This window comes from Homo sapiens, chromosome 4, assembly GCF_000001405.40.
Source record: "Homo sapiens chromosome 4, GRCh38.p14 Primary Assembly".
Classification (NCBI taxonomy): Eukaryota; Metazoa; Chordata; class Mammalia; order Primates; family Hominidae; genus Homo; species Homo sapiens.
The window spans coordinates 177307458-177427555 of NC_000004.12; the positions used below are offsets into that span (position 1 = coordinate 177307458).

General features: G+C 38.5%; 1 protein-coding gene and 1 long non-coding RNA gene across 5 annotated transcripts, besides 5 other annotated features; one reads left to right on the plus strand and one right to left on the minus strand.

The window, feature by feature from the left end:
• Positions 2298-2417: a silencer, noted in NCBI's record as "silent region_15818". NCBI's record gives its function as "represses an Ori minimal core promoter by ATAC-STARR-seq in GM12878 lymphoblastoid cells {active_cell/tissue: GM12878}" and the evidence as "EXISTENCE:reporter gene assay evidence [ECO:0000049][PMID:35858748]".
• On the plus strand, positions 2417-63811 carry NEIL3 (nei like DNA glycosylase 3). 2 transcript variants are annotated; one of them, XM_047415894.1, is made up of 12 exons: positions 2417-2652; positions 15002-15123; positions 28231-28365; positions 28651-28864; positions 32326-32400; positions 34019-34185; positions 43923-44092; positions 45851-46271; positions 53046-53220; positions 54832-56219; positions 62512-62665; positions 62873-63811. In XM_047415894.1, exons 1-10 carry the CDS (start codon positions 2497-2499, stop codon positions 55012-55014), a joined length of 1818 nt encoding a protein of 605 aa, XP_047271850.1. In that variant the 5' UTR covers positions 2417-2496; the 3' UTR covers positions 55015-56219; positions 62512-62665; positions 62873-63811. The 2 variants fall into 2 exon arrangements, with proteins under 2 accessions (XP_047271850.1, NP_060718.3); NM_018248.3 differs by lacking the exons at positions 62512-62665; positions 62873-63811 and having other exon boundaries at positions 54832-55479.
• Positions 2498-2587: an enhancer, noted in NCBI's record as "active region_22169". NCBI's record gives its function as "activates an Ori minimal core promoter by ATAC-STARR-seq in GM12878 lymphoblastoid cells {active_cell/tissue: GM12878}" and the evidence as "EXISTENCE:reporter gene assay evidence [ECO:0000049][PMID:35858748]".
• Positions 35254-73897, minus strand: LOC105377558 (uncharacterized). Of its 3 annotated transcripts, none has more exons than XR_001741926.2 (4): positions 73858-73893; positions 53793-53915; positions 49538-49713; positions 35254-36261 (listed from the first exon to the last, which is right to left on the minus strand). It is a non-coding gene; the product is annotated as an uncharacterized LOC105377558 (long non-coding RNA). The 3 variants fall into 3 exon arrangements; XR_007058383.1 differs by lacking the exon at positions 73858-73893 and adding an exon at positions 69822-69901; XR_007058384.1 differs by lacking the exon at positions 53793-53915 and having other exon boundaries at positions 73858-73897.
• Positions 59938-60232: a silencer, noted in NCBI's record as "tiled region #1660; K562 Repressive non-DNase unmatched - State 13:Ctcf". NCBI's record gives its function as "represses a minimal TATA promoter and a strong SV40 promoter by Sharpr-MPRA in K562 cells {active_cell/tissue: K562}" and the evidence as "EXISTENCE:reporter gene assay evidence [ECO:0000049][PMID:27701403]".
• Positions 73518-73812: an enhancer, noted in NCBI's record as "tiled region #1546; HepG2 Activating non-DNase unmatched - State 12:CtcfO". NCBI's record gives its function as "activates a minimal TATA promoter and a strong SV40 promoter by Sharpr-MPRA in HepG2 cells {active_cell/tissue: HepG2}" and the evidence as "EXISTENCE:reporter gene assay evidence [ECO:0000049][PMID:27701403]".
• Positions 85913-85972: a silencer, noted in NCBI's record as "silent region_15819". NCBI's record gives its function as "represses an Ori minimal core promoter by ATAC-STARR-seq in GM12878 lymphoblastoid cells {active_cell/tissue: GM12878}" and the evidence as "EXISTENCE:reporter gene assay evidence [ECO:0000049][PMID:35858748]".

Sequence of the window (120098 nt, forward strand, 5' to 3'; positions counted from 1 at the left end):
AATGTAGATACACAGCGTATGCGAGTTTGCTTTTGATTGGACGTAAGAAGCAAGATCAAAGAGATATACCAAAGGACTCAGAGGCTAGTCACATATAAACAAAATCTGGGCCAGGTGCAGTGGCTCATGCCTGTAATCCCAGCACTTTGGGAGGCAAGGCGGGTGGATCCCTTGAAGTCAGGAGTTCAAAACCAGTCTGGCCAACATGGTGAAACCCCGTCTTTACTAAAAATACAAAAATTAGCCAGGCGTGGTGGTAGGTGCCTGTAATCCCAGCTACATCGGAGGCTGAGGCAAGAGAATTGCTTGAACCCAGGAGGTGGAGGTTGCAGTGAGCCAAGGTCAGGCCACTGCACTCCAGCCAACAAAACAAAACAAAATCTGACTCCGCCTTTCAGTCACGCCAGTGAAATCTCTTAATGCCTTCAGTGTCAGTCCCCAACTCTTACTAATTAAAGATCGTATTTGACCCAAATGTGCACAGTACACAACACCTTAAAGAGAAATGAGGTGAATCAGATAAATGAACAGGTTGATATTTTTTAAATTTGTCCACAAGCTCTTTGATATCCCTCCTTTCAAATCACAGCTTAATTCCCCTCCCCTTGTGAATGCACTGTATTTAATGACTGGCTTCTAATGAATGGAATAAGAAGTAAGTTACCATAGTAAACTAAGTAATAAAGGGTGACTAAGTAATAAAGGGCATTGCAGCTTTCTCCTTGACTTCTCTCTTGGATCACACTCTCAGCTGCCATGTCATTAGAAGAGCCGAGCTGCACTATAGAGACACAAGAGGTGAGAAACTGAGGCCTCCTGCCAACAGCCATGCAAGTGACTCATCTCGGAAGTGGATCTTTTAGCTACAAAAAGCCTTTGGGGCACTTTAGCCTTGGCTAATATTTTAACTGTAACCTCTTGAGAAATGCTGAGCCAGGATGACTCTGGCTAGCTAGACTATTGCCAAATTCCTGACCCACAGAAACTTTGAAATAACAAATGGGATAATTGATGAGGTAACAATAAATAACTAGTACAACGCTGAAAGAGGAGAAGGTATATAGGACTTTTCTCCATCAAAGGACAGAGATTATTGAATTGAACAAGGGAGTAAAGTACAAATAGTCCTGAAATTGATCCAGCCAACTTTTGATCACTAATCTCTCCCTGCAAAGGAAAGATTTAATACTTTTCAAAATTTCAATCAAGTCTTCAGTATATTCAAATTCAACTCTCTAGTATACAGATGCTCCTCAACTTACGATGGGGTTATGTCCTGATAAACCCGTTGTAAACTGAAAATACAGTAAGTCGAAAATGCCTTTAATATATCTAACCTACCAAACATCATAGCTTCACGAGGCCCTCCTTAAATGTGTTCAGAACACTTACATTAGCCTACAGTTGGGAAAAATCACCTAACACAAAGCATATTTTATAATAAAGTGTTGAATAATTTATTGACTACTGTACTGAAAATGAAAAACAGAATGGCTATATGAGTACTCAAAGTACAGTTTCTACTGTGTGTCACTTTTGCACCATCATACAGTCAAAACACTGTTACGCTGGGGCATCCTAAGTCAGCAACCACCTGTGTATATGCTCTTGTGGTTTAACGGCAGCACAGTGCTATGCTTATGAAATCACTTAGAAATTGACATTCTGTTTTAATGTGTAGTATTTCAGTTTTCAAAAAAGAATACACTTTATAATTTACAAAACTATATGGAGTCATAAACTTCATAGATTTATATGTATGCATGCATCTTTGGTTAGGGTTGTGGGTAAATTTGAAAAGCTACGCATTACCCTCAAATTTATATAAACCTCTACGTTTAACAAAGCAATTTCATATAGCTTTCATCTTGGGGCGTCCCCTTACAAAATGGATGCATGCACTTAGGTAGGGCTCACTTAACTATCTAATAATGGAGTTTTTAAATATAGACACTAGAATATATTCTGCTGTTTGTTCCAAAAACCCTCTTCTTCGTTTCTCTTATCCCACCCACGTCCGAATATAGCATGCCAAAAACAGAGCCAAAAACAAGATTGTCTGTGACATATCTGTCCTGTCACAGACAAGGACAGATTAAGAGGACCAGATCAGAAAATGTGTGTATACTAAGTAGCTCAAAGACAAGGGCAAAACTTTAACGCAAAGAAAATACATTCAGAGCTTTCCAAGTCCCAATTTCTTCTGCTTTTACAGTTCAGCCTAGTTAGTTGTCCTCCACGCCCCCCGCCCCACGCGCGTTTGCGTTTTCTTAATAAACCCACAGCAAGACCTAGGGCGGGGGTGAACCACAGCGCATGCGCCGTAGGGAGCGACCTCAACAGCTAGGGTGCTGTTTGGGCGGGGCCTGGGCGGGGCCAGACGCGCGCGAGATTTGAATTTCCTCTGCGTGCGGTCAGTGCCCGCGCAGCGTTGAGTTGCACAGCGGTATTCTCACCAGGCCCTGCAATCGGTGGGCCACAGTGCCGGCCACAGAGATGGTGGAAGGACCAGGCTGTACTCTGAATGGAGAGAAGATTCGCGCGCGGGTGCTCCCGGGCCAGGCGGTGACCGGCGTGCGGGGAAGCGCTCTGCGGAGTCTGCAGGGCCGCGCCTTGCGGCTCGCAGCCTCCACGGTTGTGGTCTCCCCGCAGGTGAGCTACTCCTGTAACAGGCCATGCAGTCAGCAGGGGGGAAATGGAATAAAGACCCCATCAGGGTTCCAGGATTTAAAGTGTCATCTCTTTGCTCTGGCCCAGGTTTCCTGGGGTCCCACCTTTCACAGAGTTTATCGTCACTTTACTGTAGGGAGAAGTCGGTCCTAGCGCGCCTGCGCAGGAGAGGAGGGCTAGCGTTCTGGGCTCACGCTGCCGGAGCAAGATGCCCTAGGGGAATCCAGTGAAGGTGTTTTATCCGAGTCACCTTACTTAACTTCTTTATGATACACACATGGTTTCCCATGTCTACAGCTGCATTTTTTACTATTGATATTATCAAATCTCTGCTACCTCTGATATGTTTTCTTCGTCCCATTTTAAGCTTTTAGCATAAAATTCTACTTTCTTGCTTGGCTAATCTGCAATTGGTAAGTATATCACAACTAGTATATAATTCTAAAACTACACGTAGAAAATTTAGCACTAACTTCTCACTCAACTTCATATTGCCATCTAATTAAGGGGCAATGAAACCCAGTTCTGGTTCCCTTAAGTGAATTTATTTCTTTTTAAAGTAAACTAGCACAGCTTCTTGCCACTCAGGCATTCATTGCAGACGATGTGGTATTCATTTGGCCAGAACTTGTACTAAAAATATTCTGATTAAGGCATCATGTTTTAAAAGCCCTCTAGATGTATGGATGATTGTATTTCATGCCTACATGCAATATTGCACTGTATTTCAATTTCTTCTGCAAAGCTTCTTATAGCCTTTGGTCCTGGAAGAAAAAGTTGCCTGCTATGAAATTAGCATATGCTTACAACTTGAAAGAAATGAGGTTCTAAGTCTAAGAAAATATATTTTCAAACTTGGGAAAAAATAAGTTTTACATCTCCTTCCAATTGCCCTTTTGTTTATTTTGACTTGATATGCCAGTAAGTACTCTGTACCTATTTTTTTTTATTATTGTTATAGTGTTTCTAAAATCGTTTCAGGGTACCACAGAGATGGATTTTAGATGGTTTCTTAAGAATATTAATATTTATGAAAATTACTCATTCAATAAAATTTTGAATACTCAAGACACCTGGGGAGCAAAAACAAATACTTCCTCTTTTGGAGCCTATACTTCAGTTGGGAAGACACAAAGACATTCATTAAATAATCACCTAAAGAAATATAAATTAATAAGTTCTGTGAAGGAGAGATACACGATTCTTTAAGGACTTGTAGGAAGACCTGGGAAGGCTTCCCCAGGGAAGTAGCAAAGCTGAGGTGTGGGCCGGGTGCAGTGGCTCATGCCTGTAATCCCAGCACTTTGGGATGCTGAGGTGGGCAGATCGCCTGAGGTTGGGAGTTCAACACCAGCCTGACCAATATGGAGAAATTCCATCCCTACAAAAATAAAAAATTAGTCAGGCATGCTGGTGCATGCCTGTAATCCCAGCTACTCAGGAGGCTGAGGCAGGAGAATCGCTTGAATCCAGGAGGTGGAGGTTGCAGTGAGCTGAGGTCGCGTTATTGCACCCCAGCCTGGGCAACAAGAGCGAAACTCTGTCTCAAAAAAAAAAAAAAAAAAAAAGCTGAGGTGTGCAGGGTGAGTAGAAGCCATGCAGCTCAGGGATTGGAACAGGAAAAAGACTGAAAGAAAGCCAGAGTAGACACTGCCCTCTCATTTAGGAGTCGACTGCAGAAATCCAGGTGACAAATTTGGGGTCAAGTGCTGGTGGTGGAGATGAAGACAAGAGAATCACTATGATGGGAGGGCTAAGCAATGGATATGACATGAATATACTTAGGGATATCATCATTTACATCATTCAACCACAACGTATTTTGTGTTAGGTTTTATGCTAGCTCCTGCGGATACGAAGATGAGTAGGATATGCTTTCTGCTGTGAGAGTCCAACCTAATGTTTTAAATAAATATCACCTCATTGGTATTTAGGAAAAATAGCTTAAACATTTCCTTTTAAGTTTTGTTGTGATTATCTCTGATGGTATGGCATGAGATGCTTTTACATTTCATTCAGTCATGAAAAAGGATAACCCTATGATAAAGGATTAACCTGATTCTACAGATGAGGCATATGAGGCTCAGAGTGACTTTAAGTAAATTTGCCCAAGATCACATGTCTAGTAAGGGGCTAAACCAGGGTTTGATTTTTCTTTAAAACTCCAAAGCCTACCCTCTTAACCATGCCATAGCTCCTCTCAGCCATAAAAGATTCAGTAGGATCTTTATTGCTTTTTTAGCATACAACGGTAAGAACACCATAATGCTCAGTATATAGTAGTGGTTATTTATTAAATAGAAAAGTGCAATCTTGGATTTTTGGCTGTGTCTACCACCATTTTTAGTTTTGTTCGGTTGAGTCAATTCTCTTATATCTATTCTGATAATTCTCTTCTAACAGCTTCTATGGCCATGTTTGGATTGCACAAAAGAGTGCAGCCTGATAATATAATACAAATGCGTCAGTAATGGTTAGGCAATTATTAACATCACTTGGCAGCAATATTCAATAAGTTATACCCCACACATAAAAAGCCTGGCATTTAAAGGTATTATTTTTGATACCTTGATAGAAAGAGGCATTAAAAATTGGAATAGGTCTTTGTGGTTAGTATCAGGAATCTGGTTCTATGGACACTGGATTTTAAAATCAATATGGAAGGAATACATTCTTTGAGGCTGTTGGTAAATTTCTAAATAATTTACTATGGCTTCATTTTCTGGGACTTTGATCTGAAAAAAAAAACATAATTATAACCTTTTGTAAACATGAAGAGTCTTTTGCATTTTAGAGGGATCCATAGTAAATTTCATTAAAACATGGTAGGTTGTCACAAACCTCTGGCAAGATCATTACTGTAGCAGATGATCCCATGTCTCCTAGGCATTTATGCCAAAGAGTTAAAGCTATTTAAATGTTTCTGCTACTGGCTTGAAATGATTAGTTTTCACAAGGCAGCATTTAAAAATAATTTAATAACTGCATACTGCATTCTTTACAGTGCAGTAAACATGGAAAAAGTTACTAATGAGAGCTAAAGAAATATTTAATGGGCATTCAAAATAAAATATTTAAACCTCAGATAATCATACCAAAAAACAAACCAAAAAACACTACTTCAGTAGTTATTGCCATAATGGACTGTTACTGTGTCATATAGCATTCCTCTTTGTTACAGTATAAAGTTTATAGAGAACACACTTGAATGCATGTCTGCCTGTGACAACTGATCCTCATTTTGAGAAAACCTAGCCATAGAAGATCCCAGCATCTGCTAGTCATGGATGTACTATATTATTTTTCTGAGTCGTGATCCACTGTCTTGTCAGCATAAAATTGTGCAACAGTATAAGCAAATTGCATAAAACTCTGCTGGAGATTGTGGAAACTTATGGTAAGAAACAATATTGGAATATAAATGAACATATCTGGTTAATGAGCTTTGAAGAGTCAATCCTTTGATTTTAATTGTTGGGTGGATACAATATTTTAGTGAAATCATATTTAATCTGCATGTGTTTTCAATCTCACAAAACAGGATATGAAACAGTTTATAAGCATTCATTTTATTTGAAACATGGTCTGATTATTTCCATCACTCCTTAAAATTTGATACATGTATTTAATATGCCAGCTATTTATCGTTATATATGCTTCACAGTGTCAGGAACTGAGGAGACATTTAATAAAAGTTGAATGGATGGAGAAGAACAAGGTTTTGAATAGTGCAAAGTGATTAAAGATTTAGAAATAAATTCCATTTGGACTCTTTCATTATGAGAATGTGTATATTTTGTTGTGCATGTTATATGGAAATTCCTACTACCAGAATATAAACCAGGTAGTAAATTTTCCTTCTTCAAAGTGGGGGAAAAAAATCGTGGCTCATTTTATTGCCATTATTTAAAGAAATGAGCTAATCTACAGAGATTCATTTTCCAGCAAAATGAGGCTCATTTCTTTAAGCATCTGAAGGGGATTTCTAAATAATTTAGAGAACATGCATTATATACTTCCTTACCTTCTTAAATGGATACTAATAATGATTTATCCTTAATGACTCAAGATCATCATTATTGGTATCCAGAATCCTATGGAATCATGAAACAAGGGATAACAAAGAACAGAAACATTCTTACAAAGGAGGAAAAAGGGGAGGTGATTTTCCATGGCCATTGTAGCTTTTTATCCAAGATGAACATATTCGGCATGCTGCAGAGAAGAGAGCATCTGATCATCTTGATTTTGAATTCCCATTTTTTTGTTACTTCCTCGTCTGGAGATGCTTATTGTTGCATCTTAGCTTATTTGGTCAGGATTAAATTAAGCAGCATGTAAAATTCTTAGCTTAGTACCTAGCAAAATAAACATCCTGGGAATTGTTCCTTTTTCTTCTGGATCAGAGCTTTCTCACCAGACCCATTTATCTGAGGAACACCCTATTTTTATGAAGGGTTTGTAATCATTTGGTGCCTTCAGATAAGGTACAAAGTCTTTAGTCTGAGTAAGTGCTTGAAGGTCCTGCACTTAGAAAATTGTAGAATATGTTTTTGATGAATGGGCCTGAGGACCTCTATTTTGTTGTTTAGAAATCACTTTAAAATTATATTCTTTGATGACTTCGATTGGTATTTAAGAGATCTCTGATTAAAAAGTGTTGTTGTAGGCCGGGCGCGGTGGCTCACACCTGTAATTCCAGCACTTTGGGAGGCTGAGGCGGGCAGATCACGAGGTCAGGAGATTGAGACCATTCTGGCTAACACAGTGAAACCCCGTATCTACTAAAAATACAAAAAATTAGCTTGGTGGACGCCTGTAGTCCCAGCTACTCGGGAGGCTGAGGCAGGAGAATGGCGTGAACCCAGGAGGTGGAGCTTGCAGTGAGCCGAGATCGCGCCACTGCACTCGAGCCTGGGCAACAGAGCGAGACTCCGTCTCAAAAAAAAAAAAAAAAAAAAATGTGTTGTTGTACTGGGGGGAAAAGTGTGTGAGGAAAAGAGGAGAGAGTATGAAAGTAAATATGGTATTTTCTTCTCTATAGGGAAAATACTTAACTGCACTAGGGTTGAAACATTTATCTATGGAAAAGTCTTATTCTGCTCTAAAAAGTTTGTCTTTCTTGTCCATCCATGGATAGGCAGGATAAATGGTAATCAGCACAATAAATCATGTGCTGTCTCTGAAAATACATGTTGTTTTGAAGATTTCATATTATTAAGCCACTTGAAAATGGGAAGGTGAACCCTTCTCAATCATACCTAAACTTGTGTCAAAGGAGATTTTCGTCTTTATTTCAGAAAAAACTAAAAAGGATGAAATGTTCAAATAATACAGTAATGGATTATAAGGGTCAACATGGGAAAGTCAAGTGTATATTGGACAATTACGTATAGTCATAGCAAAGATAACAGGCTTATGGAAATTAGTTTTTGAATTTGGGCAGCAAAAGCTTGTAGAGAGCAGTGATAACCCTAGATTCTATGGTAGGACAAGTGAATATCTTATAAATCTTAGGTTTATTGCAAAAACCTTGCCCAGTTTGTACACAATAGCTCTTAAAACAAGTAGAACAAACCATTACCAGTATACCAGAATTTTACCTTAAGATGGATTTTTAAAAGAACAGTGAAAGATATATCCAGGTGCTTGCAATGGCCAATTGTAAGTTGAAAATTTTATTTTATCCCAAGTATATTATCCAGAGCTGATTATTTTAGAAATGATAGAGTACCAGGAATCCGCTGACTTGGGTAAACCATCTGCATGATAGACAACTGAATAAAAAAATCTTGATGTGTCATTTCAAAACCAAAATTAAGCACAGTAGTACCACCTGTCCACAGAAGGTGCATTTAAAGACACCCAGCGAATGCCAGAAACCATGCATAGTATCGAACCCTATATATGCTATCTTTTTTCCTATACATACAACCTATGTTAGTTTAATTTATAAATTAGGTACAGTAGGAGATTAATAGCAATAACTAATAATAGAACAGTTATGACATACTGTAATAAAAGTTAATGTGGTATCTCTCTCTCTCAAAATATCTTATGGTACTGTACCGTGAGTAACTGAAACTACAGAAAGTGAAACCTTGGATAGGGGAGAACTACTGTATTGGATTAGATCTTTTTAGAGCAACAATTTAAATGCTAAGTAAACTTGTCAAATAAAAACCAGGCATTCTAGGACTGGTTGCTAAACACAGAGGAACTCCTCCCTAAACCTTCCCATATGGTTCATTTAATTTTATGGGAAATTCTGGTAAGTAGAGTATTTTACTTCCATTATAGCTTCTAGTAGTCATGAGGATTTGGTCCTCCTATGTTTAAATCTCACTCCATTGCAGGTAATTAGAAAATAAGATATTGGGATGTTAATGAATTTTAAAAGGAGATTAAGTAGATGGTAGAGTAGAAGATTTTGCCAAGATATCTTGGGAAGAGTCAAGCAGGATGGGGATGGTGGGAGGGGAAGAAGTGAATGTATATTTTAAAGCCACACTTGGTTTTCAGAGCTAAAGGAGGAGGCATCTATTTAATCCCACAAATGTGCACTGAACCTCAGGCATTGTGTAAAGCCATCAAGGATATTAGCTAAACTTGTTACTGTCCCCAGAGAGCTTATAGACAGGGGAGAAATGCAAGTCACAGACAAGTAATAATTCAGTATAGTAAGTACTATGACAGTGGTTTAGAAAATACTATGCGAAATTTGGCAGGTAGAAAGCCTCAAGATTATCCTACTGTCCAGGTGGGGAAACCCTAGGCCCAGAGAGAATTACAGACTATATATGTGAGCAAGGAAGAGGTTTTACTAACATTGCATTTTAATACCCAAATACCATCGGGTATTAAAAAAGGAATTCTTAAACATATTCAAGCCAAGGTCATATAGCATCTGTACCTAGAAGAGTTTCTGCTGCACTGAAGTCATTTGATATTTTTAGGTTAATGTTTTTCTATAAGTTAATATCTACCTTGAATTCCTTCACTTGCTCTTCTGTCAACATGTATGTTACAATATTAACATTCATCAGGCGATAAACATCTTTTTTCAACATTGGTAATTTCAGAGTTTTCATTTTTTAAAGATCATATTGTATGTTGTTTTTAATTGCAGAGAATAGGGTGAAACACCAGTAGAGCAAATAAGACGTGTATTACACCTTTAAGACTTTAGTTGGAGGTTCTCTTTGAAGCTCTGTCAGCTAGGACAACATATTTCAATTTCCATTGACAGCCATGTGAAGATATATAATGGTCTCATGCATTTTAAGTATATTGGGGGCTTTGTATTTTTGACTCCTTTTCCTTTCACAACAGAGTTTATTTACAAGGGAACGTATTACCTTTTTTCTTGTTAATAAGTGGCGCAGTAAACATAAGGTTTGAAGAACTAGCCACCAAAACTTTGTTTTGCTAAATGGCCACATCATTTTCCACGGTTAGAACTTTCTTTTCTTTTTTTTTTTTTTTTTTTTTTTTGAGATGGAGTCTTGCTCTGTCACCCAGGCTGCAGTGCTGTTGAGAGATCAGCTCACTGCAGCCTCCACCTCCTGGGTTCAAGCGATTCTCCTGCCTCAGCCTCCCAAATAGCTGGGATTACAGGCATGCACCACTAGACCTGGTTAATTTTTGTGTTTTTAGTAGAGTTTTCATCATGTTGGTCAGTCTGGTCTCAAACTCCTGACCTCAGGTGATCCGCCTGCCTCGGCCTCCCAAAGTGCTGGAATTACAGGCACCGTGCCTGGCCACCATGGTTAGAACTTGCTAAAATCTCTGATAGATGACAGTAGGTTTGCAGATATAGATGTCTGCTCCAGGATAACCTTTGATGCCTTGAGGCATAAATCCTGGAAATAATAAAAACTTCTTTCAAAAAAACCTATCCCTCAGCATTGGTTATGAGGGACGTTTCAGCCGTTCTTTTCATAAACTGTACATGGAACTATATTCCCCACAGTGTAGGTTCTATAGAATCTTGAGGCAGGATCTTATAGGCTCATTTACCACATAGGAATTCCCTGGGGGAAAATCTCTGGTAGAAATCAGGATGGCTAGTTTTGAGTCTCTTCCTAATGAATATTATTAGGAGTCCTAAGCATTTTAATATTGGGGTAAAAAGAAGTTGAGGTTTCCATTAAGAACCCTTACTTTTGTCAGTTTTTTCCTGTTTGTTTTTTCAATTGATCTCACCTGAAATGTATGTCATATGGTGGTTTGAGGTTAAATGATACAAAAAATTTTACACATTATTTCTGTAAGTATTTTGGTTTGCCAGTTACAACAAAACTCAATGGGGCAGTGCTGCTGAATTAGATTTGGGCGTTTTGATAATGGGGCAGTTGTCTTCATGGAGTAGAAAACTTCCCCAGGAAATTGGCAAAGTTTTCAGAACTGATAGAGTAAAATCAGAAAATCTATCTACTACTCTTCCTCTTGTTCTCTGGGCCATGGCATACAAGGGCCTTTGCTCTGTCATTCCTTTTGCCTGGATCATGGCTCACTTATTTAAAACTTGCCCAAATTTCAATTCCTTGATGAAATTATGACTGCTCCTTTAAAATTGCAACCCGTTGCACCCTCCCCCAATCTTGCTCTCTCCTTTTCATCTCCATTTCTTTTCCGAATGTTCTAACATACTGTGTTATTGTGTTTATTGCCTACTCTTTTTCTACTCTTTTTCCTTACTAGAACATAAACTCCACGAGGGCAGCTGGTTTTAGTTGTTTTATTTATGGATGCATCCCAAGCATCTAGAACAAGGCCTGACACATAGTGGAAGGTCAGTAAACTTTTCTAAAATGAGTTTATCCAGGTAAACAGCCATTTTTAATGGGGAGGAGGATCATCTTTCCAGATGTCACGTGCCACTTTTGTTGTAGACAAAGCCAGGTGAATAACATGAACTGTTACAGGTGTTGGCTTTTGGAGTTTTTAACTAAATGGTGTAAGTTCTTGTCAAAGCTGTTAACTTGGTGATGTGAGCAGACTTCACATGAGACATTTGGGACTCGTGTACTGTCTTATTAGGTGTTGTGACAGCACTGTCTATTTCAAGGTTACTTCTCTGTCTCTTTGCTAGTAGCCATTATAAAACCTGGTAAAGTCAGAACTAAGCAGAAGAAAGAAGGTCCAGGTAGGGAGAAGACAAGTAGTGAGTGCAGGCCAGTCAGATGGTTTCCCATCTTGGAAGAAGGGAAGAGAGCCAGTCAGGTGCACTGAGAAGCAGTGATATGGTAGCTGACATAGGATTTCATAATTGGCCAATCGGACATTAGATAGATGTTGAGTTTCAGCTTTAACTTTTTTTAATTTCTTATTTTTAATTACAGTAGGCTTTTGGGGGAACAAGTGGTGTTTGGTTACAAGGATAAGTTCTTTAGTGGTGATTTCTGAGATTTTGGTGCCCCCATCACCTGGGCAATGCACACTATACCCAATGTGTAGTCTTTTATCCCTCACGCCCCTCTGTCCCTCCCCGCAAGTCCCCAAAGTGTAATGTGTCATTCTTATGCCTTTACATCAGATGTAACTTATAAAACCTAAAGGGGTAAAGGAGATTAAAGCACAGGAGTGGCAGTAGTAGCAAATTCTTTCCTACCGAAGAAGCAGGGAACGCTACTATATATGAGAGAGAGAGAAGGGTGTGTGTGTGTGTAAAATGGGATAATATTCATCACCTGGCCTCTGCTGGGAGCTCTAAGAAAAGCTAGAAAATTTCACAGGGTATGGCTAAAACAAGTTGCTAGTAAAGAATGTTGGAAAAAGATAAGAGATTGTTGACATTGGAGTGGTGGGGAAACAAGGCTCTCACCATTGACTTATAAATGTGGGTTTAAAATGTTAGTAAGAACTTAAATCTGAGATCCTGAAAATGTACAACCTAATCTATATTGAGACAAAGATCTATATCTGCTTTGTATATCATCATCTTAAAAGTGTCCTGGCAAGTTTATAGGAACTTTTTACATACTAATTGGTTGTCATGGAAACCTACCTTAAAACCCACTATTGTAATCTATACTTGGCCTGAAGTGTATTTAAGTGACTTAAAGTCTCCTGTTAAGGAGAAAAGCATCAAGATTCTTGGTGTTTGTCAATTCAGGGCTCTAAAAGATTGACTTATATAAAAAGAAGGCAAATGTGTTTTTTCCTCACTGAGTACTCAAGCCTGCCTTCCCAGTGCTTGATAATTATTGATAGGTACTAGAGTTCATCCCAGAAAGGGCAACCAAAGACTGAGCTTTGAGGACATGGTGGCATATACCTACAGTCTCCAACAGGTTCTTTTTTTGTGATTTGTGCAGAACAGGAAGTGACTGCTGTCTTTTTTTTTTTTTTTTTTTTTTTTTTTTTGAAACGGAGTCTCGCTGTGTCTCCCAGGCTGGTGTGCAGTGGCGTGATCTCGGCTCACTGCAAGCTCCACCTCCAGGGTTCACGCCATTCTCCTGACTCAGCCTCCCGAGTAGCTGGGGCTACAGGCGCCCGCCACCATGCCCGGCTAATTTTTTTTGTATTTTTAGTAGAGACAGGGTTTCACGGTGGTCTCGATCTCCTGACCTCGTGATCCGCCCGCCTCGACCTCCCAAAGTGCTGAGATTACAGGCGTGAGCCACCGCGCCGGGCCTGCTGTCATTTTTAATTACTCCTGTGCATTTAATTTATCTGTCATTCTAAGCCAGTGATTGATTCTCCAGTTCTTAAACAAAGGAGGGATATATAAAGCCAGTCGCCTGAACTTCAGGCAGTTGGAAAATTCTGGCATTGACTGTAGCTATTTCAACCTTGAATGGGTTTAGTGGAAGAATAGTGTCTGTCTCTTTTTTTTTTTTTTCTTTATCTCCCTGTTATCTCTCTTTGAGCTAAGTACTGTGATTGTATCTTAACAAAGACCAATTTAGTGAAATAAAGAATAGAGTGGACATGTCATCTTAAGCATTTAGAATGACAAATGTCTGTAAAATCAAAAGTTTGAGAATCACTGAACAATATCATTTCACTCTAAATTGAGGAAAAATTGTGACTTGTTTCTAGACTCTGTATCTAAAGCTGTTTTATAATTATATCTTGACATTTCCCCACTCCCACTGCCCACCAAGGTTTCGTTCAGAATCTTCTGAGGATCCTTAGGCCCATTTGAGAAAAACACAAAAGAAGTTAGAGGTAAATGAGGATATTACCTTAGACTGAGTTAATGCGTAGATGTAATTCTGTGTACCCTATTTTATCTTATATAATAATTACGCATGTCTTAAGTTTTACATTTTTATTACATTTTGAGTTTAAATTAAATAATGTTTATAAAACATATATAAATAATAAAAAATAATGACATAAGAAACACCAGTATACATAATGCTCAGTTTAAGAAAAAGGGCATTACTAAAATCTAAACCAAACGCCCTTTCTTTTCTTCTCCCACAGAAGAACCTACATTTTATATTTTTGTTTTCTGTTTAATTCATGTTTATAATTTCCTCGAATATCTTATAGGATTCTGCCTATATGTTGTCATTCTAACAATATATTGTTTGGTTTTGCAAGGCTGATGGGGGAAAGGGAATATGAGTTTATTTTTTCTTTATTCTTAACATTGTGCTTGGAATAGGACAGGTCTCAAATTAGATTCCCCTACTCAGGGGGCCGCAGGTTTTTATCTCTGATCTCCTGCACCCTCACAAGATGTGAAAATTGAAGCTCTCATTCCTTAGTTTCATGTGAAAATTGAAGCTCTCATTCCTTAGTTTCAATCAATGCCCTTAGGATAGATGCTGGCTTCACAGCTCTCCCTACTACCTCTCAGGGTTCTCTCCCGCTTTTAGTTTTTGACCTTTTATTATTTCATACTAGCTTAAAAGTTCATCGGTGAAGTTAAAAATATTTTGTTTTCATATTTTATCATCTGTCATTTGTAGCTGTTTTTATCTGACCACTCTTTCAGGGAACTTGGCTATATACTTCTGGAAATGGAAGAACCTATATTCCAGTTTTTAGTTTTAGAACATTCGTGTTGTATTCCTATGCTTTCTTTTCATATGCACAGAGCTATATGGTCCTGGAAGAAACTTTATTTTGCTTGTCTACCAATTACTTTTTTTCACTTAATTTTTTTGGCCTCTCTCTCTTTAAATGACTGCATAGTGATTTGACAAAATGTATGTAAACAGCCGATTACATTACATGACTTGTTGGAGATTATTCTTCTCATTGGAATGCACCTGGGCGTGAAGTAATATAAACACATTTAAGAATTAAATAATGCTTTTGCTTAGAGTTTGTGTGTGTGTGTGCTTATGTGTGTACATGTATTTTCCACTAGGCTGCTGCACTGAATAATGATTCCAGCCAGAATGTCTTGAGCCTGTTTAATGGATATGTTTACAGTGGCGTGGAAACTTTGGGGAAGGAGCTCTTTATGTACTTTGGACCAAAAGCTTTACGGTAAGATAAGCCTGTACGATACATCTTATCTCTCTATATTTAAAGATGCGTAGAAGGCTAGATGGAGTTTGCCGGGTGTCACATTTAATCATATAGGAAGTACTGTGTTTTTAAGAGAGCTCCAATATGAGAGGTTGTGATTCTATCATGGAAATCAATAAACAGCAGAAGAATAAATTCTGATGTCATCATCACTTGGAAGACAGTCATTTTACAGGGCTTCCCAAGATGTATTAGAGCAACACATCTGTTTTGCTAGTCCCCAAGCTTCCTATACCACAAGTCTCTCCTTGTTTTTACCGAATGCTTATTGTATTCAGTGACATCGGTTACTTTATATTTGTGACAGGCCCTAGTTTGGTTTAAATGTATCACTTGATCTTTAAATATTTTTCTGGCTTCCTGCTTTCTCTGAAGCCTTGAATGGAATTTGGAAATTTACTTAGAGAGTGTAAAAACTTTCCAGAGAAATAACAGGTTCTCCATTGTTTCACAGTTCCCATGGAAATTCATGGCTAATATACTGGCAGAGAAGGACTAGCAACCTATTTCCTTTGTTGACTTAATGATAAAAAAGTCAAAATATATGTAATTGTGATGCATGATCACATGTTTAATTTTTGCAGGAAAATGAAAGCGGCCTTTGAGTTAATATGTCTACCCAATCTCATTCTGTCTTTTCTGAGTTTAGCCTAAGCTTTTGCCAACTGTAAAAATTGATACTGCTTCCTCAAATCGTTTTTAGTGCTGTTTAAAGATACTGACCACAGTTATCACCTTTTTCTTAAAAGAAAAGACCTGTTCCTGGACCCCATGCTAACCAAAGGTGAATAATTGTCACAAAGAGATGATACTATATGATTGTTCTTTATTGCATCTCATCTACCACATATTTAGAGTAATCCAGGGTTTATGTAATTGCTTTTCCTTTGAGGTGTTCTCTTTTCATTGTCAGCAGCTGCTGTCCTTGGACAACATTGTCACTTCATGGTTTTGCTTAGTCTGGAATTGATAACATCAGCATATGCCTAGTTGTTCATGCAGTAATGATATATTGCAGGTTACACTGCTGCTGTAGTAGACTGATGTGATGGAAAACTCATAGCTCTGGATAGAGTAGTACACAATGGGATCTATGCACGATAGTTGAAAACATTGATATGTTATTGATTCTCTGGTGTTAGGTACAGATTTATTTCTGTAAGATGAGAGGGGGTTTTTATCAAGTGCTCTCCACCAGACTGATAAGGGGGAAGTCATTTCTCAGCACACGGCTGTCAGTAAGTGTTCCATGAAGTTCTAAACAAGGACAATCACTTCTTCAAACTCATTGAACTAGTGCCCTCCCTGGAGAGTACCTATGTCAGTATATGGGTGGGAAAAATGCAGTGGCTTGCTTCCTTTCAGTTTCCTGCAGCCATAACAACTATTGGATGTAACAATTCAAGGTCAATGGCAGATCTGCTGTTGGAATCTGAACCTAAAATCATTTGCCCCTCTTTTCACAATGTAACAGAAGTTCAAAAAATGTACTTCCAACCTGTGCTTCTTAGAGGAATGGATAACTCTCTCAAAGAAATGTGATCTTTTTGTGAGGCTGCAGGTCTGTGCACCTGCAATAGAAATGTAGTCTTCATTTTTGACTTCTGCCTCCCACCCACCTGGCTCATCTGCATTTGATAGAGCATATAGCAGGAAACACTTTCAAAGGTTGCTCACAGTTTTCCCTTGATACCCAACTTTTCACAAGCAAAATTGCCCGCAGAGTTTAGTCATAAAGTGTGTGCATCTCATAGGTTGGGCCATGAATCTCCTGGGATTCATTGGTTGAATCTCCTGGGATTCATTTGTTAATGAAAGTAGAATACGAGCATAGCCTCTAAAAGAATCTGCCCTGTAAAAATCCACACATCAGAAAGATACAAATTAGAGAGTGATTACTTCTCTACCTACTAAGTGATATATTCAAGTGCTCCTGATAGTGCCAAGGAATACTAAAAATTATTTGATACACATTTATTTTAGGAGCACTATTGTGTTATGTGTGATTAATACCTGTACAACTTCTGAACACTTTCCACTAACTCTTCAACTAAAACAACACAAACGTCACTTGAAGTTTTTGCTACAAATGTAACAAGTACTCAGTAGAGAAAACTGAAAAATAATGAAAATAAGTGTAAAGTAATACATTCTCAATCCCACTACCAGGTGTAATCTTTATTAACTTTGGATGCATACAATGCCACATTGCCAGTATAGTGTGTGCGAATGTTTATATGCATGTTCACCCAGCTGCACTCACACTGAAGCTATCATTTTAATCAAAATGGACATAGCTGTTGCATTTTGGACTAAAATTTAAAAAACAGATAGATAGATAGATAGATAGATAGATAGATAGATAAGTAAATATATTTTTCCAAGACCATTTTCTGTTTCCAGTTTGTGATTTACATGACTCTGGCTTTTGAAGTTATATGTGCTCAGAGACCAGAAACTATATCTGAGATATTTTGGAGGCTTTGCCATTTTAGAAATGCCTTATACATGATTGATTTTATAATTTATTGGGGTTTAAGTATGAACCTCAAACCAGTTATGCAAGAGATAATATAATGATTCTTTTTAGTTTGCTGAAATGTCTTTATTGAATCCATCATATATTACTTATAAAAGAGTTTTACAGCTTCAACATAGTTTCTGTACTATCATATAACATGTTAGGAGAAATAGAAGTGTACTTTTACTCTGTATAATACTTTAAGATTCATTCATACTGTTTGAAGTATCAGTGGTACTTTCTTTTCTTTTACTAAGTAGTCTCCCATTGTATGAACATACCATATTTTGTTAATTCATTCATCAGATGATGGACATTTGGATTGTTTCAAGTTTTTAATATTGTGAATAAAATTGCTATGAATATTCACATACATATGACATATATATGTGGACATACATTTTCATTTCTCTTGGATAAATTACCAAATGACTTAGAAATTCTAAGTCATTTGGTAAGCATATGTTTGACTTTAAGAGGAATTGCCAAACTGTTCTTAAAAGTGGTGGTACCATTTTACATTCTCACCAGCAGAGTATGAGAATTTCAGTTACTCAGCATCTTTGCCAGCACCTGGTATTGTCAGTTGTGTTAATTTCAGCTATTCTAATAGGTGTACAGTGTATCTCACTATGATTTTAATTTTCTTCTCCCTACTAACTAATGATATCTGATGCAATATGCATATTTCCTGTTTGTGTATTTTATAGGGTGATGTGTCTATTAATGTTTTCCTTTTTTATTGGATATATTTTTGTATTATTGAGTTATAGTATTCTGTATATATTCTAGATGTCAGTCATTTATCAGATAACATGTTTTGCAAGTATTTTCTCCCAATCTATGGCTTTTCTCTTCATTTTCTTAACCATATCTCTTCAAGATTAAAAACTTTTAAGTTTGATGAAACCTAATTTATCAAATTTTTTTTTCATGGTTCATTCATACGTTTTGTGACCAGTCTAAGAAACATCTGCCTAATGCAAATTAATCAACATTTCCTTGTTTGTTTTCTTCTGGAAGTTTTATTGAGTTAGCTCTTCTGTTTAGGATTATGATCTATTTTGAGTTCTTTTTTGTATATGGTACAAGGCAGGAGCTGGACTTTGTCTTTTTGCGTGTGTATTTTCCAGCACCATTGTTGACGAGATTATCCTTTCTCCATTGAATTTCTTTGCAACTTTGTTGAAAATTAGTTGACCATATATGTATGGGTCTATTTCTGAACTCTGCATTCAGAAGAATATCAGATAAAGTGATATTCTTTTATCATTTTTTGTGTCTGTCCTTTCACCAATAATACACTGTCTTAATTAAAGTAGCTTTAAAGTCAGTTTAAATTAAGTAGTGTCAGTCGTCTGACTTTATTCTTTTTTTTTTTCAAAATTGTTTTTGTTGTTTTAGTTATCTTTCTACATTTTAGACTTAGCTTGTTGATTTCTACAGAGTTCTTTCTGGCATTTTGATTGGCCTTGTGTTGGATCTATAGATCAATTAGGTGATAATTCACATGCTAACATTATTGTCTTCCACTCCATGAACACAGTATATATTAATATGTATTTAGATCTTCCTTCATTTCTTTATCAGTATTTTGTAATTTTCAGCTTCAGACATATTTTATATTTGTAACTAAGTGGGTTTTTTTGGAGCTATTGTAAAGGGTACTTTTTTAAAATTTGAATTTCTAATTGTTCATTTGCAGTGTATGGAAATACAATTTTTGTGTGTATATTGACCTTGTATCCTGCAACCTTGCTGATATGATCTGGCTCTGTGTTCCCACCCAGATTTCATCTTGAATTGTAATTCCCATGTGTCGAGGTGTGGGGGGGCATGTAATCCCCTTGTGTCAAGGGAAAGAGGCGACTGGATCATGGGGGCTGTTTCCCCCATGCTGTTCTTGTGATAGTGAGTGAGTTCTCACTAGATCTCTTGGTTTTATAAGGGGCTCTTCCCCCTTCTCTTTCTCTTCTCTCTCCTGCTGCCATCTGAAGAAGGTCCTTGCTTCCTTTTCACCTTCCACCATGATTGTAAGTTTCCTGAGACCTCCCAAACCATGTGGAACTGCGAGTCAATTAAGCCTCTTTCCTTTATAAATTATCCAGTCTCAGGGAAGTTCTTTACAGCAGTGTAAAAACAGACTAATACACTTGCTAAACTCGTTATAGTTCTAGTCGCTTTTTCTTGTATACTTTTAGTATTTTCTATGTAGATAATCATATCATCTGTGAATTAAAGCAGTTTTATTTTTTCCTTTCTGATCTATATGACTTTTTTAAAAAAAATTTACTTCAAGTTCTAGGATACATGTGCAGAACATGCAGGTTTGTTACATAGGTGTACATGTGCCATGGTGGTTTGCTGCACCTATCAACCTGTCATCTAGGTTTTAAGCCTCGCATGCATTAAGTGTTTGTCCTAATGCTCTCCCTCTCCTTGTCCCCCACACCCTATATGCCTTTTATTTCTTTTTCTTGTTTTATTGCACTGGCCAGGACCCCCAGCATGATGTTGAGTAGTAGTGGTGAGAGCAAATAAGTTTGCCTTGTTGTCTGTGATATTAGCTTTATTTTCTTTTATTAAATCAAAAAATTTCCCTTTTATTTCTAATTTGTTGAATTTTTCAAGTATTTTTTCTGCATCTATTGAGATCATCATATTGCCTTTCTTACTTCATTTGTTTATGTGTGGAATTCTATATTGATTGATTTTTAAATTTTGAATGAGCCTTGCATTCCTGGAATATACTCCACTTTGTCATGATGGATTGTCCTTTCTATATGTTTCTGGATTCGATTAGTTAATATTTTATTGAGGACTTTTGCTTGTGTCTTCATAAGAGATATTGCACTATGGTGTTATTTTTCTGTTACTGCCTTTGTCTAATTTTGGTATTAGGGTAATGATGGCCTCCAACTGAGTTTCATCTGATATTCCAGAAACATTTGTGTAGATTTGTTATTGGTATAACATCAACTGGTCTGATGTATTTGGAGTTCCAGAAAGGAAAGAGAAAAAAACAAAACAGAAGACATTTTTAAAAGAAGTAATGGCCAAGAATTGTGCAGGATTAACAAAGCTATGGAACAAGGTGACATAATCTAACATTCTTGTAACTGTCATCCTAGAAGAAAGAAAGAACAGAACAGAAGACATCTTTGGATTTAAATGGCCAAGAATTTTCTTAACAAACCACAGATCCAAGAAGCTAAAAGAGCCTCAAACCAAACCAAATGTCCCTCACACGTACCTAGCCAATGTGCTAAAAACCAAAGATGAAGAGAAAGTGCTGGAAGCAGAGAAAAAGAAACATTGCATATTAATACAAAGGAACAAAGCTAAGAAATACATTTACAGAAATTATGTAAGACAGAAGACAACAGAGCAACGTTTGCTGAAAGAAAAACCTCTCAACTCAGAATTCTAAACCCATCTAATATATCTATTAAAAATGAAGGTATAATAAAGACTTTTTCGAAAAAAAGAAGCTAAGAGAATGTAGTAGCAGGAGACCTGCAGTGCAAGAAAAGTTAAAGTCTGTCCAGCATAAGGGATATAATAACAGACAGAAATCTGAACTACAGAAAGAAAAAACTGGGAATGGGAAACTTGGAAGTAAATATAAAAGATGTTTTTCTGTTATGTTCTATATCTAAAGCAAGCATAATAACAATTTATTGTGGACTTTATAACATATGTCAGAGTAAAATGCATTGCAACAATAGTACAAATGAGATAGGAAAATGATGGTACACTAATGTTGTTGCAATATACGTTTTGCATATCATTTGAAGATATGCATATCATTTGAAGATATCACTGAGATAACTTGTATCTCAGTAATATACGTTTTGCATATCATTTGAAGATTTGCATATCGTTTGAATATATCACTGAGATAACTTGTATCACAGTGTAAGATGTGTATTATAAAACCTAGAGCAACTACTTAAAAAAATTCAAAAAGTGGTAAAAGTAATAAGCTGCTATGGAGATAAAATAGAAGTTTTAAAAATGCTCAATCCAAAAGAATGCATTAAAAGATGAACAAAGAACAGATGGAACAAATAGAAAACAATAGTAATACAGTATATTTAAATCAAAGCATAAAAATAATCACATTAAATATAAATAATCTAACCATCCCAATTATTTGGCAGAAATTAATTGAATAAAAACACAAGACCCAACTATAATGTGCCTATAAGAAAACCACTTAAAATATAATGATGCAGGTTAAAATAAAAGGATGGAAACAGAAATACTATGGAAACACTTATCAAAAGAAAGCTGGAGTAGCTAGAATAAAATCAAAGTAGATTTCAGATCAAGGAATATTACTGAGGGTAAAGAAGGACATTAAAAAAAGATTAAGGGGTTAATTCATCAAGAAAATGTAGTAATCCTAATAGAAATTCAAAAGATGTAAAGCAAGAACTGCTAGAATGGAAAGGGCAAAGAGAAACTAATATTGTTGAATAATTCAACACTCTCTTGTCAGTAACTGATAGAACAAGTGGGCAAAAATCAGCAAGGATAAAAGACCTGAGCAACACTATCAACCACCTTGACCTAATTGACAAGTAGAGAACATTCCACCCAACAACACATGCTTTTCAAGTGCATGTGGAACACTTAGCAAGATTGACCAGATTATGGACAGCAAAATGAGTCTTAACAAATTTAAAAGTATTGATATCATGGAAGAATCCTCTCTGACTACAACAGAATTAAACTAGAAATTATTGAGATACCTAGAAAAATCTTTTTTTTTTTTCTTTTTCAAATGGAGTCTTGCTCTGTCACCCAGACTGGAGTACAGTGGAGGGATCTCTGCTCATTGCAGCCTCTACCTCCCGGGTTCAAGTGATTCTCCTGCCTCAGCTTCTTGAGTAGCTGGGATTACAGACGCCTGCTACCATGCCTGGCTAATTTTTATATTTTTAGTGGAGACGGCGTTTCACCACGTTGCCCAGGCTGGTCTCAAACTCCTGACCTCAGGTCATCTACCCGCCTTGGCCTCCCAAAGTGCTGGGATTACAGGCGTGAGCCACTGCGCCCAGCTGAAAAATTTAAAGTATTTGGAAATCAATGTGCTTCTAAACTCACCTGTCAAATAAATCACAAAGGAACTTAGAACATATTTTGAACTGAATGAAAATGAAAACGCCAGATCAAAATTTGTAGGAGACAGCTAAAGCAATGCTTGAGGAAATGTTCTGGCATTAAATGTTTTTTATAAATGAATAAAATTCTCTAAGATTTAAGCTTCCATATAAAAAACTAGAAGAATAAGAGCTAATTAAACCCAAAACAGACAGAAGGACGGAAATAATGAAGATAAGAACAGAAATCAATGGAATTTAAAAATGAAAGCAATAGAGAAAAAAAATCAATGAAGCAAATAATTGGTCCTTTGAAAAGCATAATAAAAATGAATGACACCAAAAATTGGTTCTTTGAAAAATGTAATAAAAATGATAAACTTTTAGCTCAATGCAGTCCAATATAAACATGGGAGACATATATATAATTTAAAATCTTCCAATAGCTGCATTAACCAAAGCAAAAAGAAATCAATTTTAATAATGTATTTTATTAACCTATACAAAATATTTCAACATATAAACAATATAAGCAATTATTGATAAGCTATGTAACTTTTTTTATACTAAGTCTTCAAAATCTACTGTGTATTTTATAATTAGAGTACACATTAATTTGAACTAATAACATTTCCAGTGCTCACTTGCCACATGTGGGTAGTGGCTGCCATATTGGACAATACAGCTCACATATAAACACTATGAGGAATGACAAAGGGAACATTACTGCAGATCCTCAAGTTGTTATTTGAATAGAAATAGGACACTATATATTACCTAACAAATTTATGTCGATGAATTCAACAACTAAAATAAATGGACAGATTCCTTGAAAGACACAAATTATCAAAACATACTCTAGAACTAAAGTAAAAATATGAGTTATTTTCTATGTTTTAAATAAGTTGAGTTGATAGTTTAAAACTTCTCAAGAAAGAAAACCCCAGGCATATTTAAGGAACATGCTCTGTTTTATCTTTTTCATCCTTTTTTCTCTTTCTTAGGTTTGGATAATTTCTATTAATCTATATTCAGGTTCACTTATTCTTTCCTCTGCTCTGTGCGGTCTGCTGGTCTGCTCATTGAAGAAATGTCTTCTCCCTGCTATCATGTATTTTGGTTTCTCTGCTGAAATATCACACCTGTTCATGTGCCTTTATACTAGATCCTTACATATGTTAAATCATTAACATATTAATAACTAATATATAATATAAAATTTGATTAAGAATCAATATTTTAAGTTTAAAATTAATTTAACATTACTTTTAAATCACCTGTCTCATAGATATGACATCTGGTGCATCTTTGGGTCTGGCTCTGTTGACTGCTTTATCTCTTGATATATTTATCTCTTGATACTTTTTTAATCTTTGTGTGTATATATGTGTCTTATCATTTTTTTGAATCCTAGACATTGTCTATAGAAGACAAAAAGCTAAATCCCAGACACCATGTATAGACATATAAGAGCTAAATAATATTTAAGCTCAGAAACAGTCATGCCTCTTCTGTCAGTCATTAGTGTCAGGGATTGAGTGAGTCTAGTAAAGTAGTTGACCTTCGTTTGAGTTTTGCTTTGTTTGGGTTGGCTTCAGTGCACCAACAACTTCAAAACTCCAGCTGCTACTGCTACTTTATGCCTTGTGTGTGGTCTGGTTTGGCAGTGGATGGTTTCTCTGTGTTGCTGCTCGACTCTCAGCTTTCAGCACATCTTGCATATTCATGTCACAGAGAAAGTCTCTCCATGTTCTTACCTCTCCACCATGTAGACTGCTGTCGCTTGTGACTCAGTGGGAGGCTTATGATGGGGATAGTGGGGATATTTACTTCTGGATTAGCCTGGAACTTGGGCAGGCCTTTGTGTATGTAGAACCCAAGGTCGCAGTTTTCTTAGGGTTGCTGTCCCTTGCCCTCCTATGGCAGCCAAACTCTGCCTTGCACCTGTGGGTGTACTTGGGTCAGAGAGCTTCCTACCTCTTTTCTGGTGGAAGCAGATTTCTCTTTGTATCATCACAGTATTTTGTGCCAAAGCCGATTTTCTGTTTCAACTCTAGGGACAGATGGCTTTTGCTTCTACCTCACCTTCAACAGGCCAGGGTACCTTTGCTTGGGCTGGGTGGCCGAAGGGTTTCCGCTGCTGTCCTGTGGCAGACTGCTTATGGTTGTTATTCAGTATAAGACATATTGTTTGGGCAGAGGAAGTTTCCTGTTCCTCCCTCAAGGACAGATATGACCTTTGTTTCTACCTCTCCCTTGGCCCCAGCAGCTTAAAGACTTTTTAAGACTTGGACTTCATCTCAAAGAAGTGTTCAAGAAGCAGACAGAGTTTCATGAAGACAGGTGTCATGCCACCAAGAGCAGCTCTTTCAGGTCTCTTGCTGTCACTCACATCTTTCACATGGGCCCACGAGTGTGTATTCTCCTTGTGTCTGGGGCTCCGGGGATTCTAAACTGTTACACCAGCCCACATTCAGTATGTAAAAGTTTGTTGAAAATTTTGCAGTTTTCTGCTTTCCCATTTTTATAGTAGCCTTCTCTTCCTCTTGTGCTCTGCCACAGGTGAAACAATTTGTGTATTCTGACTTTACTTTCCATGGCGGGGCTTGTCACATTTTGGAATTTAGCTTACCTGGTTGCGTTGCAATCTCATGTCTCTGATGGGCTTAAGAAAATGTATGATTTTGTAGATAACGTGATTTTTTTTCTCCTTGTTGGAGCGGTAGCTATGTTCACTTTCAGCCTTCTGCATCCTAAGTAGTAGCAGAACTCCTATTTTTTATTTTTAGCATTGTTAAAACCATATCTTTTTACATTCTTTTTTTTTTAATTCCCAGCATAGGTTTTACAACTATTATATTCTACATTTTCCACTCTTTATTACCCTTAGGACACTTCTGACCACTTGAAAATTTTTATAGGCAGTTGCCTTATTTGCAAAATGTAGTTGTCATTAATGTGAAACTGTGACAGTACTGCTTTGTTTATGCTATTTGTGCTTGCTTAAGGATGTTCAGATTATTCTGACAGTGATAGCTTGGAGAATACGGCTGATTCTTAAAACAGGATCAGGGCTTATTTACTAGTTTCTTTAGGAAGATATTTCTAATGAGAGGAATTTTCTTACTGTTAATTGAATTTTTAGTTTGGGCACATTTTCATATTAGAACTTGGTTGCAAGTGACAGAGGCCCAACTCAAGCAGGTTCAATAATTATTTATTATCTTTTGTTGACTTTGGCACCAAAAACTTCTTTAAAATTTAAAAAAGTGTATGAAGTATCTTACAAAACCTGAAGAGAATACAGGCAGGCTTCAAGGAGAACTAAAGCAAGCAAAGACTAAAAGCTGTTAGGATTCCTCTTCATTTCTTCACTCTGCTCCTCACTGAAATCTTCTATAGTCTTCCTCTTTGCAGGGAGACCTTCCTTTGCTTTGCTGGTGCTCACATCGGGAATCATTCCCATAGACAGCTCTCATATGAGATCTCTTAATGCTAGCAGGATCTCCTTGGGTCCTACGTCTTTAAATTCATCAGAAAAATTGACGAACCCAGCTTGGATACTGATGGATCTAGCTTGGGACAGGTGTCCATTTCTGAATCAACTGTATCAAAGGCACAGGATCTGAGAAAACGACAGAGACCTGTTCAGGTTAAGCCTGAACAGGTTAATGCCCACCCTTGGACCAGGCAACTGTGGTTGGCAGGTAGACTTCTATTATGCAGAGTGAATTGTCTTGGGTAACCTTTTGGGTTGGTAGAAGGAGCTTGAGATAGAAATAAGGATCTGATAAAAGTTTCCTAAACTAATTAATTATGAGGAATCCTGAAAAGCAAATGAAACCCTAAAAATGTCTTTTCTTTATGTAATATGGGCCTATGTCCTGGTTTAAAAAAAAAAAAAATCAGTATCAATTGTTGTCGCAGTATAGATGTTTACTGTGCCTCAAATATTTTCATGATACTGATACATTTTTTATAGTTTAAGATCAAAGGTACTTAGTAATAAACCCACGAGATGTGTTGGTTTATTGGGGCTCAATTATAATATCTATTTAATAAAACAAAATAAATAAAAATTTAAAAAAACATTTTATGCACTTTTTTCCTAAAAATGAATTGATTTATAAGTCAGAGCCATACTTATTTGATCTAAGGTTCTTGCTGGGGCTACTCCTGCATTTGAATTGGGTCTTAACCTTTGAGATTTTTTATGTGGATGTGGTTTCATTATAGAAAGTGATTTAGAATCCACTTTATGAGCCATGCAGCTGAAAAGATTTTAGATATGATGGCTTCTGGGCATGACAGTTGTACACCTTTCACTGGGGTTGAACTTCCATAAGTTAAATTATGGAGTACTTACAGGCACACATTTTTCCTGTCAAGAACTATGGGGCATGTAAAATGCATTTATGATTGATAGTAGGGCACACAGAGTTTAAAACCCACATTTTTAAAGTTAGACTGGTTAACCTTGTACAATACTATAACATGGTGCTCCGCAATTAGAAGCACAGAGCAGTAGCATTCGCTGCCAAAAGAGCCATATTTATGAACTCAACAAAGCTATGAGGAGAAGGATTTGAAAGGCGGATCACAGTATTTCATCTTGAGAATCATTTTTGATCTTCATCATCAGAGGTCTTACAGAACTACTTTTTTTAAAAACTGGACATGCTAATCAATCCTATAAAATCTGAAAGGTTACGAATTTTTCATCGCTGCCTTGTGGCTTTCAAGTTAACCGTAAATATTTATAAATCTCCTCTTCCCAATACATATAGAGGTAAAAGAAAACGAAAAGAATTGAGGACAATAGCATTTTGACTTGTTCTCTCTTTTTTTTTGATACGTAAGATTTTGCAAAAATAAAAAAAATTGTTTCATTGCCTAGTGCAAAACAAGGGGGGAAAAGAGCATCTTAAACCATAGATATTATTTTGCAATAGGTAATTATTTCCAATCCATTGTGGTTAGAAATAAGGAATTTGAATATTAGTGGCTTTGTAGAATTTATGAAAACACAAACTATAGGCAACTTAAACTTAGCCTTATCTCATCCCAAGCCTTTGAATCTGAGAAAATGCCAAGAGATGCTAGACTGTTCCATGAATAAAAGATACTTCATCTGACAAGAAAAGAGGAGCAGGGGTGTATTTTTTTGGGCTTATTGTTGGTACCATATTATTTCTTTGAGAAGTTATTTTACTTTTGAGTTGAAAAACTGATTGTCATGTCTTCTATCTTTATAAGGATACAAAGTCATGAGAGAAAAATATATAATAATCTTACCACTGGTTTCTGCCCTTTAAAAGTGTCTATCCTGACTAACATTTGTTTGCTTATAATCCAAAAAAAAAATGATAGTACAGGAAAAAAGCTTGATAAATGATATACTTTCTGCCACTCAAAAATGGTTTGATTTTGTTTCAGGATTCATTTCGGAATGAAAGGCTTCATCATGATTAATCCACTTGAGTATAAATATAAAAATGGAGCTTCTCCTGTTTTGGAAGTGCAGCTCACCAAAGATTTGATTTGTTTCTTTGACTCATCAGTAGAACTCAGGTAAAAAAAATTAAATAAAAGTACTTACGCTGCAATACTGCAGAGCTTGGTTTGGGATGTCACACGTGTAACTAAAGAAACAAATAAATAAAGAGTTTGTAATTGATGAAACCTCATTTTAAAGAAGCCTTCAGATAATATAATTTGTAAGGTCTTTGTTGTTTGCATATGTAACTCTTATACCCTGATTAACATAAAGTGCTTATAGCAAAGCTCATTTTAAAAGACACTTTGTGAAATTATAACCAGACTTATGATTAATGTGTTTTATATTCCTTTCTATAGAAACTCAATGGAAAGCCAACAGAGAATAAGAATGATGAAAGAATTAGATGTATGTTCACCTGAATTTAGTTTCTTGAGAGCAGAAAGTGAAGTTAAAAAACAGAAAGGCCGGATGCTAGGTGATGTGCTAATGGATCAGAACGTATTGCCTGGAGTAGGGAACATCATCAAAAATGAAGCTCTCTTTGACAGTGGTCTCCACCCAGCTGTTAAAGTAAGTTTTAAGTATTTTTTTAATTATCTGTTGATTTTTCGGTACTGTGAAGGAACCAACGTGGAAGCCTTAACTCTGCATTTCAGTAACACAGTCTCATCAGACTTCAGGTGTCCCGCTTCCCATTTCTACCCAGGTCAATTTCTCAGTGCAGCCGGCTCCTACCACCGCACTTGCACTTACAGTTGCCTTGTGCACACCCTCCCACTCCACATTTCACTCTATCAGTCTTCCTTAACTTGCCCTGCTTTTTGTTCTCTCCATACCAGGTATCCCTTTCAAACATAACATATTTACTTATTATACTGATTGTTTAAAAGCTGTCTCCTTCTGCTAGAACACAGTCTCAAAAGGAAACAAGGCTTTTGTTCACTGAAGTATCCCAACATCTAGAACGTGACCTGTGGTGTATGGTAGGCATTAGATATTAATATTTGTGGAATATGTGAATGAACTAACTCACAACTTATTTTCTCTCTCTGGCATATTAAGTACATGTTCTGCACACGCTTGTGTATTCCTGATTACAGCTGTTGGTGACATTAGAAGCTGCTGTTGTGGAAGGATAGCAATGGAAGGCAGGCAGCAGGGACCAAGGAATAAGTGATCAGTGAGGAAATGAAAGCAAAATGTAGAGCCCTTGTTCACATAGGCCGGAGTGAAGGGAAAATATTGGCTTGCTAGAGGGGATTCCAGGGCAAGACATGAGTTGGTTATTTTATTTTTTTTCTTGTTCTACAACTGCAGAGACTTGAACTTATTTATATGTTGCAAAAAAAAAAAAGTGGTTAAAGGGCAGAGGTTAAAATTGTAGAAAAGGGAATGGTGATGAATATAGCAATGTTCTAAGAGGGTAAGAGAGGTGAGAACCCTAACCCAGGTAGAATACATACATTTTAGTTTCTAGGGAAGACCTCTACATTAGGGCTTTTATCAAGACCTGTTGCCACTAACTAAATTAATTTTTAGCTCTTTTAGCTGAATTATTTTTTACATAATTGACTCTATTAACTAAATTATCTTTTACATAAACCCAGGTTATTTTTTTACTTTGTGTAGATACTTACTAGATAGTTTTAGTAATACCCAAATCAGTAGGAATGAAGCTTTAAAAGAAGCCAGTTAATGATAGGTCTAGATTAGATTCTGCTTTTTGATACTTGGAACACGTGAGTTCAGTATGGAAATAATGAAACAGAACTTTAACAAGAGTGAGCTTTTTAAAAATCACTTAGACCTCTACGAAAGTTGTTTTTGAAAAAAAGAGAACCCAGGGTATTGTTGTTATCTGTGATGCACTGAGAATTTACTTTTTATCTCTGCATCCAGCCATCCATCCATCTAGGAAATGATCATTTACCCATAATGCCTGGGGGTTTAAAAATTAATGACATTGGCCAGGCACGGTGGTTCATGCCTGTAATCCCAGCACTTTGGGAGGCTGACGCGGGCAGATCACGAGGTCAAGAGGTGAGACCATCCTGGCCAACGTGGTGAAACCATCCTGGCCAACATGGTGAAACCCTGTCTCTACTAAAAACACAAAAATGAGGTGGGCGTAGTGGCACATGCCTGTAGTCCCAGCTACTGGAGAGGCTGAGGCAGGACAATCGCTTAAGCCCGGGAGGCGGAGGTTGCAGTGAGCAGAGATCACGCCACTGCACTGCAGTCTGGCAACAGAGCGAGACTCTGTCTCTCTCTCTCACACACACACACACACACACACACATTTCTGAAATTTAGCTCTTAGCTTCTTAAAAGCACGTGCACAATTACTGAAAAAGTACAGTTTAACTTTTCAAGATGTGACTTAATATAGTATGTAAGATTTGGAAAGTAATAAATATTTTGGATGTATGTAAGTTTTAAAGTTTAAGTGAACAATTGAATATGTATAATACTTTCAGGATGACTATGTTGATTAGATTTTCACTTCTATAGTCACTGATAAGTGATTTTCTTTGTACATGTATGTGTCTGTTTATATGCAGCTTCCCTCAGTATACACAGGGGATCAGTTGCAGTACTCCTGCCTATACCAAGTCCATACATACTGAAGTCCTGCAGTTGGCCCTAGGGACACTGCTACACAAAAAGTCAGCCCTACACACATGCAGGCTTCACATCTCACAAATACTATATTTTTCATTCATGTTTGATTGAAAAAAATCTACATGTACGTGGACCTGCTCAGTTCAAACCTGTGTCGTTGAAGGGTCAGCTGTACATATAGATATTCACACACAGGCAACAAGCATGAGGCATCAGAGGGTTTCTTTTGGGATTACCATTGACGGCACATGTGCCAAATAATAATTCTGCAAGGGTAACACTGAGATTTATGTTAGGCTGTGTCAGAAAAAAATTCTTCAGTAAGGTCTGTGTCTGAGCTCTTCCATGTGTTAATAAGTACTTTGATATTAATGCATGTATAGAAATGCATATCTTTTCTAAAGCTCGATAGTGACCTTGGTGGTCATCTACTCCTGTGCCTATTTTCCCTTCCCTTCTTTCTGTTTTATATTGTTCTTGGTAATTTTTTTTTTTGAGTCCAGCAAGACTTCTCAAGGTGTCTGATAGACAATGCTGAGACTTTGAAGATGTCTAATACAGAATAAATATTCAATAAATGCTTGAATTTACAATTAAAATGTATAAATAGGAATCATATTTTGTCAGTAATATTATCAGTTCAAAATATAACTACTGTTAATGGTACTAAATAGATCCGTAAGAAATAGAGCTCTAGAAGATATTCATATACGATTGACTCTTGAACAACACAGGAATTGGGGTGCTAACCCCTCCCATTGAAAATCTATATACAATTTTTGACTCTTCAAAAACGTAACTACTAATAGCCTACTGTTGATCAGAAGCCTTACTGATAACATAGTTCACACATATTCTGTATGTTTTATGTGTTACATATGTATTATTACAATAAAGTAAGCTTGAGAAAAGAAATTGTTATTAAGAATATGGTAAGAGCCAGGTGTGATGGTCTGCGCCTGTAATCCCAGCTACCTGGGAGGCTGAGGCGGAAGGATGGCTGAGCCCAGGAGTTTGAAGCTGCAGTGAGCTATGATGATGCTGCTGCACTCCAGCCTGGGCAATAGAGTGAGACCCTGTCTCTAAAAAAACAGAAGAATATCATAAGGATTATATTTACTACTCATTAAGTGGAAGTCGGTCATCATAAAGTTATTGCTCCTCATCATCATTACATTGAATAGATTGAGGAGGAAGAGGAGGGGTTGGTCTTGCTGTCTCAGGGATGGCAGAGGCAGAAAAAAATCTGCGTATAAGTGGACCCTCCCAGTTCAAACCCATGTTGTTCAAAGGTCAGCTGTATTCAAAATCTATTTACAGTTCTCTTTCACAGAATTGGCAAGGCGTATTATTTCTTACAGTAATGAGCAAGTCATGAAACTAGGCTCTGCTGTTTTTTCCACTTCAAGGTTTGTCAATTAACAGATGAACAGATCCATCACCTCATGAAAATGATACGTGATTTCAGCATTCTCTTTTACAGGGTAAGAGCAAAATTTTTCAACTGTGTAAAATGTAAAATGTCAGTGGTTTCCTTTTGGAGTGCACCAAAAAATGTGAAAGCTGTATATAGCCATCTAGTGGAAAGAGCATGGAGGTACATTAAGGGAGAGTGACATTATGTGGGTGTAATTAACATCTTGAAATTCTAGGTCATAGGTCAGTTCAAACTCGTCTAACTATAACCATATTCAATTATCTTTATACCAAGTTAGGAGCAGCCATGTTGGCATTTCACAGACTCTTTTTCTATTTTTGGATACATAAAATATAGAAAGTCTAGAGAGGCTGACCTACAGTAACACTTTCAGATAACCTTAGTTCCATCAGGCTTTGCCACTGACTATAGACCTTGGTTCAATCAAGCTTTGCCACTTACTACTATCTGTGTGGTTTAGATTCTTTGGATAACTTTATTTAAGTTTAGTTTCTTCATCTGTAAAATGGGATAATAATGTTTCTCTGTCTACCACAGTTTTGAGAAGGAAGGACTTGCTGACTTGTAAATGTGGAAAGTTATATACTATATGCATATATAGAATTCAATAAACACATCTTTTAAACAAAGTAATGCAAATATGTATTTTCTTTCTTCACAGTCCATTTTCTGTATCCAAAATTTTCATTTTTACTATGTTCAGAAAGTCAGGTATTGTAGTATTCTTTATTAATTGGCCTAAAATGTGAATGAACCTCTTGCTCTGCAGATCGGTCTTGAGTAACTATGGCTATTTTTAAATTGCATTTGCTTACTTCTTCCTCCAGAAAAAGATGACCATAGAAAACTGCCCATTTCCACCCAGATTAAATTGGGTCTTTCAATACTTTCCTTAAATTAATATAAATTGTGTAATTTTCAGCTCATACGTGGTGAGCCATATTTCTGGGCTTTTAAATTTTCACAGTGCTGATGGAAACTCAAGATATTTTCTTTGTAGGAGCCTTAAATATTTGTGAGTGGAATAAAACTGACCAAATATATCAAAATATCTTTTGAAGTAGAATTTATACCAAAATGGAATATATTCTCTGCTAGGATGGTATTTGAATGTTTATTTTCTTTCTTTCTTTTTTTATTAATGAATCTCTAAGGTTAAAAAGGAAAAAAAAATCCTTTTTCAGGTCAACAAAGAAAATGCTCTTATTAAATTTTGTCCCCTAGAATTAAGTTTTTTGGTTGTTGAAACTGAGTGAGCAGTTTCAGTCTTCTAAAAATAATCAGATTTCAAGCTAATCTAGCCTTTTTCTTTTAACTATATAATTATGGTTAATTTAAAAAGCCTTAAAAGTGTAAAAGACATTTTTAAATATAGAACTTTTACATGTCATTTAGATAAGAGGATAAAGCTATGCAAAGAGCAATTTTGAATACTAATGTCATTAAATAATGACTTATTTCACACAAATTTTATTTGACAAATATTACCAAATCTTGTCAATACCTTTTTCTCTGATGAAAGAAAAGATTATATTGACATATGTACAAACATATGTAAATTTTTAGCAGATGATTTTCAGAGGTGACTTTCGAGAATGTGTCTTTGGCTCCTTGGCAGCACTGTTTTGTGGATAACAGAATTTTTTGGTTTTTTTTTTTTTTAGTGCCGTAAAGCAGGACTTGCTCTCTCTAAACACTATAAGGTTTACAAGCGTCCTAATTGTGGTCAGTGCCACTGCAGAATAACTGTGTGCCGCTTTGGGGACAATAACAGAATGACATATTTCTGTCCTCACTGTCAAAAAGAAAATCCTCAACATGTTGACATATGGTAAGATATTGAATTTAAAGGGATACCATTTGCCCTAACCATCTAACTAAAAGGCTAATAATCTGAGAATATAACTGAATAACTGTCAGGCTATTCAGAAGAGAACGTGACTCAAAAGTATTTTAGTCCTTGAAAGGAAATAGTAAATAATGTCACCAAAGAACCTGAGGGAGCCAAAGATGATTTATGGACCAGTTCTGAATTTAGGTGGAAAATCTCTGGCTCAGGGAATAATATCTAGCCTTTACCTTTAACCTAGTTTGTAAAGTGAGTACCAGGAGATGTCAATAATTGGAAAAAAATGCAACTACCTTCAAAAGTCTCTGCTTCACTTAGAAATAATATTATAAAACAAAAGCAAGATCTTTTTACAGATTGTATGTCTAGTTGGTGAAATAATAGACCACTTACTAAACCCACGTGTAGTAGTTCTGCCAGTTGCTGAGTATGTCTCTTCCAATGATACATTCCAGAACTGGAGAAATAACCGCAGGATAGGTTTGAGGACTTACTGTGAGAAGTATTTGGGCTAAAACTCCATTGATCACCTGACCAGACTGGTGGTGGATCACAGTGATATTTTTGTCTCCTGGAATTAGTGTCAGTTCAGAGCCAGTGTCCAATAATCCTTGAAAAGTCTGATTATTTTCTTTTCCCCAATGTACAGTTACCTTGGTAACAGGCCATAGGACCTTTTGGGGGAAATCTAAGAGAAAGATTATGCAGTAGAAAGCAGCTGCATAGCAGTATATGTGATTATAAGATTATGTAGTATAAAGCAGCTGCATAGCAGTATATGTGATTATAAGATTATGTAGTATAAAGCAGCTGCATAGCAGTATATGTGATTATAAGCCAGTAGTACCAGTATGACATGAAGCACAAAAAATGCTGCATGGGTTCAGGGATATTAGAGGTTTCTATGTGCAGGAAGGTTGGGAAGATCTCAAAGAAAGCGTCATTTGAGTGGAGCTCCTTGTTCCACTCTTTCCCCCCTTCTCCCTACTGTACTTGACTAGACTTAAAAAAAGTATCATTTGAAATTTACCTTAAAAAATAGAATTTTGATTAAACGATAAAGCAAACAGTATTTAATTGGAAAAAAGGAGCATGGCCACAAACCTTGACTCATTAATAAACATGGCATGGTGGAGGGATGATGAGAATACTGGCCAACCCCAACAGAGGCTCCACGTTGTGGAATAATAAAAGCTAGTTTTACAGGGAGAGTGGGATCAAATGGTGGGGGTCATTAGTAGTTTGGAGAATGGTTAAGGTCTTTCCTAAATTAGCACATTAAGGACTTTTAGTTGATTGTAGCATAGTTAACATGGAAAACGAAGAGACTGAAAATGCATGTAAAGAAGCTGGTGCAGAGTAATGGGCAAGCGATGGTTACCAGCCTGGGGTCAAGACACTGGACGTGGTACCCTAGTAAAACTTTTTAAAAGTCAACAAGGACTGTGGCAGATTTGATAGGTAGGATGATGCAAAAGGTTTCAGGACCAAATAATAAAAATTTTCACATTGTGGGTCTGGGAAAATTGGGATGCAGCAGTGAAGATGCAGTATGTGTTAGATATGTGAAAGAACCCTGGAATATCCAGGAAGACATGTCTTAGGGGCTGCGATCCAGGATGAGAGAGGCTGTCGGCACAGTGCTGTTGATTGAAGCATTCCAACTTCTCAGTTCAGTAAGAATGAGAAAGGAAATGAGCCAAGGTCTGAGCTTCAGCAAATACCTATAACTACAAAGTGGGCAGGAAAGAAAAAGCAAAGGAAACAAAACCATAGGATTGGACATAGGAAGAGACTCAGGGCACCACTCGGCTGTGGGAAACCCGGGAGGTGGGAAGTGCGGTCATGTCTGTAGAGCTGGGGGCAGGGGAGGGAGCTGGTGTGCAGAGGAAGTCCCAGCTTAAGTCTTCATAAATATGTCCAGAACTGCGTGCTTTTTCTTTGTGTCCCTGCGTTTCATTTTCTGCATCACTCTTCTTGTTCTCCAATACTTTTCTCTACAGCACTCTATATCTTCTTCCACTCAGCCGCTTCACCCCGTGTTACTATCATAGACATCTGAAATACATTTAGATAATTTTATATATATATATATAATACACACTTAATGGTTTTTAAATTTTTTATGAACATTCATAATTTTTTTTTATGAACAAGAACTTTCATAGTTTTTTATGAACAGGAACTTTTTTATAATATAGGTATACATTTATTTGACCAAGTAACTAGATACTGCGTTGAACACAGTAGCTGGCAGATAGAAGATCTTCAATATATATTTGTCTACTAAATAAATGATTAATGTTCTGTATTGGTTTTCTATGAATTGATATCTTTGAGATTAAAAAATTATAAATATGTTATTTATCACATAAATAGTTGTCAATGTCAAAGGTTTTTTTGAAACTAGATTTCAAAGACCCCACAGTTCCCCAAAAGAGACCTATGAGTTAGGGAAGGCTGTGCTGAAAATGTTCTGGGCCTTGTAATCCCTCTTCCCTCCCGACCTGATTCTGTTTTCTACACTGGCAGTCAGCTTAAGACTTTGTTTGGAAAATCAACTATACACTGTGAAATAAATGTTTACATATTTTAAAAAGCTTGAAAACCAAGATGATTTGCCCTGTTCTTAGATTTTTCTGTGAATAAGTACATCCCATTTATTTTCTGGATGAGTATTTGATCCTTTTTTATGTTGATTAAATTTTCTCATTTTAATGTAAAGTCATTTCAAGTTAAGCTGAAGAAGTCTGAAAAGGCCACTACCAATTATCTAAATCCTCCTGTTTCTTCTGTCTCTGAAAGCTTACTGAACTCATGAAGTCCTCCCCCAATTTTCCAGTTTCTACTGATCATATCACACTTTTAATACTGATGCTATTTATTGTTGGTTCTTTTTTCTTTTTATTTGAGTTGGAGTCTCGGAGTCTCACTCTGATCACCCAGGCTGGAGTACAGTGGTGTGATCTCGGCTCACTGCAACTTTCGCCTCCCGGGTTCAAGTGATTCTCCTACTTCAGCCTCCCGAGTAGCTGGGATTACAGGTACCCACCACCACGCCCAGCTAATTTTTGTATTTTTAGTAGAGACGGGGTTTCACCATGTGGGCCAGGCTGGTCTCAAACTCCTGAGCTCAAGTGATCTGCCTGCCTTGGCCTCCCAAAGTGCTGGGATTACAGGTGTGAGCCACCGTGTCCGGCTTATTGTTGGTTCTTAATTATTTGCTAGCTAATATAATTTATGTATGTGAGTATTATTTCCTTTAAAGAAAACAGAGGAGGTAGTCTTTACCTTTCATTAGGGACTTTAAATTTTTTTCGTTGTTATTTACTTTATTTATTAGGGTCTGCTATACACCAGGTACTTGGAATACAAAGACAAAATAGAACACAGCCTCTCAAAGTGCTCAAGGGCTAATGTGGGAAGTAAATGGTAAATAGATAAAGCACCGTGATGGAAGTGTTGTAAAGGGACATGTTTATCCTACTGGCAATGGAAGTATGGAAGAAGAAACACTTAAGTCTACCTGGGAAGGACAAGGAAGTCTTTCTGAAAGAGGCAGTCTTTGAGCTTAGTATAGAAAGAAATAGGAATTCATCAAAGACAAGAGGTAGGAAAAGGATTTTCTGAAAGACGAAACAACACATGGGAAAGTATACAGGGAGAACATTTGGAATGCTGCACACAGGATATTTTGTTCCTTCAGGAGCACATATTCAGGTCTCTAAAAACCATCTAGTTTGGAAATGTGGCTGTAGTTGGTTGCCAGTCAATGAGAATTTAGTGCTGTCTGCAAACCAACTCTTTTTTTTTTTTATTATTATTATACTTTAAGTTTTAGGGTACATGTGCACAATGTGCAGGTTTGTTACATATGTATACATGAGATGTTACATATGTGTACGTAGAGATGGCGTTTCCCATGTTGGCCAGGATGGTCTCGATCTCTTGGCCTCGTGATCCACCCGCCTCGGCCTCCCAAAGTGCTGGGATTACAGGCATGAGCCACCACGCCTGGCTTTTTTTTTTTTTTTTTTTTTTTTTCTTGAGACAGAGTCTCAATCTATCACCCAGGCCGGAGTGCAGTGGCACGATCTCAGCTCACTACAACTTCCACTTCCTAGGTTCAAATGATTCTCCTACCTCGGCCTCCCAGGTAGCTGGAATCACAGGTGCATGCTACCACACCTGGCTAATTTTTTGTATTTTCAGTAGAGATGGGGTTTCACTATGTTGGCCAGGCTGGTCTGGAACTCCTTACCTCAGGTGATCCATCCACCTCGACCTCCCAAAGTGACAGGATTACAGGCATGAACCACCACACCAGCCAAGTTTTTTCTTAAATAGATCTCCTCCCACTGGAATATAGTTATCTACAAATATTCAATAAATATAGGCTTAATGAACAAATTTTGCCCCTACATATCTATTACAACTGCTCTCTTGAAAATCACCTATTTCCCAGAGGTCTTAAATAGGCTTCTTCAAGCCTCACCCTCTCTAATTCAGTTGAATTATTTTTAAATTTTTAAAATTTTAATCTTTTTAAAGACAGGAGTGCAGTGGAGTGATTATAGCTCACTGTGATCTCGAACTCCTGGGCTCAGGTGACCCTCCTGCCTCAGCCTCCCAAGTAGCTGGGACAACAGGCATGCACCATCATGCTTGCCTAATTTTTTATTTTTATTTTTAGAGATGGAATCTTGTTATGTTGCCCAGGCTGGTTTTGAACTCCTGGCCTCCAGCAATCCTCCTGCCTCAGCTGTCCAGAGTGTTGGAACTACAGGCATAAGCCACCGTGCCAGCCGACTCAGTTGAATTTAATTCTCTCCATCACTTCCCATCTTTGTTCCTATAGCTCTGTTTCTTCTGCCTCTCTTTCATGGGCTCCTTTTCTTTTGATCATCAAAGTTAAGGCAACAGCAAGGCTCTCTATTGGACCTTTCTGCCTCTCCTCCCTCCGTGCATTCCCAGTGATGGCGAATACTACCAGATTCAGCTATCATCTCAGACCATTTCTGGTAAAGATCTTTAGGTTATGTGTCAAACTATAGTTCTTGGGCCAGGTATGGTGGCTCACATCTGTAATCCCAGTACTTTAAAAGGCTGAGAGGGAGGTTCACGAGGTCAAGAGATTGAGACCAGCCTGGCCAATGTGGGAAACCCCATCTCTACGAAAAATACAAAAATTAGCTGGGTGTGGTGGCGTGCACCTGTAGTAGTCCCAGCTACTTGGGAGACTGAGGCAGGATAATTGCTTCAACGCGGGAGGTGGAGGTTGCAGTGAGCCGAGATCGCGCCAATGCACTTCACCCTAGGTAACAGAGCGAGACTCCGTCTCAAAAAAAAAAAAAAAGAAAAAGAAAAAACCTATCTATACATACATGTATAAGACATGAGGCGATGATAAGTGGTGATTAGTGTTCTCAAGAACATGAGCCACAGTAGCGGATAGTGACGGAGACGGCTCATTTTTGATAGGGTAGCAGATAAGTCCGTGGGGAGGACTTTGTTGAAAAGATTTGATGACTTGTAGCAATCTGAGGGTGGGGGAAATATTTCAAAGAAGGTAGCCCAGAAAAGCATAAAGCCTCTGAGTTGTTGAAGGAAGAGAAAGAAGGCATGTATGACTGAACCAAGCAGAGGGAATGAGAGACAGAGGCAGCCCCTCTGCTTGGGAGGGACCAAGGAGCATGCAGAGTCGGCTTGGCCAAGGCAAGTTTCTGAGTAGACTGGGGAGCCTTTGGAGGGTTTTGAACGGGCGTGAAATAACTGACTTAATGTTTGAAAAGATTAATCACTCTGGCGACTGTTGCCAATACTTTTGAGCTGGGAAGCCACTGGGAGAGTTTGAGCAGGAGGGCAGCATGAAGTGACTTGGGTTTTCTGAGGATGATTTGGGCTGCTGTGTGGAATAGAGACGGTCATGGAACCAGAGTGAAGCGGCAGCATCGGGGGCTCTCAACAGTAGTGCAGGTGGTAAATGCTGGTGACGGGGAAGAGAGAGAAGGTGGTGGGAAAAAAAGGTTGAATTTAGGATAATTTTGGAAGTTGAGTTAGGGTTAAGGCCAGAAATTTATATAATTTGGGGGCCCTTATTTATGAAAAACAATAAAAAATTATGACTACAACGTTAGGTCCTAATGTGAATATGTAGAATAAGAAATCACAACAAATTATATTTTTTAAACACCACAAACATCAGAAAAATGAGATATTATTAGTTCACTGCCTGACACAGCTGTGTAATTGTGTTCCTTTATGTTTTTGGCTGCAAACTCCTTGATTGCCTTTTCATATGACCACCAACAATATCATTACATCTTTTATTACGGCTAGATGAGAAAACTTTTAGCTTCACAATTGGCTGTTGATAGTGACACATCTCCAACTTCCTCTATCTTTTCTTTAAGCAGTACTTCTCTGTAAGGAAACCCTAAGAGCAGTGCCTCTCAAACTTTAGTGTGTACCAGCATTTTCTGAAGGGCTTGTGAAAACACAGATTGCCGGGCCCCACCCCTAGAGCTGGGGATTCAGTGGGTCTGAGGAGGGGCCTGAGAATCTGCATGTCTAACACGTTCCCACATGACGCCCATGCTGCTGGCCTGAGGACTTGACTTTGAGAACCCCAGCCCTTTGATCTTCCTCAGGTGCCTCAGGTTCCCCCCCTCTACCAGGTTGTTTCTGAGTTAGGGTGGGTAGTATAGGGGTAGAGTGGCCTGGCAGCCTGGATCATGGTGGCCTGTGAGCTCGGAACGATGCAGTATCTTTTGTTCAGGTCCTTCTCCTCAAGCCTCAGGGCAGAGTCCGCCTGCTCCTTGAGGTCACCAGGGCAATAGTTTCCCTGGGCACTGAACAGATGTGAGGTGATGCTGGCAGCACCCAGGCGCCAGGATTACCGCTGCCTGCAATCCTCTGAGTCCCCAGCATGTGGTCGAGTTATGGCTCCCATTCTCCATGCTGCCCACCCCAGTGTGCAGAGGACACGTCAAGCCATGGAAAGTTAAACTTCTTTTGCTTCATGTAAATTTGCATCTGCAGCAGATCCCACGGGATTTGCTGATGGACTGGAAGTGGGATGTGAGAAAAGGAAGTGTTAAGGATGACTTCTAGGTCTGGGCCTGATGAATTGAGCGATACTGATGCCATTTCCTGACATGAGATAGAATAGTAGAATTGCAGATTGGTGGCTCATGAATTTTTTTTTTTTTTTTTTTTTTTTTTTGACACGGAGTCTCGCTCTGTCACCCAGGCTGGAGTGCAGTGGCGTGATCTGGGCTCACTTCAAGCTCCGCCTCCCGGGTTCACGCCATTCTCCTGCCTCAGCCTCCCGAGTAGCTGGGACTACAGGCACCCGTCACCACACCTGGCTAATTTTTTTTTTTTTTTTTTTTTGTATTTTTAGTAGAGACGGGGTTTCACCGTGTTAGCCAGGATGGTCTCGATCTCCTGACCTTGTGATCCACACGTCTCGGCCTCCCAAAGTGCTGGGATTACAGGCGTGAGCCACCGCGCCCGGCCTCGTGGGTCATGAATTTTGTCTGTATTCATTTCCGCTGGCTGCCATCATAAATTATCATGACCTTGGTAGCTTAAAGCAACAGAAATGCATTCACTCAAACGCTGGATGCTAAAAGCTCAACATCAGTTTCATTGAACCAAAATTAAGGTGTGGGTAGGACTGTGCTCCCTCTGGAGGAACTGGGGGGAATCATATTCCTTTCCTCTTCTCGCTTCCGGTGCTGCCAGCGTTCTTTCATGTGTGGCTACATCACTGCAACCTCTGCCTTTGTGGTCTCCTTGCCTTCTCTTTGGTGTGTATCAAATCTCCCCCTCCCTCTCTCTTATAAAGACACTTGTGATTGGGTTAAGGGACCATCAGCTAATCCAAAATAATCTCTCTACGCCAAGATCCTTAATTACATCTGCAAACCCTCCTTCTTTATAAAGTAACATTTATAGATTCCTGGAATTGTGCCCTATGTCTTTGGGAGGCCATTATTCATCCTACTACAAAACATTAAGTTTGGGATTCTTCTTACACATCCAAGTGGAGATTGGGAAGAATTTATTAATGAGTGATTAAGAAATAGAGCAGTAAAGAAAGGAAAGAATGTTTCCAAAGCCTCCATATGTAACAATAAAATTCTCCTTATGATCAGGGAAACTTTTAGGACAGAAGAAAATGAAAATAGGGAAAAGTTGGAGCACATGGAAAATCTAAAAGTCATTTAAATTGTGTTTGTTTAATTATAGATAAATGCATCATGCTGCCTTTCAAAGTAAGTTAGTAGAGGACAGAGATTAGGTCAAATAAACAAATTCTGTAGAAGATCTGATATTCCATAGGGATAATAAATACTGAGTGGCATTAAAAGTCAAGGGAAGTAAAGATAAAAGAATCCTAATGAGATGTATCTTACTTTCAGATTTTCTTATTCTATTTATTATTTTACCAGACACTCCTGAATTTTAAAACTAGTGTAATTATATGTAAGGAACAAAATGTCACAGGAGACAAGGTTACCTTTGAAAGTCAAAGAACTCATGTTCTGAAATGTAAGATACATAGCCTTTACCTGCAAGAGCTTTGTTCAGTATTAATGTTTGGGATCATGAAGGGAATCCGTGATACTGCCATGGTTGCTTAACTGTGTGACATGCTCTATATCCAGACCTATAGCTAGCTGTGCATTAGAGAGTAGGACTATGTCACAGCCGTATAAAGGCATTTTGTGTAAAAATACATGGTCAATGAAGGACTTCAGATGGAGAATCATGATTTATATTTGTGGCCAAAAATCAGGGTTTTATTGTTTGCTTGCTAATCTATTAATTGGCTATCCACCATGAAACAGTCTTACATGAAGGGAAACAACACAAAGAGATATCTTTTTTCATCATTATGAATTAATGAATTTACATAGTGCTCAGCAGATACTGTAGAGAAATTCTAGAGTTTCCTGAGTTTTCTGTGCACATGAAGTAAATATAAAACTTTCACATCTTTCAATCCTCTAATTTCTGCATAGGTGTATTTTCCCATAATTTAATTGAATAAAGGTATTTTCATTTTGTTTGGGAAAAAAGTACCAATTACTTAAAACATTATTTGAGAAATACTTCCTAATGTGATATCAAATATTTTTAGTTGGTTTAAAAAAAAGCTACTCGATTATTTGACTCTAAATAACTTTTATTTGATGTTTCTCACTTTAACAACAATTAGTTGTTAAAGGGGGGTCCAGGTGAAAACATTTTACTCTGGCCAGGTGCAGTGGCTCATGCCTTAATCCCAGCGCTTTGGGAGGCTGAGGCAGGAAGATTACTTGAGGCCAGGAGTTCAAGACAGCCTAGGCAACACAGCATTCCATCTCTACTAAAAATTTAAAAATTAGCCAAGCAGACCAATGTGCACCTGTAGTCCTAGCTACTCAGGAGATTCAGGTGGGAGGATTGTTTGAGTCCAGGAGTTCGAGGCTGCAGTGAACTATAATGGTGCCACTACGCTGCAACCTGGATGACAGAGCAAGACCCCATCTCTACAAAAAAAAAAAAAAAAAAAAAAAAAAAAAAAAGACTCTAAGATACAGTACTAACTTCCAAGCAATAATAAAGAGATAGCATTGGGGTATTAATGGTTCTATAATCATTTCTAAAATATCCAGACAAGAACAAGGCAATAATAACAATGATTAATTTTAAAAATTATCTTATAGCAAGCTACCGACTAGAAATACTATAATCAGTTGGACATCTAGCAGGGTGGATCATGTTATGGACTCCGTGGCTCGGAAGTCGGAAGAGCACTGGACCTGTGTGGTGTGTACTTTAATCAATAAGCCCTCTTCTAAGGCATGTGATGCTTGCTTGACCTCAAGGCCTATTGGTAAGACTGAATTTTGATTTTGAGTTTGTTACATTTCTAAGAGGGTTAATTATACAAAGTCAGGAATATATCTTGCTCCATCTTGATATTCCATAACTAAATAAAATTTCTTTCTCAAAGGTTTAAAGGAATTGCCAGTTTTCACATGTAAACCATGCTAATATTCTGTTGAGTATTTTTTTTGAACAGGGAGGGAAAGCATGTTTGTGCTATAACAGTATGTGCCTTTGTATCTCAAAAAAATGGAGATGATCACATCTGTTCTCTACTGTTTCTAATGAATTATTCAATAAAGCTTTGTTTTATGCAGATTTCAGCAACTTTCGAGTTTGTTATTCAGTCCAAGTGTTGCATAAATTGAAAGGGAGGATTTCTGTAAGAATCTCTTTGCAGGTGGAATAGAAAAATGCTGAATTTTTTCTCTTCTTTATCCCTTCTACCCCGTGCTATTAAAATCTGTATCCAGACAATTGTACTGATTTCATTGAAACCCTTCAAAATAACTCTTTATAGCTCACGATTTCATGCATTTAGGGCATGTAAAACCTCAGAGGAAACCTGTGATTAAGAGCCATCTCATTGCAGCGGCTTCTATTGTGTTCTCAAAGTGTTATTTCTTTCTTCAATTAGAGATGAGAAAGTTCATTCCTGACTTACGCACCCCTGCATTGTGTCAACTGTCATATTGTGTTTTGTTTCCTGGGCCAGAAAGGCAGACATCACCCCTTGCACAGCTTTGCTGTGCTGCATCTCCTGTTTCCATCCCTCCCTCTTCAGTGTCCTTCAGCAGAGGCGGAGCCCATGGAAAAACACAATCTTAGGTTGCCACATTGATTTCAACATTCTGAAATGCATTTATATGTCTCATTAACTATTTTCTTGTTAATGTTTCTGAGTCAGAAAGACATCTTAATGATAATATAGAATGTATTATAGTACAGATTCCAAAATCCTAGGATACTCTGTTGTGAAACATTGTATTTAATAGATGTTAAGTCTGGCCAGTCGCGGTGGCTCACACTTGTAATCCCAGCACTGTGGGAGGCTGAGGCAGGTGGATCATGAGGTCAGGAGATCGAGACCATCCTGGCTAACATGGTGAAACCCCATCTCTACTAAAAATACAAAAAATTAGCCAGGCGTGCTGGCGGGTGCCCGTAATCCCAGCTACTCGGGAGTTTGAGGCAGGAGAATGGCGTGAACCCGGGAGGCGGAGGTTGCAGTGAGCCGAGATCGCGCCACTGCACTCCAGCCTGGGCAACAGAACAAGACTCCGTTTCAAAAAAAAAAAAAGAAGATGTTAAGTCTTTGTAATTCATCTTTACTTATTTTAAATAAGCCTTTCACTTTGTCTTGTCATTCCTAGTAGTCTAGAAACAGGTCTCTAACTGCTGACCTAAAGCTTTATGGGATATCATCTCTCAACTACCACTTTTTAATGCTTTGCCTAATATTAGCAAAACTGATAACTGAGTGACCTTTAAATGCTTAAACATCATAAAAAGCAAATATAAATCTTTGTTAAACCCATGTCTGGGTTTCTGTAAGTCGAAATTTTGCATTTTACATAATATTTCATTTCCTAGCCAGAAGATGATTAATTCTGACTTGTCTGAGCTAACTTTGTGTTATTAGTTCTATATATTAGTTCACTGTAATAAAGTGAAGTAAATTTTTTAATCAAATAAAAAGATGTTTCACATAATCAGTATGTTATATTTATGGGACTATTGCAGAATTACTTCTCTCTCCTTCCAGATTCAGTGCTCAAGAGTGAAGAAAATTCTACTGTCTTTAGCCACTTAATGAAGTACCCGTGTAATACTTTTGGAAAACCTCATACAGAAGTCAAGATCAACAGAAAAACTGCATTTGGAACTACAACTCTTGTCTTGACTGATTTTAGCAATAAATCCAGTACTTTGGAAAGAAAAACAAAGCAAAACCAGATACTAGATGAGGAGTTTCAAAACTCTCCTCCTGCTAGTGTTTGTTTGAATGATATACAGCACCCCTCCAAGAAGACAACAAACGATATAACTCAACCATCCAGCAAAGTAAACATATCACCTACAATCAGTTCAGAATCTAAATTATTTAGTCCAGCACATAAAAAACCGAAAACAGCCCAATACTCATCACCAGAGCTTAAAAGCTGCAACCCTGGATATTCTAACAGGTATGATGCTTTTAACCTTGGTCTTTAAGATAATTGCTTTTTTTTTTTTTTTTTTAAGACGAGGTCTCACTCTGTCACCTAGGCTACAGTGCAGTGGTGTGATCTCAGCTCACTGCAACCTCTGCCTCCCGCGTTCAAGCGATTCTCCTGCCTCAGCCTCCCAAGTAGCTGAGATTACAGGCACATGCCATCAGGCCCGACTAATTTTTGTATTTTCAGTAGAGACGGGGTTTCACCATGTTGGCCAGGCTGGTCTCAATCTCCTGATCTCAAGTTATCTGCCCACCTCCGCCTCTCAAGGTGCTGGGATTTACAGGCTTGAGCCACCATGCCCGGCTGGTTGCATTAAGTTTTAAGAAGACAGAAATTGTCCCTTGGTAAGGAAGTTGAATTACTTTTGGTAACATGAATCAAACCCTAAAAGACTATTATAGTAGTCTGTCTCCCTTCCCTTCTCTAGATTATAATGTTAGAGAAGGGAAGGAAATGAAAAACGTAATTTCCTACATGTATGAAAAGTTGGGTTTTTTTTTTTTCTGACAATAACCATACACATGATCAATACAGAATATTTGGAAAATATTGTAAAGTATAAAGAAAAATATTTGTCACCCATAATCATACTGCTTATCAATAACCAGTTAGCATTTTTTAATATTTCCTTCCAATGAAAGATAGTCTTCCAAAAGGGGAACTATTTTTTATAAAAGTTTAGTAAGTATACTGTGTTCTAAAAGGAGGGGTCTGAGGTGCCTGTAGTGACCTTTCTGTTAAAGAACGTGGATGGATCTCAAACAGTCATGCGAGATGGTGTTTATTTTTATTTTTATTTTTTTCTTTGAGGTGGCGTTTTGCTCTTGTCGCCCAGCTGGAGTGCAATGGCACAATCTTGCCTCACTGCAACAACATTCGGCTAATTTTTTTTGTATTTTTAGTAGAGATGGGGTTTCGCCATGTTGGCCAGGCTGGTCTCGAACTCCTGACCTCAGGTGATCTGCCCACCTCAGCCTTCCAAAGTGCTGGGATTACAGGCGTGAGCCACTACGCCTGGCGTTGTTCTTTAACTAAAAGTCCTAAAAAGCATACTTGCTACTTTGTATCTGAAATTCAAAAGTTGTAATTCTAACTAAGAAATACTACCAGAGCAGATATATTTTATAGGACTTCCAGCTACATGTCCAGGAGAACACCCTCATTTTTGTCACCTGTGATACAGAAATTTTAATACATAACGTCATCCTCTCTTTTCCTTAATGATTATCGGCAGCTCCTGAAACAATTTTCTGTTGACCCTCCTTCCCCCTTTATCTGGCCCTCCCAGTCCCTTTATCTGGAATTCCTAACTATGGCAACCCGATGTTATATCTCCAACACAGGACACATTTCTCCACCATTTTCTTTTCTCAGCTGCTTTCTTTTTTCCTTCAGAAAGCAGCTGACTTACATCCAGCATTTTTAAATAAGTGGAGAATTTATAACATATAAATGGAGGGTCGTCCTCCCATGTATGTCTTTTCTTGCCAATGGGAGACAGGCAGAGAAGGAGTTACAGTCATCCCTCGGTATCCTCAAGGGATTTGTTCCAGGACCCCCAGGATACCAAAATCTGCAGATGCTCAAGTCCCTGATATGAAATGGCATAGTCCTTGCATATAACCTATGCACACCTTTTCATATATTTAACTCATCTCTGCATTACTTCTTATAATACTGAATTCAATATAAAGGCTGTGTAAATAATTGTTATACTGTATATTTTGTGTAATTTTTTTATTGTTTCATTATTTTTTGTTTCCAAATATTTTCGATCCAAGGTTGGTTGAATTCATGGATTGGGAACCTACGGCTATGGAGGGATGTACTTTGGTTGGGACCTAGAGTAATCTCAGGTGGAATTCTGAGATTCACTGGCTTTTCCTCTTATTAGCTGTGCCTTTACTGATGGGTAGATGCCTTCTCTCAGCGGTGGGGTGAGGGACCATTTGGTGTAAACTCCTAGAGCAACCTGTAGGAATCCTTAAGCTTATTTCATAACAAATTCTGAGACAGTCTCTGCTCAATAGATGTGTTTACTCCAAGTTTCCTATTCCAGCTCTAAATTTACCATCAGTTAATCCTGATGATTTATCCTTGACTGGTTTTTTTAATGTCTTGTTCATAATCATTTATGATAACTGGTTTAACTTTTGTTCATATACTCACATTTGAAGTAAGCTAAGGGGGCTAAACTTTTAACTGACTGGATAAATCCACCACGTTTTCACTTTAACCCTAATTAGTGCCTCATGATAGAAGTTCATTAAGGAGTTAATTAAGAATGTTTGAGTTGGGAGGCTGTCCTGGAACAGAAAATCATTTCCAAACAGTCTTTTCTGTTCCGTGGCTTAAGTGGAAAGTAGAAGTGATCATCTTAAAATATTGTGGCATTTGTTGTACCTAGATGAAATATCTTGGCATATTTTTATTTCCTTAATGCTTTGTAGAAAATCTCAGACATTTTAACTAATGAATTAGGGATTTAAAAAAACATTAATGTAACCTTAAATTTAAATGATTTCTTCATAAGCCATTAGTAATAGGATCATATGATTAATCACAGTGCACAGCATTACTTAGGAATGCTGCAGCCTGTGTATGTATTGAATATAAGAACACCAGGACTGAGACTCCACAATCAATCAAGATCAACTAGCAGAATAAATGTCAAGTGATGAAATAAATTCACCCAGCAGCCCTTCTGCACCCAGCTACTTTACAAGGAATAAATTGCAAATTACTGTCATTTATTTCATTTTTCTCCTTGTCTGGCAGCTATAGTGTTCATCTTGTGGACAAGATGCCTAGCAGAAGCTCACAACATAATACTATTAAAGCAGGTGGTCCATTCATAATTTATAGCCAGTTTATTTTTTCTTTAATATTATATGATAATTACTTTGACTTTTGTTCTCTTAATTACTGTTCTCATTACCACACAATCCATGCAGTGTTGATGAGGCATATTTTCTGATTGGTCTTGAGATAGATGTGTATTCCATCCAGCTATTGGCTTATAAATTAGATGATTGAACCCATTTTTAAACAGTTAAGAATAATTACTAGAAACAGTTTAAGTTGTCGATCCAATTACTGTAAACACAGAGCAAAACACAGTGATGCAGTTTCAAAGAATGCATGTGTTTTAGGCTGAAATTTTTCCTGCGTTGATGCAAAGGCTCACATAGGAGGGTGAAATGACAATAACAAAATCATTAATATTTTCTCACATTTGCTGCCGTCAGGGATGTTGAAGATCTGTCTTTAATCACCAGTGCAAGTACTGACACCATGTCCTTGTCTCTTGGTTGCTTCTTGGAGTTTTCAGTCTCAGGATTTCAGAACCACCTGGGGCCGTCCAGAATGAGTCATTTCACTTTTGTTTGTTTTAATCCTCGAAATAATCCTGTATGACAAAATCTACATTCAGTGAGACCGATTAATCCAAAAAATTCAGACAGTATTTTTATTATAATGAATCGCCCTATCTATAAAATGAGTTAAACCAAGCTTGTCCAACCATAGGCTTGTGGGCTGGACGGCTTTGAATGCAGCCCAACACAAATTTGTGAACTTTCTTAAAACGTGAGTTTTTTGTGTGATTTTTTTTTTAAGTTCATCAGCTGTCACCAGGGTTACTGTATTTTATGTGTGGCCCAAGACAATTCTTCTTCTTCCACTGTGGCCCAGGGAAGCCAAGATTGGACACCCCTAAGTTAAACTGTGATAAATTGACCATGAAAAAATAATATTCACTTTAAAATTACAGATCTGTGCTTAGTAATGTCTTCCTTCTTGATGATAGTTTTTGTCTGGTCTCTGTTCAGTTTTATTTATTAATAAGTATTGAGAATCTATTATGCCTCGGGCATTGTTCTTGATTCTAATGACATGTACATGAGCAGACTATAGCCAGCAGGGCCAAATCCATCCCACCACCTGTTTGTGTAAAGCTTTATTTACATTTGTTTAGATATTATCTATGGCTGCTTTTTGTGATAACAAACTTAGACCGTAAGACCAGCAAGCCTAAAATACGTTATCTGAAAAGGTTTGCCAGCCCCGATCTGTTGTATTAATAGATCACTTATAACCCAGAATTAATATTCAAAATCATGGTCATGATCACGAAAATGAACAATTCTGTATGCTACATTTAAGTAAGAAATCTGCTATATTTTAGAAAGTTTTTATAAAACAAAGAGGAACTAAGATGTCCTCAGTTAATCAGAACATTTAATTATCCTGGATAATGTTGTCTATCATAAAATTAAGATTAGCTGTGCATATTTAGAGCCAGTGTGATACAGGTGGCATTAGTATCTTGGTTACGTTACTTCAGTGCTTCATAACTTAATGTGCATATGAATCACCTGGGAATCCTGCTAACATGCAGATTCTGATTCTGCAGGCAATCAGGAGTAGGGGTGGATATGTCTGTGTTTTCTAACAAGCTCCGGGTGATGCTGCTGCTTCTGGTCAGTGGACCACACTCTGAGTACCAAGAATAAGATCACACGTGGCTATGTTTTTGTTGTTGTTTTTTGTTTTTTGTTTTTTTTGAGAAGGAGTCTTGTTCTGTTGCCAGGCTGGAGTGCAATGGCGCGATCTCAGCTCACTGCAACATCTGCCTCCCGGGTTCAAGGGATTCTTCTGACTCAGCCTCCCGAGTACCTGGGATTAGAGGCACCCGCCACCACGCCCAGCTAATTTTCTATTTTTAGTCGAGACGGGGTTTCACCATGTTGGCCAGGCTGGTCTTGAACTCTCGACCTCAGGTGATCCGCCCGGCTCAGCCTCCCAAAGTGCTGGGATTACAGGCGTGAGCCACCATGCCCAGCCTGTGGCTATGTTTTTAATTTAATTTTTAAGGGAAGAAATGGAGTGGAAGGCAGAAGTGAAGGCAGAGAGATGACATTTGGGCCTCTCCTTTCTACTTTAATCCTACCTTCTACCTTGGCCCTTCTCCCCAGAAAAATTTTAATACAGAATCTAAACCTCTCCCTGGATATGTGGAACCCTGGAGCTCTCTAGGTTGAAACAAGTAGGTTAGAAAATGTTCAACCGTTATCCAAAACAGCCGCCTCTAAAATAATATATAAAACTGTTTTTGTGTCCACACAATTTTTAATAAGAATGCATCATTTCATTAATTTTGTTAATATTCTTAATCTTTTCTCCTTTAATTTTAAGAGAGCATTGTTTATGAACCACTTGCTTTAATTGTGAAATCTCTTGACTTCTCTACAACTGTCCAGATATCTGGCTTCCCTTGAAGTTAAAGTTTTGGAGGAGATTGGTGAAATGGAGTTTTGGAGGGGGTTGGTGAACTGAAAGGTTGTGGAAAAGAAAAGTCCTCTGCCTCTCAGCTTTCCTATTTCTGATCTGGTATTACCCATGACTTGAAAATACAGCCACCACCCCTCTACCCTGGAAAAGTTACCATCAAAATAGTTGCTGGTGAAGTATTTAATGGTGACGATTGATTTAGCAATGCCTGCAGCTGCTCTTATTTTACAAATGGCTATTGAAGAAACCTTCAAAAACTGCCCTCAGAATGTTTGAGTTCATCCCAGCAAACATTTTCAAAGCAGTATATTTAAGCATCCTTTATATAAATGAATTTCAGTCCATTTAATCACAAATAAGAGATTGCATTCTCTGAACATTTCAATTAGATATGATGCATTGAGGCATCATAGAAACAAGTGTGTAAAAAATGCAGTTTAGGAAGCAAGGAAAAAGGGAAATCACCTTTGATTTTTAAGTTTTTTTTTAACAATTATTTAAGAATGATATTTTTGTTCTTTAGATATTTACCGAAAAGATGAGAATGGATTAACTGTTTTATCATTAAAGAGTTAAAAAAAAATAGGAATATTAAGAGGGGGACTTCTGGTTTTAATGAATGTGAACACTTTCTCTTCAACCAGTTTATTAAAAAACTAATTCTCTTAAAGGCATTATTAAAATATGCACAACACAGAAAATTTAAATAAGCTTCTTTTCAAGAAGAAAATTCTGTTTATACAGCTACAGTACAAGGCCAGCTTCTAGCCTGTGTACACTGGGTATGAGGGCAACCTCCAAATACTCTTGATCCTAATTATGGGGGAGAATAAAGCTTCCCTGCTAGCTTTACAAAATTCACATTTTTGCTCTCTGCCAGGCAGCCTGTTTCTTGCAGGAATATGATTGCGACTATTATAGTAGCCTTGATCAAAGAAAAGCATAGAAAATTGTCTTTAAAGTGGACAGCAGAGAGAGTGATTTCTATGGCCTTGTCAGAGCCATTGATGAGAGTTTGCTACCGATGAGAAAATAATTAGAGAAGATTGTGACTAGCTACTTTGGGGCCAGTGGGAATGGAGAACCTGGACTTGAGAATATTTTAGAGGAAAAAGAAGTGGCTACAGTGTGATATTGGGTAAGAAAAGAACTGAATATCACAAATGAAAAATAAAATTTGATTTACTGGATACACAGTCCAGCTGCTTTTGTTCTTTAGAAAGTTAAATTACGTGTTTTAGGTACATAGGTAACTTTGGAAATAAATTAGAATTACCTGGGAAAACAAAGAATAAAGACAGCCTTTTGCATAATGACCTAATGTTAACGAGGTCCACTTTTTGATAGAATTTCTTGGTACAAGTGAAATTCTGACATGTGGGGGTAAAGTGGTGTGAATGGTCCCTTAGCACTCCTATGCTGTACTTATTTTGTAACCTGTCATTACAGTGAACTTCAAATTAATATGACAGATGGCCCTCGTACCTTAAATCCTGACAGCCCTCGCTGCAGTAAACACAACCGCCTCTGCATTCTCCGAGTTGTGGGGAAGGATGGGGAAAACAAGGGCAGGCAGTTTTATGCCTGTCCTCTACCTAGAGAAGCACAATGTGGATTTTTTGAAGTATGTGTAAGATTTATCTAGCTTACTAAAATGTAATTAAATGCTTTGGTTATTAATGTATAACAAATAGCAATACTTTCCTAGTTTTACCTTTTACCTTTAAATTTGAAATAGCCATATTGGCATTCAGTCTAAAGCTTGAATGTTGACTAACTTAAAATTCAGATGTTCAGCCACAAGAAATTTAATAAAATAATAGCTATTACATTGTTAGAGTATATCATATTTATAATCATAAGTCTAGAAGTGTTGCACTTAGCTTGTAAAGTTAGAAAGACACTGAGTGACTAGTAGGTACTAGTAGTACATATGTGGCTAATAATCCAAGGTAAGAATTTGTTCTTCCTAACTTCAGCGCTACATCAAAACCTTTGGTTTATGCATTGGATAAAGGTTTATAAGAAAAGCAATTTACATGCCTGGGATTTACAATAACCTTATCAAATCCTACTTAACCACACTTGACCCAAAAAAGTGATGGCACCATAGCAATTTAGCTATAGGCGATTCCTCCTGCCTTTCCAGTCTGTGGATGTATCCCTAAAGATGAACCTAAGATAGGAGATAAGAACCTCAGGTCCGTTTAGTCAGTCTCACTTCCGGTATTCCTCGGTGTGAGCATCTCATCAGGCTGAGTGTGATTCTAATGTTCAGAGATACATATTTTTTCTAGTTACTCTTCATCTGGAATAGAACTGAAAAAAGAAAATATTGATATGTTTCAGTGCTGGCGCAAAGATTTTCTGGTGGACTTTTTGAAAGATCAAATATCTGTCTTCAATGTGATACCTTCTTAAGGAATTTCCCGGGGAAAACTGGATAGTGATTTTAGACCTCAATCTCTAAACACAGTGTAACTCTACCCTACAAAATTCACAGATTTCCTCCTCAAGAAGCTTTTATAGATGTAATGGGAAAATATTATTAGCAATATTCATGGTATTGCTAAAAATATAATAGCCTTTTTCATATCTCTCTTGAGGTCAAAATTAGTAAGAATAATATAATAGAATCTGTCTAATTCAGTCTGCGTAAGTATTTGATTCTTTCTTTTCCTAAGGAAGTTTAATATTAAAATCATGACAAATCTTTGATCTTACAGGGTTTTTTTTGTTGTTGTTTGATTTTTTTAGAGACAGGGTCTCCCTATGTTGCCCAGGCTGGTTTCAAACTCTTGTGCTCAAGCTATCCTCCCACCTCAGCCTCCCAAAGTGCCGGGATTAAAGGCATGAGCCACCGCACCTCACCTGATCTTACAGGTTTAACTGAAACAGACCTATAGCAGGGATATTGGTGATTACAGCAAGATTTTGATAGTTTTCAATTATTCTTAACAAAGTGAAGAAACTTCTGTAAATATACCTTTAGATAAAGGGAAGCTCAGAATTATGGCCATTTTCTGCGTGATTCAAACAAATTTGTAAGAGAGATGCTTCTTTTAGGATATAAGCTTTTTTAAAGGCGACGACTAATTACTGGTCTATTTTACAATGTCAAATTAATGATAACAGCAGTGAAGACTATATGGCACTAATCACATGTGCCTAGGGTTAGCCTGTACATCATGATAACTTTTGTATAAACTTGTAAATTTACCTTTTTTTCCTGCAGTGGGCAGATTTGTCCTTCCCATTCTGCAACCATGGCAAGCGTTCCACCATGAAAACAGTATTGAAGATTGGACCTAACAATGGAAAGAATTTTTTTGTGTGTCCTCTTGGGAAGGAAAAACAATGCAATTTTTTCCAGTGGGCAGAAAATGGGCCAGGAATAAAAATTATTCCTGGATGCTAATATCTGTAGATTCTCTGGCATTTAGTCTCTTCAAACTGTGTATAATGTTTGGTCCTCCTCTGTTTCATAGAAAAGTCATAGAATATCTATGATACATTGAAAAGTTACTGCAATATTTGAGAACTGTTCTTTTTTTTTCTTGTGTGTGCCATCTTTCCATTGTTGGCTACGTCTTTTCTTTTGCCTTGATGAACGTTCTATGTATTTCATCGGATATACAGCATATTCCATTTAGGATGTGTATTTAATGCATTTAGTAATGACGATAAAGTGTTTTTAGTATGCTTTTAGTCTCTTGTAACTGGGGAGAAGCAGTGTTTTTTTTTTAGGAAAGGATTATGCGACACAATAAAATAAGATATTCTGTCTGTAGTGAATACATTTCTCATGTACTAACACTATTTATAATATATGATTAAAGATATTTCTTGTTTTATTAAATAATAAGAAATAAGATCTCCTTTATGAACAAGTCTATTTTTAAAATTCTGTTCAACCAACATTAAGTTCCTGTTAGAGGCTGGGGCTATGCCAAACCTTGTATGACTTCAAATTTGTGTTCTCATGTAAAGTGATGTGGATGCAGACTATAAAAGTAACATTTAAGAAAAGAAGAACTTGCGTGTAGGCGTTTAAAAGAGAGGTTGATTTATATTTTTCTAACGCCCTCTCCCCGCTGCTTGTATTTAAATTTTAGCACAGATCACTATGATTGTTCCTCCTCGATAAAAAGTCACTCTTAAGGTGTTTCTGTATGCTTGTAAAAAAAAGTCCTTTCAGAGCTGGTTGAATCTGTTTTTTTTAAAGGACAGCACAAAGGTGGCTTGAACCACTTTCCCGTTCTACCACTAATTTTTCCATGCAGAGCTATAGAAGTTAACAGCATATGAAATTACTGGCAAGAACAAAACATGTTTTATAGTTTTATAAGTATTTTGTTTTGACTCTACACTGAAAAGACAGGACCAACCTAGGATGAGTGATCTTCACCCAAATTGCTCAACAGGGCAGTGACTCTACAGAACAGACCAGGAACTGGACTGGACAGTTGACAATCTTAGCTGCACTGATGTGAAGTACATAGAGAGTACATTAGGAAGGAAACTGCAAGCTAATTGTGCAATAAAGAGGAAAAAAGGTCCACTGCAAAAAGGACTTCCAGGAAGTCTGGTCTCCAAAAATGTGCATGTTAATTACACGGAAATGTAAGTAAATGAAACTATAGGTTATATGATAAACTTACATCCTTATCCTAATAAGAAATGTACAGGATCTATATGAGGAAACTTTTTTTTTTGAGACAGGGTCTCACTCTGTCCCCCAGGCTGCAGTGCAGTAGCATGATCTTGGCTCACTGCAGCCTCAACCTGTCGGACTCAAGCGATCCCCTAGCCTCAGCCTCCCAAGTAGCTGGGAATACAGGTGTGTGCCAGCACGCCGGGCTAATTTTTGTATTTTTTGTAGAGACAGGGTTTGCCATACCGCCCAGGCTGGTTTCTTCTGGGCTCAAGAGATCCTCCCACTTTGGCCTTCCAAAGTGTTGGGATTACAGGCATGAGCCACCATGCCCGGCCTGAAGAAACTTTCATCTGAGAGTCCCAGAGAACCAGATGTATTCTGGTTCAAACAAGAACAAAAACAAGTTCCTGTTTGGAAGGAAAGATTGTTTAAAAGACAGCGTTCTTTCAGACTTAATTCTATTATGATAAAATTTCTCATAAAAAATCTCAGTGGGGGTTTCTGCCTCCTTGTGTCCTGGTGAGCTCCAGCTGAACCCAACCTCCCCACAGATAACTCTAGATTCCGGACAAAATCAAAAGCACCGCTGGAGAGTGAACTAAAGCAGGCAGATTCTTGAGGGCTGTGAAATTTAGAAGAAAGAATAGGCTGGAGGTGATTTCCCATTTTTTACAGCTTTTGTCCTGAGGGCAGAACAAAAACAGAATCAAGTAGGCCAACCAAAACTTCAGTAGAAAACCTGAAGTATTTCTCATCTACAGAATCAGCAGGCAATTTTGGCAGCCACAGCCACTGGGAAGTAAGGGGGAAATCTCAGAAAGGACATGGAGAGGGGAGCCCCACATTCTGTGAAACTCTGCTGATGTCATTGACCACTGAACCATATATGCATGGGACAAACTGAACACGGAGCAACCTAAGATAAAAGAGCTGAGCTGGCCGGGCACGGTGGCTCACACCTGTAATCCCAGCACTGTGGGAGGCCGAGGCAGGCAGATCACGAAGTCAAGAGTTGGAGACCATCCTGGCCAACATGGTGAAACCCTGTCTCTACTAAAAATACAAAAATTAGCTGGGCGTGGTGGCTCACACCTGTAGTCCCAGCTACTGTGGAGGCTGAGGCAGTAGAATCGCTTGAACCTGGAAGGTGGAGGTTGCAGTGAGCTGAGATCTCGCCATTGCACTCCAGCCTGGTGACAGAGTGAGACTCTGTCTCAAAAAAAAAAAAAAATGCTGAGCCAAGATATTATCTGCCATGCAAGAAAGAGATTTTGCAATTTGAATCTAACCAAATTAATCTGCTGCTGAGATAAATACATCAACACTCTTTAGAAGACTACAGCAGGTCCTTGAATAAGACTTCATTCAACATCATTTTGTTATAACTATGAGAAAAAAATCACTTTCAGCCAAGGCCACTATCTGTGTGGAGTTGGCATGCTCTCCACATGTCTGCGTGAGTTTTCCTCTGGACACTGGGTTCCTACCACATCCAAGGATGTGTGCTTTAGGTAAACTGGCACATGTTCATGGTCCCAGTGTGAGCATGTGAGTGTGAGTTGCCCTGTCATGTGAGGGCATCCTGGCCAGGGAGAGTTCCCACCTGGTGCCCTGAGCTGCCAGGATGGGTTCCAACCACCTGCAACCCAGAACTGGAATAAGTGGGTTGGAAAATGAATGAATGTGAATTATAGGACAATAAAAATTTGCCAAGTATACAATACAATAATCATACAAATGCACAACAACACAATATGAAACATTTGCAAACATTTATTCTGTGAGTTAACTCATCACCACTACAACCACCATCAGTCCCTCCAAAATTTGGGTGACTAAGAAAAAGAAAAAAAATTTACTCTGACTGCAGTGTGGAGGGTGAATGAATTCATTCACCAAAATTTGAGTAACTATTTTGTTTTTATTAATCTTTCTTAAATATATGTACAGCTCACGTTTATTTTAGTGTTTAACATTAGAAGTCTGTTTAGAAGTTTGATGATGTTTTTGTGACCAGAAATATGCTGTAGGAATTTAACTCTGGTTTATATCAATTAGCCTTTGTGAAAATTGGTTCTGTCTTAGATTATTTTGCTTAAAGTCACAGTTTCCATGAACCTATCGATGATGTGAAGTGAGAAATTACTGCATGCCAAATCCAGAGTCTTCACCATATAATACCTATACTATTCAGGATACAGTCCAAAACTACACAGCATATGAACAATCAGAATGATGTGACCCAGTTTTAGAGGAAAGACAACCAAGACCCACCCTAAGATGGCCCAGATGTTGAATAGTAAACACAGATTTTAAAGCAGCTATTATAACTATGTTCATTGAAGTGAATGCTAGAGGGAAATAAAGCCAGGTGGAAATCCAAATATTCAAGAGGCAATACAGAAAATATGAAATTGCAAATATCTAAAGGAATATAAAATTTTTTTCCTTTTAGTTTCTTTAAAACATATGGGACTTTTAAAGCAGGAAATTAGCTTGTGAAATTTACAATGCAGGTAGATATATGTGACAACTATATCATCAAGGATGGAGAGATTGAAGGATCTATTATATGAGTTTTCTACATTTTATGTGAAGTGTTACCATATTAATTCTAATTGTACAAAGTTAATGATGTATTTTAATTATCTATTACCAAATTTGGGAAGTTTGCAACCATTATCTCTTCCAATACTTTTTATTTTGAGATGGAGTCTCGCTCTTGTCGCCCAGGCTGTAGTGCAGTGGCACAATCTCGGCTCACTGCAACCTCCGCTTCCTGGGTTCAACCGATTCTCTTGCCTCAGCCTCCTGAGTAGCTGGGATTACAAGCACCTGCCACCACGCCTGGCTAATTTTTGTACTTTTAGTAGAGACAGGCTGTCGTCATGTTGGCCAGGCTGGTCTCAAACTCCTGACCTCAGGTGATCTGCCTGCCTCGGCCTCCCAAAGTGCTGGGATTACAGGCGTGAGCCACCGCGCCAGGCCTCCAATACTTTTTCAATCCCATACTCTTCCTATTCTTCTGAGACTCCAGTGATACAAACGTTAGATTATTAGATTGTTATTGAGATCCCCAAGGAACATAGCCCAGATCCCTGAGACTCTCTTCCTTTTTTCCAGTCTATTTTTCTCTCTCTTTTGGACCAATTGAGTAAATTGTATTGATCTGTCTTCAAGGTCACTGAATCTTTTCCGTCATCTCCACTCTACTATTGAGATCATTCAGTGAGGTTTTATTTCAGTTATTATATTTTCCATTTCTATTACTTCCACTTGGTTTTTTAAAAATATAATTTCTGGGGTTTTTTTGCTAAGATGTTCTAGTTTTTTCCCCTTTGGTTTTGGGAGCATGTATAATTGATTTCTTGAAGCATTTTTGTGACATCTGCTTTAAAATTGAGATAATCCCCAAATCTGACGAATCTCAGTATTGCCCTCAGTTGAGCATCTAGTCTCATTCAGATGGCTGTTTTCCTGGTTTTCAGCTTGACAGGTGATTTTTTTCTCATCATACCTCGGATGTTTCAGTTATGTTAGGAGAGCTTAGATCCTATTTTAATCTTCTATCTTAGCATGCCATCAGCCTCTTGAGGTTTAGTGTGTAGGTTCTGGCCTGCACTGTAGGCTTTGGTTTCAATGACAGTGTCATTTACAGAGCCCTTGCGATGCAGTTCTGTTCTTTCTTCTGATGCTGCTGTGGCTCCTTATCAATCCCCACTGGTGCAGTCTGTGGGCACAGGTGATCCCCTGGGTTGCCTGCTGTTTCTGGAGTTGGGGAGAGCAGATGTCTCTGTGCCTGTGTTTCCTTATACCACTAGGTGGAGGGAAGCGGTTGCTATTGTCCCACATCAACCACATTGACTCCCACAGCAGCAGAACCTGGACAGAGCTGTCAGATTTCAGAGCCTGCATCTGTTAGTCCTTATGCTTAACTTGCGAGATGCTATGTGGTCTGCTGGTATTCATCTCTTTGGAGTTTATCTGCCCATTTCCTGGTATTTCAAACCAGCATCACAAGAATATAAAATATTTTAATGATGGGAGAAAAAACTGAGAGTCAGATAGACTGTGGGGAAGACAGTGATTTCGAGAGCCACTGTTTATTGAACCTTTCTTTGCAACAGCCGCTGTGCTGAATACTTGCCACAGATCACTTCACTTAATTCTCTTGACCACTCTGTGTAATAGACTTTGTTGCTGTTGTTGTGGTGTTGTCGCTATTTCTGATTTTTCAGTTAAGGAGACTTGGACTTCTGTAGGTTAAGTAGGAAGTGTGTCTGTGTCACACAAGCCATGGTTTGAATGAACTTTGTGAAGCACTGATGCCCACACCCTGAATAAGCTATTCTCCTTCTCATTTATTAAGGAAAAGTAGCTGTACCCAGAATTGCATGTCTTTAATATGTACAAATATCTAAGAGTCATCTATGTAGGAAAAATAAAGGGAAAAAATACACAAATGAAAATAATTGTGGTATGATGAGATTATGGTCATTTTTCTTTTCTAACATTTATGTTAAATTTACAATGTTAAAATTCCCATAAGTTCATTTTAAATTCTCATTATACATTTTAGTTCCATTATTTTATTTTTAAAAATCCACCGTTTTCATGTACTTTTCTAAAGGTACTTATCATTGTATATTATAGTTCATCAGTATTGGCAAATTGGGCAAGGAAACGAAAAAGCAAGTGTTCTCATGGGGTTCCTAAAAGATGAAACTTCTTTTTGTGGATGTCTTTACAGCACTGATATCTTTTCTGGAGTATACTATGGTCCGCATCATGTTGTATTTGTCCTTTCTGCATTTCTTAATGTTCACTTGCTTAAGAAATTATATATGACTCTTCCTTATTCTTCACAGAATCTTACCAAGTATTGTACTTTGCATACAGTAGAAATTTGGTAAATATTTGTTAAACTTTGTAGATGGAGGTTTAATATAATGTCAGTCTATTGAACATTTTTAACGTTGTTACCACTATTCAAACATGAAGGCAGTGAAATGTCATTGAAAAGTGTTACTGGAAAATTCCTGTATCTAAAAGCTGTTAAATCTTTCCAGTAGTTTAAATGAAAGTCCCTTTTTTTGGTATTTTCTAGAACTTTGCTTACAGATATACAGGCCAAAATTAATCGAATCAAAGGACATGCATTCAGTAAAAGGGAAAGAAGACACAGAAATAATGCTGCCTTACATCTACACTGTATTTAGGGACATATAGAGATGAGTAAATATAATTATATCTTACAATGCCCATGACTTTGTACCTCTTCGTCTTTTAGAAAACAAAGCCAACTGATTTAAATAAATGTTTAATTCAATTAATCTCTGTTGAACACCTACTATGTGAAAGATTCAGGGACAGGTATTTTTAAAGCGATCTTGCAGATACATAAATGAGGAAGAAATGATAAGGGAAAATAAGCACTTTAAGCAAAGTGCTAAAGGTTGCAGAGAGGGAAATTTCACATATGAGTCAGGAGCTAGGAGAGCTTCAGGAAAGAGGTAGGAAAGAGTTGACATGTCACCTTGATGAGGATTTGCATACGTAGAAGGGCATTTTAGGCAGCAGGCATAGCATATACAAAGATCTCTAAGAGCAGCAGCACTAGAAGGTGTCAGCAACAGAAATATTCCTGTTTGGCTAGATCATAGGGTATGTGAAGGAAAATGGGGAGATAAATGCGTAAAAGAAGAATCAATTCCCATTTCATGGCTATAAATGGATCCTGGGATGGGCCAGTTCTGAGTTCTGAGAATACAAAAATAAATAAATCACTCTCTCCTTAAGGAGCCCATGGGCAGATAAGCAAGCCAATGCACACTGAGATACATGCTAAACTGATGACGCAGAGGAACCCAAACAAATGAAAAAAATGATCAATCCTGCCAGTGGTGTGGGAGATGGTATGCATGGTGGTTAGTCACTCAGATTCTGAATAAAATTGAGTCCTGGAGTCAGACTGCCGGTCCCAAGATCTGCACCAGCCCTGACTGTGACCTTGACCATACGACCTCGATCTCAATGTTTGAAGTTTTGGCTAGTGTGTGCTAGGTCTTAGATGCCTCATCTGTTAGATGGTGACAATAACAGTACAGTTCTTAACAGGGCTCTTGTGAGGATAAAATAAAATATCCACGTGAAGGGTTTAGCATTGGCAGTTAAAGCTCTTGAGTTAATTTTATTATCTTTATCAGTAATAGCCCTGCTACTGTTATGTGTCACAACTATTCTCCTGGAATGTTTCAGAGAGGAAATAACAATGGCGATAACCTTAAAGAAGGACCTGAACTACACCCTACAGCAAGGGGATTAAGGATGGAAGGAACAGTGCAAAAGCTGTTTTTGTTTAGGGAACAGAGTCCAGAAGTTCAAAATAAAAGTATTTGGAAGAGATGCTGGGGTGAGTATTATGGTTCCAATGAGACATCAAAAATTTAGAAATAGGAAACATGAAAGAACTCATAAAAGTCCTTCATACATGACGAATTTTGAGAGCCAAAGCCTCAGATTAACCTAGGCATATATTATCCTATAGATAGAAATCAGGTATCAGAACAATGAATGTTATTACCAAAACTAATCTCTTTCTCTCTCTACTTCTTTGCAGCAGAGATTGTGGCTTCAAGTGCATGGAAACACTGACTATATAGTGTTTCTGGAGGAGCAGATTGTAGGGTCACATGGTTTCACCCCATGATGGATCCAAGTAGTTCCAGAGTCACATTCATTGAAATCTATTCGAGAAGGGGTAAATCCTGTACTCAAAGGAGGGCCTGGGGAACAGCAGAGAATGGAAGAAACCTATTGTTCTACTTTCTATGTATTATTTGAATTGTATTGACTTCTCTAATAAAAGAGTAATGAGGGAGGAAAAAAGAAGTTAAAAAGAGATGAAGAGCTGGGTGCAGTGGCTCATGCCTGTAATCCCAGCATGCTGGGAGGCCGAAGCAGGCAGATCACTTGAGGTCAGGAGTTTGAGATCAGCCTGGCCAACACGGTAAAACCCCATCTCTACTAAAAATACAAAAACTAGTCTGGTGTGGTGGCGAGCACCTGTAGTCCCAGCTATGTGGGAGGCTGAGGTGGGAGGATCACTTGAGCCAGGGAGGTCGAGGCTGCAGTGAGCCATGATCATACCACTGCCCTCCAGCCTGGGCAACAGAGCGAGACCCTGTCTCAAAAGAAAAAATAAGTGATGAAGAAAAAAGTGAAGACAAAAAAAAAAGATCCTCTGACTGCGAATAGAAAGGGAAGGATGAAGAGAACACCTAAAGTATCTATATTTATGTGGGCACTTGGCATCTGTTTTTGGTAATCAGTAACACAAATATATGTAATCAACAAAAGAACAGTCTTATAAATTTTTAAAACTACATACTAGCATTTTGTACTAAATGCTATCATAAAATGCAAAACTGCAAAACAAATTCAAAGTCTCATTACAACAATTCCATATCTACCTTCCATATTAACATATCTATGTCACTCCCAATCGCTAGCATGAGCATCTTGGTTTACCTATTAATAAATACTTGCCTGCTTGTAATATGCATTTATTTTTCTCATTATTATGTTATTACATTCAGCTTGTTTGGCACCATTTTAAAGAATTTATTTTGCTATCAATACCAGAAAACAATTTAGGAAACTGAATAGAGCAGGAAAAATGTTAAATCTATGTACTTGAGTTGGTTATTGACTCCTTAGTTTAATAACTCATTTTTTCAAACCTGAATAATTTAAATGCATTAGAAATGATACAGCATTAAAAAGTGCCTTCTGAAAATGGTAAACACTGGATCTAGGATCTGAGTTTGTAGTTATTACTTATTTAAAATAAACAAGCAAATTCCGTTGAGATACGGTCTCATTTTCAGGAATGGTCTATTAGCAGGCAGCAGTGAGCACAACAATTAGCCATATCAGCACATTAAAGCCTAATGTGTAAACTCAACATAGCAGCAAACACACGTCCTACCATGGCCTATTAAGTAATCAGAAATGATTGCAGATAATTAGCCCAGGAACAGCTGCATAAACTCAACTATTCCATTTTTTGTCAGACGTGGAGACTTCAAGTGGAAGGGAGGTTTATCAGGTATGTCTTGAATTGGGTGGGAGTACCACTGTGAAATGAGAGACAGATTCTAACATTTGACGGCATATTGCCATTTTACATCGTCTTCTGATCATACTCCTAACGTTCACATAAATATTGTTCTTGGGTAAAAATTATGGAAACAAAGATATCACCAGTGATTTAAGAAACTTGTAAAATTGGAAGTCAATATACGATAAAAAGTAGAAGTCGGTTAGTAAATCCCTTTAATGAGCGTGTATCATTCATACTTGTTTGTATTTTCAGTTCAAATTTGATTTTTGCATTCCCATCTATTCTTTCTGAGTGACATTAAATACAGCACCACTGGTAAATATATATTTGCATTTGAATTAATACGTATATTTGGTAAGTATTTCTTTTCTAAATTTAAAAAAATGTAGTCTCCTTTTTTTTCTATTCCTTTTTTACAAAAGAAAACATGCTAGGTAGAAGATGACAACTATCTGTAGATCTGAAAGACTGAGATAAAAAGAAAGAATTATATTTATTCCATGCACGTCCAGAAAAACAGAACTAAGATACATGAGTTTGATTGTTAAAAAGAAGAATAAAATTCCAAAAATTAGAATTTTAAAAAATGAAATGAGGACGCTGTGAGGTGCTTAGCTCCTACCGGGAATGTCATCAGAGAAATTCAGCGACTGACCTCCTGCAGGAGTAGATGTGGTTAAAAGGAACCTCAGGTTCCATCAAAGTTTCCTTCCCACTGTAATATTCTAGGAACTATAACTAAAGAGGTTGAAGTCCTTCAAACACAGCTTTGCTATACACTTGTCCAGAGACCAGCAGCAGATGGGAATGCCACCTCTTAAAGAAGACTGGAATCTATGTTTATCTGTGCCCATTATATCCTTAAGTTTGGACATTTAGCTGACCTTCTCTTTTAACATGGGTCTAATTTATTTGCTGTGTCATTTTCCATACAATTCAGTTGCTTTAAAAGTTCATTTCTCATACCATGAATTAAAATAAAAATTTGACCAATTAAAAAAACCAAAGAAAATGGCTCAGAATAAATGAATATATTATCAATGGTGCTAAACTTTTGCAGGGTAATTCCTGAATACTTGCATTAAAGATTTTGTATCATGAAATTACACTTAGCACATGTTTATTGTTTTTTGACAGTTTTCAGTTTATTTATAGGCCTACCAAGGATAAAATGGATAGATAAAATTAGAAACCATAAATTTCACAGAGAATTAGTTCTACTGTATATATTTTACATTTGTTTTCTCTCTAGTTATCCTCTTTTTTATAAGCGTTCAATCAACAAATGTTGAAGTGCATGATGTCAGCAAGGCACTGTGAAAGCATAAATAAAGAACAGTGCTTCAAGGAGTTTACAGTCTTTGGGGGGAATTAAGCATGCAAAGTAACTATTACAGCCCAATGTGACAAGGACTATAGTCGAGAGAGGTAGGATGCAAAGAGAAAACAGGAAAAAGAACTCCCATTTCAACCTGGAGGACACAAGGAATCTTCACAAAGGAGGTAGCACTGAAGAGATGAGTAGTTGCCACCTTCAAGCAAGTAGAGTTTAGGAGAAGCCTATAAACAGAGAATTTGTAAAGGACTACTTGACATGGAAAGGAACTAGCATATTGTAAATATGAATGATAACTGGAGCTAAAATCAACCCACTCTAATAATGGTCATTATTTTCATGCCGTTCATTCATTGCAAATTATTACCTGTTCTCACCCAACTTACCAAGAGTGGGCTTACTATAACCGCTGTTTCCTAGAGCAACACTTGTTAAGTAAAAGTGCTAATAAAATGTGAACTAGCAGCATCAGCACCAGCTTAGAGCTGCTTAGACTGTCCGGGATTAAGGCCCAGGAATGTTTGCTGTCCAACAAGCTCTCCTGGTAATCCTTGTGCATTCTCAAATTTGAGGACCCCTGTCCTCTGGAGGAAAAAGTATTTGCTTGTGTTTTAGATAACATTTTAATATACTACATTGGAACACACATGTGAGACTTCTTTTTTGAAATGTGTTGTAATACGTGGGTTAATTCATTTAAAATGGAATTGAAATGTGAGGTTGAAAAAAGAACAGTGAGTGCAGTGGGAGTCAGGCAACCTGATTTCTCATTTCAGCTCTGCCACTAAATAATCATTAATAATAATAATAACAATACATATGATTGCTAACAAATATATGAAACTCTGCCAAGATACAGAACTTCTCTTGGATCTCAGAGTCTTCAGCCATAAGACGAGAAGGTTGTATTAGAAGATCTCTAAAATCCCTTTCCAAATCTAAAATACATTTCTCAAAAAGTTTCCGCATTCACCATTTGCATAATTAAATAGTATAATCATCCCCAATCCCTTCAGATTAGCTCCAGTTGTTTTCAGCTTCTTGTGTCTTTTCAAAGCAGTACTGAAAAGACCGCTCTCTGCTGTGTTTCCCTGTCCATCACTCTTAAATCTGCTTTTCTTTCTGCCCTCTCTTTCTTTTAGGTCAGTGGTTAGTTCACTATACAATTGTTTAAAATGAGGTATTCTTACTTTTATACATGTAAATTCCCATGAAAACTGCTTGATTAAAACTCCCCCATAGACTTCTAGAAGAAAACAAAACAAATTGTACTAATCTCAGAGTGTGAAGCATCCTGTCTTGAAGGTCAATTGAACAATTCACAGGGGCTGAAAACTAACAAGAAAAAAAAGTTTCACTGAAGTTAAGATAGAGGAGAGAAGATCAGAGAAGCTAGCAACCCAGGGGAAAAATGTCACACTGCTGTTCGTGCACAAGGCCGCTGAATTTCCTTTTCTCTTCCTTTCTGTTTTTCCCTCCCTCCTTTCCTTTCTTCCCCTACTTCCTTTCTTCCTTCTTTTTTATCTCTTTTGTTGATGCTGATTGTCTATCTGTTGAATTGCTTTCACACCAAATCTTGCTTATGTAAACTATAATCTTCAAAAAGGCAAGATTTAATAACCCCCATAATATTTAGTGAATACCTCCCAAACAAATAATTTCTCAATAAAAGCTTAAGGGAAACACACTTAAAGAACAAATGCATAATGCATTATAATCCTGGCAACAGTCAATTAATTGGCTTTCTTTACAACCTATGAGTGCTTCTTCCCAAAACATTTTATTTGTATTTTCGCAAGGAGGTACATTTTTTCTTTCATCTGTCCACTGCTTCCTCGGCTCCTGCTCGCTTTCTGTTAGGATGTGTGACTGGGGTCGGACATATGCTGGCGCTTTGCTTGTATCTCACACACTGCAGTGTTTTAGCACTTCATATTTTATGTCCTGGCTCTCCAACTCCTAACGCATTCCTGGGTAATGCAGCTTCTGCCTGAGTGCCCTTGAGGCCCACTTAGAGCATGTGCATGGTTGATCTAAAACTTTTCAATAACCCTTCTCTGCCTCAGATAGGAAATTACAAGAGAATGCCCTATTTCAGCATCACATTGCAATCATTCTACCTCCATGCCTTATGGTCTTGCATCCTCAAATTGGTCTTATCTGCTATAGCTGATTGTCCAGTGCTTTCCAATGGGGCTGTAACTACAGCATGTTTCCAGCACCCTCATTTTGTTTCAGGAATGAACATAGATAATTTTGATCCATGGTCAACTCCAGTGGTGAAAATCTTCAAAGCTGTTAGTTATCAGTTCAAAAAAGATCGGAAGTAGTTCATTTCTAAATAGTACATCATTTCTGGAATGTGGATTACTATGTAAGCCTCTCTTGATGCCACTCTTAAAGAAACATGAGCAATAGTCTTTCAAAACGCTCTGTATGCAAATAATTGCTTTGTCACAGATCGTTTTTGAGCTACTTATTGTCACCCACTTTATTCACAATGTTAGCCTAATGTTACTCCCTCAGCTAACTATATTGATTCCCTCATTCTTTCTTTTCCCTTCAATAAGATATGCATAAATCAAACAAAAGAATCCTCAGAAAAGCTTTCTCTAAACCTCAGGTCAGTTCAGGAGCCCCTGTGATTTTTCTCAGTTCAGGTAAATCCTGTATATGTTCTTCCTAGAAATAATCACAATTGTAATGAAATCATGTAAATCTTGTTGATGAATACCTATCTTTCTTTTTTAAATGAATGCACTATAAGGGCATGGATTTTCTCTTCTTCAACACTGAATCCCCTGTGCCTAGGCCAGTGGCTTGAGTGTAATTGGCATTCCATAAATGATTGTTGAGTGAATATGTATCCTATTCCTTTATTAATTTTCCTAGCTGCTCTTTGCCTGTTATTGTATTTCTAAAAATGCAATCCTTGGCATTTTGCTGCTTTGCTGGTAAAGGCATTCTCTCCCTGTAGACAAATGGACACACGAATAAAGCTTTTGAAATCCAAATTACTATGGAAACAGCCCTTGTTTCCACCAGCTTGCTAAGTGGAGCACAGTGGCCACACATCTTACGCTGGAGGGAGCTGAAGTCACATACAAATTCTGGCTTCTCAGGTTCCCCTTTCCTTGTAGACACCCCCCAATCCTTCAGTTAGAACTTTTTTTCTTCAGGTGGGTTACAATGCAATTGATTGTGATTAGAGTACTTAATCTATTCACTATAACTGATTAAGTTACTGCTTGATTGTGTTACAGCTTCATCCATTTACTGTGATTAGATTGTTGCTAGAAATATATGGATACAATCAAGCTTCTGCTATTGTCAAATTCCTCAGGGTGTTCTGAATTTCTCCACAAAATCTTTTTGTCTGTTCCTTGGGGTATGTCATTTCCACAGATAACTAATCTCATCCATTACGTTTTGAATCTTCTTGATTTTATTCTCAGAGGACAACTTTATCTCAAAACTCCTGGGGTGACTTTCCTGCTCTCCCCAGTACTAACCATGCCTGACAAATAACTTACGGGGGGCACCAACTACGCTTTTCTTTGCCTTTCCTACGGTCTATTCCTTCATCTCAGAGAGGTGGTGGCAGAGACTCATTCATTTATAACTCCTAACAAAGAGTAGGAGACCTTTGTGTGAATTTTTCATCAGGGGCCTGGAATGCAAGTTATGCCAACATCTTCGATATATTAGAGGAGCAGATTACAGCCCAAGAACTATAATTTCTTGACACATAACCTAAAGAACTTTACCAGAAATGGAAAAACAGAACTACAAATACCTCCGTATGTTTTAATTTTAAAAAATAACTTTCTAAAATATCGTATCATGAAGAAATTCTCTTTATCTAAATGAGTGGCCATGTTATCTGCACTTTAGAGGTTGAATAAAATTGTCACATACTTTGAGATCCTCAATAACAGCTTTAATAATGTCTACTAAATGTTATTTGAATATGAACCCAGGTATCTGACAATCTCATGTAAGCAGAACACTGTGCAGTAAGTAAAACATGCTTTTGACAAGGTAAAATATAAATCCCCAAATCCCGGCACTCCATTTCTATAACTTATTTTGGGGGTGAACTCCTACCGTCTTAAAGATGAGGATCAGATTCTGCTGATTTGCTCTTTGTACATTCTTTTCATAAAACTGATCGTCTGATATTCAAGACTTTCAGAAAATGAAAGCAGAAATCAGAGGTAAGTTGAGAGTGGCTTATTGGTATCCATGCTGATAAAAACTAGAAAACACAGAAAAATGCAGGAAACTTCAAAAAGCAAAGACCGAGAATCCAACATATAAGAGCTGTCATATCTTGTCCAGATTTACAGTCATCCCTTTCTTATAGCATAAAATACTCATCCATGTTCATAGTAACAGCATCGAGGAATCAATTCAGTAACACACTGGTACCCTATCTGCAGCCTAACGTTTTATATTCGGCTCCTAACATGTTCTGGCACACGCCCTGGAATTCAACTTGCATAATGTCGAATGATGCTGTGAAAATCCGCTTCATAGACACACAATGGAAATTAGGTACTTTACATGGTAATTTTTAATGGAACTATTTCAAGAGAAGGGTAAGAGAAAGTTAAAGGGTATCAAGAATAAAGCAAGTAACCTGGTAACTGAGAGTTAAAAAAAATGGATGAAGAAGCCATCAAAGATTATAGAAAGGTCAGGAATATGGAGCTTTGAAAAATGGAGAGGTAACATAGTATAGCATCAGAATTCTAGATCTTCTGAAACTCGCAGATTAAAGATTTAAGAAGGCTATAAATGAGGTAGAGGTAGGATTTGATACAGAAAATGATTAAGATATAAATAAGAATCTCAGCATAGGCAAGATGCTGGTAGGGGGTATATTAGAAATGCTCAGGAGTGGATGACATGAAGAGGGGGAAATGGCAAGTTCAAGTCAAGGATAACAACTATTTTTGGCCTTGGGAGAAAAATAAAATGAGAAAATCTGAAGGAAAAAAAGAAGCAAAACCAAATCATGATCAGGCATAACTGGAAGGTAAATGACATTCTTTAAAAAATGAAGAACAAATTGACAAAGTTTAGGGAGATAACAGATTCAAACTAGGAACTAAAAAAGGTATCTGCCTTGAAATAGGTTTGAGACCAATATAATCATCATATATTCTCGTGAGAATCCATGGGATTCACTGGGAGATCCAAAATCAGGATTAATTGCACTCATGAAAGAGGCAATGAGGCAAGACTGGGAAATATTTTAAAAATTATAGAAAAACGCACCAAAAAGAGAGCTGTGCTTTGGAAATAAGGGCATGCATAATATAATCCAAACGGTATCTTACTCCTGGAGGCTCACCTCACCATTAAGGTGTCTGAGGCTCAGCTTTTAACAAGTATACTTCTTCTGATCTTCTAATTAGAGTGTGTTCATGAGAAACAGAAGGATACATAAGGACTTAGACAACATGTTAAGAATAGATTGCAATCATTCCTGCCTTACCAATTAGAATTATTTTTCCAGATCTCCTCATTAATTATAAAAATGGAAATTATTGTACTTGGTGCTTTACAATAAATATTCAAGCAACTGGAGCTGTAAAATATAACCTGGCAATTTAAGTGATTTATTACAGCAGCGTAATGCTTGAGACATTTCTATTAGCTGAAAACCTGAAATATTTCTAGTAAAATATTTAACCAAAAGAAGGTCTCTTTAGGCCAAGTAAAACCAGAGCACTTGTAACTGAGAAAGGTGGATTCGTCCTCTTCCTTCTGTCACAAAAATATCATCAAAATTACCTTTTACCATATTCCATTATATAAATAACACAACTTTGTATAATGTTATACATAAAAAGAATAGGAAAAATGAGAACTGAGTGCTAAGTGAATTACTTCCAGTCATTAGAAGAAACATAGATTTAGTAACATTGTGTCATTGTAATTGTTATGTTATGATACTTAGGTTTCTCATTAAATGATACCCATGTGTGGAATATTGTCCTAAGAACAAAAAGTGAACAAAATAAAGTAGTAAAATGAGCATTTTAAAATGACCCTTTTTCACCAAAAAGGTGTTATTAAATTATAGGTAATTTTCAATGCATTAATATTTTTGTGGTTTCTAATTAACTTTCTTTAATGGAAAAGTACTATATCACCAGAAATCACACATCATTTCAAAATTCATTGATAGTTTATACTTATTACTGCAAGATGTAGCTGACCTGGTCATTTTATTTAGTTGAAAAGAAAACAATAAAGCCAAATATAATTTTGCATGAGTCTATAATGAAAGTGTTTTGGAATGTGTAGATTTAATTGTACCCAATCTAACAACATCAGGCACAGTTTTCAACTACAGGGGGAAAAGGCAACAACCCTGTCTCTGTACATGGCCTCCTTCTTATGGGAAAGTCTTGCTAGAGTCTCACAATACAGACTGCATTTTACATTTCTTTTGATATTGACTTAAATAGCTTGTTATTGACAAAGGAAGAAATAGGTCAAAGAAACCGTTATAGTCACATCAAGCCTGTTCAGGGCTGTAAGGTTTCACTAATTGTGCACATTTCTCCGAAGTGAACGGTAGCAAATCCAGCCCTCACCACATGCTCTCTGGCCTGCCTCGTTTTGTATTGAGCCATATTTTAAATTACTTGTCAATATTTATAATTGGAAGGTGTCACTTGAAAAGCCTAGATTTATGGATCCTCTTTAAAAATCAGAGATGGATCCACATTCCCCCATGGGCTCCCTCTTTCTGTAAGGTACTTGATCACTTTCGTCCCAGCCCTAACTATTCCTTGTTGTCCCTCCAACACTGAAAGAACATCGATTGTCCTTAAACAACTTTCTAGCTCACACCCATTTTACTTCTCACATTTATGTCACCTGCCTGGCAGTGCATGTGTGTTTGATGCCCACTCTACGAGCCTGGAGGATTAGCTTTGTCATGCCTTATTCCTCGACCCACGATCATTTCCTAGAGTCTAAGTCTGCATTATCTTCCAGATACCATCTCTCAGTGCTTGGAATAACTTTGAAGATTTTTCTGTCTTTTACGTTGTAAATTTAACCTGCACAGTGAAAAGATGTGGATTTATTTTCATTCAGCTTCCTTACTTAATCCATTCCTTCCGTTAATGTTCTGTTTTATATTTTTAATATCCTTATGTCCTGCATGGGAGGTGAATTCCTTTTAAATTAATATTTTAATTTATTTAGTCTCTATTTAATTTTGCCTAGTCCCAAGGTTATTGCATATATTTAGATTTTGTCTGCTTTTCTTTTCAAAAATGTTATCTGTTTCTTTTCCCTAACCATTGCTATTTTAACATGTGTTTGCTATGTTCCTTCACTGAGACTCCTAAACATACTTATTTTAATGTAATTTTCAGCATACTATTATTTGTCTTTCTTCCAGAGTGAATTAATCTCCTGATGTTTCTGTTTTTATTTTATTGACTGTCTTTCCTAGCTTTGCTTTTCCTTATGATGCAGGAATTTTTCTGAGCCCCTTTGCTGGGCTCGCGGTAGAAGACCACCGCATCTACTCAGCGCACCTAGCCGCGCCTGAGGGCAAGTCTCTGGCGCGAATCCCACAGCCACTGTGACTGCGGTGAGAGGCAGCATGTGAGTGAGCGAGTGCGGGGTCTGGCCAGCTGCTCCCAGCATCAACATAGGAGCAGGCTCCATGTGCGGCCCGCGGCCAAACGAGGTGTCACCCCAAGGGGAATGTGGTGACCCACTCAGGCAGGGATGCCCGTGACCCCGAAGCCCCAGAGGGGGTGTCACAGTGTGCTAATTAGCTCTTTTAGTTCTGCTCCCCACAGCCCAATGGACAGTGGTGTGTTAGCAGCTCAATCAGCCCCTTGCCCTGCTCTAGTCCACGGCTGCGGGACTACCTCGGCCCCGCCACTGCTTCCGGTGCATGGAGCAGCTGCCCTCTGCTGGCAAAGGCAGAGGGCCACAGTGTTGCAGCCTTTCCAGGCACCCATGTTTGCTGGGTCCTGAGCTCTTGTCCCACATTCATGAAGAATGAGGTCATGCTGACAACTGAAGGGTGATCAGGGCAGAGAATTTTATTAAATGACAAAACAGCTCTTAGTGGAGAGGGGACAGGAAGGTAGTCTCTCACCTGAAGTTGGGTCATCTCCCCCAGTATGGCTGAGTCTAGGATTTTTATACTCATAGATGGGGGAGGGGCGGGCCAAAGGTAGTATTGGAAAACGTAACATTCCATTGGTTAAAAAGCATTATTCAGAAAGAACCAATCAGGAAAGGACAGGCAAACAGGAACGGAAGTTCCCACTCTGGGTCACGTTTTTCATCCGGAACCAGCAGTCCAGTCTTTCAGCCTTCAGGCTGTTTTTGACTTGAAGGTGGGATATCACAAGGGACCGGCCCCTATCTGCCTAGGCATTTGACTGCCTCCTGTCACTTATCACTCATATGTTTAAATTTTTATTTTGTTTTAGGTAAGTTTATATATCCTTTTTCTACATTTGGGTTTTTTTTTTTTTTTTTTTTTGGCATTTTCTTTTGCTTTAAGGGTACTCTTTATATATTAGCTTAATTTGCCCATAGTGTGGTCAGGGGCATGGTGTGTTAGCACTTCCCCGAGTGTGTGCAAACCGGGCCAGGCTGTGACAGCACCTGGGCTTGGCCCCAACCGCACTCTAATATCAGAGTGGGCTCCTGGAGTGGGGAGAGGCCAGGCAGTAGGAACAGAGAGGGCTTTCCTGGGCCCGGAGGGTGCAGACTACAGAGATGCCTGGGTCCTGTGCCTGGGAGGGCGGGACTCCTGCCCACTCCATGGCGCATGCAGGCAGCCCCGGCCACACCTCCTTACAGCCTGGGGTTGGGGCTCCAGGTCCTCACTGGGCCCCTCTCTGTCTGCCCTTCCATGCCTGACTGGGCTGCTCCCCTGCAAACAGGTGGCTTAGCCTGGCCCCATCGTGGCAGCCCCCAGGGCAGGAGGCTCTGGGAGGTCTCCCACTTGTCCCTGGCTCCCACCGGCAGTGTGGAACATGGCAATGCCCCAGGCCCAGCTCTGCCTCCTTCCTGCGTCCTCCTCACAGCAGCCAGTGTGATGGCAGTGGCTGCCCTGGACGGTCCGCCGCTGCCATCATCAGCATCTCTGAATCTAAATTGATCAGAAAACACTCTCAATCACATAGTTGGTCTCATTTTAAATTTAATTATTTATTTTATTTTTGTGTAGAGACAGGGAGGGTCTTACTGTGTTTCCCAGGCTGGTCTCAAACTTCTAGCCTTAAGTGAGCCTCCCACCACATCCTCCCAAAACACTGGGATAACAGGCATGAGCCACTGCACCTATAGATAAAACTATAGATTTAAAATATTAAAATAAAACTATGGATTTATTTTAAATATTCTCTTTTGTCCTAGAACATCAAACCTCTAAAAGCCTTCCATATCCTCACTTTCAATTGTCTATATCCTATGTCACTAAAGAAACAGAAGCAATCAGAAGAGAACTTCCATTAGCTTCCTCTGTCACCATCTACCCACCTGCATTGAGCAAGTTAAATCTTATTAGTGTGCCTCCTCCAGAGAAGTACTTCTTCAGTGGCAGTGTTTTAATGATGTAAAGAAGTCTTTATTAATCAGAAAGAAATCTTACAATAAATAATTTGGGAATGCAAATGTCTTTATGATCTCATACAATTTTATTATTCCACCATAAGTACTATTATTTTAGATCTTTGAGATCACTGATAAATTACTTAAACATCATAGTATATTACAAAGTTGAAGTGTCAGTCGCTTCGTGAGCCCCTGATACTGTCTTCAGCATTGCCCTTCTTAGAAAATTGATTCATTGACTGTTTTGACCTCATTGATCTTGATATATCTCCAACATAATTTCAGGGATGCATTATAACTGAGGCTGATTTGAAATTATTTTCTCTTAAATAGCATCACAGAATGAACCTGATATTAGGAAATCTATGACATTAAGTAACATTTTTTAAAAGACTTTTTACATTCATCCCTCAAGAAGTAGAGCGCATGTCCTTTTTCTAGCAGCTGCAAATGACAACCTGCACAAGTTCAACAATCCACAACTATATACATGGCTACTATGCATGAATCTGATGACTGCAAAGGATTGGAAGAAAAGTTATAAATAGGTGGTCAGGGAAATGTCACCTTAGTTCTGAGACTATAGAAAAACTTTTCAGCTGTACCTGGAGAATGTAAAAACTACTGCTTAATAAATGAGTGTTTAGTCAAGGAGAGAGGGTTTTTCGTTTTTCATACTCTACTTGATCTTAACGGGCTCTTTTATTTTTCAAGAGTAGTCTATGATAACTTACTTTGGCATTCTCTCCTTGAGAGCTAAAATTCTGTAACTCTATCAAGCTGGTTGCTTATTGCTCTTCTGTGAATAGCATACTCTGTCCAATCTATTTCAAAGGACAATACTCCAGGCATAACATATGATGCAAATATAATGTGGCGATCTGACTTTCAAGAGGTATTTCCTAAGAAGCACGTTTAAGCAAGAGCAGCATGCCACAATCAGCCCTTGTATGTATTATATGAAACCGACTTAAGTGTTACAGAGTAAAGTAACAAACTTAACTTTCTCAAAAACAGATCATATCCCAAAGATTGAAAATATCTTGTTCTCTACAACTTTTAGCTCATAAGCTCAATTCTCTACCTTTCCCTGAGCATGGTTTGATGCTCCTTAGACCCCAAATGGAGAAGAGAGTCCTTCTTTCATGGTTTCAGCTCCACTTAAGAGATTCATGGTAGGTGGCTTAGTCCTACTGCTACAACAAAAATACCCCAGGCTGTGTAATTTATAAAGACAATACATTTCTTACTCACAGTTCTGGAGACTGAGAAGTCTGAGATCAAGGTTCCAGTAGATTTGGTGTCTGGTGAAAGCCTGATCTCCGCTACCAAGATGGCACCTCGTTACTGCATCCTCACACGGCAGAAGGATAAGGCAGCTCTGTTCAGCCCCTTTTATAAGGGTATTAATCCCATTCATGAGGTTGGAGCCTTATAAAATGACTTGTTTCACAAAAGACCCCACTACTTAATAATATCAGGTTCCAGCATGTGAATTTTGGGGGGATGCCAATATTCAGACCATAGGGACAGGTTTCTCCCACTGTTCCAGATATCAAACCTGGAAATGTACATTGTATAACACACCCAAGACCAAGAGGATAAACAGAACTAAGGAGGTATATTAGGAGATCCTCATTCAGGCGGGGCGTGGTGGCTCATGCCCGTAATCCCAGCACTTCGGGAGGCCAAGGAAGGCGAATCACCTGACATCAAGAGTTTGAGATGAGCCTGGCCAACATGTTTCTACTAAAAATACAAAACTTAGCTGGGCGTGGTGGCACACACCTGTAATCCCAGCTACTCAGGAGGCTGAGGCAGGAGAATTGCTTGAACCTGGGAGGCGGAGGTTGCAGTGAGCCGAGATTGCACCACCGCACTCCAGCCTGGGTGACAGAGTGAGACTCCTTCTCAAAAAATAATAATAATAAATAAATAAATGTTTAAAAAAAAAAGATCCTCATTCAGTGTGTCAAACATAACAATCACCTGATATAACTATAAAGATAGCAGTCAGCCAAGTTATCACAAAGAATTTTTAGGCAATAAACAACAACAGTACCAAGCAAAGCATGATGTGCTTTCTAACATTCCTCCTCAAGACCTAGCCTCTTCCCAACCCCTTAGATATCATCACATATGTGTCAGTAGCAGTCACTCAATGACAGCATCTCAGAGTAAATTCTGACTCCTTGCTGTAAAAATCAGAACAATTTTCCCTACAGCGGTCAAAATGTTTGCATCTTCCTCTCTACATATCAGAATCAAATCTCTGGTTCAGGTCACACTCATCTATCTCATAGCTGAATGACTGTAATTTTCTCCACTGTGAAAATCATCTCTTTGGTCTTTCAGTTCTGCTTGACTATGTCAAAATCTTACTGGCTTCCTTTGGACTTCTGTATTAAATTCCATTTCCGCTCCCTCGGTTTCTTTCTGTTTACTCAACAGCATTACAGCACTCATCTAGCCAGGCTTTGCCACCTGCCCCTTCGGTTTAGAGCAGCAGTTCTCAAATGTTTTGACCTCAGAACTCCTTTACATTTTTAAAAATTAATGAGAACCAAAATGTTGATGTGTGTTCATTCTATCTATCACTATTCATTATATTAAAAATTAAAATGGAGACATTACAAAAATATCTACTTATAAACCCTTCACATGTTGACATAAAATATTTTTATTAAAAAACTATTTTTTCAAAACAAAAACAAAGCAAGAAGAGTTATATTGTTTTATATTTATGCAAATCTCTTTAATGGCTGGCTTAAGAGTGTTGGATTCTTATTTCTGCTTCTGAATTCCATGTGGCAATGTCTTCTTTTGGTTTAAGTTCCTAAAGAAAAATTCCACACATACTTCACACAGCTATGCAACTGGAAAAGAGAAGAATATTTTAATCGCCTTCTCAGATAATGTTGAATTTCCTTCTTTGATATGACACCAAAACTTGACAAGTGATAATTTCTTAAAGCAATATGCAATGTAGAAACTGAAACCACATCAATGAACTTGTTTTTGTGTGCTGCATGAAGTTCCACTGCTCTGTCTTGTGATCAAATAGGGGTCTTTTGTTCATGCATAATATTGTACATCCAGGCATTTGGAAAATATTGACTAATTGATTATGCAGCTCTTACAAATGTTGATGATTTTATTATACAATATAAAAATACTTATAATTACTGATCTCATAAGAAAAGTCTCTAAGTAGTGGGAAGCTGTTAAATCCCATGGTTGTGGATGTATTTCAAAATGTAATTTGTACATGAAAGCTCTAATTTTACTGCTGACAATAATACATACTGACAGCTATTCCCTTGAGGTATCAGGCTTACATCATTTATTTTCAATAAAATCTCTGCCAAATATCCAAGTCTGTATAGTTTGTGTGTTAGCCATTCTTTCAAGTAAAAAGAGTGTTTACGAAAACACTGGCTAATTTTAGCTCACAACTCAATCACACAAGTGTTTTTCCTCAAGACATACTTTAGTATGCAGCAGATACAATTCATGCATAATTCTCATTTTGTCAAAGAACACAAAGTGAAGGGTTGACATTTAATCAAATTAATATTTTTCCTGCTTCATCATCAAGGACATTCTTAAGAGAAACTAATTTTTTTTTTTAACTGCAAGTGTGTAGCTGCAAAAACAAATGATGATAATTAGTACAATTTGGTGTCACCGTCTTGATGTGTGCTGAGGCACCAGCAGTTTTACCCATCATTGTTTTTGCACCAAATGTCAACACAGAGAATCACTGCAGATATCAACACAAGGAAAAGGCAAACAATGCCCTAGCATTACTATGAAAAGAGTTATGACGTCACAGACCATGTGAGAGTGTTTCCGGAACCCCCGGGCCCCGGTGCACCACACTTGGAGAAGTGCTGCCTTGATGCAGGGGATTTCAAACCCTGGTTGCCAATTAAAACAATGTAGAGAGCTTTTATATATACACATACATACACACACATACACACACACAAACATATATGCATACATATCCATATCCATATATTATATATACATACATATATACATATACATTACATATATACACACATTTACATACATATATACATATACATGGACATTACATATACACACACACATATACTTACATATCTTGAGATGCATCTATGTTTCTCAGGCTGGTCTCTAACTCCTGGGTTTAAGCAATTCTCCCACTTTCAGCATCCCAAGTAGCTAGGATTACAGGCGTGAGCCACCACACACAGGTAGCTTTTAAAAAATACATATGCTGGGCCGGGCGCGGTGGCTCACGCCTGTAATCCCAGCACTTTGGGAGGCCGAGGCGGGCGGATCATGAGGTCAGGAGATCGAGACCATCCTGGCTAACACAGTGAAACCCCGTCTCTACTAAAAATACAAAAAAATTAGCTGGGCGTGGTGGTGGCTGCCTGTAGTCCCAGCTACTCGGCAGGCTGAGGAAGGAGAATGGCGTGAACCTGGGAGGCGGAGCTTGCAGTGAGCCAAGATCACGCCGCTGCACTCCAGCCTGGGCGACAAAGCAAGACTCCGTCTCAAAAAAAAAAAAAAAAAAAAAAAATACGTATGCTGGCCAGGTGTGGTGGCTCATGCCTGTAATCCCAGCACTTTGGGAGGCCGAGGCAGGCAGATCACAAGGTTAGGAGTTCGAGACCAGCCTGGCCAAGATGGTGAAACCCTGTCTCTACTAAAAATGCAAAAAATTAGCCAGGCGTGTTGGCGCACTCCTGTAGTCCCAGCTGCCCAGGAGGTGGAGGCAGAAGAATCGCTTGAACCCAGGAGGTGGACGTTGCAGTGAGCCAAAATTATGCCACTGCACTCCAGCCTGGGTGACAGAGTGAGACTCCGTCTCAAAAAAAAAAAAAAAAAAAAAAAAAAAAAAAAAACATATGCTTAGGTCCCAACCAGACCACTGAAATCAGAACCATTGAAAGTGTGGCCCAGGAGTCAGTGTTTTTTTTTTAAAGGTTCCTGGGTGTTTCTACTAAGAACAAGGTTGAGAAACATTGGTCTTGTCTCTATGGTATTTGAACCAGTTTTGAATGCTATGGCCTCTTCTTCCTTGTTTTATTATTCTAACTTTCCCCAAGTTCTTTGATGTGCTAAGCACACTTATCTATGACTCTTCTAACTCATTCAAATCTTACATTCTTTAAGAAATCTTTTCAGACTTTTTTTTTTTTTGAGACAGAGTCTCGCTCTGTCGCCCATGTTGGAGTGCAGTGGTGCGACCTCAGCTCACCGCAACCTCTGCCCCTGGGTTTAAGCAATTCTCCTGCCTCAGCTTCCCGCATAGCTGGGATTACAGGCACGCACCACTGCACCCAGCTAATTTTTGTATTCTTAGTAGAAACAGGGTTTCACCATGTTGGCCAGGCTGGTCTTGAACTCCTGACCTCAGGTGATCCGACTGCCTCAGCCTCCCAAAGTGCTGGGATTACATGTGTGAGCCACCACGCCTGGCCAGTGATGCAATCTTGGCTCACTGCAACCTCCTCCTGGGATCAGGTGATCCTCTCACCTCAGCCCCTGGGTAGCTGGGACTACAGGCACGCACCACCAGGCCCTGCTAATTTTTTTTTTTTTTTTTTTTTTTTTGTATTTTTGTAGAGATAGTATCTCACCATGTTGCCCAGGCTGGTCTCAAGCACCTAGACTCAAGTGATCTGTTCACCTAGGCCTCCCAAAATGCTGGGATTACAGGGGTGAGTCACGGTGCCCGGCCTTAAAATGATTATTAATTAATATATGAACTTGTTGTTGGAAAAGAATATACATTTTTCTTATATTTTCTAATAAGAAGGTACAGAAAATCATATTGCAATTTATTACATTGCTCCTCCCACATAGCACTTTGCTAGATTTTGAATTTTACTTGGTAGGATAGTCTGGCATCATATGGACAAAGAGTTAAACTTGTTTCTATAAATGACAAAATAGCTCTCTCTATATGAGTGACAGAATTTCCTGATGAAAATTAGACCATGAAGCAAAGGTTAATAGTAAGTATAATAAAAATAAGGTTTCCTGGCCAGGAGCAGTGGCTCATGCCTGTAATCCCAGCACTTTGGGAGGCCAAGGTGGGCAGATCATACCAGGTCTAGACATTGAGACCATCCTGGCCAACATGGTGAAACCCCAACTCTACTAAAAATACAAAAATTAACTGGGCATGGTGGCACATGACTGTGGTCCCAGCTACTCGGGAGGCTGAGGCAGGAGAATCGCTTGAACCCGGGAGGCAGAGGTTGCAGTGAGCTGAGATTGCGCCACTGCACTCCAGCCTGGCAACAGAGCGAGACTCCATCTCAAAAAAAGAAAGAGAAAGAAAGGTTTTCTGTTTATAACATCGTTTCCTATGAAAAACCTAAAACACTTATCAAGACAACCTATTATTTTTTGATGCTAACCCTCTCATATCTGAGCAAACTCTTCCCTTAAAGAAATAAAAATGGCCAAGACTCTCGGATGACTAATGACACTAAGAGAGCTGGTGTCAACAATCTGTATCCAGTTCACGGGCCACAGTTCACTAGCCTCCAGCCTGGTTGATAAAACTATGCCCCGTGATAAAACTATTCACAAAATATCATTTGAACACTTTACTATGTGGAATTTAAGATAAGAATTTGGGGATGGGGGAAAAGGTATTTTTCTCCCTTCATAGAGATTGTAGTTCTCAGCTGTTACCAAATTGTCGATATAACACGAAAGAGTGACTGCTCTCTTTCAGAGTCTGAAAGAGAAAGAGAATTCCTCCAGGTCAGAAGAAGAGGATAATGATTTTTTAAGAGTATATCGAGAGATTGATGACATGAAGAAGAATTTCAGGCAGGCAAAGGAAATGGCTGGAAATAAATGTCTCAGGCATAACTGGTTTTCCACAGTTGTCTTTCAGAGCTGCCACAGGGAACAACTTCATAGCCTTATTGAGCATGAAGCAGTTAAAGTTTCCATTAAAATTGGCTAAATTAACTCTCCCGATGCTTTCGGACAAATAGTAAAAGGTCAGGCCTGATGTTTAACTGACTTCATAATATCTGCTTTTCTTTTATTTATTAATATTATTTTCACTTTCCTTTTTATTACCATTGTTTCAAATATGTTATTTAAAGTAACTACACATGAGAATGTTATGAAATAGTGAGGCAATATTAAACCAGTCCAAGCATGGTGCTTCTTTCCATAACCACCTTTATATCTAATTGCAGTCCTCGCCTTCCTGTTTTCTTATTGGACCACTAGGCTGGAATGTCTAAGCTGTGTAAATTCAAGCTCACTAGGCTTTTATCTTTGACAGTGCCTAGTGTCACTTTGGGAATATCTTGGGGAATATGTTACATCTGCACATTTTTTTTTCATTTTATTGTCTTTTCTTCCTTGCAAATTGTTACCTAATGACACATTAACTTGTCAGATTATTTGGTTACTTTCTGTTTCAATCATTTCTATTAATTTAATTTTTCACATCCAGTTTTCATGTTTACCGAGCAATTTTGATGTTCAGTTTGTTTTACTTTCCTTACACTACAAATTTCTTGTTTGAAATCTCCTGCCTTATTTCCAGTTTTTTTTTAAATCCCTTTTCCCTCCCTTTCTTTTCCCTCCTTCCCTCCCTCCCTTCCTCCCTTTCTTCTTTACTGTCTTTCTCTCTTTTTTCTTCCTTACCTGCTTCCTTGCTTTTCTTCCTTACTTCAAAATCATAGGGAAGGCTCACAGATACTCAACAATTATTCAATTGTTACATATTCAAATGGTAAGCATGTAAATGCTTACCATGTCCTAAACACTGTGCCAAGCCCATACATATATATTTTTTTAGTTCTCATAACCATTCTCTGAGGCAGAAATTATCATTCCCCTCATTTTGCAGATATTAAACCTCAGGCTTAGAAAGAACATGTAAACTGACCACGTAAGTCAGTGGCAGAGTCATAGACAGAATTGAGCTACGCTGCCTTTCCCCATAGGGTGAGATTCTCAACCATTCTGCCTGTAACTCTATCTCTGACTATAGCTGCAAAGTGTCCTCTAAAAAAGAAAGGATAACTGTTCTTGATGATATTCACCTCAGAAAAATTAAAGTTTATTCCAAATATCAGAGGCTTCCATTAATAGTATTTTATAAGACTATGATCTATAAATGTGTCCAAAGCCAACCTGAAGTCATTTATGTTTTTTACACTTACTATCTCAAAATGGTAGACTTTTCTAGAAGTTTTATATACATCCTATTAGCTGCTCTTCCTTTTAGACCTTTAAAGTTTCCCTCATTCGTCACCCCTTTCACCTGCATGGCATTTTGCCGGCTCACTGCCACATCTCTTCACTCCCTTCCCTTCCTTCTAACATTTTTGGCTTCTGTCGCATCTCTTCTCCACTTCAACTTTCCAGAGTCCTAATTCAGTTAGTCAATTGTCATTCACTGCCTCTGCTTTCTCTTGATTTCTGTAATTGCACTCCTTATGACCCCTTTCCCGTCCACCATATTCTTCTGAAAGTACAGATCAAATAGATGTCCCAACTTATTTCAGACAGGAAAGCTTTGATTGGGCAAATTATATTGTAAGTACTGTGAGGGCTGGGTTGAAAGAAAAATATGAGACTGAAAGCAGGAAAGCTCTTGCAATAACATGGATAAGAGGCAATGAGGTCTGCTGGGGGGAACCGTGGGCTGTGATGAATGGAATGCAGACAAATATGGGGTAAGATCCACTGCCGCCCACTTGCCAGCTCGGTGGCCCTGGGCAAATCACTGAAGGTCTTTGAGCTTTAGTGCTTTCATTTTCAAGATAAAGGTTGTAATATCTATCTTATTTGTTGCTTCAAGCATCAAAGGAAATACATTTATTTTGGCTTATAGGAGATGCTCCAGAAGTTGCAGTCTTCACAATTTAGATTTGGGGCAATTCGGTTGCAAAGAGAGATAGATAAGGGAAACAAAGACGAGAAGAATAAAAGAATGCCAGTAGGTTCAGTTTGAATTATCTCTGGCTTTCTAAATTCCTAGATTGTTCCTAACCTGCCACAATATATGTGGGTTTTCTTTGTCTTGTTTTCATCTGGAAAAACTTACCATCTTTGAAAAGATATGTTTTTGATAATACTAGCCTATATTACTTGCCAGTTAACTGCTATCTGTGAGTTTCTCTGTATAGGAAGTTGGAGGGGGGTAGTGATGGGAAAAGAAAAAAAGCGGTAGCGGAAGGCAGAAAGGTGGGCAGAAGAAAGATGAGAGTGGAGGGTGGCAGCAAAGGCAAGGTGTTACACAATCTTTCTTTTTGATTCATAGCACACACTTTTCCTGAGTTTGCTCCGGGTTGTTTTCAAAGAGTGTACAGATTTCCTGCTGATTATTGACTCTGCTTTACAATTCCAGCGTTTTGTCATAGTTTGTTTTTTAAAGTTGAGTAACCAAGCACATGTACCTTTGTCTATGCCGCTAATACCTCCTTAGTCACATAACAGCTGTTCCCTGGGTCTCTCCTATAGTGCTGTGACACGTTTGTACCCAGCAAGGAAATCATATCCCTCAGTCATCATTACTTTAGTTCTAATCATTTGCATTTCTATAATCTCTCCTATGATACACATTTGTATTTCAGAATTTCTTGCCCTAGTTAATGTGGGAGAATTAGCTAGAAGGTAAGTTATATAAAAAAATCTGTTTTCTTCCTTGTAATTGTCATCTAGAGGTCTCCCCTACCATTATATCCCTTGAAATTCTGAGTAACTACTGTATATGCTTGTATCTGAGTCTCTTGATCAATCTCAGGGAAAAAAGCATGCTATAGTATTATTATTATTATTATTATTATTGAGATGGAGGCTTGCTCTGTTGCCCAGGCTGGAGTGCAGTGGTGCAATCTCAGCTCACTGCAATCTCCACCTCCTGGGTTCAAGCAATTCCCCTGCCTCAGCCTCCCAAGTAGCTGGGATTACAGGCACCTGCCACCACTCCTGGCTAGTTTTTTGTATTTTTAGTAGGAAAGATGCGGGAAAACACAAAGCTGGGCTAGGGTGGTCTGGATTAAGAGAGAGGCCGTGAGTTGGGGAAATCAAAGGTTTACCACCTTCCAAACCACCACTATTTGCAGCCCTCCTGTTTGTCCTCTGCTAGCCAATGCTTCCCCACTCTCCCATTCTGCCTGTGGGTTGCCCCCTTTAGTCCTGACCTCCATCCCATCTCTCCTCCTTCCACCCATCCCAATCAAATATCTCTAATTTGGTAATTAAGAAGGATGTTCATCTAACTAGAATATTCACACCAGCGAATGGATGAGGCTTAACCCCTTCAGAGATCATTTCCATTTTAAAGCTGTAAAAATGAAGAAAGGGAATATTGGGAAAGAAATGGCCAGATCCTGCATTTTTGGTGACCCCATATCTGCTTTTCTAGAGGGCCAAGAGATGAAAATTATTCTGGCTGCATAATTTATAGCTATATGGATTTGAATTGTTGCTTTCCTCTTGCTTCTCTCTGACTTGACCAAGCACGTAGCTAGGCCTTTGTGCCGCTGTGCACGAGGGAAGCTTCATGCAGAAGGAAGGCGGGGAGTAAGTGTGGTTTGTGGTGAACTCTTTCTCGTGATCTTTGTTTTCAAGAATCCTGAGCTCCTCTAGGGGTCTGTACTAGAGCAGAAGGCAGGGAGACCAGGGCCTTTGAGCACAGTGCTCTAGAAGGAAACTGCTGCAGTGTGAGCTCGGTGGACTGTACTCCAGTTAGAGGGTCTCAGCTTTGTCCCAGGCTGTGAGGGGCACAGGAGTAACAAACCTGAACCTCAGAGGATACGTGGGTCTGAACATGAACACGTGTAAGGCATATAGGTGGGCTGGTCATAGGAGGACTGTCCCCATCTAGGCTACTCTGGGTGAGTCTCTCCCTGCCCAAAGAACGTTGAGGACCCTAAACTAGAAGGGCACTCACCGTGATGGAGATTGAATTCCCCATTAGGCAAGTTAGAAGGGGGCTCAGAGACTAATTTGTCTTCAAGTAAACAACATTTTTTAGTATATGGGGGTTTGTGGATTCAAACTTACACTCTACAAGAATCAACTTTAGAGCCATGTAAAATCTCCTTTCATCACTAGCTTGTAAATGATCACAAAACAAAAAGTAGAGTAAAATTCACAATCCTCTAGGCAGCAGTGCAGGTATTACTATATCTTCACTGTCTCCATGTTCTCTATATCATCATTTTACTCAAAGCTAGGCTTTGAGGAATCAGTCAGGTTTATTTTAAAACTGAAAATACAAATGTTAACAACGTCTTTTAAAAAACCAGAGTGTCTCCCAATAGTCCTAGCTCAGCTATTTCATTTTTACATATTACCTTTCACTGGCATAATTTTACACATTTGCAATTATGTCTTGCAGACTGTTTCTTTTCTTTCTCAAAGCCTATGAGGGTTAATGCTTCAAATAACCTGCTGAACTTGAGAAGAACTGACAGAAGATATCTATTAATTAATTAGCTCCAGAGAATGCTAGAGGAAAAATAAGAGTGGCTTGGTCTGGTCATTGTATGCCACACAAATAAAGGCTAAAGGGAGATTTTAAAGCATATCACTGGTTAATTGCATACTATTCAAATCCTGAACTAATGCTTTTTTCCCTCTACTTTTTTTTCTGCCACATATTTTCTTTCCTGAAACACCTTGGGTTCTCCTAATAACCTGGATTTTTAAATACGCTCAGGCCTATTCTGGCCAAATACCTGAACTTACAAGATTCCTCTTTTGTACTGTCCTGTTGCTCTTCCTGCGTTTGCAGATTGATAGAATAAGCACTGGAGGCTGAGCACGGTGGCTCATGCCTGTAATCCCAGCACTTTGGGAGACCGAGGCGGGTGGATCACTTGAGGTCAGGAGTTCAAGACCTGCCTGGCCAACAAGGCGAAACCCCATCTCTACTAAAAATACAAAAAAATTAGCCAGGCATGGTGCCAAAAGCCTGTAATCCCAGCTACTCCAGAGGCTGAGGTGGGAGAATTGCTGGAACCCAGGAGGCAGAGGTCAAGGAGGCTCACTGCTTCCTTGAACTCAGGAGGCAGTGAGCCAAGATCGCACCGCTGCACTCCATCCTGGGTGACAGAGCCAGACTCCTCAAAAAATAAATAGAGAAGCCACTGGATAAAGCAGGTCTTGATTCTAGTTCTCCTTCTGCCTACTTTTAGGAGCTTGGTAGGCAAGCCATTCAGCCTTTACAAACCTCATTTGTTATCAGCAAAATGTGAATTACAAATAGTGATTCTATCTACCTCCCAAGGTGGTTGTTAGGATCAAAAGAATCAAATCTGGGAAAACACTTGAAAAACTTTAACATGGAACACAAATGTAAGCTATTGCATAAGACCAAATTAAATATCTTACATTTAATTGTACTTTTTCCCATCTATCAGTTATAAGCAGGTCACCTGAATTTAAAAAATAACTGATACAGAGTAATGTGTGTGTGCATACCATTCTGGCCATAGAGCATACTGAGAAGACAATATTATAATTCACTGCCTAGTACCATTAGTTAGAATGTTTTCAATCCAACCAGGTGATCTACTTTCTTCCCAAGCAGCTTTTAAAAAAGGTACCAAACTGCCATTAAGTGAAAAAAATAACCATTTTATAAACTTCACAGACATTTACTCCTTTATCTTTCTTGTCATTTGCACAGAAAATAAAATTTGCACAGAAAGCACTGAGTTCACTTACTTGAGAAGTGAGGTGATTCGGTTTTCTCTTCCCTTTGGAATCACCACTTTCCTTCTGCTGTTATTCTATGTGGGCTTCACTAATCATAGAATGGCAGTTTCTTAATCAAAATTGTTTTATTTTGAACACAAAAGCAAATTAAGCAGATTTTTTAAGAGATGGAATCACACAGAGTTTATCTTACCTCCAAAGGAATGGATTGGGTTTGGTGTTTGAGTTTTATTAGGAAATTTATCATAAACTCAGGTCAGATATATTAATAAGTATTATATTTGGCTCAAATGAAAGCAGAGGGGAAAATGACGTTAGGGATAGTGATGGTTGAGAAATAAAAGCCACAAATTATTTAATACTCCTGAGCAACATCAAACAAAACACCTCCAAGTTAAGGGATCACTTTTTACACAGCAATATTTACTATAACAGTGGTCCCAAAATTATTTTATGTTGAACTTAGGTAGTTGGTAAGACTAATATTCAATTTTCAAGAGACCGAAGTTCCTACCCCTTAGGTAGTTGGTAAGACTGTTATTCAATTTTCAAGAGACGGAAGTTCCTACTCCTGGTTTTATCATTCATTAACCTGTGAGCTAGCCAAAGTGTCATTTAAATGTGCTGATTCCTTTGTCTATAAAATGGGAATGTCTATTATTTTAAGTTATTATAAAGTTCAAATGAGAATACATGTAAAACTCTTTTCAAAAGGGAGCATGTGGAAGCATTATCATTATTCTCGATTTAACCAATAAGAAAAATTGTAATGTTAATCTCTTATAGTACAGATTTTGTGTTTTTTTTTACAAATCAAATTTTCCAAGAAATGTTTAAGGTGTTTTCTTATTTTCCAGAGTAATATTTATTGTTAGATTGAGGGAGTGGGTGGAAAGAATACAAATTCAAGTCAAAGTACATAAAAGCATATGCCTATTTAAAGTTTCATTTTCTTTCCCATTCTTATTGTGATATTACTCAGCATGATGTATTACGGGCTTTAGGGGTGATTTGTATTCATCGTAAAATTTTCTCTCAGTACTATTAGAGCCCATTGTGGGATGCTTAGGACTGTCTGAAAGTCATTTATCATTCAGAATTTATGATAAAACCACTGTTAGGCAGCTTCTAGACACTCTGTCATATTTACCCTTCTGGAAAGCAACATAGTGAAAGAACATTTGGGAAGTGACCTTGATGCTTTCATATTGTGCTATTGTAAATATCATTAATGCTAGAACTTTTAAACATCCATCCTATCAAGAATCAACTGCTAAGATGTCTAAAAAGCTATATTCCTACATTTCATTTCTGACTCTTTTCCTCAAATTGTAAATGAGCTGTTTCTAGCAAGCATGGTCCTTGATGTGGCATTGGAGTCTACTTTTTAGATCACTGACATTTACTAAGGCCTTTCAAGAAATGAAGGCCACATTCTTCAGACTGTATTTCTGGAAATTATGTGCATATTTAGCTGGATTTGTTTTTCTGTGCAAGGAAGAGACTAGAGACTTGCTGTGCAACGTTATTGGGATGCCCCCTTGAATAAGTCTCAAAGGTCTGAGCAGCTGCTCAGAATGGGAAGTTGTGCTTCTTTGCCAAGACAAGTATTTTTCATTTTCTAGAGTCATAGATTACATTGGACAGAGAGAAAATGTTCTGGATTCTTATTGTCCCAGTGATACCACCATACTACCTACCTTGCATGCAAGTTGGTGTTGAACAATGCAGTGAATCTACAGTGCTAGTGTGTATTCTTCCTCCTTATTAGGGCAATCAAGAAAAAACAAAACTACCTTTGTCCAGAATTTAAGACGATGACAACTCTCAGTTTTGAAGGGTAGAAATTATTTAAGTGCTATTTTTTTCTAGCACCAAAGCCACTTCTTCCGTACAAAGTACTTAGATTGTAAAAGTTTCTTGTAAAAAAACACACAAAAAACTTCCATGATTCCAAGGAAGAAAAAATGCAAAAACATTACACAGTCCCCCCAGAGAGTTGGATGCTGTCCCTTTTTCAAGGCTTGTTGCTCCATTTCTTTTCTCCTGACCCTACCCACCAATATAACCAGTCTCTCCTTGCCTAACATGTCCTTAGACTTTACTCAAACTGTTCCCACTACTAGTAATGCCATTACCTGATACTCCAACTGTTGAAGTCCTACCCTTCCTTCAAGGCCCCATTCAAATTCTGCTTTCTAGGTCTTCCCATATGTTCTCCGATCAAAATGATCTGTCTTCAGATATACCTTCATGATAATTTGCTTATACTTCTATTAATGGCTTATCGTCAACCTTATTTTATCATTAGTTATCTACTGTGTTTGAAATAAAAAATGGGCAGCATGTTGGTTGTCAAGAATTGTGGAGCATCTGAGATTTTATCCAAAAGTAAGCTAACATGTTTACCTATCAGATTCATGAATGCTGGCAGAAGACATGAAACTCCTGGGTCAGAGACAAAGGACTTTATTACACAAAGATATAGCAGTAGCTGGAATATCAGCATTTGTCCCAGTTCTCTAAACTCCAGTTCCCAAGGGAGACACAAAGAAGGCCAGGTAACGCCTGCATGTGCAGTGGGTTGCCCTGTGGAGAGGAACCCTGAACTCACGAAGCCCAAATCCTTTATAATAAGAAGTAAACCTTACTAAATTTTGCCTGGAGACATTAATTTATTATTCTAAACCACAAACAAACCTGTCCTTTGCTCCAGAGGCAGCTCCCTTTACTGTCTTCCAAGTCTGTTCACTAAACAAACATCCTTAGAAAGATACCCCAAAACAAAGGTGGTCTGTACCTCTGCACCTCTGTCCGTAAGACATGAAGAAATGTAACAGACCCAGAAAATTGATTCCCAACATTAGTTTCCTCTATACTGCCCACCCTTCCCCTTGATTATAAGCCCCTAGAGGGCAAGAAGAATGTCTTATTATAGTTCTCATGGAATAAATGCTGTTTGTTCAAGAAAGTCCATTACATCTTCTGAGTAAATAGAATGATCTACCAGAGATGTTAATAATTTCCTATGTCAACACACTATTTTTAGAGAAATGTTTCTGCCCCAGCTGTCTGGAGACCAATGAGAATATACATTTTTTTGACAACACAGTCTCCCTGTTCTACATGAGTTTTTCTCTTTGGGGGTAACTAATTCTCAGGCCTTCCATTTCCTATTTCTTCTCACTCCTTGCCACAAACACAGTATTTTTCTACTTTTATTCTTGCCCTCGCCAATACCAAATCCTAGGAAAAGAGTGAGATTCATTTGCACCGGGTATAAAAAGCTTTAGTGTCACCCATCTGAGACTTAATGTCAACTTCCATTAAGTGGGAAAGAAATAAAAATTTTGAGAATGTAGCAATTGCTAGAAACCATAATAAATAAAAATGTTTGACTGCTGTTCTTGAAATTGTTCATTCATAATACATTGATGAACATCTACCCTACCTACACACAAGAGTAAGCTTCAGGAATGAGTATTCATACTACAAGGAAGTTATTTACGATGGAAGTACTCTGAGAGTAGAAATACAGCATTTTTATTATCACTTATATATCTGCTATTTTAAAGCTAACACAAAGCAACACAAAATGGTTTTGAATCAGGGACAAGAAAAAACATTGTCCCTGCTAAGACAATCATGTAGTAGTATATATTCTTTGTCTAAGACAATTCTTACATAGGACAGGCACGGTGGCTCACATCTGTAATCTTAGCACTTTGGGAGGCTGAGGTGGACGGATCATGATGTCAGGAGATCAAGACCATCCTGGCCAACATAGCGAAACCCCATCTCTACTAAAAATACAAAAATCGGCTGGGTGTGGTGGTGCGTGCCTGTAATCCCAGCTACTAAGGAGGCTGAGGCACAAGAATTGCTTGAACCCAGGAGGCAGTGAGCCGAGATCACGCACTGCATTCCAGCCTGGCAACAGAGCGAGACCTCGTCTCAAAAGAAAAGAAAAGAAAAGAAAAGAGAAGAAAATTCTTACATAACTCAAGGTTTTTTTCTTCAAATTAACACCCCTTCTAAACATTGAGAGTGCCAAGAGAGTTTGAAAGGGCCAAAGGGGATGGTGATGATCTTAACAGAAGAAATATGCCTGTATGAGTATGGCATATTTGAGTGGTGTGAGTGGTAGCTGCATGGATTTTATAAAAAGTTCAAATAATGCCTAGGGGATACACTGCATTGTATTTAATGCAGCATTTGCATGGGAGTTGCCAGAACTCTCAGAGGTGCTTTCATAGTGTGTCATTTTTAAACTCTGTAGGTATAAAGATGGTTGTGATAATTATGGGCCAATTTTGCTAGTTAATATTCACTGCAAAGTATCAGACCCCATATATTCCATGCCTGGTGCCACTCCAATATTCAGGATTGCAAGTCAAAGTTACCACCTCAGAGAGAACCTCTCTGATCACCAGTCTAAAGCTGCATCTATACCCCATCAGTCAGCCTGAAATGATCTTAGTGGTTTATTTGCTTATTGATAATTTTCTCCTTTCTCCCTCCAGCACATGAGATTTGGGAGTCTTGCCTATTTCTTTAGAGTTGTATCCCTGGGCCTAGAACAGTGTCTGAGACACGGGGAAAATCAAGAAATAATCAAAGAGAGAATGGATCTATTGTTCTACTCTTTTAGGCCACAGTTTCCATTGGTATGTGCAGTTTTCTTGGCAGTTAGCAACTGTTCTCAGCAGAGTGCTGGCCAAGTTTGCTTTCTCAAAACCCACAGATGATAGGTGAAATCCTCATGGCTTGACGAGGAAGGAAGAAGAATCTTTCATTCTTCTCTCACAGTAACTGTGGTTTCCTCCTTCTAATGCTATTGCTTCTCCTTATTTGAGATTTGGGGTTGTGTTAGGCCATTTTTTGCATTGCTAGAAAGAAATACCTGAGACTGGGTAACTGAAAAAGAAAAGAGGTTTAACTGGCTCATGGTTCTGCAGCCTGTGCAATAAGCGTGGCACCAGCATCTGCTCAGCTCCCAGTGAGGCCTCAAAGAGCTTTTACTCATGGCAGAAGGCAAAGTGGGAGCAGGCATGTCACACTGCAAGAGCAGGAGCAAGAGAGAGAGGAGGGAGATGCCACACTCTTTTAAACAACCAGACCCTGCATGAACTCAGAGCGAGAGCACAGATATCACCAAGGGGATGGGCCAAGCTATTCATGAGGGATCTGCCCCCGTGACCCACTGCCTCCCACCTCCAACACTGGTGATTCCATTTCCTTCTTTTTTTCTTTTCCATTTCATCATGAGATTTGGAGAGAACTAACCATATCAGGGTGTTTTTCTGAGTATAGAGAGAATCATTCCTGGTAACTGTTGGATTTTTCAGCAGTTCATCCAGTCCACAGACCATCTTCCCTTCAGTCCCTCCCACCACATCACACAGCCTCCAGCAATTTGTGGGGAATATTTGTTTACAACCGTGTTATGCATATACACATATGTGTGTAACATAGATTATGCATATTTCACACTGATAAATACAAAGAAAATAATGATAGGGGTGCAGGGAGAATGCACACCTGCTGATTCTCACATTTTAAAAGGAAGTACTGGCCGGGAGCGGTGGCTCACACCTGTAATCCCAGCACTTTGGGAGGTTGAGGCAGGCGGATCACGAGGTCAGGAGATCAAGACCATCCTGGCTAACACGGTGAAACCCTGTCTCTACTGAAAAATACAAAAAATTAGCCGGGCATGGTGGTCGGCGACTGTAGTCCCAGCTACTCGGGAGGCTGAGGCAAGAGAATGGCGTGAATCCGGGAGGCGGAACTTGCAGTGAGCCGAGATAGCGCCACTGCACTCCAGCCTGGGTGACAGAGCAAGACTCTGTCTCAAAATAAATAAATAAATACAAGTACTAATTTTATGAGGGCAATTTCAGGTAATAAAACTCTTCTATTTAGTAATTGGGCTAGGTTCTATAAAATATGAGCCACATCAAATCTCAGATGATTTAGGTCACATTGAGTTTCAGATTAGTCTGCCTTTCTGAACCTAGGCAGACTTCTAATAAATATATTCTGGAAAAAAATGCATATATTTCTCTCACCATCAACCCCAAGAAGGACATATGTGATATTTTTCTAGTATTATTTCTAACACAAGCCATCCTTATATTCACCCTCCTCCCTCTCCTGTTTCTACAATTCTGCTCATTTCACATTTTCTGCAGAAGCAGATTTCCAGAAGGAAAAATCAAAGACCTAACAACTGCTGTTAGCACAGGAGTTGACCTAGGAAAGGGCTCCGCATTTGCAAGTTGGAGGCGTAATCTACCTCGCTGTAGATAACTGTCTGTTTCCTTCTGTGGCCCTAGGGCTTTCCCAATTCATCTCGCTGATCAAACCTGGTTACTCAGAGCCTGGGGTGTGTTTGTGAAGGACAGAGCAGGCTGTATTTAGGGAGAATGCCTGTTAACACATAGAAAAAGTGACTTAGTGTTGGCAAGTCTTTCATTTCCCTATTTATCTACATTATTTCTTTACATGGATGTTTCTAACATCACAGGAAGTACTGTGGCTTTCTTGCTGTGTTTTTGTTTTCCTACTCAACCAATATGGTCACCCTTTCCTGTTCACTAAACCTAAAGCAGGAAGATTCTTATACACTCTCCGCATGCTTCCAGGAAAGACTCTGTTGCTTGTTCCTTTGATTGAGGAGATTGCATTGCAAATAGGAAGATATCTTGAGAATGATTAGGAAAGGCTTTTATTCTGGAAATGCTCAAGTACTGAGGTGAAGAAAGATGAAGACCTGCAGAGCTGATTCACATCCATTTAATTGTTATGTAGCAGGACAAGCCACAGACAAAACCCCTCAGACACCGAGTTAAAGAAGGAAGGGCTTTATTCGGTCAGCCAGGGGCTTCGCCGGCAAGACTCATGTCTCCAAAAACAGAGCTCTCTGAGTGAGCAATTCCTGTCCCTTTTAAGGGCTTACAACTCTAAGGGGGTCTGCGTGAGAGGGTCGTGATCGATTGAGCAAGCAGTGGGTACATGACTGGGGGCTGCATGCACCGGAAATCAGAAGGGAACAGAACAGGACAGGAATTTTCACAATGCTTTTCCATACGATGCCTGTAATCTATAGATAACATAATTGATTAGGTCAAGGGTCGATCTTTAACCAGGCCCAGGGCGCGGCACTGCGCTGTCTTCCTATGGATTTCATTTCTGCCTTTTAGTTTTTACTTCTTCTTTCTTCGGAGGCACAAATTGGGCATAAGACTCTATGAGGGGTGGTCTCCTCCCTTAGTTACAGGCCAAATAAATACCAAGAGGAAGGAAAAACAGAAATTCTCAACTGAGAATGTGGCATTTTCATTGAAACACTAGTAATCAGCTAAATGAGATTTAGGGGCTGATATTTATATTTACAAGAATTTTTCTTTCAATAATAAGAAAAGGCCAGGCACGGTGGCTCAAGCCTATAATCTCAGCACTTTGGGAGGCGGAGGCGGGTGGATCACTTGAGGTCAGGAGTTCGAGACCAGCCTGGCCAACATGGTGAAACCCTGTCTCTACTAAAAATACAAAAATTAGCTGGGCGTGGTGGCGTGCATCTGTAATCCCAGATACTCAGGAGGCTGAGGCAAGAGAATTGCTTGAACCCAGGAGGCGGAGGTTGCAGTGAACCGAGATCTGGCCATTGCACTCCAGCCTGGGTGACAGAGTGAGACTCTGTCTCAAAAATTAATTAATTAATTAATTAAAGAAAAACATATTTAACACAGTGTTGAAAATGATTCAGAACTTCCCATCTGACTGAAAAAATCAACAGATTAAGTACTCTGCACTCTTATCTAGTAGAAGTCATGATTCATTGTAGCATTTCAGAGACATTGGCTTTAGTTTCCATTTTGTGAAAAATTAAGAAAGCCAGTAGCTTAACCACAAAAAAACCTTGTTTTATGTGTTAGCTCATAATGATATCCTAATATCACACAAGACAGTGATTTAATCCATAAGGCAAAGAGCTCAAATTTCACACCCAGCTGTCACTTTCTGCCTACCCTGTATAAAGAATCACCTAGTTTCCTTTTTAATCTTACCTCTGTAAGCAATTCCTTCATCTGACTCACAAAGTTCTGAGGGTTGTATCCTTACCTTAAATATACGGATAGCATTTTCACTGAGACTTAAATTATCTCACTGTGGTAAGAAGATAAACATGATTCACCAGGAAAAACAGGAAAGTTGAACATTTAAAAAATAATATTAAACTATTATAAAACATATATGGAAATAAAAAAAACAACAACTAAACTTCACCAGATGGTCAGAGACTTCTAGGAGTTCTGTATACTCAAAATGCTTTGAATAAGATAAGCTTTTTTTCACCACCTTGAAATGTAACGACCCAACAGGTTCACCTTGCCCACAGCCTGGACAGAGCCCGTTTATCAAGACAGGGAACTTGCAGTGGAGAAAGAGTAATTCATTCAGAGCCAGCTGTGCGGGAGAGCGGAGTTTTATTATTACTCAAATCAGTCTCCCAGAGCATTCTGGGATCAGAGTTTTTGAAGATAATTTGGCGAGTAGGGGCTTGGGAAGTAGGGAGTGCTGATTGGTCAGGTTGGAGATGGAAACACAGGGAGTCAAAGCGAGTTTTTCTTGCTGTTTCCTCTTCCTGGGTGGGGTGGCAGAACCATTTCAGCCGAATTACGGGTCTGGGTGGTGTCAGCTGATCCACTGAGGGGTGCAGAATCAGCAAATTATCTCAATTACTGATCCCAGGTTTGACAATAGTGATGGTATCCCCAGGAGCAATTTGGGGAGGTTCAGACTCTTGGAGCCAGAGGCTGCGTGACCGCTGAACTGTAATTTCTAATCTTGTAGCTAATTTGTTAATCCTGCAAAGGCAGACTGGTTCCCAGGCAAGAAGGAATTTTTTTCCAGAAAGAGCTATTATCCATTTTGTTTCAGAGTCAAACCATGAACTGAATTCCTTCCCGAAGTTAGTTTGGTCTATGCCCAGGAATAACAAGGACAGCTTAAAGGTCAGAAGCAAGATGGAGTCGGTTAGGTTCTTTTACTGTCATCATTTCCTCAGTTATAATTTTTGCAAAGGCAGTTTCAGAAACACAAAAAACAAATCTGAAAGCACAGAAGCACACAGACACACATTGGATCGCCAGTTATGATACAGTCATTGTTTCAAATCTTTCTCTCCCTGTAGCAGTGAGAGCCTGGTCTGAGATAGGACCTACTGTCTGACAATCTGAAAAAAACAGAGGAAGGTTCAAGTGCCACGAAGAACCCCTTTCAATCTAACTCTCAAATGTGTCAACTGAAAGGTTAAATAACAAGCACTGTAACTTAAAGAAATTTAAAGTGAGCTTTATTCTGGGCCAAGTTTGAGGATGATAGCCCAGGAAACACAGAGTCAGGGCAAAACGACAATGTGTCCCCAAGTGGGCTACACGAGGCACAGTATTTATACATTCCTCCTACGCAGGAATGGGAGAAGGGGGCAGTCAAGCAAAGGCGACAATCTTACAATTCTGTTTGTTGCTCAGTGGTCTTATACATAAGATACAGCAAATATGTGGTTAAGGCATAGAGGGTAAAATGTTTAAGAACATGTGGGCATCTTAGGGCCAGAGAGGAATGACCTGTTCTACTGTGCCCTTGTGAATCATCTGCTAGGCAAGGCTGTAATCAGTACAGGTCAGTGAAATATTTGACAGCCTCAAGCCTTGCAGACAAAGGTTCAGCTCTAGTTCATGGGCGTCGTTTCCATTACCATATATCCAACCTGTAACCATCTTGGGCTGCTTTTAAATATTTTCCCTTCAGATTTTCCTTTTTCTGACATGTAGAATGAAATCAAGCAGAACGCTACTCTGACTATCTCAATTTATATATTTTCTAAAAACAAAATTTGACATTTGCATGGTAATCTTTCAGCAAATTTGGCAGAAAAAAAACCCAATTCAAATATTTCAAAAGAATTCCACCTGTTCTTTTAAAAAGTTATTGGAGACCCATCAATGACAAAAAATACCTTTCAAGCTCTCCCTCAAACAGTGTCACATTTACCAGGTGACATTTTCTTCTACTTCACATAACTTATCTGACACAGGAGCATATCAGCAATATACTACAGGGAAGATAATTGGAATCAAGAAAGCTAATCCACCTTTCTGCTTCAACTGTCAGAGAAAAAAAATTGAAGTCGCAGCAAATACTTTTAAAAGCACAAGAGTAGAATGTCAATTTCCTGACTCAGCAACCCAAACAAAAATGACAAATCTATTCACAAAGCCGGAAGAATCTGCCACATCTGGTATTCAGTGGCATAATGTGCTTTCATAGCTAACTTGAATGGAAGTTATAGGAAAGAAAGATGTGACAATCCCTTTGCCCCAGCCTCCATGTAAGGATATCATACGTGCATAAGGGGATACTGCCCAATAAATTCAGCTGAGTTAAAGTGTTAAACTAGTACTTTGGTCTAACAGACCAAAAGTTTCACAAAAGTAATTCTAAATGCAAGAAAGGACAATGATTTCCATAATACTTGTAGAAAATGATGTCACCTGGCCACAAAGTTAATTGGAAAGCAAAATGGACCCAGGTAAATCTTAACACACTGGTATTCACACACCCCCATCTTCCTTATGCCTGGAAGCAGATTCCTAAGCATTGGGCACAAACACATATGCTGATTTTAGAAATTCACCTGCTTGTAAGAAAAAAAAAAAGCTGACTTGATAAATACATTGTTCTTATTTATGTCGTATCAGGAAGTGGATCTTTGAAGTTATTTTGCCAAGGACAATTTTCGCAAGGTATCCCTGTCTTTCTGCTTGTTTCCCTCCCGCTCACGTGTGATCTCTCTCTCTCTCTTTTTCTCTCTCTGTCTCTCTGTCTCTTTCCTTGTTTCTTTCTAGGACGTCTCTGACTTAGGAGCATCTACCAACCTTACCAAGATGTTGCACATGATTTCCAAAATCTGAAGGGTCATCTCTCCTGGGAGAGAAATGTCTAAATATCCCCTAGGCCAACAGCCATGGTATGAAGCAATTCCTTTCTTCAAGGTGGCAGCAAATTGATGGGGTAGTGAGACCAGCAACCAGCTAGGCACAGGGAAAGGCCGCCCCCCTGCTCCACCCCAGTGCTTGCCACCTCCTACTCAGCGGAGGAAGGGGAACTGTCTTTGGATTCCAAGGCTGATCTCCAAAAAAGTCCAGAAATTAAATAAAATAGAAAGTTCAAATTCCTTTATTTTTGATTTTCTACTTTTATACTAAAGCATTTAGAGGGGAAATAACATCTAGGAAAATGATTTTTACAAGGAAACTTGAATTTAATTTTTTTTTTTTTTAGACAGAGTCTCGCTCTGTCACCCAGGCTGGAGTGCAGTGGCGCAATCTCGGCTCACTGCAAGCTCCGCCTCCTGGGTTCATACCATTCTCCTGCCTCAGCCTCCCTAGTAGCTGGGACTACAGGTGCCCGCCACCACGCCCTGCTAATTCTTTTGTATTTTTAGTAGAGACGGGGTTTCACTGTGTTAGCCAGGGTGGTCTCGATCTCCTGACCTCGTGATCCACCCGCTTTGGCCTCCCAAAGTGCTGGGATTACAAGCGTGAGCCACCGCCCCGGCCAAATTTAATATTTTATAGGCTGGGTTCAGAATCCTGTCTCCCATCAAGATGGTAACCTATTATCACACTTGTGGAAAACGCCTGAGGCATGAGTGATTGCAGACTAATTCACAGTCTGTCACATCGTACTACTTGTCATATACCAATATAAACAGATACCATATTTTTGTCACTAATAAACATGTTTTTGTTATGAAGGCTTTAATGTAATTAATTCTACCTGTAACTTCAAGCCCAAGAAAGTAATTTTTGATATTTGCCTACAAATATCATGAATAGTAAATAAGCCTGCCCTCTCCCGCCCTTTAAACGTTAAACCACCCTCGTCAACAGTCTTAGCTACTACATTTTTGCAAAATTCCCTTATGACAGGTTCCAACGTTGCTCCACAAGAGTTTCATTGTTTCTTTTCTTTCTTCTTTTACAAGCAAATATCTATGGATTTCCCACTAAGGTGAATGCATTACACTCAGAACTGGGGAGACAATACTTAACACAGAGATAGTTCTCCGTCTTAGCATCTAGAAAGGACAATCACAGGCAATGTAAGTTAGTGTGATAAATGTTATGCTGGGGGTGAACAGGTGCTGATGGAGAACTTGTGAAGGATACCTGATCAGGATTAAGGGAGTCAGCGAAAGCTCCCTGTAAGATGCGGTGAACTTTAAAATAGAAGGTGGAGGGTAATCAAGAGTCATCCCGGCAAAGAAGGGCTTGTGGTTGGAGGTAGAGTGTGAAGAGTGGGGAGTTGTGAAAAAATGGGGTTGGTGATGTTGGGGCTCAGAAAACGGTACCAAAATTGTGTTACCAGCAGGTCTTTGTTCTTAGAGCTCCCAAGATGGTGGGGGGGCCGCTCCCAAGATGGCACAAGCCTTTTGTTCCCTGACCTGGGGTTCTTGGCCTCACGGATTCCAGGGAATGGAACGTTGGGCCATGAGGTGAGTTGTTATAGCTCTATTAGAAGCCGTGGGTCACAGAAGAGAACCGTGGAACCCAGCGACTAGCGTTCAGCTCAATTAGGATGAACCTGGGCACTTAGCCGCGCAGCAACAATGGCGAGCCTCTAGCCCGACCGGGAGCGGCAACGGGCGCCTCGCTGGATCAGGAGCACAGCAGGCACCGGGCTGGATCTGGAGGGTGGAAGTCAGTGGCGGGTCTGCGACGGCAGCAATCAGCAGTGGCGGACGGTGAGTGAAAGCTCAGCTCGAGCCAGAACAAACACGGACCAGAAGAGCGCGCAGTTGCAAGATATAATAGAGTGAAAACAGAGCTCCCATACAAGGGGAGGGGACCCAAAGGGGGTTGCCACACCGGATCCAATGCCTGGGTTTATATCCCGGTCATTGTCTCTCCCTGTGCTCTCAGGCGATAGATGATTGAGTATTTCTTTACCTCCTGCTTTTAGCCTAATTGGTATTTTAGTGAGCTGTCTTTACTTCCTGATTGGTCAGGTGTGAGCTGAGTTACAAGCCCTGTGTTTAAAAGCGGGTGCGGTCACCTTCCCCAGCTAGGCTTAGGAATTCTTAGTCGGCCTAGGAAATCCAGCTAGTCCTGTCTCTCAATTAGAAGGCCTCAGCAGCAAACGTTTTCTCTGACCTTCTCCTGCCCTCCTGTCCTCTTATTGCATTCCCTACCAAGGCTAGCCACAGAAACTTAGACCCATCCACAGGGTGTATCTTAGAAACCAGAATTTCTTTTCCCCAAAGCCAATAATAAGACCTAAACATACTACTCTTAATTTGCCTTCCTCTCTATCCGTGTAAAACCGATCATAAAAAAATTATCTGATCTACCTTGTAAAAGCCTCATTCCAAAGAGGGTCCTGCCCCACACCCAGAAGGAAGGAAAGCTGCACAGAGAGGCCAAGAAGAATCTAAACAGAAAGGTCTTGCAGGGTGACCCCACCCAGTCTATTAGCAAGGTCCAATGAACTTTCCCCTTAGCCCCTACAGCGATGTCAGCAAAGTCCACATCATGTCACATTCTCAAACTACATGAAGGATTAGTAGGATCCTAGGACCAATGTAATAACTAAAAAATTAGATGAATTACATTTGGGTTATAATAACATTACTCTGGCTGGAGTTTAGAGAATGGATCAGAGAAGAGCCTTAGACTAGGGGTAAGAAAATCAGTTAGGTAGCTGCTGGGATAATCTACATGGGAGGAAACGGTGGCCAACCTACAGAATCACTGGCGAGGATGGTGAGAAATAGATGGATTTGGAATATATTGGAAGTACAGTGAACTCCATGATTGATTCTGTTTGAGTAAATGAGTGTTGAAGTTCTTGAATAGCTGGATGGATGCTATTGCCATTGCCTGAGACAGAAAACACAGTAGAAGGAACACATTTTTTGAGAAACATGAGTTCAAGTTGTACCTGATGAGTTTGATGATAATTGCGGGATATCCCAGTGGAACTTTCCAGTAGGCACGTGGGTCTATGAGACCAAACTTTCAGCGAGAGATGGAGCGTGATGGCAGGAGAAGCAGATGTGGGACTCATCACTTCCTAAAGACGACATAGAGCCATAGGGGTCAATGAGACAGCCCAGGGAGGGTGTGGAAGACGATAGGGCCTAGGACAGAGCTTCGAGGAAGGCAGACATTCAAGATTAGGCACAAGAAGGGAAGTCATAGAAGCATACAGAGGAGCAGAAGCAATTCTTCTTAAGCTTTGAATCCCACCCTCTTCCCCAGGTCGCTCACGCCATCCATTATTCCTTCTCTACTCTGAATTTTTAATTTTTCCCTTTCTACTGGATTCTCCTCATAGGCTTTGACCACACTCAGGTTCCTCTCATCTTAAGGAAAAGCAGCCAGCCTTTGACTCCACCCACTTCCCTCCATGTATTGGCCTATCCTCTCCTCAAAGGCAACTTCAGTAAATTACTCAAGTGATTTTTATTTACTCTCTCTCTTGCCCCACCTACAGTCATATTTAGCTCACTCTATCTGGCTTCTGCTCTAAGTATATTCTAGAAACAATCCCCATTAAAGTCATGAATGATTTCTGTGTCTCTAAATTCAACAGATATTATTCATTCCTTAACACTTCATCCTTTTTCTTTTTTCTTTCTTTTTTTTTGTTTTTTGTTTTTTGTTTTTGAGACAGAGTCTTGCTCTTGTTACCCAGGCTGAAGTTCGGTGGTGCAATCTCAGCTCACTGAAACCTCCACCTCCTGGGATCAAGTGATTCTCCTGCCTCAGCCTCCCGAGTAGCTGGGATTACAGGCGTGCGCCACCACTCCTGCCTAATTTTTTTTTTTTTTTTTGTATTTTTAGTAGAGATGGTGTTTCACCATGTTGACCAGGCTGGTGTCGAACTCCTGACCTCAAGTGACCCACCTGCCTCAGCCTCTCAAAGTGCTGGGATTACTGGCATGAGCCACCACGCCCGGCCACTTCATCCTTTTTGAAATACATCCTGTTTTCCTTTGGACAGGTGTAAGGACAAACACAATTTGAAAATAAGAGGCTTGACTGTCCCTGATGACAATTAAGAGAAGAGATCTTTCTACCCCACCTCCTTTATCTCAGGACACTTACTTTAGAATTAAACTCCTGAGTACCTTTTCCTGTTTTGAAATGTATATAAATCCCTGGAAGATTAATAGGCCTTTTGTCAGCTTTATGACCTAGGGAATGTCTTTCTCAAAGAACTGGGAGCCCTCTCTTTGCAATGTAAACATCTGGGGAGATAGAAACACTGTCTCCCAGTTTCTGTGTTAAGGTAGGGGCCTACATTTAGTGAGTGCCTCTCTCCAAGTTGGAAAATGACCTTCTGTCATAAAGATATGAGAAGTTTGTTTTCCCTCTAGACCATGCCATATTTACCCATCACACATGCTCATCCCAATTACCAGATGAAGTGAGGGTGAGCTATAAGTGACAAATGGTGCTGGTAAGTCCTCTAACTCTAGGACTAGTTATTGTTTAACTTGAGAATGAGAATCGGTTGTGTCTGCTTGGCTATAGAAAAGGCTGAGATTTCTTTTTGTCTTTTCAATTTCTTAGCAGATCGCCTGTGAGGCTTGCTTGCTCAATACTTTTTAAAAATGTTTTCTTTCTCTTCTTCCTTTGTGGAGAGGATTTCTGAGTTGCAAGAAGGTTTTGTTTTAAATTATATTTCCCCTACACTGGTTGTCACCAACAGAATGTCACCATTTTCCATTCTGTGTAATATTATCTTTCTGTCTACCGACCATTTTTTTTTAACACACTGCAGCATGATTTTTCAAATGTGAACGTGACTACATCAAAGCCCAGGTCCATCTCTTTCCCCTTACTACTTATTTAAAATACTACAGTGATCTTAGCATTAAAATTACAACCAGTAATAGAGTTTGCGCAGGCCTACAATCTCGGGCTTTATCTTGTACCCTTCTTGTCTCTAGCCACACTAACCTTCTAGTTTCTCAAATGTGCCGCACTCCTTCAGTCTAAACAAGTCTCCCCTCTTCAGCACCCCCAGCTCATTTTGCTTAATTAACTCTATTTTACCGTTAGAATCTCAGCTCATGTATCCCATCTTGAAGGGAAGCTTAGCTCTCACAAAAGCAAGGTCAGATTTTCCTGGTATAGTTATCACAGCTCTGTACACAATTTTTTTTTGATAATCCTATTGCAGATTGTTTTGTGAAATTATTTGCTGTCTTCTCCATTTGACTATAAGCTCCAAGAGGGCAGGGTCTTTATCTGTTTTAACTTACCGTTGCTTCTCCGTGGCCTAATACAGTGCCTGGCATATGGTAGGAGTTCAAGAAAAGCTCCATTCATCCTGCTCCTCATTGGAACAAAATGTTGCCATGCTATGCAATAAATGAGAAAAAATTTCAGGAAGTTCAATGTTAATTTTTTTCAGTTGTTAGCTTCCTTTCGAATCAACTATAAAGGTATGTAGTTAAGAAATCTACTATTTTATTAAAGGTGTTTCTTATGGATTCCATTTGCAAAGTCAGTATTGACTTTTGACTTAGATTACTGCTGTTTATTGATTACTGTGTAACTAATTAACCCAAAACTTGGTAGTTTGAAACAGGAGTTGACGAACTTTTTCTGGGAGTTGACAAACTTTTTCTGTAAAGAGTCATATAGTAAATATTTTAGAGATCTCTGTTGCAACTACTTCACTCTGTCATCGTAGTACAAAAGCAGCCAACAACGGTACACAAAAAAATAGGTGTGGCTGTGCTCCAATACAGCTGTACCAATGGACACTGCAATTTCCGTTTCAGATGATTTTATTATGTCACAGATATTATTGCTATTTTGATTCTTTTTGCAACCTTTCAATAATGTAGGACTCATTCTCAGCTCACAGGCTATACAGAAACAGGCCATAGCCTAGATTTGACCCATAGGCCATAGTTTGCCAACAATAATATTTTTATTATCTTTGACTCTTTGGGGGTTAAGGATTAAGACAGATCATAGCAGGTTGATTCTCCTGCTCGTCTTGATATTGACAGAGGCCAGTTGGTAGTATTCGTCTTTGGATGTGTTGGCCTGGCGAGTGTAAGAAAGCTTTTTTTTTTTTTCTTAGATGGAGTCTCACTCTGTCACCCAGGCTGGAGTGCGGTGCTACAGCAGCTTTATTCGTATTTCTGGCACCTTGGTGGGAGTGCTGGAAAGGCTGAGCTCAGCTGGGATTGTGACTCCAATTTCTGGACTTTCAGAGAGACTGGAGATTACCAATATACATTTTGATAGAGGGTATGATCTTTTCCACATGTAAAATGAGTCAGGTTTGGAGAGGAAGGAATGATACTTATGAGCATTAACAAAGTACAATGGTGTAGTGGTGTAAGTTCTTCGGTTTCCTCATAAGAAAGTGCTTATGCTAATGCACACCGTCAGGTTTTGTAGCACTGTTCGCTTTTCATCTCATCATTTTCTTCTTTTTTCTTCATCCTTCAATTGCCTTTCCTTTTCAGTTCAAAACAAGCCTGCAGAGTAAATGCTGAAGCATAATCCTGTATTAATTTATGGGCCATGGTGTGGCTTACTAGAAATGAAATGCTCTGGTCCCATGAAATCCTAATCACTTTCACAGCCAGCAGGTGCCAGAGTTAAAGCATTTCCAGTGAAGTGAACAAGAACATTAAATAAAACCCATGCTCAGGACTGGATGCATTTAAGTCAGGAAGAGGAAAGTACTGTGTTACTGATCAAAGTCTGGCCCAGGGAGGCAACTCTATTTGGCTTTAACTCAGTGGGAAAGGCAGTAACTTCAAATCCATGGTCAGTTCAATTCAATTTATGAGAGACTTACCCAGTTATTTCTGTATTGCATGGCAAGCAGCGAGGCTCTGAGCTGGCTTATGAAAGATCTCCCAGGTGAAAGAGATATAGAAAAATTGCCCCCCATGCAAGTTCTTTCAACTATCCCTGACCCTTTGAGCCATTCTGTGGAAGTAGATCAGAATCTCAAGGGAAGGGGGAAGGCATCTGTGTTTGGAATGGACAGTCCTGGTCCCATTCCCTGGTGAAAATTTCTCTCTCATGTGGCACAAGTGGTGGGAAAAGCCCTCTCTATTAACTACTGACTAGGAGTTGCCAAAAGAAAAGCAGGTTTGGGGGAAACCCCAACTTATATGTGCTGAGATTAATGAATGAACTTCCTGAATAGACAAGTGACTGAGAATAATTTTCTAAAGTGTACATACAATAGATATAAAGATATCTTTAAAGACATTGTAAGTCCAAAAGATGCTGAATAAGGGATAATTTAAAAATAATATGATTAAGGTTAATTCTGATGATTGATTATGTCAACCAAAACAGGTTCTCAGAGCTGACAAACACTTTCCATATATCTTAAACAGCAGAGGGCTGTTATAGCCAATAGAATGGTGAAGAGAAATAGAATGATAAGCCAAAAACTACAGACAATCAGAAAATTGTTGATGCAGTATTAGATTTGGAATATCTGATATGAACACCGTGGCAGAATATGTATCTTCTTAATGATATTTAACTTACAAAAATATTAGAATCAGCTTGCTTTCCCTGCGTTCTACTTATGATGTCATGCAGAATATTGCCCAGGTTTTGATTTTGACAGTAGTCCTAATTTTGAATGCCAGTTTTATCTAAAAAATGATTTTATAACCGATTAAAATAGCTTGGGTAATGTGTAAGCATAATAGCATAAAAATTTTTAGAATTAAATTAAAGTTACTAACATTGTCTTCATTTTCACTTCTAAGTTTAATACAGTACAGGCATACCTCAGAGATATTGCGGGTTTAGTTCCAGACCAACACAACAAAGCAAATATTGCAATAAACTTAATCACACAATTTTTTTTGGTTTCCCACTGCATATAAAAGTTATAGGCCAGGTACAGTTGCTCATGCCTGTAATCTCAGCACTTTGGAAAGCAGAGACAGAGGGATCACTTGAGCCTGAGAGGTTGAGGCTACAGTGAACCATGGTCATGCCACTGCACTCCAACTTGGGCAACAGAGTGAGAACCTGTCTCAAAAAAATTATGTTTACACTATGCTGTAGTCTATTAGGTGTGCAATAGCATGATGTCTAAAAAAATAGTGTATATAACAATTTAAAAATAGGCCAGGTGTGGTGGCTCATGCCTGTAATCCTGACATTTTGGGAAGCCAAGCCTGGAAGATTTTGCTGGAGGCCAGGAGTTTGAGACCAGCCTAAGCAACTGAGTAAGACCCCCATCTCTACAAAAATAAATAATGATTAACTGGGTGTGGTGGTGGGCACCTGCAGTCTTAGCTACTCAGGAGACTGAGGCGGGAGGATTGCTTGAGGCCAGGAGTTTGAGACCAGCCTAAGCAACTGAGTAAGACCCCCATCTCTACAAAAATAAATAATGATTAACTGGGTGTGGTGGTGGGCACCTGCAGTCTTAGCTACTCAGGAGACTGAGGCGGGAGGATTGCTTGAGGCCAGGAGTTTGAGACCAGTCTGGGCAACATAGTGAGACCTCTTTTCTACCATAAAGTAAAATAAAATAAAAATACTTTATTGCTAAAAAATGCTAAAAATCATTTGAATTGTCAGCAAGTTATAATCTTTTTGCTAGTAGAGGGTCTTGCCTCGATATTGATGGCTGTTGACCGATCAGGGTCGTGGTGGTTACTGAAGGTTGGGGTGCCTGTGGCAATTTCTTCAAATAAGACAACAATGAAATTTGCCATATCGATTGACTCTTCCTCTCATGAAATATTTTTCTGTAGCATGCAATACTGGTTGATAGCATTATACTCACAGTAGAAATTTTCAAAATTGGAGTTAATCCTCTCAAATCCTGTCACTGCTTTAACAAATAAGTTTATGGAATATTCTAAATTCCTTGTTGTCATTTCAACAATGTTCACATAATCACCAAGAGTTGATGTCATCTCACGAAACTACTTTTTTGCTCATCCCTAAGAAGCAACTTCTCATCTGTTAATGTTTTATCATGAAATTTTAGCAATGCAGTCACATCATCAGGCTTCACTTCTAATTCTAGTTCTTTTGCTATTTCTACCACATCTGCTGTTACTTTCCCCACTGGAGTCTCAAACCCCTCAAAGTCATCCATGAGAGCTCGAATTAACTTCTTTCAAGCTCCTGTTATGTTGATACTTGACCCCCTCTCATGAATCATGAATGTTCTCAATGGGATCTAGAATGGTGAATCTTTCCTGAAAGGTTTTCAATTTACTTTGCCTAGACCCATCAGAGGAATCACTGTCTATGACAGCTATAACCTTATGAAATCTATTTCTTAAACAATTAAACTTGGAAGTCAAAATTACTCCTTGATTTATGGACTGCAGAATAAATATTGTGTTAGCAGGCAAGAAAACATTAATCTCCTTGTACCTCTCCATCCAAGCTTTTGGATGACCACATGCATTTTCAGTGAACAGTAATATCTTGAAAGGGATCCTTCTTTTCTGAGCAGTAGGTCTCAACAGTGGGGTTAAAATATTCAGTAAAGTGGGCTTAAAATATGCTATAAACAATGTAAAAAAAGTGGGCTTAACATATGCTGCAAAATAAGTAGATATGCTGTCATCCAGGTTTTGTTGTTCCATTTATAGAGCACAGGCAGAGTAGATTTAGTATAATTCTTAAGGGCCCTATGGTTTTTGAAATGATAAATGAACATTGGCTTTAACTTCAAGTCACCAGCTGCATTAGCCCCTAATAAGAGTCAGCCTGTCCTTTGAAACTTTGAAACCAAGCCTTGACTTCTCCTCTCTAGCTAAGAAAGTACTAGATAGCATCTTCTTTCAATAAAGGCTGTTTCATCTACCTTGAAAATCTGTTGTTTAGTGTAACCATCTTTACCAATTATCTTAGCTAGTTCTTCTGGATAACTTGCTGTAGCTTCTACCTCAGCACTTACCACTTCATCTTGTACTTCTATGTTATGGAGACAGCTTCTTTCCTTAAACCTCTGATGGCTTCCAAGTTTTCTTCTCCTGCTTTCTTACCTCTCTCAGCCTTTATAAAATTGAAGAGAACTAGGGCCTTTCTCTGGATTAGGCTTTGACTTAAGGGAATGTTACGGCTGGTTTGATCTCCTATCCAGACCACTCACACTTTCTGCGTATCAACAATAATGCTGTTTCTCTCTTTTATCTTTTGTGTGTTCGCTGGAGTAGCACTTTTAATTTCCTTCAAGAACTTTTCCTTTGCATTCATAACTTGGCTAATTGTTTGGCACAAGAGGTCTGGCTTTTGACCTATTTTGGTTTTCAACGTTGCCTTCCTCACTAAGCTTAATCATTTCTAGCTTTTTATCTAAAGTGAGAGGCATGTGACTCTCTTTCACTTGAACACTTAGAGGCCATTATAGGTTGTTAATTGGCCTAATTTCAATATTGTTTTGTCTCGAGGAACAGGGAGGCTGGAGGAGAAGAGAGATGGGAGAATGGCCGGAGGGTGAAGCAGTCAGAACACACACACATGTATCGACTAAGTTTGCTGTCTTATATGTGCACAGTTGGTGGTGCCCTAAAACAATTGCAGTGGTAACTTCAAAGATCACTGATCACAGAGCACCATAACTAGATAAAATAATAATGAAAAAGTTTGAAATATTGTGAGAATTAACAAATTGTGACATAGAGAAACAAAGTGAACACATGCTGTTGGAAAAATGGACTGATAGACTTGCTATCAATGCAAGGTTGCCACAAAACTTCAGTTTATAAAATATGCAATATCTGCAAAGAATAATAAAATAAAGCACAATAAAATGAGATATCCCTGTATTTAGAATTTTTTTTTTTTTTTTTTTTTTTTTTTTTTTTAGAGATAAGGCCTCACTCTGTCACCCAAGCTTGAGTGCAGTGGTACAATCATAGATCATTGCAGCCTCCTGAGCTCAAGCGATCCTCCCATCTCAGCCTCCAGAGTAGCTGATACTACAGGCATGTACCTCCATACCAGGCTATTTTTAATTTTTTTTTTTTTGTAGAGCTGAGGTCTTGCTATGTTGCCTAGGCTGGTCTTGAACTCCTAGCCTCAAGTGATCCTCCCACCTTAGCCTTCCAAAATGTTGGAATTACAGGTGTGGATCACCACACCTAACCAGAATTACTTTTTCATTACAAACGTAGTAACAGTCACAGTAGTCAGTGTGGCAATCCAAGGATGCATGTAGCAAAATCTACAAAACGCATATTCATGCTGTGATATGAGCATTGAGAAAGAATTGAGAAGCTACTCATAAGTGTGGGCTAGGAATGGAAGAAGTGGGTCTGAGGATACTTTGAACTAGGCCAATATATCAATATATAGTTAAGCATGAATTCTGTTTTGTTTCGTTTTTTTTTTTTTTTTTTTTTTTAGATGGAGTCTTGCTCTGTCACCTCTGCTGGAGTGCAGTGGTGCAACCTCGGCTCACTGCAACCTCTGCCTCCCGGGTTCAAGCAATTCTCCTGCCTCAGCCTCCCAAGTAGCTGGGATTACAGGCACCCACCACCACGCCTGGCTAATTTTTATTTTTGGTAGAGACGGGGTTTCACCATGTTGGCCAGGCTGGTCTCGAACTCCATCCGACCTCAAGTGATCCACCCGCCTTGGCCTCCCAAAGTGCTGGGATTACAGGATTGAGACGAATTTATGGGTTAGACAATAACCTAGGGAGGAGGGAAAAAAGGAGGAAATGTTGTTGATGTGACAAGTGGGTGGTTGTGTGTGTTTATGTGTATTTTTCTATACTGGGTAATAAAAATATTGCCTAGATTTATAAGATGACAGAAGGAAACCCTTCAGAGGCTCTTGAATTTGATCCTTCTGTAAATCTATGTCCTGAAAGAATAGCTACAAGAGTATTTTATAAGCAAAGATCTCCAATCCCCTTTCTTCTTTCAGCAAGTTTTGTCATAATCATGACACAAATAATTCAGTTTTAAAAAACAAAGCTGTTCTAGAAAATGACTGTTAATGGAGCACTTGAAGCATATTCGGACTCAACAAGCCAAGTTCAAATAGTATTTGTGGGCATGAGAACATGGTTTGTTTTTATCTGCACCCAGACATTCTATCCCTGGAAAAGTTTTGTGCCATGATTTTTTAAAAGAAATACTGTCTAGAGCTTTGACAGTGCTCTCTGCTGATAATCCTTAACCAATTAAATAGGACCCACCAGAGACCTTGTTCATAAAAGATTTGCAGAAAAGTCACAATGTAGTTGAATTCAAAATGAAGAGTGTAAGATAAGTGAGCAATTTTTGAATAATAACATATTCAGTAAAAGATAAAACATATCACCTCGAAATACAATGGAACAACATTAAAGTAGATATCTTGGGAGACATTTCTCTCCCCTAACAACTCTTTAGAATAAACAGATTTCTTCAGGGTTACTTTGAAAGACTGTAACACTTAAAAGGTAATTGGGTCAACAATCTTGTTTTGAGACAACACTCTAGGGATGCACTCAACTTGCCTCCAAGCAACAGCATCATTTTGATAATTTGAAGAACAAAAATGTTAGTTTGATGGCCTCTAGCTGAACTGACACTCATAGAGAAAGAAACTAGTTTGTTTATTTCTAAGGGATATTGCATATCAAGACCTGAATTAATACCATGTGTTGACACACAATAACTACTGGTTTCCAGAATAGGATGTCACTTTTGCAAGATTTTGTACTTTGTTTATTTTCTTCTTAAGTTAGGGACAACAGCAGTAGGAAATAAGGTCTACAGAAGGAAATGGGAGCCATAGAATTATAGAATATGGATTCTGCAGGAGAGAGCAGGCAAGGGAGGAGAATTAGAATACATTAAATTCCTATTGTATGCCAGGCACTCTGGTAGGTGCTTCATAATTTATCATTGCTGTATTAGTCTTATAAAGCACGTATTCATGTCTCTCATTTGGCAGATGTGAAAAAGGCTCAGAGAAGTCAAGTACTTTCTCCAATGCCACGTGGATAACGTGGTAGCAGAAAAAGAGTTCTAATTTAGGGCTGTCAGGTTCCAATGTTATTGTTCTTTCTAATTGAAGGCTGACTCAGGAAAAGAACTAGATATCATCTAGCTCTTTTCTAATTCTAATGCACTGCTCAATTCCAATGTGCATATGAATCAGCACATTAGATCTTGTGAAAATGCAGTTTCTGATTCAGTAGGTGTGGGGAGGGGCCTAATATCCTGCATTTTTTAAAGCACCCTGATGATGTAGATGGTGTTGGCTTGGGGACTACACTTATGGTAGATAGTCTCTAGTTTACCCTCTCAGGTTCAGATGTAGAAACCTAATGTTCAGAGAAAGAGCCTAAGATCCCTGACTGGTGCTGAGTTTGAGCCAGTGTCAATGCCAAAAGGTGGTTTTGGAGGTAGCCCCCTCCTATTCTCCATCATTCCACCAAAGCAGACCCACATAAAAGTGCATGTACTTGCTATGCAAATTCAGTTACAAGAACTCCCTAGGCCCCTATTTCAATGGGATTGCTGTCCCTGTCTTCTATTGGAACTCTGGAGTCATCATCACTGTGAACCTCTGTGTTCTGACTTCTACTTGGTGCTCTTTCTACTGTAACTGAGTTGTTACATCTCAAAGTGGCATATACAAATGAGAAATGAAATGAAACCATTATGATTCCCCCACAGCAGGAGCCACAAACTCAAATGTCCATGGTCAGGCAGGTAATGTAAAGGAATAACACGGTCCTCGTGGGTACTGACAAAACTGAGCGCTCGTGTCCATCCCAAGAGGGCAGCTGATACACATGTCCTGGTGGTCACCACCATGTGGAATGCAACCTTAATGCTGACTGATCTTCCAGGTTTTCGGAGAAGTTGGAAATATGGATTATTTTAAATAGACCATTTAAAAATAGTCTTTTTAGAGCAGCTTTGGGTTTGCAGCAAAATCAAGCAAAACATGAAGTTCTCATATACCACTGCCTCCCCATTTTCTCCCCCGTATCAATATCCCCCACCACAGTGGTTCCTTTGTTACAAACCCAGAACCACATCCATAGTCCACAGTTTACATTAGCTCTTATTCTTGGTGTTGTACATCCTATGGGTTTTGACAAATGCATAATGACATGTACTGTGACTGCCCTAAAAGTCCTCTGTGTTCCGCCTATTCATCCCTCCCTCCATACTACTCCTGGCAACCACTGATTTTTTTATAGTCTCCATAGTTTTGCTTTCCCAGAATATCATATGGTTGGAATCATAGAGTATGTGACCTTTTCAGATTGGCTTACTTCAGTTAGTAATATGCATTTAAGGTTTCTCCATGTCTTCTCATGGCTCAAAAGCTATTTTCTTTTTAGCAGTGAATAATATTTTACTATTAATAACAAATAAATAATAAATATTTATATCTATTTATTATATAGAGTAGCTCATATTTATTGTATGACAATTTATTTATTCACTCATCTACCAAAAAACATCTCGGTTGCTTCCAAGTTATGGCAATTGTGAATAAAATGGTTATAAGCATCCATGTACAGGTGTTTATCTGGACACAAGTTTTCAACCCACTTGGGTAAATACCAAGGAATGTGGTTACTGGATCACATGGTAAGAGCATATTTAGTTTTGTAAGAAGCTGCCAAATTGTATTCTATTTTGCACGTACCACTGTGCATTCTCACCAGTAATGAATGAGAGTTCCTGTTGCTCCACATCCTCCCCAACATTTGATGTTGTCAGTGTTTTGTTTTGATTTTGGCTATTCTAATAGGTAGATAGTGGTATCTCATCATTGTTTTAATTTGCATTTCCCCAATAACATATGATGAGCAGCAAATTTTCATATGCTTACTTGCAATCTGTATATCTTCTTTAGTGAAGTGTCTTTTCAAGCCTTTTGCCCATTTTAAAATCTTGCTGTCCATTTTCTTATTGTTGCACTGTAAATGTTCTTTGTATATTTTGGATAACAATGCTTTATCAGCCAAGTCTTTTGCACATATTTTCTCTCAGCTTGTAGCTGTCTTCTCACTCTCTTGATAGCATCTTTCACAGAGTAGAAGTCTTAAATTCCAGTGTATCAATTTTTTTTCATGTATCTTGCCTTTGGTATTATATCTAAAACTCATTGCCATACCCAGGTCCTCTAGATTTTCTAGGAGTTTTATTGTTTTGCATTTTTCATTTAAGTATATGCTCTATTTTGAGTTAATTTTGGGAAATGGTATAAGTTTTGTTTCTCAATTCAGTTTTCTGCATGTGTATGTCTACTTGGTGTAGTACCATTTGTTGAAGAGATTATTTTTTTTCTCGATGGTATTGCCTTTGCTCATTTGTCAAAGATCAGTTGACTATATTTATGTGGGTTTATTTCTGGTCTCTCTATTTTGTTCTATTGATCTATATGTCTAGTCTGTTGACAATACCACAGTATCTTAATTACTGTTGTTTTTTTTGTAAGTCTTGAAGTTGGGTAGAGTCAGACTTTCAACTTTATCATCGCCTTCAATATTGTGTTAGCTATTCTTGGTCGTGTACTTCTTTATATACATTGTAGAATCAGTTTGTCAATATACAAGAAATAACTTGCTGGAATTTTGAATGGAATTGTATTGAATCTGCAGGTCAAGTTGGGAAGACCTGGCATCTTGGCAATATTGTGTCTTTCTATCCATGAATATGGGGTATCTCTCAATTTATTTAGTTCTTCTTTGATTTTTTTAAATAAGAGTTTTATAGTCTTCTTCATATAGATCTTGTACATATTTTTGTTAGATTTATATGTAATTATTTTATGCTTTTGGTGATAATATAGGCATTATTTTGTTTTTAATTTTAAATTCCATTTGTCCATTGATAATATATTAGAAAGTGACTGACTTCTGAATACTAACCTTGAATGCTTCTATCTTGCTATAACAGCTTGTTAGTTTCAGGAGATTTCTTATTGATTCAGATTTTCTACATAGGCAATCTTTTCATGTTATCTGCAAACAAAGACAGTTTTATTTATTTCTTCCCAATCTGGATAACTTCTCTTTTCTTGTCTTATCTTATTGGACTAGCTAGGATTTCCAGTACAACACTGAAAAGGAATGATGAGAGGGCACATAATTTTTTAAATTATTATTTTTAAATATTTGAAAGAAAACTATATAGTATATACATATATATTGTATATATGTATATATTGTATATATATTGTATATATGTAATATGTATGTATATAAATACATACATATATATACATAAATATGTGTGTGTGTGTGTATATACATACATACACATATATATATATATGTATTTTTTTTTTTGAGACAGAGCTTTGCTCTGTTGCCCAGGCTGGAGTGCAGTGGTGTGATCTTGGCTCACTGCAACCTCCGCCTCCCCAGTTCAAACTATTCTCCTGCCGCGTCCTCTCAAGTAGCTGGAATTACAGGTTTGCGCCACCATGCCTGGCACATTTTTATATTTTTAGTAGAGACAGGGTTTCACCATGTTACCCAGGCTGATTTTAAGCTCCTGACCTCAAGTGATCCACCCACCTTGGCCTCCCAAAGTGCTGGGATTACAGGCGTGAGCCACTGTGGCTAGCCAAAAACTCAAATATTTTTAAATGCTGGGCTAGCTAGACAAAATACATATGGAGATATATATTTAGCTAGAGAGCTAGCAGATTGTGACCTCTGCCCCACATCCTTGTGTGGAAAAACTATGCACTTTCAGATTATTGGAATCAACTTCTTTTGTTTTTTTTTGAGACAGTGTCTCACTCTGTCACCTAAGCTGGGGTGCAGTGGCACAATCTTGGCTCACTGCAACCTCCACCTCCTGGGTTCAAGTGATTCTGGTGCCTCAGCCTCCTGAGTAGTTGGGATTACAGACACATGCCACCATGCCTGGCTAATGTTTTGTATTTTTAGTAGAGATGAGGTTTCACCATATTGGCCAGGCTGGTTGTGAACTCTCGCCCTCAAGTGATCTGCCCACCTCGGCCTCTCGAAGTGCTAGGATTACAGGTGTGAGCCACCGGGCCTGGCTGGAATCAACTTTTTTAACCAAAACTATTTTAGACATGATCTGCATAATGATTAGCTACTTTATATTCAGGTATTTACGATACTAAAATGACTAAGAGAATGAGTCTTATAAAGGCCCTATTCTGGTCTACATACCCTTCCAATAGCTAACTAGTGATAGGACTGAGTGTGAATGAATCTTTACAACTGGAGTTGCCAGAAACTAGAGATATTATAATAAATTACACAGACAACTCAGTCTCAATACATGATGGGAGAAAGAGAGGGATATATATGAGGCCCTAATCAAGGGTTAAGTCTTGGACATGGTTATAAAATCAACCACCTCTTTCTTTCTTCCTTTCTCTCTTTGACAGCAAAATACACATAACAGAACATTTACCATCTTAACCATTATTATTACTAAATTACCATCTTAGCCATCATTAACCACTTTCATCTTCTCTAACTAAAACTTTGTACCTGTTAAACAACTCTCCGTTTTTTCTTCTCCTCAGCCGCTGATAACCACTCATCTACTTTCTGTTTCTATCAGTTTGACTCTTCTAGGTACCTCATCTCACTGGAATCAAACCATGATTTGGTTTGTTTCCAAACCAAACTATAAGATATTAAAATTAATTCAGAAAGGCTAGTTCAGAAGGCTAAACTTTTCTACCACTGCTTAGTATCTCAGTAAACAACCGTGCTCAAATTTTCATTTGAGGATTGGTTCCTCTGAGAATATCTAGGATCCTCCAGGGTGTTGGAGGGATTTGAACAATTCTCAATCAATTTTGGATGATAACATATGTATGTATTTCTGCTTGTCCTATTCTTCATATTCATATTCAGGGACTTCCTTCCCTTCCATTTTGTATATCTGCCATAGAATTTCAACTTGTGTAACTTGGCTTCAAAATGTTCCTCTGACTAGGGGATTATTTGGTTGGCAATGGACTGTTAATCAAATTAAATAGTAGCAGCTGGCAGTTCCTTTCCAATGTGGTTAGATGAGACACCTGGGTAAGGTATGCCCACTTAATTATTTACAAAATGAACCAAATCCAGAGAAAGAAGTAGGTGTTATCATGGTTTCTGCATCTTATTTTAACTGATAACTTATCTTCAAGTCATCTTTTAATGTGAAGGTATCAAATAATTCAAGCAAATGTTACAAAATATATGTTTTAAAAGTATTACTCTAGGCTGGGCGCAGTAGCTTACGCCTGTAATCCTAGCACTTTGGGAGGTCAAGGCGGGCGGATCACCTGAGGTCAGGAGTTTGAGACCAGCCTGGCGAACATGGTGAAACCCTTTCTCTACTAAAAATACAAAATTAGCCAGACGTGGTGGCACTCACCTGTAATCCCAGCTACTTGGAGGCTGAGGCAGGAGAATCGCTTGAACCTGGGAGGCAGAGGTTGCAGTGAGCCTAGATTGCGCCATTGCACTCCAGCCTGGGCAAAAAGAGCAAAATTCCATCTCAAAAAAAATTAAAAAATTAAAAAAAGTTACTCTATAAGTAACAGTCCATATTAAATGGACTTAAGTTCTACAGCTGCCATTAAAAATATGGATTGGATCCTTTGTGGCTCAGAATATCAGAATTATGAATTCAATTAATTTATTCACCATTTCTATAATTCTGCATACAAATTAAATGTCAGGAAACCTAGTAAGTTAGTAAGAACATAGAGTGTTGAACACATTTTGTTTAAGAATATAGAAACTTGGGTTTATAATTTATGTATGATCTGCATTTATGCATAATTCTATGACTATACTGGAGATTATCTGAGTATTATATCTGACTTAGAATTTGAGAACCTTATGATTTACTGCTGTTGCCGAAGAAAAGAAATGAAACACCAGACTCTTGAAGGACAGAATTAACTGTAGTGTGTGCACCCTTGGTAGGGTAGCACCCTTGGTAGGATAAGCATGATCACAGGCAGAGAGAAATGATATGTTCTTGACACTAACTAGTCATGTCGCCTCCTGAGTTATGAGGCACTTTTAAGTGTCAGCTTACCTATAAAATACAGGAGTTAGATTTCTGTAGCTGATCTCAAAGGTGTATTCTAGTTCTAAATTCTGATCCTATGAACCATTTACGGTTTCACATTTATAGTTAGCTTTAATCAACCTTGATATATTATGAAAATAATAGGTAGGTATGATTTTTTAAAAATTCTAGTAGAGAAAGGCTTATGGAATTATCGGTGATCTTCTTATACCTCCACCTCCACTCCCTATAAGAAATCACTATTGACTTCTCCTGGTGATAACCTCCGTATTCTAAAAGGGAAGTGGTACTTATACCTCTTTTTTTTGATTAATTGAGTGTAGATAACGAGGATTTTCCTCACACTCCCCATTGCAGTTAAATCACTGTAGTGAGAGAGATCCTTTCTTGAATACCTATAACCATTTACACCTTTGTTTCTTGTTTTATTTCCTACTGACAGTGTCTCCTGATTTTCTATTTTGAAAGATGAGAATATTCATCATTTTAAACGCAGCCTGTTTACATTTGAATTATGTTAGTTACTATCTGATTATTTTCTTCAAAGGAAAGAGATTAACATTTAGATGTTTTAGATGGTATTCCTGAATAGAATAAGTGTTCCTTTGAAAACTTTATCGCAATTAATTCAATGTTCATTATATGAACTATTTATAAAACAATCTCAGAAGGTTGTCCTTGGCTTTTGTTAAGTCATTCTTTAGGTTTCGAACTTGCAAAACTGCAGTCTTTGATCTTATCTTCGATTTACCTGCAAGTGTACAATTTTTTTTAATCTCAAATACGTATTGCAAGGGAAAGCAAATAATAACAAAATAAGGCTCTTTTACTAAGCACTGTTGACAGTATCAAGAATTGTGAAGGGTCAGAGGTTTCACCCTACTTGCCAGCTAACAAGTTAGCTTGCCATAGCTTCATGAAAACAGGCAGAAAGCATGAGACACGTGGGTCAGAGACAAATGACATTATTAGTCACAGCACAGTAAACAACAGGACTTTGATGTTCTGATCCCTACTAGGGTCCCAGTGGGGGTACAGAGGGGGCAGGTTCAGGTGGATACTGCAAACGTTAAGTTTGCGTGCATCTCAGCTGAGGGACCTCATGCTTAGGAAACCCCAGTCTTTTATAAGGGTTGCAAGCAAACCTGCCTAACCTTTGCCTCCAAGGGAGACATTATTTTTATTGTACTAGACAGCAACAAACATGCCCCTTGCCCAGGAGGGAAACCCCTTGGAATCTCAATCTTCCAAGGGTTTTTTGCTATAGAAACATTCTTGAAAAGATAGTCCTGAACAAAAGCCAGCACCATGCATGCCTGAAGGAATTGCAGCTACTATGTATAAAATTATCTAAACCCAGGATGCTATTACCTTCCTCACTGGCTTTTGGTAGAATTAAATGATAATACATCAAAGTGCTTACTATTGTTAGGTGTTCAATCAATGCTGGCTACTCTTATACAACAGCACATACTCAGATGAAAGAACTTTAATACTTGAGTTTCCCGCCTCCATCATAAAAATAATATATGCTTCTTTTTTTCCTTTTAAATAGACTTTATTTTTTAGAGCAGTTTTAAGTTCACAGCAAAATTGGGAGGAAGGTACAAAGATTTCCCTGATATTCCCTGCCCTCACACATACACAGTCTTTCTTCCACACCACCCACATTCCCCAGCAGAGTTGTACATGTTACAGCTGGTACACCTGACATTGATACATCATTATTACCCAGAGTCCATAGTTCACGACAGGGTTCACTCAGTGTTGCATATTCTATGGGTTTGGAGAAATGATAAAATGACATCCACCATTTGCAGTATTATAGAGAACAGTTTCACTGCCCTAAAAGTAGTCTGTGCTTTGCTGATTCATTCCTCCCTCCCCACAACTGCTGGCAGCCTCTGATCTTTATACTGTCTTCATAGTTTTTCCCTGTCTGGTGTCATACAGTT

Bases quoted from the DNA above. Each gene is read 5' to 3' on its own strand.
- NEIL3 (XM_047415894.1), top strand. From the start codon at position 2,497: ATGGTGGAAGGACCAGGCTGTACTCTGAATGGAGAGAAGATTCGCGCG. The intron at 2,653-15,001 runs GTGAGCTACTCC...ATTTTCCACTAG, and splicing joins CGGTTGTGGTCTCCCCGCAG to GCTGCTGCACTGAATAATGA. The intron at 28,865-32,325 runs GTAAGTTTTAAG...TTCCACTTCAAG, and splicing joins GTCTCCACCCAGCTGTTAAA to GTTTGTCAATTAACAGATGA.